Source organism: Coregonus clupeaformis, chromosome 16 (assembly GCF_020615455.1).
Source record: "Coregonus clupeaformis isolate EN_2021a chromosome 16, ASM2061545v1, whole genome shotgun sequence".
Classification (NCBI taxonomy): Eukaryota; Metazoa; Chordata; class Actinopteri; order Salmoniformes; family Salmonidae; genus Coregonus; species Coregonus clupeaformis.
This window is the reverse complement of record NC_059207.1, coordinates 33,106,646-33,249,661: the sequence shown is the minus strand read 5'-3', so window position 1 is coordinate 33,249,661 and position 143,016 is coordinate 33,106,646. Positions and strand designations below refer to the sequence as shown.

General features: G+C 42.1%; 6 protein-coding genes and 2 pseudogenes across 10 annotated transcripts in view; 5 read left to right on the top strand and 3 right to left on the bottom strand.

Moving 5' to 3' along the window:
• Nucleotides 1-14,719: 14,719 nt before the first annotated feature.
• LOC121584860 (group 3 secretory phospholipase A2-like) lies at nt 14,720-33,127 on the bottom strand. The gene is made up of 7 exons (XM_041901035.1): nt 32,523-33,127; nt 31,211-31,343; nt 26,003-26,137; nt 23,416-24,410; nt 22,377-22,506; nt 16,746-16,865; nt 14,720-16,532 (listed from the first exon to the last, which is right to left on the bottom strand). Exons 1-7 carry the CDS (start codon nt 33,040-33,042, stop codon nt 16,337-16,339), a joined length of 2,229 nt encoding a protein of 742 aa, XP_041756969.1. The 5' UTR covers nt 33,043-33,127; the 3' UTR covers nt 14,720-16,336.
• Nucleotides 33,128-50,756: 17,629 nt separating this feature from the next.
• On the bottom strand, nt 50,757-87,014 carry LOC121584861 (rabphilin-3A-like). Of its 2 annotated transcripts, XM_041901037.2 has the most exons (20): nt 86,799-87,014; nt 82,004-82,070; nt 60,564-60,746; nt 59,809-59,902; nt 58,880-58,891; nt 58,327-58,455; nt 57,978-58,107; nt 57,699-57,782; nt 57,015-57,195; nt 55,766-55,936; nt 55,448-55,630; nt 53,110-53,189; nt 52,880-52,954; nt 52,510-52,619; nt 52,202-52,328; nt 52,044-52,100; nt 51,757-51,911; nt 51,441-51,522; nt 51,157-51,253; nt 50,757-51,054 (listed from the first exon to the last, which is right to left on the bottom strand). In XM_041901037.2, exons 4-20 carry the CDS (start codon nt 59,880-59,882, stop codon nt 50,924-50,926), a joined length of 1,878 nt encoding a protein of 625 aa, XP_041756971.1. In that variant the 5' UTR covers nt 59,883-59,902; nt 60,564-60,746; nt 82,004-82,070; nt 86,799-87,014; the 3' UTR covers nt 50,757-50,923. The 2 variants fall into 2 exon arrangements, with proteins under 2 accessions (XP_041756971.1, XP_041756970.1); XM_041901036.2 differs by lacking the exon at nt 82,004-82,070.
• A 600-nt stretch (nt 87,015-87,614) lies between these two features.
• LOC121584863 (vacuolar protein sorting-associated protein 33A) lies at nt 87,615-98,225 on the top strand. Its single transcript, XM_041901038.2, has 13 exons — nt 87,615-87,756; nt 87,979-88,044; nt 88,206-88,333; nt 88,480-88,666; nt 88,777-88,893; nt 89,011-89,185; nt 89,459-89,655; nt 91,805-91,931; nt 92,194-92,261; nt 93,563-93,700; nt 93,819-93,956; nt 94,762-94,930; nt 97,348-98,225. The coding sequence occupies exons 1-13, from the start codon at nt 87,655-87,657 to the stop codon at nt 97,539-97,541; spliced, it is 1,806 nt and encodes a 601-aa protein (XP_041756972.1). The 5' UTR covers nt 87,615-87,654; the 3' UTR covers nt 97,542-98,225.
• Nucleotides 98,226-98,479: 254 nt separating this feature from the next.
• On the top strand, nt 98,480-107,278 carry LOC121584864 (transmembrane emp24 domain-containing protein 2). 3 transcript variants are annotated; one of them, XM_041901042.2, is made up of 5 exons: nt 98,480-98,832; nt 104,709-104,901; nt 105,103-105,123; nt 105,931-106,038; nt 106,239-107,278. In XM_041901042.2, exons 1-5 carry the CDS (start codon nt 98,692-98,694, stop codon nt 106,361-106,363), a joined length of 588 nt encoding a protein of 195 aa, XP_041756976.1. In that variant the 5' UTR covers nt 98,480-98,691; the 3' UTR covers nt 106,364-107,278. The 3 variants fall into 3 exon arrangements, with proteins under 3 accessions (XP_041756976.1, XP_041756973.1, XP_041756974.1); XM_041901039.2 differs by lacking the exon at nt 98,480-98,832 and adding an exon at nt 102,757-103,165; XM_041901040.2 differs by lacking the exons at nt 98,480-98,832; nt 105,103-105,123 and adding an exon at nt 102,766-103,165.
• A 499-nt stretch (nt 107,279-107,777) lies between these two features.
• Nucleotides 107,778-119,015, bottom strand: LOC121584865 (annotated as a pseudogene).
• A 229-nt stretch (nt 119,016-119,244) lies between these two features.
• gtf2h3 (general transcription factor IIH, polypeptide 3) lies at nt 119,245-123,272 on the top strand. Of its 2 annotated transcripts, none has more exons than XM_041900013.1 (13): nt 119,245-119,317; nt 119,667-119,746; nt 119,849-119,955; nt 120,083-120,228; nt 120,344-120,406; nt 121,456-121,485; nt 121,619-121,644; nt 121,735-121,809; nt 121,893-121,946; nt 122,030-122,098; nt 122,189-122,324; nt 122,423-122,459; nt 122,575-123,272. In XM_041900013.1, exons 1-13 carry the CDS (start codon nt 119,308-119,310, stop codon nt 122,642-122,644), a joined length of 903 nt encoding a protein of 300 aa, XP_041755947.1. In that variant the 5' UTR covers nt 119,245-119,307; the 3' UTR covers nt 122,645-123,272. The 2 variants fall into 2 exon arrangements, with proteins under 2 accessions (XP_041755947.1, XP_041755946.1); XM_041900012.1 differs by having other exon boundaries at nt 121,616-121,644.
• Nucleotides 123,273-134,414: 11,142 nt separating this feature from the next.
• On the top strand, nt 134,415-137,075 carry LOC121583973 (annotated as a pseudogene).
• A 1,593-nt stretch (nt 137,076-138,668) lies between these two features.
• Nucleotides 138,669-143,016, top strand: part of psmd9 (proteasome 26S subunit, non-ATPase 9) — a 4,669-nt gene continuing 321 nt past the window's right edge. The window contains exons 1-5 of the mRNA XM_041901043.2: nt 138,669-138,936; nt 139,233-139,332; nt 139,507-139,700; nt 139,848-139,949; nt 140,127-140,215. Coding sequence (XP_041756977.1) covers nt 138,760-138,936; nt 139,233-139,332; nt 139,507-139,700; nt 139,848-139,949; nt 140,127-140,215 — 662 coding nt within the window. The 5' untranslated portion in view covers nt 138,669-138,759. The remainder of the gene's footprint in view (nt 138,937-139,232; nt 139,333-139,506; nt 139,701-139,847; nt 139,950-140,126; nt 140,216-143,016) is intronic.

Genomic DNA, 143,016 nt, shown 5'->3' with positions numbered 1-143,016 from the left:
ATATTTAAGTACGTGTCCAATAGAGGTCAGTGTTTAAAAAGCAGCTTGGAATCGAAGAAAGCACCCGAACCATGGCAAAATCAGTTGGATCTCGCATTTTGCAACAAGCAGTTTGAAAAAGCACGTGATCAAACAAGCTTTGGACGTCATTGATGACGTACTTCTGATAAAGCGATACTCGCATCTGCACACTGCTTCGAATAGCTGCTTTACGGCTCGATCACACCGACAGATTTATTGCATTTTGGTACATTAATTTCCAATGGAACGCTGTGTTTGCCTTGCAGCATTGTGTTGCAGAGGCAGTTGCAGTGCGTTCTGTGTGGTGCATACCTTGGATTTATCGAATGTATGCGTCAAACTGTATGCTTAGACGGGGCTTGACAGAAATGGTAGCAGAAGGTGAATGTTGTACTTTGTTTCACACATATCCAGATGATGCTTCATACCATTTTGCGTAAAGACACTATCGATGTGATCAGGCGTTATGCCTTAATCACACCAACAGCATAATTGCATTTTGGTACACCAGAAGTACATACATTTCCAATGGAACACTGCGTTTGCCTTGCAGCATTGTGTTGTAGAGGCAGTTGCAGTGCGTTCTGTGTGGTGCATATCTTGGATTTATCGAATGCATGCATCAAACTGTATGTGTAGACGGCTTGACAGAAATGGCAGCAGAAGGTGAATGTGTAACTTTTGTTGCACACATATCCAGATGATGCTGTGTACCATTTTGCGCATGAACACTATAGGTGTGATCTGAGTGGTACTGTGCGGTGAAACATCGCTTCCCATTCATTTTCAATGGAAGGAAAGCAGTGAGAAGCGGAGTTGTGCTGCGCAAACGAGGTGTGGGAGGCGGTTTCCCAACTTTATGCAAATCACCAGCGGCGACCGCTGGGCAATGACCAATCATGTAGAGTGATTCCCATGATGAATTTGACGCTATGCAAACCAATCTTCAGCAAAGATGGCTGACAAAAATACTGGACGCAACACACTTTCAAGTGGAGAAAATAGGGGTTTTGGAGATGAAACAGCTTCACGGAAGATGGCGGAAGCGGATGATGAAGTGGAATTTGAATACAATGGCGGTAGAATCAAGGAGAATTGGAGTATTATTTAAAATAATGGAAAACGGAGCAAAGTAGGGTACAGTGATGAGAATGACCCTTCGTATCTAGTAGGAGTACAGTTTGTTAATGAGGAGCAGCTGAGCAGAGTACCAATCTTGAGACGAGTCACAATAGTTGCCAGTCGGTGAGAATAAGTTTTGCCCACCGGTAGGAGGACACAGACATGAAGGTTGCATTTGGAGAAGGTTAGAGGAGTAGGTGGGATAAATAGTTGAAAAACAAACAAACCTTACTCGGTGTGGCGTCGGTTCGGCACGGCTGTGCTGTGAATGGGTCAGAGATGGTAGGAGATAGTGATGGAGAAGAAAGTGAAGCAAGTATGGAACATAGAGGTATAAATAAAGGAGGGAGTAAGAAAGAGAAAAGGAGGCAGAAAAGGAAGTTTGAGGAGAGCAACCTAGCTTCCAATGCTAGAGGAAGTTCGGAGGTGGGGGGGTGCCACCTTCATAAAGCAAGGAATTCCCTACAAGATGATAGGCAAAGGTATTGAACAGGAGTATGTGGTGGTGGAGGTGTGGATGAGAGGAGGGGTGCTAGTGGTAGTGAATTACTATAATCCGTGTCAGATGTTGGACATGGAAGTGCTGGAGAGGGTGGAGGGCCAGGAAAGACGTAAGGTAATGTGGTGTGGGGATTTTAACGGCCACAACACGCTTTGGGGGGAGGGGTGGGGGGGAACGGATGGATGGAAATGGCCAATTGATGGAACATTTGATAGAAAATAAAGATCTGGTGTGCCTGAATGATGGCCGAGGGACCAGGATTGATGTAGCCACAGGGAAAGAGTCTTCCTTGGACCTCACTCTGGTATCTAGTGCGATGGCAGGAATATGTGAGGGGCAGGTATGGGAGGAGTCGACAGTAGGGAGTGATCATTACTCCATTGTATGCACAGTAGGCCGGAGGGAGGAGGAGGTGTTAGTGGATGGAGTAGGCAGGTGGGTGTTTGGAAGGGCAAAGTGGGATCAGTTTCAGGAGCTGAGTGAGCAGGTGATGGCTTGGGTGGATATGAGAGGGGATGTGGATAGTATGAATAACTGGGTGAGAACAGCGTTAGTGGGGGCAGCTACTGAGGCTATACCTAAGAGTTCAGGGAGGAGGAGGAGGAAAGCAGTCCCATGGTGGACGGAGGAATGTGGGGCAATGGTGAGGATTAGGAACAGGGCATTTAGAGTACTGAAAAGGACGCATAACTTCCAACATCTGATTCAGTATAAGCAGGCCCAGGCCATGGTGAGGAGAACTATCCGTCAGGCAAAGAGGTAATGTTGGCATCAGTTCTTTGACACCATTGGAAGGGTGACACCTGTGGGAGAAATGTGGGGGATGATTAAGAGGATGAGTGGGGTCAGAAGAGAGTGGGATTATCCATTGTTGACGAGTGGGGAGGATGTGGCAGTAACAGATGAGGAGAAAGCAGAGATGATGGCCAAAGCATTTGTCCAAGTGTATAGCTCCGCAAATCTGTCAGAGGAGGGGCAGAGGGGGAGAGAGAACACGAGAGTGGAGCATCCTGGAGTGCTGGAAAGGAGGGAGAATGTAAATGATGCATTGAATTCACCATTTACCAAGGCAGAGGTGAAAAGAGCAATAGGTAAGGCTGGGTTAACTTCACCTGGGAAAGATGAGGTGTGCTATGTTATGTTGGCCCATCTTAGTGATGAGGCACTGGATAAGGTATTGGTGTTGTACAACATAGTGGAAACTACCAGGCAGTTGGAAGGAGGCAGTAGTGGTACCAATCCGGAAGCCCGGGAAGGATCCAACGAAGCCAACAAGCTATCGGCCAATAGCTTTAACATCACATAAGATTATGGAACGTATGATTATGGAGAGGCTAACTTACTTCCTGGAGAGCAGAGGGCTAGTATCGCCACATCAGAGTGGGTTCAGGAAGGGTAGGGGAACTATGGATCCAGTGCTCTGCTTAGAAGCAGAGGTCAGGAAGGCTCAGGTGAACAAGGAGACTGTTGTAGCTGTCTTTTTTGATGTGGAGAAGGCGTATGATATGATGTGGAAGGAGGGGTTGTTAATCAAGCTCAATATTATGGGGGTAGGAGGAAGAACATACAACTGGATAAAGGATTTCCTGTTTGAAAGGTCTATCCATGTGAGGGTGGGGAAGTCTTTATCAGGCAGCTACTTGGTGGATAATGGTACACCACAGGGGAGCGTGATTAGTCCTCTGTTGTTCTCAATCAAGATCAATGATGTTTACTCTCAGGTACAGTTGGATATAGGGAGGTTGTTATTTGCAGATGATGGGGCCTTATGGAAGAGGGGAAGAAATGTGCCATACATAGTCAGGAAGGTACAGGAAGCAATTGATGAGGTAGAGCGGTGGGCATTAATGTGGGGATTCAGGTTCTCTGTAGAGAAAACTCAAACAGTGTTCTTTACCAGGAGGGAGGTGGGAGATGAGGTATTCTTGAGGTTATATGGGAGAAACTTGGAGAGGGTGGGGGCCTTCAGGTTCCTTGGGGTATACTTTGACACTAGACTGACCTGGGCAGAACACTTTGAGAGAGTGGTGGGAAAGTGTAAGAAGGTGCTAAATGTGATGCACTGTTCGACGGGGAAGGAGTGGGGTACTGGACGTTCTTCATTGAAGACCATGTATGTAGCATTGATCCGATCTGTAATAGACTATGGCGGTATAGCATATGGTTCGGCAGCCCAGACCTCACTGGAAAGGCTAGATGTCATACAGGGGCAAGGACTCAGAATATGTAGTGGGGTGTTTCGGACGTCCCCAGTGGCTGCATTACAGGTGGAGATGGGGGATATGCCATTGCAGATTAGGAGACAGCAGCTGGCAATGAATTATTGGGTCAACCTACAGGGACATGGGGTGTCTCATCCTGCGAAAGGGATTTTACAGGCATGCTGGGAACGTGAGCGAAGACAGAACACAAGCTTTGGGTGAGTGGGTAATACCCAGGCGAAGGACATGGGACTGTATAGAAGGGAGTTTAGTCCAACGGTAGTTATTCCTGTAAATCCACCATGGCTATTCCCGTCTCCAGTAGTTGATATAGAAGTGTTGGAGAGACTACAGAAAGATAGGGAGAGTGTTGATCCATCTGATTTCTTTAAGAGACGTGTATCAGGATTGTGTGGCCATTTACACAGATGGTTCAAAAGATCCAAGGACAGGACGTACTGGGTCAGCATTTGTAGTGCAGGAATGTGGGGTGGAAGTCAGGAAACGTATTACAGATCATCTAGCTGTATATACGGCAGAGCTGATGGCCATACTGTTGGCCTTGCTGTGGGTGGAGGAAGTCAAACAAGACAGAGTAGTTATTTGCGCTGATTCATGTGCAGTGTTAATGAGTCTCCAGTCCTTTAGCTCACGTAGCAGACAAGACCTGCTTTATGAGGTGCTACAAACCCATGGCAGGATTAAACAGATGGGTATACAGATAAGATTTTCTTGGGTCCCAGCCCATGTGGGGGTATCGACTTCAAAACAATCTGAATGGCATCAATGAAGCCTATGGATTGAGTAGAATATAATACAACTTTATTGTGCCAAGGATGCAAGTCGTATATACATGTAGTTATTACCAAGCATAAGTTCCCCACATTGTAGCTTGTACATTTAATGTATTTACTGATCATGTACTCTACCTTGGCAAATAAAGGTGCGGGTCAGGTACGAATGTCTGAGACATTCTTTTTTCAGTCATATCCAATACCAGGAGTATCAAACTCCAGTCTTTGAATGACGCAGTGTCTGCATGTATGTATTACAATTCAACAGCGTTTACCAAGCCTGGTCCTGGGACATCAATGGTTATACATTGTAACTATGCAATATAATAAAACACATTATTTATCTAGTAAAAGGCTGATTGTAATTCATATATACAGAAACAGAATACAAAATAATAGTACACTACACTTCATATGCATCATGTAAATACTCAACAGGTTCATATCAATATCTAATTTCCTACATCAGCACTGATCTGAGGACACATGTTAAGTGTAGTATTTCATCAAATGAGATACTTAATTTCAACCAGTAGAGAATGTGGACCAATTCCAGTAGATAATGTGAAATGCTTTATTGAAAGAAGTTCATTATCCAAGTGTTATAAATACATAATACATGCATTATAAATAATATTACATTATAAATACAAGTTCAATTTTTAATTCAATGCACATCTGGTATGCATTATAAAATCTGAGGAGGTGGGGAGAGAAGTGTGAGAGAGTGTAAAAGACAAAGGGAAAGAGGTAAGAACAGGGGAGCAGGGAAGAAAGCATATGATTAATGAATTACAGTGCTACTAAACTTCATATTCTCTCATGTCATTACAATGACATAATACTGTCTCTAGCGGTGTCTCCTAACCAGCCTTGGGCCCCCAGTTGGCCCGAAGGTTATCTTAAGAGTGAGGTGGCGGTGACAGGACTAGGGGTTGGCATCCTCTCTCACATCAAAACATACCTGCAGACAAGAGACAGATGGAGAGAGAGAGCATGATTAAGACTTGTTTTTTTTATTCTAACACTCAGTCATCATATAATCATCAGGAGGTGAAATTAAATTAAATGCAAAACTGACCTTGGATCATTAACTCTGGGACTACTACATCGCTATCTGTATTTCAATGTAAAGTATCTCTTTAATAATACTTCCTGTTGACCCAACCAAGTGACCTCTCACCTCTGATCATGCTGTGCCCTCTATGTCTCAGCCAGTTCAGATGCAGGAGGAGTTCACTGACACGGCTAATATAACCTAGAGGATTTAGGGAGAAGGGGGGAGAGGGATGAAGTGAAGGAGAGAGACTGTTATTGAGAAAATAAGGTAGTTAAATGAACAATGTTCAACAGGCATCTGTATGTGTGGCCTCACCTGGTGTCCATACTAAGTGGCTATAGAGTACTTTATACTGAAAAACATGTAGAGACACACGAGAACAAACCACATAGCATAGTTATATACAGTTGAAGTCAGAAGTTTACATACACTTAGGTTGGAGTCATTAAAACTCGTTTTTTTCAACCACTCCACAAATTTCTTGTTAACAAACTATAGTTTTGGCAAGTCGGTTAGGACATCTACTTTGTGGATGACACAAGTAATTTTTCCAACAATTGTTTACAGACAGATTATTTCACTTATAATTCACTGTATCACAATTCCAGTGGGTCAGAAGTTTACATACACTAAGTTGACTGTGCCTTTAAACAGCTTGGAAAATTCCAGAAAATGATGTCATGGCTTTAGAAGCTTCTGATAGGCTAATTGACATAATTTGAGTCAATTGGAGGTGTACCTGTGGATGTATTTCAAGGCCTACCTTCAAACTCAGTACCTCTTTGCTTGACATCATGGGAAAATCAAAAGAAATCAGCCAAGACCTCAGAAAAAAATTGTAGACCTCCACAAGTCTGGTTAATCCTTGGTAGCAATTTCCAAACGCCTGAAGGTACCACGTTCATCTGTACAAACAATAGTACGCAAGTATAAACACCATGCGACCACGCAGCCGTCATCCCGCTCAGGAAGGAGACGTGTTCTGTCTCCTAGAGATTAACGTACTTTGGTGCGAAAAGTGCAAATCAATCCCAGAACAACAGCAAAGGACATTGTGAAGATGCTGGAGGAAACAGGTAAGTATCTATATCCACAGTAAAATTGTCCTATATCGACATAACCTGAAAAGCTGCTCAGCAAGGAAGAAGCCACTGCTCCAAAACCTCCATAAAAAAGCCAGACTACGGTTTGCAACTGCACATGGGGACAAAGATCTTACTTTTTGGAGAAATGTCCTCTGGTCTGATAGAACTGTTTGGCCATAATGACCATCGTTATGTTTGGAGGAAAAAGGGGGATGCTTGCAAGCCGAAGAACACCATCCCAACCGTGAAGAACGGGGGTGGCAGCATCATGCTGTGGGGGTGCTTTGCTGCAGGAGGGACAGGTGCACTTCACAAAATAGATGGCATCATGAGGAAGGAAAATTATGTGGATATATTGAAGCAACATCTCAAGACATCAGTCAGGAAGTTAAAGCTTGGTCGCAAATGGGTCTTCCAAATGGACAATGACCACAAGCATACTTCCAAAGTTGTGGCAAAATGGCTTAAGGACAACAAAGTCAAGGTATTGGAGTGGCCATCACAAAGCCCTGACCTTAATCCTATAGAACATTTGTGGGCAGAACTGAAAAAGCGTGTGCGAGCAAGGAGGCCTACAAACCTGACTCAGTTACACCAGCTCTGTCAGGAGGAATGGGCCAAAATTCACCCAATTTATTGTGGGAAGATTGTGGAAGGCTACCCGAAACGTTTGACCCAAGTTAAACAATTTAACGGCAATGCTACCAAATACTAATTGAGTGTAGTCCTGGTAATCCGTCTGGCCCTGCGGCCTTGTAAATGTTGACCTGTTTAAAGGTCTTACTCACATCGGCTATGGAGAGCATGATCACAAAGTTGTCCGGAACAGCTGATGCTTTCTTGCATGTTTCAATGTTACTTGCCTCGAAGCGAGCATAGAAGTAATTTAGCTAGTCTGGTAGGCTTGTGTCACTGGACAGCTCGCGGCTGTGCTTCCCTTTGTAGTCTGTAATAGTTTGCAAGCACTGCCACATCCGACGAGCGTCAGAGCCGGTGTAGTACGATTCGATCTTAGTCCTGTATTGACGCTTTGCCTGTTTGATGATTCGTCTGAAGTCTTAGCGGGATTTCTTAGCTCAGTGCAGATGTTGCCTATAATCCATGGCTTCTGGTTGGGGTATGTACGTACAGTCACTGTGGGGACGACGTCATCGATGCACATCTTGATGAAACCAGTGACTGATGTGGTGTACTCCTCAATGCTATCGGAAGAATCCCGGAACATATTCCAGTCTGTACTAGCAAAACAGTCCTGTAGTTTAGCATCTGCAACATCTGACCACTTTTTTAGTGACCGAGTCACTGGTGCTTCCTGCTTTAGTTTTTGCTTGCAAGCAGGAATCAGGAGGATAGAATTATGGTCAGATTTGCCAAATGGAGGGCGAGGGAGAGCTTTGTATGCGTCTCTGTGTGTGGAATAAAGGTGGTCTAGAGTTTTTTCTCCTCTGGTTGTGCGTTTAACATGCTGGTAGAAATGAGGTAAATGGATTTAAGTTTCCCTGCATTAAAGTCCCCGGCCACTAGGATGAGCGTTTTCCAGTTTGCTTATGGCCGTATACAGTTCATTGAGTGTGGTCTTAGTGCCAGCATCGGTTTGTGGTGGTAAATAGACAGCTACGAAGAATATAGATGAAAACTCTTTCGGTAGATAGTGTGGTCTGCAGCTTATCATGAGACTTCCTTAGATACCGTGCACCAGCTGTTGTTTACAAATATACATAGACCGCCACCCCTTGTCTTACCAGAGGCTGCTGTTCTATCCTGTCGATACAGTGTATAACCAGCCAGCGATATCTCCTTTTCTTTCAACTGCGAATGACGGGGATGAGGGCCCAGTCGGGTGTCTGGAGCAAATCCCTCTCGTCCGACTCATTAAAGAAAAATTGGTGAGTAATCGCTGTTCTGATGTCCAGAAGCTCTTTTCGGTCATAAGAGACGGTAGCAGCAACATTATGTACAAAATAAGTTACAAACAATGCGAAAAAACACACAAAATAGCACGGTTGGTTAAGAGTCCATAAAACGGCAGCCATCTCCTCCGGCGCCATTGACTAAGAATACACAATACAATCCACAATACAATAAGAATACTCTTATTGTAATGTGGATGGCTCTTAAAATAGCCCTTGGTTGTGCATAGTGTAGTCTATGGTGTTGCCAGGGACAACACCCTCTTCGAAGAAGTAGGAGGTGAAGATCTCCCGCACACGGATTGCCTCCCTTGCTGCATTGTTGGCCACCATCCTGGCAAAATCCTGCAGAGCAGCAGACCTCTCCTCTGGCACACAGCGGAAAAGCTGTAGATCTCATCCTGGTCCTTGTGTCCATCCTCAAGAAGTTATGCAGGACACAGGTAGCATTCACACACACCTTAATTCCCCCAGGAGACATACCTAGATGGCCCTGCTCACCCAATAGTGCAGTGCCCTACACAGTAACTGTAAGCAATCGTTTTGAAGGGATCTCAAGTTCAAATCAAATAAAATTTTATTTGTCACATACACGTGTTTAGCAGATGTTATTGCGGGTGTAGCGAAATGCTTGTGCTTCTAGCGCCGACAGTGCAGTAATATCTAACAAATAATATCTAACAATTTCACAACATATACCCAATACACACAAATCTAGTAAGGAATGGAATTTAAGAATATATATATATATATATATATATATATATATATATACATACACTGCTCAAAAAAATAAAGGGAACACTAAAATAACACATCCTAGATCTGAATGAATGAAATAATCTTATTAAATACTTTTTTCTTTACATAGTTGAATGTGCTGACAACAAAATCACACAAAAATTATCAATGGAAATCAAATTTATCAACCCATGGAGGTCTGGATTTGGAGTCCCCCTCAAAATTAAAGTGGAAAACTACACTACAGGCTGATCCAACTTAGATGTAATGTCCTTAAAACAAGTCAAAATGAGGCTCAGTAGTGTGTGTGGCCTCCACGTGCCTGTATGACCTCCCTACAACGCCTGGGCATGCTCCTGATGAGGTGGCGGATGGTCTCCTGAGGGATCTCCTCCCAGACCTGGACTAAAGCATCCGCCAACTCCTGGACAGTCTGTGGTGCAACGTGGCGTTGGTGGATGGAGCGAGACATGATGTCCCAGATGTGCTCAATTGGATTCAGGTCTGGGGAACGGGCGGGCCAGTCCATAGCATCAATGCCTTCCTCTTGCAGGAACTGCTGACACACTCCAGCCACATGAGGTCTAGCATTGTCTTGCATTAGGAGGAACCCAGGGCCAACCGCACCAGCATATGGTCTCACAAGGGGTCTGAGGATCTCATCTCGGTACCTAATGGCAGTCAGGCTACCTCTGGCGAGCACATGGAGGGCTGTGCGGCCCCCCAAAGAAATGCCACCCCACACCATGACTGACCCACCGCCAAACCGGTCATGCTGGAGGATGTTGCAGGCAGCAGAACGTTCTCCACGGCGTCTCCAGACTCTGTCACGTCTGTCACGTGCTCAGTGTGAACCTGCTTTCATCTGTGAAGAGCACAGGGCGCCAGTGGCGAATTTGCCAATCTTGGTGTTCTCTGGCAAATGCCAAACGTCCTGCACGGTGTTGGGCTGTAAGCACAACCCTCACCTGTGGACGTCGGGCCCTCATACCACCCTCATGAAGTCTGTTTCTGACCGTTTGAGCAGACACATGCACATTTGTGGCCTGCTGGAGGTCATTTTGCAGGGCTCTGGCAGTGCTCCTCCTGCTCCTCCTTGCACAAAGGCGGAGGTAGCAGTCCTGCTGCTGGGTTGTTGCCCTCCTACGGCCTCCTCCACGTCTCCTGATGTACTGGCCTGTCTCCTGGTAGCGCCTCCATGCTCTGGACACTACGCTGACAGACACAGCAAACCTTCTTGCCACAGCTCGCATTGATGTGCCATCCTGGATGAGCTGCACTACCTGAGCCACTTGTGTGGGTTGTAGACTCCGTCTCATGCTACCACTAGAGTGAAAGCACCGCCAGCATTCAAAAGTGACCAAAACATCAGCCAGGAAGCATAGGAACTGAGAAGTGGTCTGTGGTCACCACCTGCAAAACCAGTCCTTTATTGGGGGTGTCTTGCTAATTGCCTATAATTTCCACCTGTTGTCTATTCCATTTGCACAACAGCATGTGAAATTTATTGTCAATCAGTGTTGCTTCCTAAGTGGACAGTTTGATTTCACAGAAGTGTGATTGACTTGGAGTTACATTGTGTTGTTTAAGTGTTCCCTTTATTTTTTTGAGCAGTGTATATATATATATATATATATATATATATATGGACAAGCAATGACAGAGCGGCATGGACTAAAATACAGTAGAATATTACAGAATAGAATACAGTATATACATATGAGATGAGTAGTGCAAGATATGTAAACCTTATTAAAGTGACTAGTGTTCCATTTCTTAAAGTGGCCAGTGATTTCAATAGACAGCAGCAGCCTCTAATGTGCTAGTGATGGCTATTTAACAGTCTGATGGCCTTGAGTTGTAAGGTATCTGTTGGAATATGGAAGATAATGTAATTATTAGACTTACATCACCAGGTCATTGTGGATTACTAAAGTATAATATCTCATAACAAATCATGATAACGTTGGATAGATAGATGCATGTGTAACGAAGACGCTGGGAGTCAGGAAGCAGGTGCAGTTGGTGAATTTAATAATAATGAACAAGAGCGATACAAAACAAGAGAAGCGTCTGGACATGAAAACAGAACCAATACTTCCTGAAGAGTGATACTGTTTACATTGATCATCCTTGAGATGTTTCTACAACTTGATTGGAGTCCACCTGTGGTAAATTCAATCGATTGAACATGATTTGGAAAGGCGGACACACCGGTCTATATAAGGTCCCACAGTTGACAGTGCATGTCAGAGCGAACAACCAAGCCATTACATTTACATTACATTTCAGTCATTTAGCAGACGCTCTTATCCAGAGCGACTTACAGTTAGTGAGTGCATACATTATTTTTTCATACTGGCTCCCCCGTGAGGTCATGAGGTCGAAGGAATTGTCCATAGAGCTCCGAGACAGGATTGTGGGGAAGGGTACCAAAACATTTCTGAACCATTGAAGGTCCCCAAGAAAACAGTGGCCTCCATCATTCTTAAATGGAAGAAGTTTGGAACCACCAAGACTCTTCCTAGAGCTGGCCGCCCGGCCAAACTGAGCAATTGGGGGAGAAGGGCTTTGCTCAGGGAGGTGACCAAGAACCCGATGGTCACTCTGACAGAGCTCCAGAGTCCCTCAGTGGAGATGGGAGAACTTTCCAGAAGGACAACCATCTCTGCAGCACTCCACCAATCAGGCCTTTATGGTAGAGTGGCCAGACGTAAGGCACACCTCAGTAAAAGGCACATGACAGCCCGCTTGGAGTTTGCCAAAAGGCACCTAAAGACTCTCACACCATGAGCAACAAGATTCTCTGGTGTGATGAAACCAAGATTGAACTCTTTGGCCTGAATTTAATCAATTTAAGAATAAGGCTGTAACATAACAAAATGTTGAATAAAGTCAAGGGGTCTGAATACTTTGAGTCCACTGTAAATACCACTTGAAGCTTGATGATGAGTTCATCATTTGAATCAGCTGTGTAGTGCTAAGGCAGAAACAAAACTGTGCACCCCTTTGAGTCCCCAGCCCAGGACCAAGATTAAGAACCACTGCTCTTTATTGGGACCTCTTCATCTGTAGACAGGCTTTCACAGCTCTCTGTATCTGAGGACAGAAAACATCACAAGAAACATACTTCATTATACTCAAATTAGACAGCACTGAATATTATGTTACTATTATCTCTGTCCTCAATTCTAGGGACTGGAACTACACAAAAGTACCTGCCCTATCCAGAATAGCCTACTCTCTCCCTTCTTTGACAGTTGGAGCTGCAATCCTTTCATCCTGCTCCATGGCTGTTAGCTAGCTACCAACAAATGCATTTGGAGTTTGTGTTTAGCTAGCTAATATGAAGTTAGGTAGCTGGTGATATTTAATTCACTTAGCTAGCTAGCTAGCTATACAGTATGTAAAGTTGGCTAGATAGCTAGCTAGCTACTTTAGCAGCTCAATTGAGTTATCCTGCACTGTAGCTAGCTAGCTAGCTAATAATACATTTTTTTTTTACATTTTCAAAATGAATTTACTTAGGTTCTCCCAACCATGTGGACAATTGGAGACTGGGCAACAATGTTTGTTTGTCACCAGAGCGGTTTAGAACGTATTACTATTTGCCTGTGAATAAATGAATGAAAACGAAGAATGGGTTAAACTATTTACCCATTTAATAACCAGACCTTCATGCAAACTTGCTATACTGAATTATTGATGCACAACCGAACATGCTGCCATATGCTGCCAGCATGCCCAAACGCGAGCCAATCGTGTGCTAGTGTACAATAACTATTACACCGAACTGTTACAACTCGATTACACCGATAGTGTCAATGCATTTTGGTACACCAGAAGTACATTAATTTCCAATGGAACGCTGCGTTTGCCTTGCAGCATTGCGTTGCAGAGGCAGCTGCAGTGCGTTCTGTGTGGTGCATATGTTGGATTTATCGAATGTATGCGTCAAAGTGTATGCCTAGAAGGCTTGACAGAAATGGTAGCAGAAGGTGAATGTTGAACTTTTGTTGCACACATATCCAGATGATGCTGCAAACCATTTTGCTCAATAACACGATCAGTGTGATCGATCACACCGAGAGTGTTCGTTATTGCATTTTGGTACACCGGAAGTACATTCGTTTCCAATGGAACGCTGCGTTTGCCTTGCATCATTATGTGGCAGAAGCAGTTGCAGTGCGTTCTGTGTGGTGCATACGTTGGATTTATCGAACGTATGCATCAAATTGTATAAGTAGACTTGACAGAAAGTAGAAAAATGTGAATGTTGAACTTTTGTTGCACACATATCCAGTAAAGAAATTACATAATAAAAAAGGTTTGACTGCAGAATTTCTTCAGGTCTGTGTGGGTCCAGGGATGGTTGAAGTCCCGAAAGCAGGCGCCTGGCGATTTGTCTCCGGTAAGCTAAATTCAAGTGAATTTTTAAAGCCTTTGATACTGTAATTGATTGATATAAATATTTTATGTGCTACCTAGCTAGCTAAAGGGCTCTGTAGTTAATAGCCCTTATGTGACATCAGATGTACTTTTACAGATTGTTCATTAGGCCTATTACTTTTCCCAAAGTTGGTTTAGAATCCTTTTTTAGGGACCTCCCGAGTGCCGCAGTGGTCTATGACACTGCATTGCAGTGCTTGAGGCGTCACTACAGACCCGGGTTCTATCCCAGGCTGTGTCACAACCGTCCGTGACTGGGAGTCCCATAGGTCGGCGCACAATTGGTGAGGGAGAAACTGACAACCTACTTCTCATCGCCAGCAGGTGAAGTCCCATAGCAGCATGCCGTGGAGTAAAACAGCTCTTTTAAGAGCCCACTAACACAAAAGTTATTTTAAGAACCATCTACCGTTGTCATAAAATATATTTGTTCCCCTCCGATTATTTAATGTCTCATTGTCTCTCTTCATTTGGAAGTTATATTAAGTGAAATTTGGGAGTAAAGACCACACCTTAACCCCTTCCCTTTCCCATTAACATCAGTATTATACACACCTGACATGGTACATCAGGTGAGCAGGAGCTCTAATTAAGGTTATATACGACATACAGTTAAGTATGATAACAATGGGAAAGGTTAACCTAGGGTCCATACAAATAGTACAGTTTTCCACCATCTTCACCGGTCTGACAACAAAATGCAGGTGGGAAAAAAACAAATTAGGAAGAGAATGGGTATTTGCTTTCATCTGGTATTAGATCTGCAAAGGTGTAGGGAGGAAATTAGGAGATTAAGTCTAAATGAGATACTAATAAAGAAATGAAACAACTGACTATAAAAGCATTGGAATTTAATAAGTATTCAACTACAGGAAAGAACATGACAGGTGTGTTATAAATTTTTATGTACAATGTTGTCAACAAAATTAGGTTGCTGTTACTTCAGACCCTATTGCAGAATGCAGCCTTTTGACAGCATGTACTAAAGTCGATTTAATCCACATGCATTAGTCCCTTCGTTTCGTTATTGGCATTTACAGTGCCCTCCACTAATATTGGCACCCTTGGTAAATATGAGCAAAACGGGCTGTGAAAAAAAAATTATTTGCCGTTTATCCTCTTGGTCTTTCATTCAAAATATTCACACAAGTAAAACGTTTAAAAAAAAAGTGAAATCAATATTTTTCTCCGAAACATGTGTGCCACAATTATTGGCACCCCTTGCAATTCTTATGAGTAAAATCTAACGAGTATATTCCCATTCAGATGTTATGTTAAATTAGTTCACCTGAGTGATTAGGAACACTTAAGTGGTAAACCATGACTTCCTGTTTCACTGGGGTATAAATATGAGGTGGCACACAGGCCAAGTTCCCATGGTCATCCATCACTATGGAAAAGACCAGATAATACAGTAATGATGTGTGATAAAAGGTTGTTGAGCTGCACAAAATCAGGAAATGGCTATAAGAAAATAGCTCAATGGTTAAAAATGCCCAATTCCACTATCATGGCAATAATTAAGAAGTTTAAAGCAACTGGAGATGTTAACAATCAGCCTGAAAGAGGACGTGTGTCTATATTGACCCCACTCACAGTGAGGAGGATGGTTTGAGTGGCCAAAAAATCTCCAAGGATCACAGCTGGAGAATTGCAGACATTAGTTGGGTCTTGGGGTCAGAAACCCCTGGCCTACAATAAACATTTCAACAAATTGAACTAAACATACTTCCTATTAATGCTGAGATTGTATCATCAGGGTTTGTTTAATACTCATGGTTTCATTTGTTTTCTTAAAACATTATAACTGTACTTCTTCTGATTGTAGTGGCAAGGTAGGTACATGATGATCATCTGACACAATATTAACATTCAAAGGCTTTAGGTAAGAAGTGAAAATCCCACACTGTTTACTTCAACATTATCAATTCATGACATACTAACATTAAGAAAAAAAAACGAATGAATGTGTGTAAATGTCAATTACCTTACTGTTAAAGGTAGAAGGGCACCACCTCTTGAGCAAATTTCAATATACTCTTGGCAACAAAAAAAAAATGCACCTTTAGAACATAAGGGAATCTTGTAATGTGAGATAATGAAGTAACAGAGACTGGTAATGTTCAAGTGTTTAAATCTAGAAGTACAAAGACAATATAAATATATTAAATTAAAATACATGTTGTCAGGGGTCATAGCACCTCAGCAGGAGAATTCTGTACAAATCTAGTTGTGGATCATTATTTACAGTTGAGGTAATATATTTGGGGAAAGGTTGGATGGTATTTGGAATTCCCTCCTACACCGAGCAGCAGCAAATCAAGTCCTTCTGCCACATTTATCATCTTAAGGCTTGTATAACGTCCCCAAAATCACAATAGAGGGTGATGTTGGACAGATGCATTGCATACATGACACAAACAGATTCCCATTCTAACTGGTAACAGGTACCTAAGGGTGCTGATGTTTGGGAATCATCAGTCTAGGTTTCTTGGACTCAATGATCCTCAGACATCGCTTGTAGAGGCGAATAGGAGGCCCTCTTTGTGTGTCTTTACTTGTGCTCTGAGCATTAAGTCTTCCTCTTTCCTCCATGCTTTTAAGGACTTGAATTAGGTCAGTGGCTTGGGAAAATCCAGTAGTACAGCTACAGCAAGAGAGCGAAGAAAAATATATAAATACTTGAACCGACAGGCACATGCACAGTTTCACTAAGTATTATTGTTATTAGATTGACAGTAGGTAAGACACTGACACATTGCATGTAACGTAACAATAAACAATCAGCCTTGTGAAGAGATCCATTGAAAAAGTTGTGGCTCACTGCAAATCTATCATCCTTTGAATTTGAGCCACCAACCTTTTCCCTCCATGACATTCTTTAACACTTGGCACGTTGAAGCAGGATAGAGACACAAAATCCTGCAGGAGGGATTGGAGAATTTTGGTCTTCTCCAAGTATCTGATCTGACCAGCCAGCCTGAAATGTGATGGAGAAAGGTAGAGGGACAGAGGAGACAGGTGGTCCAGGTAGACAGACAGTTGATGAGGAGAAAAAGAAGTTAAGAGAAAGACAGAAACACTATCAGAAAGGAAATATGGGGAGACCGTATATGTGTGAGTGTGTGTGTGCACGTGTGTGTGCATGTAACATGTATGCGTCCATCTTGCGTAGTTATCTAACCCAGCAGGCACGAACCCTCTAACCCATAGTTATTTAACGCAGCTGCAGATACTTTAACACAGTACATTTTAGAGACAGAGTGTTCAGCATACATTGTACCAGTGGAGGCTCCTCAGAGGAGGAAGGGGAGGACCATCCTCCTCAGTGAATTTCATAAAAATAGTGAAACATAAAAAAAAAAAGTTATCCTTTTAGATAAAACTATACTAAATAAACTCTGCAAAAAAAGAAACGTCCTCTCACTGTCAACTGTGTTTATTTTCAGTAAACTTAACATGTGTAAATATTTGTATGAACATAACAAGATTCAACAACAGACAAACTGAACAAGTTCCACAGACATGTGACAAAGGGGGGGGTCAAAATCAAAAGTAACAGTCAGTATCTGGTGTGGCCACCAGCTGCATTAAGTACTGCAGTACATCCCCTCCTCATGGACTGCACCAGATTTGCCAGTTCTTGCTGTGAGATGTTACCCCACCAAGGCACCTGCAAGTTCCCGGACACTTCTGGGGGGAATGGCCCTAGCCGTCACCCTCCGATCCAACAGGTCCCAGACGTGCTCAATGGGATTGAGATCCGGGCTCGTCGCTGACCATGGCAGAACACTGATATTCCTGTCTTGCAGGAAATCACGCACAGAACGAGCAGTATGGCTGGTGGCATTTTCATGCTGGAAGGTCATGTCAGGATGAGCCTGCAGGAAGGGTACCACATGAGGGAGGAGGATGTCTTCCCTGTAATGCACAGCGTTGAGATTGCCTGCAATGACAACAAGCTCAGTCCAATAATGATGCTGTGACACACCGCCCCAGACCATGACGGACCCTCGACCTCCAAATCGATCCCACTCCAGAGAACAGGCCTTGGTTTAACGCTCATTCCTTCGTCGATAAACGCAAATCCGACCATCATCCCTGGTGAGACAAAACCACAACTCGTCAGTGAAGAGCACTTTTTGCCAGTCCTGTCTGGTCCAGCGACGGTGGGTTTGTGCCCATAGGCGACGTTGTTGCCGGTGATGTCTGGTGAGGACCTGCCTTACAACAGGCCTACAAGCCCTCAGTCCAGACTCTCTCAGCCTATTGCGGACAGTCTGAGCACTGATGGAGGGATTGTGCGTTCATGGTGTAACTTGGGCAGTTGTTGTTGCCATCCTGTACCTGTCCCGCAGGTGTGATGTTCAGATGTACCAATCCTGTGCAGGTGTTGTTACACGTGGTCTACCACTGCGAGGACGATCAGCTGTCCGCCCTGTCTCCCTGTCTTAGGCGTCTCACAGTACGGACATTGCAATTTATTGTCCTGGCCACTTCTGCCTTCCTCATGCCTCCTTGCAGCATGCCTAAGGCACTTTCACGCAGATGAGCAGGGACCCTGGGCATCTTTCTTTTGGTGTTTTTCAGTCAGTAGAAAGGCTTCTTTAGTGTCCTAAGTTTTCATAACTGTGACCTTAATTGCCTACCGTCTGTATGCTGTTAGTGTCTAAACGACCGTTCCACAGGTGCATGTTCATTAATTGTTTATGGTTCATTGAACAAACATGGGAAACAGTGTTTAAACCCTTCACAATGAAGATCTGTGAAGTTATTTGGATTTTTACGAATTATCTTTGAAAGACATGGTCCTGAAAAAGCGATGTTTCTTTTTTTGCCTAGTTTATATTCATGTCACCAAATAATTGATTAAAACACACTGTTTTGCAATGAAGGTCTACAGTAGCCTCAACAGCACTCTGTAGGGTAGCACCATGGTGTAGCCGGAGGACAGCTAGTTTCCGTCCTCCTCTGGGTACATTGTAGGGCTGTCACCGGAAAAACAAACATCTTGGTAGACCAAAAGTCGTTTAACGTGTATCTTTCCATATTTAGACACACCCTGTGTTTTAATAAAATCAACTATATGCTTGTCTGATGCTGTTTGATGAAATAAGACCCAAATGACTCAAGAGGGAGCCAGAGATCAAGATAACCAGAAGAGAAAAACCTTAACCTGACCCGACCATCCTCCTCCTGCTGGCTTTCGCAGATTCTGCCATTACTCTCCTGAAGTTACCAGTAATAGGCTACACTAGGAGTCGGCAACCTTTTTCATGTGGAATGCCAATTTGTCTTACAATTTCTACCGATCTGCGTGCCTGTTATGGTTTTCATATGCACATTTTTGTGAAACAGTTTCATTGAATTTATAATAACGTCTTCGTCTCTCAAATTCATTGTCATGTGGTTAATCAAAATTCTATCCAAATCTAAATTAAAATACAAACCTACATAAAGCCAACAAATAACAACATTGCAGCCTGCAGGTAGAAAATATCCTGATAAAAATACTTCTCCTATAAATCACATTGGCTATGCATGGCCTGTCTGCAACGAACTTGAAACATTGTATCAACTTGGGTCCAGTCCGAAGCTCGCACTAGCAGACTTGCAACGTATAAAATATTCTGGGCCCTCAGAGTTTCCCACACAAGTGAGCTCGGGACAGACACAGCTGTAGGCTTTTTTGTGCAAGGGATAAGAGCTCATCAGGTAGACCTATTTTATGACTATTTCCACTGGATCAGAGCATTACATTTTTCCCTTTCACGCGGAGTGGTTATCGAAAGGGAGAGCTGGAAATATTTTTCAAATATATTGAGGAACTATTGTCATTTTCAATGGATGTAAAACCCGACTTTGTTTGCTTTCTGTTTGAGGTGAAGAAAACATTAATTTGAGAAGTTCCACAGCTCATTAGTGGTGGTGCGTTAAGCCCATCAGAAATACTATCAGATCCCCAAGTGGGCACATTTATATGCCTACATTTGCGCGCAGACCAGGTAGCCTATAGGCCTACTTCTATGCATAATCAGTTTGCATTCTTACTCAACATTGACAGTAGCGCTCCAATTAAAAGACAATTTTGACTAAATTGACAAAATTCGTAAATGGAATAAAATAAACCAAAACGTGTTTCTCACAAGTGTAGCATAGGTTGTGCGCCCTGCAAACAATGTGTCCACTCTGACAATGAGAACGGTAAAAGACTGGAATAATAATATATTGAATGCATGAACAGAAATTGCCATAACCAAATTAACGGTAAATGTAGGCTACTACTCGTGATATATGTAATGGGTAATTGATAGACACTAACAATCAAGGCAAACAATTCACACAATTAAGTTATGAAGAGAGAGAGCGCATTCTGGAGGAGATGTGCATCGTGCATTTTAGCCACACTGCCCTTCCTCTTGGACTGTGCCATCCACCCGGCCTCCGCAATGGATTAGTCTCAGCCTATGTTCACTTAGTTCACTGAGATGGGCGCGAATCAGACAGGTGTCTTGTGTGCCATAAAATAATATATACAGTGGGGAGAACAAGTATTTGATACACTGCCGATTTTGCAGGTTTTCCTACTTACAAAGCATGTAGAGGTCTGTAATTTTTTATCATAGGTACACTTCAACTGTGATAGACGGAATCTAAAACAAAAATCCAGAAAATCACATTTCAGCTTCCTTCTTTGGAGGAAGCTGAAAGTCCGTATTGCCCAGCGACAGCCCCGAAACCTGAAGGATCTGGAGAAGGTCTGTATGGAGGAGTGGGCCAAAATCCCTGCTGCAGTGTGTGCAAAACTGGTCAAGACCTACAGGAAACGTATGATCTCTGTAATTGCAAACAAAGGTTTCTGTACCAAATATTAAGTTCTGCTTTTCTGATGTATCAAATACTTATGTCATGCAATAAAATGCAAATGAATTACTTAAAAATCATACAATGTGATTTTCTGGATTTTTGTTTTAGATTCCGTCTCTCACAGTTGAAGTGTACCTATGATAAAAATTACAGACCTCTTACAGACCTCTTTGTAAGTAGGAAAACCTGCAAATTCGGCAGTGTATCAAATACTTGTTCTCCCCACTGTTTATATTTGGTACTGCTCGACATAAAAAAAAATATTGGTCGACCAACAGCCTATCAACCAAACAATCGACCAGTCGACTAATTGGGGTCAGCCCAAGTACATTGACTTCAATACAAAACCTAGGAGGCTCATGGTTCTCACCACCTTCCATAGACTTACACAGTAATTATGACAACTTCCGGAGGACGTCCTCCAACCTATCAGAGCTCTTGCAGCATGAACTGACATGTTGTCCACCCAATCAAAGGATCAGAGAATGAATATAGTACTGAAAACATAAGCTACAGCTAGCTAGCACTGCAGTACATACAATGTTGCGAGTAGTTGACTCAAAGAGAGAGAAAGACAATAGTTGAACAGTTTTGAAGGAGACGCAAGAGAGAGAGAGCGCTAGCTTTATTTCATTGTAATTGTTTCACTTTCACTTAGCTAGGTTATGCAGGAAGCTAGTTTAGCCTAGTCAAACACTGGCTCAAACAGAGTTGGATGCTATGTTAGCTAGCTGGCTATGGCTATCCAACACTGGAACTCTTTCAAGTCAAGGTAAGCTTTTGGATTTAGTAATTTATTGCCACCGTGGCCCATCGGTGTGACTGCTAAACTGCTTGCTGTACACTGTACTGCATGATTGTAGCGGCTTTACTAACACGTTAGTTCTAGTAGCTATGTTGACTAGGTATGACGTTAGCTAATATGGTGACAACGATGTGGGCTGTGTCTAGCGGTTAGCGGTTATGATAGGAAGGTATGGGTTGGAAAGGTTTTTTCGCCTGGTCACAGACAGCTGATGTGTTGTGCACTGAAGTCCACAAGCGAAGGGAAAAGGTGAGATGAGGGGAGCACGTAGATGCGAGAAGGAATTCTACAATGAGCAAAATGATCATGCTGTTTGTATGTGGCTGCTATGAAAGTGAACTGTTAGCGTGTGATCAGGGGTGTATTCATTCTGCCAATTCTGTTGAAAAACGTTTCTTAAAAATGGAAGCAAACGGAACGGGGATAAACATACCTGAATTTGTGCAATAGGAACTCTTGTTTGCAACTGTTGGACTAATGATTACACCCTAGATCAGCTAGATGCAGGTAAGAGTGTGCAAGGTCGTATTGAATGCGTCACTGTCACCTTGAAGACTCACGTTTTTCTCTCGACCTGTGCACCTACATTGTAAACTTTCACTCATAGGCTAGGTTGTAGCAACCTCATGATAGGTATATTGAAAATGTGAGTATCATGTAGTAGCCTAAACCTATCAATGTTACATTGAGCTGGGTGAATGGAATATGAATGACAGTCATCCAATATGCTGTAATAGAAATAAAGCAATGCTCTTAAAACATTTAAAAATCGTCCTCCCTCATCTTAAGTGTCACTGCATTGTACGGATACCGTCTCACCTGTGGGTGCAATCACAATGGTACACAGTCTTTGATTCCATGTTGTGGAGATCATATCTCTTCTCTAAAGGGGAAATTTTGTATTTACATTCATCCAAATGCTTGAGGGTGCCACAAAGAAGCATATTATCTGTAACACAGAGAACAAACAGAACATACTGAAGCTAGCCGAGTCATGACAAACAGTAAGTGTCCTTCGTAATTAATGGGACAGAAGCATTTTTCTTCTTTTGACTACATCAAGCTTGTCACTCTACAAATGTGTTGGATGCATTTTCTGTTTGTTTTGGTTGTGTTTCAGAATTTGTTTTTGCCCAATAGAAATGAATGCGAAATAATGTATTGTGTCATTTTGTAGTCACTTTTATTGTAAATAAGAATAGAATGTTTCGAAACACTTCTACATTAATGTGGATGCTACCATGATTACGGATAATCCTAAATGAATCGTGAATAATGATGATTGAGAAAGTTAGACCCACAAATATCATACCCCACAAAAAAGATACCCTCCTCTGTTATTGTAATGGTGAGAGGTTAGCATGTCCTGGGGGTATGATATTTGTGCGCCGGTAACTCACTCAACATTATTCACGATTCATTCAGGATTATCTTTAATCATGGTAGCATCCACATTAATGTTGAAGTGTTTAGAAACATATTCTATTCTTATTTAAAATAAAAGTGACTCCAAAATGACACATTATTTACCATTCATTTCGTCCCCTAAAATGGGGTGACTATGTACAAAAAGTGCTGTAGTTTCTAAACGGTTCATCCGATATGGATGAAAATACCTTCAAATTAAAGCTGACAGTCTGTACTTTAACCTCATCGCCATTGTATCATTTCAAATCCAAAGTGCTGGAGTACTGAGTAAATAAAATGCTTCACTGTCCCAATAATTACGGAGGGCACTGCATATCTATAATGGCATCATCAAGCTTTTCCTAGAAAGCCGAATTCAAGCTTGGGGCAGTTGCAGGCTGGCCATTTACCAGACTGATAGTGGGCTCATGGACAAACACAAAAATACTACCTGTTGTCATAGATGGTGCACTCTCAGTAGGGGTTTGTATTAGAGGTGTGGTCCTTAGCTTTGAGGAAGGGGTCCTCTTAGTCACAGTTGGAGATGTTGTTGTCTTATTTGAGGGCATTGTTCTCTGAGTTTGAGATATTCTTGTCTGGGATGGTGATGCAGTCTTGTTTGCTGAGGATATGGTCGTTGGTGTTGTAGTTATCTGTTCCAAACAGGCTTTGCCTCGTTCCCCCCTCCAGCGGCGAGGCTGAACGGTATCTCCTCTTGGAGGGCCACTGGGGCCACAACGGTGAATTTTCCTAAGAGCCTTTGGGATTTTGGGACTTTTGGGTATAAGAGTTGTGGTTGTTAAAGTTGTTGTCTGTGGCGAAGGCTTTGGTGTTGATGTAGTCCTCTGCGTTGTTGTGGATGTTGTCCTCTGTCGTGAGCGTGTTTTTTTCTTTGGTGTAGCTTGATTTTGATGTGAGGGCGATGTTGTTTTTTCAGTTCTAGATCCAGTCTTTTGTTTAGCAGTTTTTTTCATTTTTACCTGAGATGTGGTTGTAATAATTTTAAAAGCAGTTCTCTGAGTTGTGGGTGTGGTTTTCAGTTTTGGTGATGCACTCCTCGGTATCAGGGATGCAGTTGTCTGTATTGAGGGTGCGCTAGTCTGTGTTTGAGATGTTGTTTGTGTTTGACGTGTGGTTGTTTGAGTTGTGAATGTTTTCTTGACCCTGCTGCATCCTTTCACTTTCCTGTGTTTTATCTGGAAGGCATCTCCTCTGGGAGGACCTCTTGGAACACAGTCCCGTGGGGGGGCAAATAGCTTGGGGCGGTTCCCTTTGGGGTTTTTCCTGGTTGGGCTAGACAAGGGTCTCACTGTAACCAGGTTTTCCCCGGTGCCTGCTGATGTTTGGGGGTCACTGCTGCCACCATGTTCACTGGTCGTGCGGTTGATGGTGTAATCTATGGGATTTTTGAAGACAGCATATGGGGCCACTTTGGCCACCTTGCACCTGCACAGAGCAAACATTGACTTATTAGACAGCCCAAACATGCCAAGAGAGAATCCTTTCATTAACTCATAGGCAGTGTTGGGGTCGTTACTCAAAATAAGTAATGTAATACCTATTACTCGTTACTTCTTTCAACAGTAACGAATTACTTTACTTATTACTCCCTGGGAAAAGTAATTAGTTACACTACTATATTACTTTTGCGCTACACCCCAAAACATTGGCGCTCAATGTAAACATTACATTACGTAGGCCTATACACTAACACAAGTAGCTTAATAATGACAGACACAAAATCTACTACATACCAAGCTACAAGCTTGTTCAGCTCTTCCTGAGTTAAAGCCTGTCATCCTCAATGATTAAAATCAAGCCTTGGTTGTTTGGAGGAGGTAGGCCTACACAGTCATCTTCAACAGCAGTGATCAGGCCTCGGGGGTTTTCCGCTATGAGTTTTGTCTTGGCGTGTTGCTTTTGCAGGTGCTTCAAGAGATTGGAAGTTGTGTTTCTAGCAGTGAACCGTTTTTTCTTGCCTGGGCACAGTTGACGTTTTAAGGTTATATTATTTTAATTTTGTCCTCCTACCAAATCAAAGTTTAGTTTATTTGCACAAATAGAAAGACAGTTTGTAACAGTAAAGAAAAATAAACATATGTGTGCAGGAGGGGGGAAAAAAGCCCAAAAGTAATGGGAGTACTTCCACACTGAGAAACTCAATGTTTTAGACGCTTCTGCCATTTTTCATCGCCCTCACTAAAGCAGTTTGTAGTAACGCGTGCGTAAACAGGAACTTGGTGAGAGGACGTCGGACTTAGGACGAAAACAATGGTAGAATATGGGGCGGGGGGATTTTTTTTATATTGCGCCAACAGAGAGGGAATAATAATAATCACAAATATTTATTTGGATCCATAACTGTAATGGGAAGGGTAACAAAAGTAACGACGACCTATCTTTGATCAGTAACTAATATTATTACTCAAATTGGAACAGTATTCCATTATATTACTTGTTACCGCAAAAAGTACCGTAATAGTATTATTGTAACGCTTTACTTTGTAACGCATTACCCCCAACACTGGCCATAGTTCTCTCTGTATTTTCACAACATTGTCAATATTAGCTGTTTTCCTTAATTTTGTGTACATTAGCTTACTGGTTGTATTTTTTGTAATTTCAGAGTCACTGTATATTTCATATAGAACAAAATAAATACATACAGTAATTATATTATACAATCTAAACAAGTTTCACTGCGTATTTTAAATATAGGGAATTACTTTTAATTTTCAACGTTTTGCTGGGATGGACCAGGGCAATGTGGTGTTGTTGCCTGGAGGAAGGGTGAGGGGGCTGGATATCAGGCAAGTTATCACAAGCATCTACATTACAACTGGAGAGCTTCTGCTGCTGTTTCAATTGCCTATCATATGATCCCTATTACATTTTTTGGTGAAACAATAGCATGTCCCATATTACTATCCTTATCACAGTTATTACAGTATTATAGAACAAAGTCCATGTACTGTAAACACTTGATCAGGACAATATCACTTACCCACACTCAATTATTTTTGACAGACAGTACTCACATTCCCCACCAGTTAAGCTCAGTGCATTGACTCCTGGGAGTGAACTCGAAGCAGGGCATCTTGAGGAGGTTGAAGAAGCTGAAGCCCACCATATTGGAGATGGTATCATTTACACGCTGGAGGCACTGGCGAAACCTGATGACAACAGAAAGAAGGGTAGGTAATGCTAAGACCGTGGCATTAAAGGGACATTAAAAAAAAATATATATATATATATATTCATCATCTCCAGCCCCACCCGAACATGTGAAAATGGTGCGTTTCTGTGTTGTAGTAAAAAAAAAGAGGAATATAAGTGTTTCCAATGACATCATCAACCAATTAGTAGTCAATGCCTACTCATAATTGGTTAAAATCACATGATGCACACTGATGATGTCATTGGAAACACTTCTCTTCCTCTATCTTTTACTACAGAACATAGAAACGTGCCATTTGCACATATGTTGATGTTGGGGTGCTGCTGGAAAGAATGAATATGCTTAACAATATAGCTTAACATTTTAGAAATGTCCCTTTAAGTAGTCAGTTCTCTCCTAAGCTTACCAGTGCTGTTTTAAGCTCAAACAACAAACATCAGGGATCTCTCACCAAAGGAATAGTTAAAATAGGTTGGCAAACTTGGCATGTTGTCAACAAGAGCAAATCATACTGAATTGTATTACACTTATTCATATTGAATAGTTGATGATTTTCCCATCATTTATTTAAAGCCAATGTGTCCAACAGAGCCACATATCGTAGTTGCTTGGTAGTCACAGGGAAAATTGACAAATCAAAACATGACATTTTACAGGAAGATTTAAATTGCTTTCATGAAAAGTGATGTGCTATTCATCCAATTATGTAACTACTTGGTGCTTACTAGAGCTCTGCTAACCGACCAGAGCCCAACATTATACAGTGGGGAAAAAAAGTATTTAGTCAGCCACCAATTGTGCAAGTTCTCCCACTTCAAAAGATGAGAGAGGCCTGTAATTTTCATCATAGGTACACGTCAACTATGACAGACAAAATGAGAAAACATTTTTTTAAATGAATCTATTTGCAAATTATGGTGGAAAATAAGTATTTGGTCAATAACAAAAGTTTGTCAATACTTTGTTATATACCCTTTGTTGGCAATGACACAGGTCAAACGTTTTCTGTAAGTCTTCACAAGGTTTTCACACACTGTTGCTGGTATTTTGGCCCATTCCTCCATGCAGATCTCCTCTAGAGCAGTGATGTTTTGGGGCTATCGCTGGGCAACACGGACTTTCAACTCCCTCCAAAGATTTTCTATGGGGTAGAGATCTGGAGACTGGCTAGGCCACTCCAGGACCTTGAAATGCTTCTTACGAAGCCACTCCTTCGTTGCCCGGCGGTGTGTTTGGGATCATTGTCATGCTGAAAGACCCAGCCACGTTTCATCTTCAATGCCCTTGCTGATGGAAGGAGGTTTTCACTCAAAATCTCACGATACATGGCCCCATTCATTCTTTCCTTTACACGGATCAGTCGTCCTGGTCCCTTTGCAGAAAAACAGCCCCAAAGCATGATGTTTCCGGGCCTGGACATGTACTGGCTTAAGCAGGGGGACACGTCTGGCACTGTAGGATTTGAGTCCTGGCGGCGTAGTGTGTTACTGATGGTAGGCTTTGTTACTTTGGTCCCAGCTCTCTGCAGGTCATTCACTAGGTCCCCCCGTGTGGTTCTGGGATTTTTGCTCACTGTTCTTGTGATCATTTTGACCCCACGGGGTGAGATCTTGCGTGGAGCCCCAGATCGAGGGAGATTATCAGTGGTCTTGTATGTCTTCCATTTCCTAATAATTGCTCCCACAGTTGATTTCTTCAAACCAAGCTGCTTACCTATTGCAGATTCAGTCTTCCCAGTCTGGTGCAGGTCTACAATTTTGTTTCTGGTGTCCTTTGACAGCTCTTTGGTCTTGGCCATAGTGGAGTTTGGAGTGTGACTGTTTGAGGTTGTGGACAGGTGTCTTTTATACTGATAACAAGTTCAAACAGGTGCCATTAATACAGGTAACGAGTGGAGGACAGAGGAGCGTCTTAAAGAAGAAGTTACAGGTCTGTGAGAGCCAGAAATCTTACTTGTTTGTAGATGACCAAATACTTATTTTCCACCATAATTTGCAAATAAATTCATTAAAAATCCTACAATGTGATTTTCTGGAATTTCTTTTCTCAATTTGTCTGTCATAGTTGACGTGTACCTATGATGAAAATTACAGGCCTCTCTCATCTTTTTAAGTGGGAGAACTTGCACAATTGGTGGCTGACTAAATACTTTTTTCCCCCACTGTACGTCGGGTTAGGGCCGGGTAGGGCCTGTTGATTCATAACTAGGGCACGGGCAAGGCTCGGGTATCACTAAATGGATCACTAACATTTTGAAGCCGAGCCATTTGTGCATGCTCTGCTGTAGAGCCCTGCACAGGCATGAATTTTAAGCCCGAGCCCTACCCATGCCCGCAACGTTCAGGCCATACCCTACCCTACCCAGGCCTGATTGCTTCTGCAAAATGTAAGGCCCGACCCTGCCCAAAGCCCGAAATCATAAATAACTTCCTCCGTTAGTAAATCCATTAGCTTCAGGTAGCAGAGCTCTAGTGACAGACAGAGAGGAGCAGCTAATGGATTTACTAAATTTGGCAGAAGCAATCGGGCCTGGGTAGGGTAGGGCCTGAATGTCGCTGTCATGGGTATGGCTTAAAATTCATGCCTGTGCAGGGCTCTAGTGCTTACTGTGGAATTAATACAGTGTCTGGCCTTGTCAGTTAAACCTTGGAGGAGAATGAGACTGCATTGTCTGTCTGGCACTCATGCTTTAAGGAAATTAATTAGAGTATAAGCGTATTACACAAGCATCTGTCTGTGTTCTGTGGCAACTCAGAGCTGGGAGTTGACACCTCACCTCATCTCCAAAGTGTCTGATTATGAGTCCTGAAAGAGACCGGCAATTATTGCTCACCCTACACTCTTAGAAAAAAAAGTGCTAAGTAGAATTAGGGTTCTTCGGTTTGTTCCCATAGGTGAACGCTTTTTGGTGCTAGGTAGCACCCTTTGCAGAGGGTTTTTACCTAGAACCTTCTATGTAGGGTTCTTCATAGAACCCCCTGTAAATAGTTCTACCTAGAACCTCTATGAAAATGTTATTTCTAGAACCCTCTATGAAAGGTTCTACCAAGAACCCTTTATCTTTGAAGGGTTCTTCCTAGAACCCTATATGAACGGTTCCACCAGCCTTATTAGACTTTAAAATTAAATTTTTCATGACAATACATTATATAAATCATAAGACCTTTCTTTGAGGGCCTAGTTAGACCCTAACACAGTGGTGTTAGGAAACTCCTCGTTTAAAGGCCACATCAGGCCTGTAAGTCACATTATGCTCGCTTTCAAAGTGTAATTCCTATTGGAATCCAGCCAGAGTGAGGATATCCAACAATTGGAACTTTTAAATCACCCGCAACCTGCATTCAGAATGACTGCCAGGGTAAGGAAGATTATTTAGGTAGTCTCATTAATCAATCTAAACTGGAACAACAATCTCAGTAAGGTGTGCAATAGTAACAGATTGGATTAGTTTAGAACAATGTATTTTATCTTTGTGTAGCATAAGATTAATCAACCAATCAATGTACATGCAATACACAGCTATTGAAACAAACAATTCTGAAAATGAACCTGTAATAGAGCATGCTGGGAAATATGATAATGATGGGCGTGGTTTTGAGTGTTTTACTCTACACAGTGTAAAAATTACACAATCACACTCAACTCTGGTTATACCACCAGTTAAGTTAATTTGACTCCTAAATCAAAACTAGAATGTTACCCTGAAAAATCAACACTAGGTAAAACTGGCCAATTTGCTGTGTACCATACAATACACTGCTGGTTTACTCATACTCCCTTCTATTCTCCTACTCTCTGCTCAATAAAAATCACAGAAAATACTCATTTGAAAGACATAAATCATGGCAAAGATATAAACTATGTCAGTACTGTATAAGTAAAATGACTAAGGGAATACCAGATACATGCATACATATTCCCATATTGGTACAGTTTAAAACATTCTCACATCTATCTTTTTAAACTCATTACTCAAACTCCTGATGTTAAAGTTTAAGCACTGAGGTAAACACTAATGCTCAGGCACTATTTAAAAGTATGAAAAATGTTTACAATAAAAAACTTATTCAGAAGGGTATGTAGAACCCTTATTGCCTTCCAAATAATCATTCTTGCCTTCCAAAGAATCGTCAAAGAAAACCAGTTCTTCCAAAAACAGTTTTTAGGATGTTAAAGGTCCTAGGTAGAACCCTTTGCCTTACAAAGAACCCTTGTCTTCCAAAAATGGTTCTTCAGATTAAAACGCTTCTTGGTAGAACCCTATCCCTCCGCAAAGAAGCCTTTTGGAACCCTTTTTTCTAAGAGTGTACAGACATAAAAAGTGTGCATGTTCTCTCTTGACATCAAAAGTATTTATTTTGAGGGTCTATCACAGAGCATGTTATAAAGTCAGGCAAGCTTTATTTTTTTATGGGGGAGTGTGACTTTTTTTCATTCACCTTATTTTATTGGTGCATGCATTGCGGTAATCCAAATTGGGGTGCCATTTAAAGATGCACTATGCAGAAATCACGCCGCCATTTCCTGGTTGCTAAAATTCTAATAGTTCGCTTAATTTCCGTTTATGTGACAAAACAAGCAAGTATAGTGTAGAAAATCATTGTACCATCTAAACCGCTGTGAAATATATTTTCCATAACCATAACTATTGCATTTTCAACTATTTGAAGCTGGTGTACAAAATCGAAAGTAATAGACGCAAAAACTAAACTTATGAACGGGAAGCATAGAAATAGCGTGCATAGAACAGATCTACCGCTTCTTAGACTTGCTTTCAATGAGAATGACAGATCTGTAACTAACATTTCTATTCGAATTTGGTCGGGTCGCCCAAAAACTTACATATTGCAGCTTTAGAAAATAAATGCCTATCAGTTGGCAGATGAGTCATGCACCATGTACCACACCCCTGAAAAATAAGGTCAGCATAATAAAAAGTCACTCTTTATTGAACTTTATTGAGCTATAGCTCAATAAAGCTCTAAGGAGTTCCCCTTCAGGGGACAGGAATATGTGTCATCCCTGGAATGTGATAGATGCTGCCCAGGGGCGACACACTGAGGCTCACCTTTGGTCACAGTCGCAGTGTGAGATGGTGAAGAAGTTGGGGTTGAAAACACCATAGTTCACTGTGAAGGAGGGGATAGTGTTACTGCAGTGGTCATGCTCACGGCAGCACCCGTCCGCTCGCTCAAACATTCCTACAACAAGAAACATACAGTGGAGAGACTAAATAAGTCCCTCAGATCCTTAAAATACACATTTCATGTGTAATGACACATTGCTACAGTGGGTGGTCGGCAGTAGCACCAAGCACAAACGTTATAGATCAATAAGTAAGATGTGACATAGTGCTTGCTGGAATAGAAGTAGGCCTACAGTACACACATGGCAACTCCAAGGAGTTGTCCTGATCAAATAGGTTACAGACAAATAGGGATAAGGAATTACATTTACATTTTTTTACATTTTAGTCATTTAGCAGACGCTCTTATCCAGAGCGACTTTACAGTTAGTGAGTGCATTTTTTTTTTCATACTGGCCCCCATGGGAATCGAACCCACAACCCTGGCGTTGCAAGCGCAATTATCTACCAACTGCGCTACAGGGGGTTGTGCCCTGTGCCCAATTTGAGGCTAGATACAAATGTTTCAGTTATGAATTCTGTCCTCTGTGTGTGACCATGCCATACATTTACATTACATTTACATTTTAGTCATTTAGCAGACGCTCTTATCCAGAGCGACTTACAGTTAGTGAATACATATTTTTTTATACTGGCCCCCCGTGGGAATCAAACCCACAACCCTGGCATTGCAAATGCCATGCTCTATCAACTGAGCTACATCCCTGCCGGCCATTCCCTCCCCTACCCTGGACGACGCTGGGCCAATTGTGCGCCGCCCATGAGTCTCCCGGTCGCGGCCGGCTGCGACAGAGCCTGGATTCGAACCAGGATCTCTAGTGGCACAGTTAGCACTGCGATGCAGTGCCTTAGACCACTGCGCCACTCAGAAGACGTTGTCCAGAAACAGCTATCCTATAACATGGCTCTTGTTTTCACTATACATCCAAATCATTACATTATGAAGCGGCCCAAATATGGTTTTAAGAACAGAAGGCTGTCCCAACTTTGAAACAAATTAGGTATAAGCCCTTTTGATAGAATATGACAGGGTATATACTATTATGTGATATTTCATTCAGAGTATAATATTCAGTCTTTTCACTGATAAAAGTGTTGGATGGTGTGAATTACAAATGTATAGATACATTTATACTGTAGATAGCCTACTGTATTTTGATTCTATAGGACACATCTAATTGAAAGACATCTCTGGTGATCAGCATGTGTGAAGTGTAAATATTATTCTACTCACCTAACTGTTTGTAGTCAATCGCTTTGCTTCCAGTGCCACACCAAAGTGTCCCAGGAAATACCCACGCGCGTTTCCTACGGGATTTTGCACCCGAAATATGTTGTTGCTCTAATGGGTCATGTTTCGTCTGTTTGGTAAATCCATCGACAGGTCTCAGTGGGCACAGGTTGTCTGGACTCAACAACGCCCTGATATTTAAGTGGGAGAATTCCACGGGGCTCTCCGAGCGCGTTTGGCGGCAAAGATACAGGTAACTGCCAGTGGCTACAGGGTCGTCGTTAATTGAGCATTTTACAAGCTGCTTCTCTGACCATTCGCTTACATATAACATCAATGTATGGGTCCCGACCATATTTCGGAGGAAGCTCAGGCGCGTGTGTCCTAGTCCAGTGAAACTCGTCCTGTGGCAGAAATTGGCATTTTGCGCGTCCGTCCCTGCTAACATCTTCACATCATGTGCACTTAGCAAACTGAGCAATGACAAGCACAGAACAAATTGCAATAAACTTTTGTTTATCATCTCAAAAATAGTCTATAGACTAAATGATATTATTACATCAATGAAAAAAGTAACAGCAGTCTCAATAGAGCTCGCCAGTTTATAGTCCAAAAAACCGGAAATTAGTTGCCTCTGGTTCGTTCAGTCCGCCACAGTGGACGTCATAATACCTATAAAAACACGGATATGGTTCCAATGTTTTTTCCGCCATTCATTTTTCACATCGTGAATTTTACAAACACTTCAAATGAAGTGTGTGTTTGGTGTAGGATTACCTTGGCGTGACGTTTTGATAACCGTGCAATTCTCTCTCAGACAAGGTGAGTTTTATCAATACATTCGCCTCAATTTATGGGTATATGAACTCTCAAAAATTCGAAATGCTAATTAGCAACAGAGAAGACCTCATCAAGACTATAAATTCCTGCAGGAAGCTCCTGCACATCATCTTTAGCCTACACTGTCAGCTACCGACCAGCGCAAGCAGAGAGACCTGTGCCCAATCCATGATGAATCCATGTGCTGTATTGAAATTCATTGAATAAAGTGTTGAACTTCTTCCGTCTGCTTTCGATGGCTTAGCTAGCTACTGACTACACTTTAGCTAGCTAGTTTGCAGAGCAGCAGATCAAAAAATAATTTTGTATTATCAGTGGTGGAAAAAGTAACCAATTGTCATACTTGAGTAAAAGTAAAGATACCTTAATTGAAAATGACTGAAGTAAAAGTCACCCAGTAAAATAGTACTTGAGTGAAAGTATTTGGTTTTAAATATACTTAAGTATCAAAAGTAAATGTAATAGCAAAAATATACTTAAGTATCAAAAGTAGAAGTACAAATATTTAAAAATTCCTTATATTAAGAAAACCAGATGGCACAATTTTCATTAAAACATTTTTTTTTTTACAGATAGCCAGGGGCACACTCCAACACTCAGACATAATTTACAAACAAAGCATTTGTGTTTAGTGAGTCTGCCAGATCACAGGCAGTGGGGATGACCAGGGATGTTCTCTTGATAAGTGGGTGAATTGGACCATTTTCTGTCCTGCTAAGCATTCAAATAATAAATGTATGGAGTAAAAAGTACAATATTTTCTTTAGGAATGTAGTGAAGTAAAAGTAAAGTACAGATACCCCCCCAAACTACTTAAGTAGTACTTTAAAGTATTTTTACTTAAGTACTTTACACCACTGTGTATTACTTAGCCTAGATATTGTTTGGACAGTATGTTGATTTTGGTGTCTATTTCAGACCTTATGGCATTTTTCAAGGAATAGCTTTAAAAGGGGTGAAGAAAGTGGGTTGTAATTGTAGCGTTGGTATTAAGAGATTCCTACAGCATACAGTAGGCTAAGGCTTACATATCTCACAAAAATGTTGTAGAAAGTATATGCTCTGTCAGGTGGAGAATATAAAAGGGGAGGAAAGGATTCAATGTGTTACAATAGACCTCAAAGTGTAATAATGTGTGGGATACAAGTTTTAAGCCATAACATTAAAGGTTGTAACAGCCCAATTAAGAGGAAAAAGATACTTGACCAACTTAAGCGAATTAAGTGTGAAATAGCCTTTCTACAGGAGACCCACCTGTCTGATGAGGAACATTCAAAACTGGCTAGGTCATGGGCTACACAGGTCTTCTTTTCATCACATAGCTCAGATTGTATACAGGGTGTTGTAATTCTAATACATAGGTCTGTCCAATTTAGCCTATACTCCAAATTTACGGACGAAGAGGGGAGATATGTACTGGTTAATGGCTTAATGGCTCCATCTGGGGTGTCGGGGTCTCTATGTTTAACATATATGCACCACATGACAATAATCCACAATTTATCAAGAATATGTTTGACTTGGTCTTAGAAAAGGCACGCGGGATTGTTTTAATTGGGGAAGACTTCAACTGTGTTTTGTCAACCTTGTTGGATAAAAGTCCCTCTTCTCATGTACCTCCTTCCACCACCATGAGCAGAACTCTTAAACACAGATGTGAGGATCTGGGTTTCATAGAGGCCTGAAGACATACAGTATGCACCCCAGAGACAGAAACGATACATTTTATTCTCATCCCCATAACTCTTACTCCAGAATAGACTACTTTTTGGTATCTAAAAACGAATCCCATAGGGTTCTGGACTGTAAGATGAGTAGTATAACTCTCAGTAACCATGCCCCAGTCTCTATAATGTGGGACGTTGAAAGGAACACCTCAGCAAATCGCTGGAGGCTCAACACCTCATTGGTAGGGGACACTGGCTTCTAAGACTACATCAGGACAGAGTTTATGCAATTCCTTGAATTCAATGATACAGCAGAGATTTCTCCTACAACTCTGTGGGAGGCAGCTAAGGTGGTATTGAGGGGTAAAATTATTTCTTTTTCTTCAACCTTGAAAAAAGCTAGTGTCCAAAGGTTTAGAACTTGAAGAAAATAGAAGGTCTAGAACAACAACTGAGGGCGACAGCTGAAAATCTAACACAGCTAAATGAGGCGAAGAGAGCACTAGATGGATTGCTGACAGAGAAGGTAGAAAGAAACCTACAATTTTTAAAACAGATACAATGATCATGGGAGTAGAGCCAATTGACTTCTGGCATCTCAACTCAGGTAACAGTCTGGGTTGACAATTGTACAGAAAATTAAAAGCAATAATGCAGACAAACCCTTTCTGTACAAACCCAAATAAATATCTGATGCCTTTGCTAAGTTCTATAAGATATTTTACTCTTACACAGACATGTGGGGATGTCAACAGAAAGGTTCCCTATTTGGATTCCATTCATTTACCCAAAATAGATGAAACTGCCTCAAAAAACATTGATGCTCCAATAACAAGGGAAGAGATTGAGGACACTAAGAGATTGAAGAATGGCTACTCAAATTAGTTTTATAAAACTTGTATTGACCTCATTAGCCCACTGTTGGAGAGGGCCTATTCCCATGATATCCAGAAGGGGGCGCTCCCGCTATGCTGGAAGGAGGCGATTATATCTGTCATCTACAAAGAACATGAAGATCCACAGAATGCACCTCATACAGGCCAATTGCACTTCTAAATACAGACTGTAAAATCTTGACCTCCATATTGGCTAAATGGTTGGAGGCAGTGATTACAACAGTAATACATCCAGACCAAACAGGTTTCATTACTGGTCGTCACCTACCTGACAACATACGTAGATTGCTTAACATTATGTCCCACTCCATTCCCCAACTAGTGCCATGCATTGCATTGGCACTGGATGCTGAAAATGCCTCTTCCGAACATTAGAAAAATTGGGATTTGGTCCGAATTTCATTAAATGGATTCAGTCATTATACTCTGCCCCACAAGGCATAGTCAGAGTAAATGGCAGCTTCTCTCAGTTCTTTCAGCTGGAACGAGGATGTAGGCAAGGTTGCCCTTTCTCGCCACTCCTCTTTCCATAAGCATTGAACCCTTCGTTCAAATAAGGAACAATGCTGATATCAAAGGAATAAAGTTTGGAGATGAAACGCATAAAATATCATTCATTGTACGTTGATGATGTTGTGGTCACATATTTAGGAAATACTATAACTGCGGATCTGGATAACTTATACAAAGCCAACTACACCAAGCTGATAGATAGAATCAAAGGAGATCTGGACCGCTGGTCTGTGTTGCCACTTACCCTATCAGGAAGGGTACAATTAATAACATTGAACGTATTACCTAGATTACGGTTCCCCTTTCAAACGCTTCCAGTTTCACCACCAAAATCTATGTTTGTGCTATTACACAGATTCATATCCAGATATATCTGGCAGGGACGACGTACTACAATTGTAAAAACAACAGGGAGGATGGGGACTACCTAATCTTTAAACATTACTGGTTTGCAACCAAATTTAGGGCCATGACCGTATGGATGCCTGAGGCTGTAGGTAGAAGATTGCTGGAAATAAAGTCAGAATGTACTTCGGTCCCTCTATCTGTATGCCCATTCACTGAGGAAAAAATATCAAGTGAGTCATGTGGAAAATGGGCAGAAACCACATATAAAGCTTGGAAAGAGGTGCAGTGAGCTTTCAACCTTCCTACAGGAATATGTGTTATCACTTATTGTACATATGAAGGGTTTTAAGCCATTGCGATTAGACACAGGTTTTAGAAACCTTGCACAGTTGAAACTTCAATATGTCCATCAAATATTTGAAAAGGGTACTCTAAAATCATTTGAAAAACTGAGCTCTGAGTTTAATATACCAAGGTCAGCCTTCTTCAGGGATCTACAAGTGTGAAGCATTCTATCCAAACACCCAAATTGGATAAGGTTACAAGGCACCCCCTCAGAAATATAACAATATTTAGCCAGAGTTCAGGAGAATCAATGCACTGAGAAACCAACAACTAACCTATGCAGGGCTTTATCAGCCATGAAACAAGATAACACATTTATTATTTGACAGATGTGGGAAGGTGAACATCATCAAAATATACAGTGCATTCGGAAAGTATTCAGACCCCTTCCCGTTTCCACATTTTGTTACGTTACAGCCTTATTCTAAAATGGATTAAATAAATAAAAATCCTCATCAATCTACACACAATACCCCATAATGACAAAGCAAAAATAATTTAAAAAACAAACAGAAATACCTTATTTACATAAGTATTCAGACCCTTTGCTATGAGACTCGAAATTGTGCTCAGGTGCATCCTGTTTCCATTGGTCATCCTTGAGATGTTTTTACAACTTGATTGGAGTCCACCTATGGTAAATTCAATTGATTGGACATGATTTGGAAAGGTGCACACCTGTCTATATAAGGTCCCACAGTTGACAGTGCATGTCAGAGCAAAAACCAAGCCATGAGGTCGAAGGAATTGTCCGTAGAGCTCCGAGACAGGATTGTGTCGAGGCACAGTGTCATGAATGTCTGTGGAATGCGGTAGGCCAGAGTCAAGCACAGGACACAGAATGAAATTAAAATCTACTTTACTAGTAAAGAAACAAGCAAAACCTCCAACACAGGGAGGAGCAAACCCACTCACAAACGACACTCGAAACAAGTAACAAACACGCACAACACACAGTGGGAGTGAACAGGTTAAATAGGGAAGGACATAATACCATAATGGGAAACAGGTGTGCAACACTAGACAACAACCAGATGAACATAGAAACATGAAACATAGATCGGCAGCAGCTAGTATTCCGGTGACGACGAACGCCGAAGCCTGCCCGAACCAGAGGAAGGGCAGTCTCGGCAGAATCCATGACAGTACCCCCGGCCTCGGGGACAGCCAGGAGGACGCGAGTCAGATGATTTCGATGAAATTTTCTCAACAAGGAGGGATCGAGGATATCCCTCCTAGGAACCCAGCACCGCTCCTCCGGACCGTACCCCTCCCATTCCACGAGATACTGCAGGCCCCCCATCCGACGCCTCGAATCCAGGCTGGAACGGACCGAGTACGCCGGTGCCCCCTCGATGTCTAGTGGGGGCGGAGGAACCTCCCGTATCTCAGATTCCTGGAGTGGACCAGCTACTACCGGCCTGAGGAGAGACACATGGAACGAGGGGTTAAATCGATAATTAGTAGGAAGCTGTAACCTATAACATACCTTGGCAGGCGAAGGGGCAGGTTTCGGGTCGAGAGCCAGACCCGGTCCCCCGGTGCATACACCAGGGCTTCACTGCGGTAGCGGTCAGCGCTCGCCTTCTGCCGCCTGATGGCCCGCTGCAGGCGTTCATGGGCAGCGTCCCAGCTCTCCTGCGAGCGTCGAACCCACTCGTCCACCGCAGGTAACTCGATCTGGCTCTGATGCCAAGGTGCCAGGGCCGGCTGATAACCTAACACACACTGGAAAGGAGTGAGGTCAGTTGAGGAGTGGCGGTTGGAGTTTATTGCCATTTCTGCCCAAGGTAGGAAAACCGACCACTCCCCTCGCCGGTCCTGGCAATACGACCTCAGAAACCTACCCACCTCCTGGTTGATTCTCTCCACCTGCCCGTTACTCTCGGGGTGAAAACCTGAGGTAAGGCTAACTGAGATCCCCAACCGTTCCATGAATGCCCTCCAAACCCTTGAGGTGAATTGGGGACCCCAATCAGACACTATATCCTCAGGCACCCCGTAGTGCCGGAAGACGTGTGTAAATAGGGCCTCGGCAGTTTGTAGGGCCGTAGGGAGTCCGGGCAGAGGAAGGAGCGACAGGACTTAGAAAACCGATCCACAATGACCAGGATGGTTGTGTTCCCTTTTGAGGGAGGAAGATCAGTCATAAAATCCACCGATAGGTGGGACCACGTCGTTGTGGAACAGGTAGGGGGTGTAATCTCCCTCTGGGCAGGTGTCTAGGAGCCTTACACTGGGCGCACACCGAGCAGGAGAAAACATAAACCCTCACGTCCTTAGCTAAGGTGGGCTACCAGTACTTCCCACTAAGACAGTTCACTGTCCGACCGATGCCAGGATGACCAGAGGAGGGTGACGTGTGAGCCCAATAGATCAAACGATCGCGGACCAGCGGTACCTACATACGACCCTCTGGACACTGGGGAGGAGTGGGTTCGTTACGCAACGCCCGCTCAATGTCCGCGTCAACCTCCCATACCACCAGTGCCACCAGACACGACGCCGGAAGTATGGGAGTGGGCTCCACGGAACTCTCCTCTGTGTCATACAGTCGGGACAGAGCATCTGCCTTAGCGTTCTGGGAGCCTGGCCTGTAAGAAAGGGTGAAAACAAAATGGGTGAGAAACATGGACCACCTTGCCTGGCGAGGGTTTAACTTCTTCGCCGCTCGGATGTTCTCCAGATTGCGGTGGTCAGTCAAAATGAGAAAAGGGTGTTTAGCCCCCTCAAGCTAATGTCTCCACGCTTTCAGGGCTTTGACCACAGCCAACAGCTCCCGGTCCCCCACATCATAGTTGCGCTCCGCCGGGCTGAGCTTCTTCGAAAAGAACGCACAGGGGCGGAGCTTGGGTGGTGTGCCCGAGCGCTGAGAAAGTACAGCGCCTATCCCAGCCTCGGACGCGTCCACCTCAACCGTGAAGGCCAAGGAGGGATCCGGATGAGCCAGCACTGGAGCCGAGGTAAACAGGTCCTTCAGGTGACTAAAAGCCCTGTCCGCCTCAGCTGACCACCGCAGACGCACCGGTCCCCCCTTAAGCAACGAGGTAATGGGAGCCGCTACCTGACCAAAGCCCCGGATAAACCTCCGGTAGTAGTTGGCAAACCCCAAGAATCACGGCACCTCCTTCACCGTGGTTGGAGTCGGCCAATTACGCACGGCCGAAATGCGGTCACTCTCCATCCTCACCCCAGATGCGGACATGTGGTACCCAAGGAAGGAGATGGACTCCTGGAAGAACAGGCATTTCTCTGGCTTAGCATACAGGTCATGCTCCAACAGTCTTCCAAGCACTTTACGCACCAGGGACACATGCTCGGCCCTTGTAGTGGAGTATATAAGCTCGTCATCAATATACACCACTACCCCTTGTCCGTGCAGGTCCCTGAAAATCTCATCCACACAAATGATTGGAAAACTGATGGAGCATTCATTAACCCGTATGGCATGACAAGATACTCATAATGTCCAGAGGTGGTACTAAATGCAGTCTTCCACTCATCTCCCTCCCAGATACGCACTAGGTTGTACGCGCTCCTGAGATCCAATTTTGTGAAGAAGCGTGCCCCGTGCAATGATTCCGTCATACTAGCTATCAGGGGTAATGGATAGCTGTACTTGATGGTAATCTAATTTAAGCCACGGTAATCAATGGACGGGCGTAACCCACCATCTTTCTTCTTCACAAAAAAGAAACTTGAGGAGACAGGTGAAGTGGATGGCCGAATGTATCCCTGTCTCAGAGATTCGGTGACATATGTCTCCATAGTCGCCCTCTCCTCCTGAGACAAAGGATACACGTGACTCCGGGGAAGTGCAGCTCCTACCTGGAGATTTATCGTGCAATCCCCCGGACGATGGGGTGGTAATTTAGTCTCCCTCTTTTTACTGAAGGCGATAGCCAAGTCGGCATACTCGGCAGGAATGTGCACGGTGGAAACCTGGTTTGGACTTTCCACCGTAGTTGCCCTCAAGGAAACTCCTACACACCTCCCTGAACACTGACCGGACCATCCCTTGAGAGCCCTCTGTTGCCATGAAATTCGTGGGGTGATGAATGGTTAACCAGGGAAGTCCCAACACCACAGGATACGCAGGAGAATCAATCAGATAGAGGTTAATCCTCTCCTCATGACCACCCTGCCTCCTCATCAGAAGTGGAGCGGTGACCTCCCTGATTATGCCTGACCCTAACGGGCGACTATCTAATGCATGCACAGGGAAAGGTTTATCAACAGACACAGTAGCGATCCCTAAACTACGAGCATACTGGCGATCAATAAAATTCCCAGCCGCGCCTGAATCTACTAGCGCCTTATGCTGGGAATGGGGGAGAAAACTCTGGAAAAACAATATCAAAACACAGATTAGCAACAGGGGGCTCTGGGTGAGTCGGGTGCCTACTCACCTGAGATGGTCGACCAGTGCTCTGCCTGCTGCCTCGACCTCCTGAGGACCCTCCCCAGCACCGACCAGCAGTGTGTCCTCTGCGGCCACAGTTGCTGCAGGGGACATTCCCTCTCCCCGTCTTCCGAACCGCAGCACCTCCGAGCTCCATGGGGGTAGGCTCGGAGGTGCTGGGGGATGGAATGGACGGCCCCCGATCAGAACGTCCGAGGGCTGCCAACAGGTTATCCAACCTGATGGACATGTCCTCCAGTTGGTCCAGGTTGAGATCGGTGTCCCTGCAGGCCAGTTCCCGACGGACGTCCTCCCTTAAGCTGCAACGATAATGGTCGATCAGGGCCCGCTCATTCCATTCCGCGCTGGCTGCTAAAGTTCTAAACTCCAGCGCAAACTCCTGCACGCTCCTCATCTCCTGTCGTAGGTGGAACAGACGTTCACCCGCCGCTCTCCCCTCTGGTGGATGATCGAATACCGCCCAGAAGCGGCAGGTGAAATCCTCGTAGCGGACAGTTCTCGAGTCTATTCCTCCCCACTCGGCATTGGCCCATTCCAGCGCCTTCCCCGATAGACAGGAGATGAGGGCGGACACGCTCTCGTATCCCGAGGGCGCCGGGTGAATGGTGGCCAGGTAGAGCTCTACCTGGAGGAGAAATCCCTGGCACCCGGCAGGTGTACCGTCATATGCTCTCGGGAGCCGAATCCCACTGGACCCAGGTGGCGGAGTGGTGACCAGTGTTGTAGGTGGTTGAGTGGTTGGAGATGGTGACGGGATACCACCTCTCTCCCATCGTTCCATCATCTGGAACACTCGTTCCATGGTGACACCGAGAGTCTGAATCATCATCTCTTGTCTTTGGACTCGTTCCTCTATCGTCTCGGTTAATCCGGCTGTTCCTGCTGACTCCATAGTGGTGCGTGTTTCTGTCATGAATGTCTGTGGAATGTGGTAGGCCAGAGTCAAGCGCAGGACACAGAATGAAATTAAAATCTACTTTACTGTATAGTAAAGAAACAAACAAAACCTCCAACACAGGGAGGAGCAAACCCGCTCACAAACGACACTCGAAACAAGTAACAAACACGCACAACACACAGTGGGAGCGAACAGGTTAAATAGGGAAGGACATAATACCATAATGGGAAACAGGTGTGCAACACTAGACAACAACCAGATGAACATAGAAACATGAAACATAGATCAGCAGCAGCTAGTATTCCGGTGACGGCGAACGCCGAAGCATGCCTGAACCAGAAGGAAGGGCAGTCTCGGCAGAATCCGTGACACACAGATCTGGGGAAGGGTACCAAAAACATTCTGCAGCATTGAAGGTCCCCAAGAACACAGTGGCCTCCATCATTCTTAAATGGAAGAAGTTTGGAACAACTAAGACTCTTCCTAGAGCTGGCTGCCCAGCCAAACTGAGCAATCGAGGGAGAAGGGCCTTGGTCAGGGAGGTGACCAAGAACCCGATGGTCACTGACAGAGCTCCAGAGTTCCTCTGTGGAGATGGGAGAACCTTCCAGAAGGACAACCATCTCTGCAACACTCCACCAATCAGGCCTTTACGGTAGAGTGGCCAGACGGAAGCCACTCCTCAGTAAAAGGCACGACAGCCCACTTGGAGTTTGCCAAAATGCACCAAAAGGACTCTCAGACCATGAGAAACAAGATTCTCTGGTGTGATGAAACCAAGATTGAACTCTTTGGCCTGAATGCAAAGTGTCACGTCTGGAGGAAACCTGGCACCATCCCTACAGTGAAGCATGGTGGTGGCAGCATCATGCTGTGGGGATGTTTTTCAGCGGCAGGGACTGGGAGACTAGTCAGGATCGAGGGAAAGATGAACGGAACAAAATACAGAGAGATCCTTGATGAAAACCTGCTCCAGAGCGCTCAGGACCTCAGACTGGGGCAAAGGTTAACCTTCCAACAGGACAACGACGCTAAGCACATAGCCAAGACAACGCTGGAGTGGCTTCGGGACAAGTCTCTGAATGTCCTTGAGTGGCCCAGCCAGAGCCCAGACTTGAACCTGATCGAACATCTCTGGAGAGACCTGAAAATAGCAGTGCAGCGACGCTCCCCATTCAACCTGACAGAGCTTGAGAGGATCTGCAGAGAAGAATAGAAGAAACTCCCCAAATACAGGTGTGCCAAGCTTGTAGCGTCTTACCCAAGAAGACTGGAGGCTGTAATCGCTGCCAAAGGTGCTTCAACAAAGTACTGAGTAAAAGGTCTGAATACTTATGTAAATGTGATATTTCCGTTTTTTATTACATTTCTAAAAACCTGTTTTTGCTTTGCCATTATGGCCGATTGTGTGTAGATTGAGGGGAAAAAACGATGTAATCTATTTTAGAATAAGGCTGTAACGTAACAAAGTGGAAAAAGTCAATACTTTCCAGGAACACTGTATCTACCAAATATTACCCAATTCTCCACGTTGAAATGACGTGGTGTGCCCATAACTCCATAACTGCACAGCTGGGGAGCTCGGTTTGACTATGAAAAGAACATGCCTTTATGCAAAATGAGCACATGGAGGTTATTGATATGATTTTCACATAAAAACGGAATAGACATGTAACAAATCTGATACAGTAGTCTTGTCTATGTAACAGCTGTCCAGCGAAGACAATGAGACTGGTCTCGGCACCAGTGTAACAGATGTGATCGTACTTCGTAAACTCTCTTGCGTTGTGTTTTTAAAGAAAGCGCTGTCCAGCCAGAGATCCCAGTTGATTGGTGTTTATTCTGACGATAGACACAATGAAGCACATTAGATGTGCAGGACCACAGTATGGTGATGGCTGTAGATTTGTCATTCGTCTGTTAACATAGAAATAACTGTGAATTAGCAGGGAGCTAATGTGACCATTACAATTAGAGCATGCTAGCTAACTTGCTCTTACAGCAATAAAATACAAAAGCACATCCCAGGATGCCCCCAATATCTAACAGGTACTGTATATGAACGTGACCTACCGCTTGCATGTCAATATCAGACTGGGAAGCATTTACGTTCACGTCTCTCCCTATCTGCAAGCATGACCAATGGCATAACACCTTATTGATATGTAAAATCAACCAACCAATAGGAATACATATATTTCTGCAGTGTCAAGTGGAAACATAACCCAACCCTTTTACATGTACTTGCTTCACCCGGTAGTTTAGAATAAAATCAGTAAACAATAGTTTGTGGAAGAAGTTGCTGCCGGTTGGAGAAACCAGAGAAGCCTACCCACTGGGCACAGACGTCAATTCAACGTCTATTCCACGTTGTTTTAACGTAATTTCATTGAAATGACATGGAGACAATGTTGATTGAACCAGTGTGTGCCCAGTGGGAGAGATTGGTGGAGAGATGCCAGTCACTCACACCCTCTGAATAAGAGAAGTGTTATGGATGCAGTAGCATTCAGCAGGTAAGTACAGCAGCCTATACAGTGGACTCCAATAGTCATCAAGTCGTTGTAGCCTTGAACTAGTAGCCTACATCATCTTCAAAGAATGGACAATTTCCACTCAACCTGTCGCTACAATACACTTGCATAGACTACCATAAAAAAATTAGACCTACTACTTTTGGAATCAACAGCCTTTCTTGTCATAGGATCTAAAAGTGTCTTTTGAACTTTGAATTGCTCAATTGTGGTCTTATAATAATAATAATAATGCAATTTTAGCAGACGCTTTTATCCAAAGCGACTTACAGTCATGCGTGCATACATTTTTGTGTATGGGTGGTCCCGGGGATCGAACCCACTACCTTGGCGTTACAAGCGCCGTGCTCTACCAGCTGAGCTAAGTCTTGATCAATGCCAGAGGCAAGTGACAGAATCATTGTGATTACAGTGACAACACTGAAAAAAACTTTGCTTCAAATGACCGGTATTAGGCTATACAAACACTCAAGATTTGGTTTAGTATTAACCATTGTTTGGGGTGTGAAAGCATATGCCTACATTTTTCAAATAATGACCTAAATGAGTGAAAAGAAGAACATGCATCTTTTATACAACAAGCAGTGGCGACCCATCATTCAGGGCCTGTTTTGAGCCCCACATTTGGGGGGGTGGCTTGTCTGTTATGCATGTTATTTTGGCATTAATACGTGTCACATATCAGTTTGCAAACAATGTTAAAAAACCCAACTCGGAACAACTGACGTCATCCCACTCGGAATTGTACATCCGGAACTCGGGCCTCTTTCTAGAGCTACGACCTGAGGATCACTGACGTCATCACGATTCAACCTTTTACAGAGTTCCCAGTTGCCTTGAAAGCACCATAAATCCAGAGAATGCCAGACTTTGATGACTAAGTTTTATGTCAAAATTGTCCACGAAGGACTGCCGCACCACCTTCCTGTTCAAGTGAGCACAGCACAACAAGGTGAGTCCAAAAATTTATTGTATGCTACTGCATAAATGATGTAATATGCCAGGGAGATATGTATACTGTAGCTAAGAAAGTAATGCTAAATGTATGTTGTGTAGTAAGCTGTTAGTAGCCCATGTGCCTCACCCTAATAATGATGTCTATTTTCCCCTCTTAATTTCGCCTACTGTTCTGACTTGGTGGTGCACATATAGCCTATAACCTGTTTTAGAGAAATGTAATCATCGAATATTGTAAGAGCTTTCATTGTCTGCTTATATGCCCCCTTTATTTATCCTACGGTTCTGACTTGGTGTACAGGGAGAACACTGTAAGAACGGCCCATGTTCTGAATTCTGTCGCTGTACATTTCAAAAGTGCTGAACAAATAGTTATATTGACTATGTCCGTCCTAGCTCGCTCATTAATGTCTAAATCGAAATTACGGATTTTTAAAGGCAGTAAATGAGGCTGAATGAACTGTTTCGCTGCCAGAGAAGGCTCCGCTGATTGCCAGGTGTAGCAGTGGTAAGGTGTTGGGACTGCTGTTGGGACTCTGCTGTTGGGACAGCTTTATGTAGGCCCTAACAGTTTGTGGGCACCGTTTGTCACCGTTAGTGCATAGTGCAATTAATGTATTGTTTAGTGTTGTGTTGTGGCTTTGCTGGCATACATCCCACATGTTTTTTTTTTTTGCCCCACCAAGATTTACATGCTAAAATCGGCACTGACAACAAGGCACTAAAGTAATACTGCAAATAAACATATGTTTGGGGCAAATCAAAAACAACACATCACCGAGTAACTGCCTCCTTATTTTCAAGCATGGTGGTGGCTGCATCACCATATGGGCATGCTTGACATCGGCAAATACTGGGGAGTTTTTCAGGATAAAAAGAAACGGGATAGGGCTAAGCACAGGCAAAACCTGCTTCAGTCTGCTTTACCACAGACAGGAATTCACCTTTCAGCAGGACAATAACCTACAACACAAGGCCAAATCTACACTGGAGTTGCTTACCAAGAAGACAGTGAATGTTCCTAAATGGCCAAGTTACCGTTTTTACTTAAATCTGCTTGAAATACTATGGCAAGACTTAAACTGCTGACTAGCCATGATCCCCAACATCTAGACAGAGCTTGAAGAATTTTGCAAAGAAAAGGCAAATATTGCACAATTCAGGTGTGCAAAGCTCTTATGCCTTGTTCACATTGGCAGTTTGAAGTGACTCAAAACAAATTATAATTGTATATCCGATTCAAATATGTAATTTTTTCTGCAGTCTGAACAGCCAAAAAGCACATGGAATCAGATCTTTCAAGCCACATTTCAAACCACCTTCGGAGGTAGTTTGAAGTCAAATACAAATCTGATTCGTGGCCGTGCGACTTGTGTCTGAACGGTCAAATCTAATTTATTCGCCCTAAAGTGTTTTTTAGACTTATTTGGCATATCTTGTTGCTTGCTAGCTACTCTGTGGACAGTTTGACAAGAACATGTGGTAGCTAACTAGCTTGTTAATTGTTTATAAACAAATTAGTGAATGTGCTAGAAAGCTAATCAGCTACTTAGCTAGCTAGTTCAGGGTTTCCCAAACTCAGGCCCCCCCATGGTGCACATTTTGGTTTTTGCCCAAGCAGGACCGAGTTTGGAAAACTCTGAGGTAGTTGACTGCTGTGGCTAGCCAAAAATTACTAATTTTGAAAGTTGGATCACCTTATCCTTTGAGGCTTTAAAAGTGTTCTTACACTATAATTTTAAACATTCAAAGCAACTGGGAAACGTCCATGGCAGGCATTGTTGTCACCTTAGCTTGCTACATAACTTCTAAGTGATCGGAACCACGAGCACCAACACCAATCCGCCTACACCACTGTGCACACACCTGTCATTACTATGACAACTAGCATAGCCATGTCAGCAAATGACTGCTGTCTGAACACACACAAATCTGATTTTGTCACTTGTAACTTGCTGTTTGGACAGTCAGAATTCCAAAACTGATTTGAAAAACAAAACTGATTTGAGCATTAAGGCCTGCAGTGTGAACAAGGCTTTAGAGACTTACCCAAGAAGACTCACAGCTGTAATTGCTTGGATTTAACAAGTGACGTCAATAAGGGATCATATCTTTCACCTGGATTCACCTGGTCAGTCTATGTCATGGAAAGAGCAGGTGTTCCTAATGTTTTATACACTCAGTGTATATTTAAGCAATAAGGCCCGAGGAGGTGTGGTATATGCCCAATGGGCTGTCCTTAGGCACAACGCAATATGTAGCATCAAAACCACAAACAAAAAAACACAACCAACTTATCATCTCCCCACAAAACCATAGACAGTACACAATATAATGATCTCACAAGTTTGTCCTAGCTTTTATTGATCTGTGTAAACCTAACTCCTTGTAAAATCTTTACATGCTAATTTATTCGCAAACATACATATATATTTATATTTAGGTTCTCTCAAGTGCATGCAGTACTTATTTACAATTACATAAATAAAACCAACAAATAATTTAATTAAATAGAGTAGGCAGAACAAAATGGAGAACAGTATCCTGTAGTCCCCTGTAGCTCAGTTGGTAGAGCATGGCGCTTGCAACGCCAGGGTTGTGGGTTTGTTTCCGACGGGGGGCCAGTATGAAAATGTATGCACTCACTAACTGTAAGTCGCTCTGGATAAGAGTGTCTGCTAAATGACTAAAATGTAAATGTATCCTCTTTAGGTTTAGCGATACTTACTATCCAGAAAATAAAATAGAAACGAATGAAGATTAAAGACCACTAAACTGGTCCCAAAACAGAACAGGTAGGCTACAATAGTACTGTAGTAGAACCAGTGAAAACCAAGTGCATACACAACAAAATAATGTTGAAATTGTGGCCACTGGTGGACAGCAAGACAACACAGTTCAGACTGAGGCTCTCATGACTGTGGGAACCCCTGGTTTTACCCATCAAAGGAGGAGACAGAGCACTTGGTGAAAATGCATCACTCTATGGAAGAGATTAATCTCCATTAATCTTCTACCTTCAGGAACTGGTCGGTGAGATCCATTTGTTAATGTGCTTGACTGTTTACGCACAATAATCAGCCTTCTAAGCTTCATCTGAGCTCTGTGTACAGGGTCCTAGCTTTTGATCTCATCCCTGTCACGTTACCAAGCTGAGGATGCTCAGAAGAGAGGCTAAAGTAGCCTGGTACATCAATTCATTTATAATCCATTGTTAGCCTAATGATAACAATAATAGTCCTGATATTCATGCAGCATAAATTAATGTATGTTGCTGTGGACTTCAGTGTTTAAAAAAAACATTTGGACCAATGTTAAGGGGTAGAGACGAAAGTCATCAAATTACAATATAATGAGTTTCTTAAAAAGTCAATGTATATATCATGAACCACAAGATCTCTCATGCATAGGTTTTTTTGAGAAACTTGCAAACAGCTGTATAAATTGAGGTCATTCCATTGTATAAGATGTGCTTTCCTTGAATTGCAGTAATTGGTCAACAGCCACCCACCAACGCTTGAGTGATTGGTGCAGCAAAAAAGGATGGCGCAGGAATGGAGGGGGCCAGAGTGGGTAAAGGGAGGTGCATTGTGGGGAGGAGCAGGTTGGGGTGTGTGACTGCTCCAGGCACAGAAAACACAAGGGTCACGAGCACAGTGCATGCAAGTTAAGCAGCGCATTTACTTATGACATAGCTTTACCCATGTTGTCTTATTTAATGTGACTAAGGTGGAGCAGGCTTTAAGTGTCAGTGAAAAATCTGATCATGTGCATTCAATGTAAAACATGTCAGTCAGTAAAAAACCTCAGTAAACATTCATTGTAAACCACACCTGTCATACTATACTTCTCATTACTAGCCAGGGAAATAATGTTTTCCTGTCTCCTCTCTTCCTTCACCGTAAACAAAGAACTGAACCAGATGGTCAACTTTTCAGTGTCAACATTCTCATAAAAAATGTAACATTTTCCCACTACTTCTATAAACATGACTCAAATAAGGACAAAGTGAACACTTGGCAGAAAGTGAGCAAATTTTAACTGATACTGAAATAAAAAAATATGATTTACTTTAATTGCCTATTTAATATGTATGTAATATATAAAAAAAATATATAAATATAGTCTCCAAACTAAATGTCAGTCAAGTGATTTGTGAATCATGCCCTTTCCCATAGTCAAGATCATTTTGATCTTTAACTTCAGAATCCTGCAACATGTAAACCTTCTTCATGAGAATGTCATAATATTCATTACATATCATTAAATAAACATGTCACTTTAGGAACATTTGAAATAGTTCAGAGGGCAGCTGTGGGTCTTCAGTGTGTTTTCGTGTGGTTTTGCATGCTCATACAAGTCGTAATAATACTGCACGATGTCATTTTACAACCTGCCAGTCTAATGAACTTCATAGTTCAATGGCTGCTGCAGCTGTAATCCCACATAGAATTCCATAACATATTGCTTCATCATCTTTTGTGCTAGTGCATTTCAAAATTGATTTTCTTTAGGATGTGTCAAGTTCAATATATAACATCATCAACTGTCATGATCATCTCAATGCAACTGTATAATGCAATGTCAGGTTGTTGTTTTTAGTATCTTCAAAGGTATTTATTTTTTGCCTTAAATTGTTGAATCCCTAAGTTGTTTTTGAAGGATGATTTTAAAGTATACCATGTTTTGCCTCTGGAGGAGTCCCCTTTCCAGATAAGTCTCAGTAAAGGGGGAGAGGCATGAGAAGGGAATATCACATCTGGGACAACAGGGGAGGATGGGAAAGGTGCATGTGGTGGGTTGGGTTGAGGGCAGGAAAGAATGCAGACAGCCAGACAGGAAGACTACTGGTAAGTCCATTAAATTTAAAAAACTCAAATTAAATGTTCTTGGCGAGGTGTGGAAGGAGGTTAGACATGGTAATGTGAGAAAGGAGAGGGGGCTGAGTGTAGAGGGAGAGGACTTTGCTCATTCTAATGGGGGTTAGTTGCTGTTGACAGGATTCTCATTCAACAGGGTGTGCCAGCGCTCTATCTTCTTGTCCTTGTTCTTCAGGCACTCATACCAGTGCTTCAGCCGCTCCCCTTTGGCTGTGATGCCCAGCTGGCACCCACCTACAGTAGACCAACAGGGGGGAGGGTGAGAGGGCTAGTACAACGGATGGAAAACTTCAACAAGGTATAGTAGATCTCAAACAGATCTCCTATGGATCTTACCGATGTAATCGTTGGATTTCCCAATGTCGTAGTCCCACACTGAGATGTCCAGGGTCTTCTTAGCCAGGTCACTGTGCTTGATGTCATAGCTAAATTCCTATAACACAACAACTGAGAAATCATCCCCCTCACAATATCCAATAAATGTAATTTACATCAATACACAAATCAATACATTGATGTTTTGACAGACATTTAAACAATAAAAGCACAAACAAAGTACTGCTGTCAGATGGTTACTTCGGTCTTGTATTATTATTGCAAGGGACCAACAGGAGACTGACCTCGTTGTACTCTGGGTTTAGGGTCTTCTTCTTGATATTTGTTTTGTTCTTGGCCTTCTTCCCCATATCAGGTTTCAGGCATCTAAACACATCATATAATAGATCATCTTAGTTTGATGTTGTCATCCTGCATTTGGGGATAGGAAAGTAAATAGCTAAACTGATTTATTCTGCTAAGCAAATGAATAACTTTGACATAATTCCATTTGTATTGATCTTGAGTGAAAAAATAATACTTCATCATCTAAACACTGGAAAAGTGTAATAGTTTTGTTTGTAATCACGCCTGATAGGAAACACAGTGAAACAGACTGACATTTCGACAAATGGGTCAGAGTATCCATTGGCATCCATGGCGGCCAGGTGAACACAGCGCACTACACCGACAAGGAGACGATTCTGCTGGGTGCTGTACATGAGGGAGATCAGGATACGACCACGCTCCTCCACATCTCCAACCTCCTTCCCACCCTGGAAGAGATAGAGATGGGGGAGAGTGAAGGGAAGAGTGACATTTTTAAAATCATATCATGAAGACATGATTTGCATGAGGGCACGTAGCGGTAATCCACATGCCCACACATGCAGGTCATATACCAATACCTCATCCTCGTAGAGCGAAATGCCTCGAGCCCCTCCAGCTGTTGCGGTCTTCTTCGTCTGTGGAAAGATATTGATAAGGGTGGTCCAATCAAACATACAAACAAATGGGACTTTTACTGTATATTTATCTAATGTGTGTAGCATGATAATGTACTCACAGGGACAACTCTCTCTAGACACACGTTGAAGTTTTTCTTCTGGTTGACCTTCAGTTTCTTTAGCGCAACGCGAGTTTCTCCGATAAACTCATTATGCCCAAACTTGTCCTCATCACAGACAGAGATCCTATATCAACCAAGATAGTACATCAATCAAATTGGATCATAACGTCTATGGAGGAAATAATGTAAATTAAAACAATTAAGCCCTTAGATAAAACCACGGCAACAAATGGAGACAACAAGACAGGTTATCTTGATGTTTAGTGAACAGGCCTATGTTGTGTTTCTCTGCTTCAATTATCCACCTGAGAGTCTTGCGCTGCATGTCCTCGTCTGTGAGTCCGTGGTAGACCAGGGTCTCGTTCCAGGCAGGGTTACGGGTGTTTCTCAGTGTCTTAGTGCGTAGCTTGTTGGACTGCAGCACATGAGAGTAGATACAATAAATCAAGATAAGGAACTCAATCAACTTGTCTTCAGCACTTCTATATCTGAGGCTGGAGAGAGGCAAGGGATCTTTATGTGTAGTACAATGGATACTCCTTATGGTGGCAGGCTTGAGCTAATGGGTGTGTATCCTAGCATAACAGATGTTTCTGAATTATAACACATACCATAACAAATACACAAACATATATTATCTCCCAGGTTGAAAATAAGGAAAGTGAATTTCATCACCTTACTGGCCCCTGGCAGTAGATGCAGCTTGACATAGGGATCAGCCAGTCCGTTGGAGTCCATGGGCTTCAGTCCCTGAGGGAAAGACAAGACTCTTTATGTCACCAGACAGGACAGCAGGGACGAGGAGTCCCTATTCAAGATGTAAACTACTGCAGCAGCAGCTTTTGAACACAGGCCACTTCAGTGTAATTGGCTCAGAGTGAGTGAATGAGTGCAGTAGGTGGTACCTTGGCTTTGAGGATGCTGCAGTGGAGACTGTTGTTCTCCTGCTCATAAAGCAAGCTGAACTCCAAGCCGCCCAGAGTGGCTGAAACATACCCAGGACAGTCATTAGATCAGACAACAGACAGTGGAACACAGACACTAGCAGTACATCTTAGATAGAGGGCACTGGGTTGTAAAGAGAGACTAGGACAGAGAGTCTAGACTAGGACAGATTCTCAGAGTATCAGAAAACATTGAGAATGTCTACAGCAGGGCTCTCCAACCCTGTTCCTGGACAGCTACCGTCCTGTAGGTTTTCACTCCAACCCTAATCTAGGGCACTTGATTGTAATAATTAGCTGGTTGATCAACTGAATTAGGTTAGTTACAACTGGCGTGGGAGCGAAAAAGCTACAGGCGGGTAGCTCTCCAGGAACAGGGTTGGAGAGGCCTGTTCTACAGTAATAGAGACATGAGGGCAGACCAAAGAGCAGAAAATCAAGTGATGAACTGATAAAGGAGAAAGAAAGAAATAATACAACAGTAAATCTCCAGACTAAATGGACTGTAAACAGATTAAATATGTTATGCATCCGTCCAAATATTAGAAACAGGAAATTCCATTAAAAAGCAGCAGAATGTTACTGTAATATCAACTAAAGAAAAAATATGACTCACAAAGGAATACATTTAGAAAAATAAAGGCAAAAATACGAGAATATTCCACTTCAAAGAGAGTATGAAAACAGAGAAGTTAAATGGGATCCTATGCATGGATGTTTAGGGAGGGCAAAACTGGGATGATACTAATAATCAATAGGTTTAAATCTATCAACCCCTCATCTAAAACAGTAAACCCCCAACAGCTCCAAACCACCACATTGCTGAGTAATGGTTGTGAGGCTAGCTTTTAAAGCCTGCAGCTCTAGTGGACCATTGTACTGAAATCCCTCTGACTCAAATCAGCCTCTTTAGCTATTAGACATCACTGAGCTAATACACAAAATTTAAAATGGCAAGAAAACATTAAGCACAGAGACAGACACACCCTAAGGAAAGTTTAATATTAGATTAGGGCAAAAATGCACAAATGTAATTTGTGTGATATAATGCTATCTACAGTAACTAGATGCAAACAAATAATGTACTGCCAACCCTTTATACCATTAAACCTACAGAACCGGGACATCTCTGAGTAGATTTAAAAACACTGATCTAGTTAGCAGCAGTTGAGCTATTGAAACCAGTCTGCACCACAGGACCTGACTGTCCTAGCACTGCCAACTCCATAGAGAACCAGAACCAATGCTATTTCTGCAATTTCTACTATAACATTAGGGAACTATTCAAACACAAGGGAAATCTAGATCCCATCAGCGCTCTCGTATCCCAAATAATGTGTTCTGTGCTAAATTCCCGGACCTCCATGAAGTAAATTAACGCCTCATCCCCCAGGGAGCGAGGAAAGGTCTTTCACCGCTAGAGGCATGGAATATGACGTACGACTGTCATGACACGATTTCCATCACTCAAGGGAGACATACAAAAAAATGGTTCCATTACAGAGTTTATGTTTTACATCCTTTTCTACTTTACTTCCAAGATATTGATTCACATGCTTGGATAACATGCGGTGGGTAACGTATATCATCTCCAATACAGCTCCATGAATTCTACTAGAAGGATACACGCTGGCCGCTAGTATTATTAGATGATTCATATGCTTAGAGCGCTACAAAGGCCACCGACTCAAAGGAGTAGGAGATCAAGCACAGACTGGATAAAAGTGTCTGCTGAATGACTATGTAAACAAATAGAAATACAAAGAGCAGACCCACTGGGCACACACTGGTTGAATCAACGTTGTTTCCACGTCATTTCAATGAAATTACGTTGGACCAACGTGGAATAGACATTAAATTGACGTCTGGGCGGCAGGTAGCTTAGTGGTTAAGAGCGTTGTGCCAGTAACCGAATGGTCGCTGGTTCTAATCCCCGAGCCGACTAGGTGAAAAATCTGTTGATGTGCCCTTGAGCAAGGCACTTAACCCTAATTGCTCCTGTAAGTCGCTCTGGATAAGAGCGTCTGCTAAATGACGTAAATGTAAAATGTCTGTGCCCAGTGGGGAGTCTTTATACACTGAGTGTACAAAACATTAAGAACACCTTCCTAATATTGAGTATATTTAAGCGAGAAGGTGTGGTATATGCCCAATAGTTAGTACACTCAGTGTATGTGGACTTAAAACAGTCTGGAAGACATGGAGAGAGATCACTGAAGTCATGAGTAAGGTGGAAATCAAACAACAGACACAGCCCATATGGTAGAGGTCTAGCTGGAAGGACAGGCTGGTCACTTACTGGCCTCATCCGAGTCATAGCTGTTTGCATCCTCCTCCTCCTCGGGCGGGGGGGCTTGTTGTCGAGCAGGAGGGGGGTTGTAGGTGGCAGGCTGTCTCCTCTCCTCCCGCACTGCAGGAGGCACTCTCTCCTCCAATGGAGCAGTGCTAGTGGAGTAGTCACCTCCCTCCGTCTCCAGTGGAGCTACAACCACATACATGATAATGATTAGAGTGTTCTTATGTGCTGATTAATACCACATATTTCTATCCTCTATAAATGCTAAGTGTGTATCAGTGTCAGGGCTGGCCTGGTGATGTTGGTCCATCTTTACCCTACCCTGCTGGGCCAATGCTGCTGGAGGGGGCCTGGAGCTCTGGACTGGAACAGCCTTCTGCAGCACCACTGGGCTGTTCTGAGCACCAGGACCAGCCCCACCAGTGGCCATGTGAACATCTGACGGCTTAGAGGCAACAGGTGGTTTGCCAGCATGCCCCTGTGCCTCTGGTCCTGCAACACACATACACACATGAACAAACGTGCACACATATAGGCACACACACACACACACACACACACATCAGCGTATCACTGAGACTGCGCTGCAGTGGAATCCATATTGCTCCCTAGTCTCTGTGAATCCTTTTGATGTTGCAGATTTTCCATTGCACAGGCTTTGACCTACATACAGTACAACAAACTGTGGCAGGCAACCTTGATCACTTCCTGAAGCCTGGCTTTTTTTCTCTACCCCCCCCAATGCTAATAGCACAGATGCAAGTGGGAGCAGATTCTATGCCACCTCTCTTTTCAGAGCCTTGCCTTGCCCTAGCATGTACTTCCCACTGCCTAACTCAACCCACCCACCCCTGGATCTGGCTGTCTGAGAGGAGTCGGCAGTGCTCATTCTGGGAAACAGACCTGGGCTTTTATGGTAATGCTGACAAATGAATAATGAAAATAAATGTTAGGAGGGACTGGGAGCCAGAGGAGGGCCCAACATCTGGTGATGTTTGTCTGATGAAACTGGTGAGACGGTGCGTTGAGAGGGTGGCTATAGGGTTAATGACTGAATGACTCACCTGCTCCCTGCTGGCCAGCACTAGGAGCCTGACTCTTCTCTGGACCTGGGAGACAGGCAGCACAGGACACTGATTCTCTCTCACCCCTACACTTTTATTTTTGCCCTGTCAACTGTATAGTTTCGTATAAGACTTTAGTCATATCAAGGTTGGTTGGTTCATGAATTAAGACCTCACCTGTGTGTGCATGGCCCACTGGGATATGTTCCCAACAAAAAAGTAGTACTATATTCATAGTCGACAGCATCAGTAAAGAACAGTACATAAGATAAAACAAATAAAACATTGTAGATACTATTCGGGCTTTCCATCGCTTTTATCTTTTTAGTCGTTTTAGAATAGAATATTGAGTTCTGGGCAACATCACTCCCATTTAGCTATAATTAGTTAGGTGAATCGGTTTTATTCTGCCTAGCCAGCTACTGAAAACAGACCACTCTCACAAGCCAAGAAAGCAATCAACCTGAAACTACCCCCACTCCCACTGCTCCGTCTGGCCTGCTTACCTCTGGCCTGTACCTGTGGCCAGGGCTGACCAGCTGCAGCCCTGGGGTCAGATGATGCTGGCTCCTGGGGCTCTGGGGCTCGCTGGGCACTTGACTCTTTGGACTTCGAGATGGGCATGGGTGAGGGCAGGAACTGCTTAGGAAAGCCTTTAAAGAACCAGGCACCAGATCGCTTCCACACCTAAGAGATGATGAAGAATCTTTCATCTTTATTTGGATCCCCATCAAGCTGATGCCATGACAACAGATAGTCTTCCTGGGGTTCATAAAGAATGGCCTGCGTCATACAAGCTTTATTTATTTTATTAGGCAAGTCAGTTAAGAACAAATTCTTATTTACAATGACGGCCTACACCGGCCAAACCCGGATGACGCTGGGCCAATTGTGCGCCGCCCTATGGGACTCCCAATCACGGCCGGTTGTGATACAGCCTGGAATCTAACCAGGGGGTCTGTAGTGACGCCTCAAGCACTGAGATGCAGTGCCTTAGACCGCTGCGCCACTCGGGAGCACTGACACCTACACTCACTGTTAATCTCCCTGATCCCTCTTTCTCACAGAAGTTAATCATCACTCTGTATCTTTCACCCATCTTGTCTTTTAATTCACTATGACACATAATGTAACATGTGTCATGCTATGACATATCCCTGTCACCCTGTGTGTCTCACAGATATACTCACCTCTCGCTGTTCGCTGCAGATCTTGCAGAGCCACACAGAGCGCGGCCGGCTGCTGCTCTGCACTCCACACTTGGTGCACATGTGCTACAGGAGAAGAGACACAGGTTCACAAAGAGGTATTAATGTTTACAATGTCACAGATATATTACCATTTCATTTCTCAGGGTCAATTGTGGCCTAACATGGTCCGTAATGGCCCATCACAGCAAAAAGCAAAGTGCCTTTGCTATCTAGGAATGAGCCAAAAGCCAATCTTTCCAACCCCCATGCTGCACATACCTTTTTGCAGTCCTCACACACCACTGAGCTGACCCCTGGAACACCCAGCTGCTCCCCACACAGCAGACAGCGGTTCACCCCGTCCCCACACACCGTCTTCTTCATGTCATCTAGACGGTTCACCAGGCGCCTGCAGCAGCCAGGACAACTCTCATTACAGCCAAATATCAGTTGAACATCCAAGCTCAGTTGGGTATATGTGGTAATAATAGTCCAACTGATTGAATAATGTGTTTGTAATTTTATCATCTTGTCCAGCATTTTTGCAGAGCTGAGATTTAACAACACTGAGGTTGGCAGTGCAATGGAGTTCCAATCCATTAGCTAAGAATGTCTCTTTAGTCCTCACCCAATTCTCTCCTGCTCCATGGCCTCCATCTTCTCAGCACGGGCGATCACACCGTTAATGATTTCCTTCTCCTCGTCAGTCAGGTCCGGAGCGCCGGGACCAGGCCTGGCCTGGTTGGTCCAGTTACCCCTGACAACCACACAGGAAAACTGTCTGGGGCAGAGGCACCCATGCTGCATGCATGCATTTTTAGCTAGTCAAGGTCACACACTCAGACATACAGTGAGAAATCAAATGTATATACAAAATAACACTCATACACAAGAGTGGACAAATTGACAGAGGTATATAAGAGACAAAGTAGACAGAACGTAATACAAAAAATGCCATAATGGCCTAATGCACACGTGCACATTGTGCAAACACCCTTCATTACCTGTGTCCAAAACATATGTGAGCATACAATCATTCACGAGTGAATACACATTTACCTATACATACCCTCCATACACTCTAAATACAATCAAAAACTAGAATAGTAGATTGACACAGTGCAGAGGGGTTGGGGGGGATAAGGTAGAAGGAGAGATGGAGTAGGAGCTTTTCTACTTACTTTTCCTTATCACTGAGTCCCAGCCAGGGCAAAGATTAAAAGGAAGCAGACAGGAGAGGATAAAAGAGGTTAGTGCCTGGGAATGCATGGAAGGGTTAACATGCCCACACTCTAAAAAATGCTGGGTTGTTTGGATGACCCAACTGCTGGGTTGCAGGCATTGGGTCTCTTATTATTATTTAATTTTTTTATTTAAGTGCAAGGTTGGGTTTTTGATGCTGGATTATTGAGATATGTCCCAGCGGGTCAGATCATAAGAATGGAGGCGCGGTTTAGTAAGGGTGTAGCTTTCAGATTTAAAGTTATTTTTAGCCACCCGTGAGAGTAAATGTCATTCCAGTTCATTTGTTCTGTTGTATTGTTATCACATGTTGAGGTTGGACACTGACAGCTTTAATGAGGCTTACACAAGTGTAGGGGTCCCTTAAGAGCCTATGCAAATCCCAATGTTGGGATAGTTACCTCTGGTACATTATGTAAATAATCTTGTTATATTAGAATATGTCATGTTAAAAAATTCGACAATTTTGAATTTGCAGTGTACAAACTTAACATGATAAACAGGAATGACATTTACTCTCATGGGTGGCCAAAAATAACTATATGAAAGCCATGCCCCTAATAAGCCACGCCTCCTGAAAATTACATTACAAAAGAACCAGCTGCTGGGTCAACCCAGGATGAAAGTAAATAAAAACCAAACTGATGGTTAAATTAACCCATGTTTCGGTAATCCCAACAACTCAACATGTTGGGTTATTCACACAACACAACTGGCTGGGTCAAAATAACCCAACGTGTGCTCAGTCCAATATTTACCCAGCGCGCAAATAACCCAAATTTGGTTGTTTTTAACCCATCATTTTTTAGAGTGCAGCGATAACAGCATGGTGCTTAGTGTACACTGTTGTTCTGCCACCCGTGCTTACTTGGCATGCATGCTCATCTGCCTGTCGTTGGGCACCCAGGGGTCCGAGCTACCGCCCATCACTGTGTCCGTCATGGCTGCTGCACTATCTCACTCTGCAGGTGGACACACAGACAAAGACGAGACACACACACACACAGTTAAATGATAAATGCTACATATAAGGAACAATTTTCATCTTGTTCCTCACCGTGTAATCAACAGGGTCACACATTAAATTATTATAAGTTGGATAATTATGATGAATTGTTTATTCAAAGTGATGTTATCTCATCTTTATCACAACTCAAATCAATACATCAAATCCATGCAGGAAAGCATAACTAACTGTCAATTCATCAAATTGAAGGTCACATTTAATCTTCCCTGCTTATGCAGCACTGACTACTAATAAAATCAAATCAAATTTTACTGACTTCAGCACTAATATTGATGCCCTCTGTATGCTAAGTATGTGGGCCAAGAGATGCACTGGCCTCAAATTGGCTTGTCATCAGACACACTTACTCTATTTTATGTACATTACAATAACAACAAGGGCTATGAATAAGGATAATATCAACCGTGCCTTTACGTGATCTGTGTAAACCTTTACAGTAACCATCGATAAACCATGTCTCCCAATGTCTAGACAATTCTTACAGTACAACCCATGTTTATGATCCACAGTGATGCAACCACTGAGCAATTTAATCGAATCGAGCAATGTGACAGGAAATGACAGAAATCAATAGGAGTGTAGAGAACTGAACGTACCTGTATGCGCTTAAAGCTTCCGAGGGCCACCACCAGGCAGAGCGGGAAGCGACACCCAACCAGCAACAGGGTGGGTCCTCAGGGAATGAGCAGGGTGGGTGGGAAGGGTCAACAATCCTCTTTCGACAGCAGCCTGGCTCAGATATAGAGGCTCCTCTGTCTAAGGCTGATGATAGCAGGGAACTGAGACGTGTTGTGGCATGATTGGAGAGAGCAGAAAAAGAGGAAGAGTAAAGAAAGTGTGAGGTAAAAAAAATCTATAAATCTAATTTGTCTTCAGTTTGCTGTAAGCGATCACTCCACAGTAGCACTGCAGAACATAGCTAGAAGCGAGAGAGAGAGAGAGAGTGAGCGAGAGAGAGAGAGAGTGAGCGAAAGAGAGAGAGAGAGAGGGTGAAAGAGAGAAAAATAGAGAGGGGGAGGGGTAATGCTCATCTACAGTATTAACTCCTGTAACACTTACATTTATTCTGATACTGCTTGGTCATTCAAATCACCCGCAGAATGCACAACAAACAATGAGTACTATTATTTATGAACTGATACTGATTTTCATGTGGGAGGATGCCTTTATTGTATTAGCCTGAAACCTGTCACACTACCCTGCTGAAAAAAACAGCATAGACCAGCATAGGCTGTGTTTTGGACACTGGTGACCAGCAAAACCAGCATCAAAGTGCTTATTTATTAAATACAGTACATTACCTATGTCATAAGCCCTTACATTAAGAGTTTTTCCCTAATACAGTGGACCCCTCAGGCCTTCAAGTCACATTATGCTGGCTTGCAAAGGTATATTTAATTCCTATTGGAACCCAGCCAGAGTAGGGATATCCAACAATTGGAACTTCTATTCACCTCAAATCAATTCAGAATGACTGCCAGGGTTAGAATTATGAATAAACTGAAACAACCATTTCAGCAACGGGTGCAATAAAGCCAACTAAAAGATTGGATTCGTTTGGAGAAATGTATGTTATTCATCTTTGTGTAGCATAAGATTAATTAATCAATCAATGTACATGCAAAAACACAACAAACAAAAAAGATATTGACACAAACAATTGTAAAAGTCGAACTGCAATAGAGCATGTTGGGAAATATGATAATGATGTGCGGGTTTTGCCAGACCACCTTGACCAGCTTGTTCACCAGCATACCAGCATCACCAGCATACCAGCACAAACTGGTCCCCAGCATACCAGCATAAACTGGTCACCAGCCTAACCAGCTTGACCAGCTGGTCAGCCAGCCTAACCAGCTAGACCATGCTGGTCAGACCAGCTTGACCAGCATAGACCAGCAAAGACCAGCATGGAGCAGCTTGAAATTTAGCCTGGTCTATGTTGGTTGATAAAGCAGGGCATACAGAGGTACATCCCCACTGGGCACAGATGTCAGTTCAACGTCTATTTTTGATTTACATTTGGTTAAGTTGTCAACTAAAAATCAACGAAAGATGTCACCATGACATTGGATTTGTGTTAAAAGTTGGATGAAAAAAAAACTAAATTCCCTTACGTTGATGACTTTTTGTAAATCCAATCACATTTCCGTGTTGATACAACATCATCACATTGAATTGTTTTATGAAATGATGTGGTAACAACGTTGATTCAACCAGTTTTTGCCCGGTGGTCTGGCTTCCGTTCAATATTTCCTCCTGTCCAGCTCCCTAAGGGAACAACATAAATGCATAACACTGTATACATCCCATATGCTGAGTCTCACAACCATGATACACTAAAATTAATCATCCCCCTTTTGTTTAGGATGATTATCCTGTGAAGGCAGATAGAGAGGAGAGGAGGGGGGATCAGAGGTGGAGAGATACTCAGACGTACACCACACGGACCCTGGAGGAGGAGCTCTCACCCAGACAAAGTTTTTAACGCTGCAGATAGACACTGTTGCGTCACTGCGTTGAGTGTGCGAGAGAAAACGCAAAAGTTTTCCTGTCAGTGCTGGCTGCACAGAGCTCATTAGCAGAGACTTTCAGAAGATTCATTCAGAGAAAGGACACTACATGCTGGTTATGGACCCTTCAACAGCCTTCAACAGTCTTCTCATAGCACTAGGAGGTGAGGGTCTGAATGAGTCTGTCTCAATGAGTATGATGCAGGGTTGGCACTCAGTCTGCGTCATCTCTTCTATGACTCTCATTCAGTGTTGGAGAGTACACCAGCTCGTCTTTCATTCATCTTATTCAAGTGATGAGTCATTCAGGTTGTGCATTGTGCCTTGAGTAGCTGGCATTTCTCCTGCATTTTTCTAAATGTGACAGAGACGAAGGTTTGAGAGCCAGCGATCTGCACGGCACGGCACAGCACAGCACAGCGGTGCCTGGGGACAGGAGAATGGAGAAACAACCATGCAGAACCATGTGAAGCTGTGCCAGGAAAGCATAATGGAAGAAGGAGGGTGAGATGGGGCAGGATTAAAAGAGGGGATGACATGGAGGAAACTAGAGCACCAACATCGATTCACATCGTCATCTCCTTCATCATTACGATCACTCACCCCCTCAGCAGCATCCGTACTGTACCATTTCATACAGGGGTGGAGAGGACCAATTTAGAAACCTGCGACTCACTCAAGGGCCTAACAGGATACTCAATACTACTAGTCATTCAGAATACCAGGCACAAGTCCCCTCCAACCCAACCTGTAAGCCACAGTGTTCTTTATTAGCTATAGCATCCTATTGTTCCATTCTTGCTCAATACTTTTTGCCAGACTTATTCAAATTTGACTGTGTTCACTTACATTTAAAGATTTGTCTGGAGACAGTATTATAGCCAAACCCTGTTTCTGCCAATGGTATCTCAGTGATTCATTTGATTAAACCTTTATTTTGACAGGGAGTCAATGCTGAGACCAAGGTCTCTTTTCCAGATGAGCCCTGTATAGCACCACAATACACATTCAAATACAATAAACACATGAAACTACACATTCATATACACAATTAAATACACATTATTATACACAACAATACACGCAAAGCAAAACACAATCATAAAAAACAGACAAATTCTTCAGTTAAAAGGTCCCCTAACAACCATCTGAAATGCCCTAGAGGCACCAATTCCTCTAATTTTAAAGTGTATTGTAGATCATTCTACACGTAAGGTACAAGGGAATTAAAAGCTGATTTATCTAACTCTCTAGACACCGAAGGAGTCTCCAGAGTTAACCAACCCTGTGAACAGGTTTGATAACTTGTCATTTAAAATCTTAACAGTGATGATGTTGGGTAATTCTGAAGTTTTGTAAACAAAAAGAGCATAATGATGTGATCTACATGACTTCAAAGAGGTCCAGCCAACCTTTTGGTAAAAAATCCTGTGATAAAACGAAGGGTGCTATGAAAAACGGCATCCAATGGTTTAGGAGTAGAGGCAGCTGCACTTTGATAAATAGTATCACCATAATCAAGAACAGGTAGAAAGGTTGACTGCACAATATGCTTCCTGCTGACTAGAGAGAGACAATATCTGTTTCTGTAAAAAAATAATCCCACTTTAAATCTTACTTCTGTCTAGATGTTAAACTACCTAAGGTCACCTACAGGTGTACCTGTTCTTAATGATAATACAGAAAAAAAACATAGAAAACCAGAATATAAAAGTATGGTGACAGAGAGCGGGATCATTTCTGGTTCCCTTGATGTTCCTACACTGAATTACTTGAACACATGGACTTTTTTTTAATGTTTATGTTTTTTTATTAGTAAAAAAAAAAGATTTTCAAACACTAACTCAGCAAAAAGCAAGAAACGTCCCTTTTTCAGGACCCTGTCTTTCAAAGATAATTCGTAAAAATCAAAATAACTAACTGTTTCCCATGCTTGTTCAATGAACCATAAACAATTAATGAACATGCACCTGTGGAACGGTCGTTAAGACACTAACAGCTTACAGACGGTAGGCAATTAAGGTCACAGTTATGAAAACTTAGGACACTAAAGAGGCCTTTCTACTGACTCTGAAAAACACCAAAAGAAAGATGCCCAGGGTCCCTGCTCATCTGCGTGAACGTGCCTTAGGCATGCTACAAGGAGGCATGAGGACTGCAGATGTGGCCAGGGTAAATAAATTGCAATGTCCGTACTGTGAGACGCCTAAGACAGCGCTACAGGGAGACAGGACGGACAGCTGATCGTCCTCGCGGTGGCAGACCACGTGTAACAACACCTGTACAGGATCGGTACATTCGAACATCACACCTGCGGGACAGGTACAGGATGGCAACAACAACTGCCCGAGTTACACCAGGAACGCACAATCCCTCCATCAGTGCTTGGACTGTCCGCAATAGGCTGGGAGAGGCTGGACTGAGGGCTTGTAGGCCTGTTGTAAGGCATGTCCTCACCAGACATCACCGGCAGCAACGTCGCCTATGGGCACAAACCTACCGTCGCTGGACCAGACAGGACTGGCAAAAAGTGCTCTTCACTGACGAGTCGCGGTTTTGTCTCACCAGGGGTGATGGTCGGATTCACATTCATCATCGAAGGAATGAGCGTTACACAGAGGCCTGTACTCTGGAGCGGGATCGATTTGGAGGTCAAGGGTCCGTCATGGTCTGAGGCGGTGTGTCACAGCATCATCGGACTGAGCTTGTTGTCATTGCAGGCAATCTCAACACTGTGCGTTACAGGGAAGACATCCTCCTCCCTCATGTGGTACCCTTCCTGCAGGCTCATCCTGACATGACCCTCCAGCATGACAATGCCACCAGCCATACTGCTCGTTCTGTGCGTGATTTCGTGCAAGACAGGAATGTCAGTGTTCTGCCATGGCCAGCAAAGAGTCCGGATCTCAATCCCATTGAGGGACCTGTTGGATCGGAGGGTGAGGGCTAGGGCCATTCCCCCCAGAAATGTCCGGGAATTTGCAGGTGCCTTGGTGGAAGAGTGGGGTAACATCTCACAGCAAGAACTGGCAAATCTGGTGCTTAATGCAGCTGGTGCCCACACCAGATACTGACTGTTACTTTTGATTTTGACCCCCCCTTTGATCAGGGACACATTATTCAATTTCTGTTAGTCACATGTCTGTGGAACTTGTTCAGTTTATGCCTCAGTTGTTGAATTTTGTTATGTTCATACAAATATTTACACGTTAAGTTTGCTGAAAATAAACGCAGTTGACAGTGAGTTGACAGTTTCTTTTTTTGCTGAATTTAGGTACATAATTACTAACTTGCTCCCATTGTAGTATGACTTGGACACTGACTATAAAACCTGTTTGATCTTTAAAAACTGGGGAGGGTGAGAGGCTTTTGGAGACACCTCATACAGTACCCTTCCTGAAGCTCTGACTGCAATGGACACACCACTCTACCAAGACTCTCTCTCTCTCTCTCTCACTCTCTTGCTCTCTCTCTCCCCTCTCCTCCGAGATGTGAAATACATTTCCTAAGTGGGTTAATGAGATTCTGAGATCAGTGCAAACTCCCACAATTGGTTTCACTTTAATTAATCATTCATCAGGGCAGCATTCCCATTGTGACTCCCAGAATTTAAACTTAGGGGTGGAGCTCGACTCAAAGCCTCGGTCCGGCTTCAGGAAACTGCTGCTGCAGCCACCACCCACCACCCACCTACATCGCTCGCCATTGGCTGAGGGCTGATGTGACAAATGAGGGCTGTACTGTTGAGCTTCAACACCCAATTCCAGATTTTGATGGCAAATTGATGCTATAATCACTATTCTATTCAAGGAGCTTTTTCTCCACCAAGACTAAAACTACACAGAGTTGTCAAAACATTAGGAACACCTTCCGAATATTGAGTCACAACCTCTTTTGCCCTGAGAACAGCCTCAATTCGTCAGGGCATGGACTCTTCAAGGTGTCAAAAGCATTCCACAGGGATGCTGGCCCATGTTGACTCCAATGCTTCCCACAGTTGTGTCAAGTTGGCTGGATGTCCTTTGGGTGGTGGACCATTCTTGATACACACGGGAAACTGTTGTGTGTGAAAAACCCAGCAACGTTGCAGTTCATGACACACTCAAGCTGGTGCACCAAGCACCTACTACCATACCCCATTCAAAAGGCACATAAAACTGTTGTCTTGCCCATTCACCCTCTGAATCCTCCCATTCATCTACACTGATGGAAGTGGATTTAACATGGATTTAACTTCATTTTGGAATAAATTAAGTGACATCAATAAGGGAGCATAGCTTTCACCTGGATTCACCTGGTCAGTCTATGTCATGGAAAGAGAAGATGTTCCTAATGTTTTGGACACTCAGTGTATAACCAACCATAACTGAACATGACAAAAATATCAGTGTGAGAGGCTCAAAAGCACATTTTTCCACATTAAATATTTCATTTTTGCCATTAAGTTACTTTATGCTAAGAAAGGACCATGCCCTCAGAGTTTTCAGTAAGTCTACCTCAGAACCAGCTGCTGAAGGGGCTTGTGCCTCTGCTCTGCCTCTGGCTGGATCGATGCACTGTCTGTCAACCACACCCTCCTGATGCTGAGCTGAGCTGTAAAACCTGGAAATACTGTTAGCAGAGGACCAGCAACACCACAATCGCCCTGGCATTTATATTACCATCAACGACTCCCCCAACTTCACATCTAACAAAATCCACTATAATCATCCTGATTGGTTGGCACAGGATGCTATCCTGTAAAGACCACTTATGTGTAGCAGTGCTGAGTGGTCAGTGCTGTGGTCCTCTGTAGCTCAGCTGGTAGAGCACGGCGCTTGTAACGCCAGGGTAGTGGGTTCGATCCCCGGGACCACCCATACACAAAAATGTATGCACGCATGACTGTAAGTCGCTTTGGATAAAAGCGTCTGCTAAATGGCATATTATATTATATTAAGTCCCCCAAGCCTACCCCTTATTAAACCCTTTTCCCACTATCGAACCGAGCCATAACATACTGCATGTAACAGTGGCCAGGGTAGGAAGGTTTTATTGGGGTGGTTACAGAAATACGCTTTCAGCACAGTCGGAATGATCGATGACACAGCCAGCACTTTCAGTATTAAAAAAAGCACAAGCTTTTGGGTCTGTTGGCAGTAGTGAGAGGCTACCCACTGGGCACAGACGTCAGTTCAACGTCTAGTTTTGATTTACATTCAGTTGAGTTGTCAACTAACATGAATTCAATGTGAAATCAACAAAAAATGACATTGGATTTAGGTTAAAAGTTGGGTGAAGAAAATACGAAATGCCCTTACGTTGATTAATTTTTGCAAATCCAATCAGTTTTCCACGTTGATTCAACATCATCACATAGATGTTTTTGGTGGACATGACGTGGAAATGACGTTGATTCAACCAGTTCTTGCCCAGTGGATAGGTAGTGGGTTCATGGACCAGACCCTTCATCCTGACTGATCTGTGTGGGGAGGTGGGAGGTGGGGTGTGCACCGGTGGAGAGTGGAAGATGGTGTCAGGTCAAGAAGCGCAGAGAGACCTGGCTAGAATACAGCCCTTCCAATCCTTGTCTTGTTTGCCCTCACACACTTTGTACATAAAGACACATAGATACTCTCTGTGCACCAGTGGCAGTCGGTGCCGTTTAAAATGAGGGAAGATCATTGTTTTTTCATGAGCATGGCCTTATTTCTATTACAGCATATTGGATGACTGTCATTCATATTCCATTCACCCAGTTCAATGTAACAGCAATAGGTTTAGGCTACTACATGATACTCAAATTTTCCCTGTACCCATCATGAGGTTGCTACAACCTAGCCTATGAATGAAAGTTTACAACGTAGGTGCACATAGGTCGAGAGAAGAATTTGAAGCGACATACAGTGACACATGGACAGACAGTGACACATTCAATACCGCCTTGCACACTCTTGCCTGCATCTATCTGATCTAGGGTGTAATCAGTAGTCCAACAGTTGCAAACAAGAGTTTCTATTGGACAAATTCAGGTATGTTTATCCCTGTTTCGTTCCGTTTGCTTCCATTTAAGAAATGTTTTTCAACAGAATCGGCGGAATGAATACACCCCTGATCGTGCGTAAACACAGTTCACTTTCATAGCAGTCACGTTGTATTCCTTCTCGCATCTATGCACTCTCCTCCTCTCACCTTTTCCCTTCGCTTGTGGACTTCAATACACAACACATCAGCTGTATGTGGCCAGGTGAAAAAACCTATCCAAGCCAAACCATATCATAACCGCTACAGACAGCCTACATCATTGTCACCATATTAGCTAAAGTAATGTCATTGTCAACAGCTAATAAAACTAAGGCGTTAGTAAACCCGCTATATTTCATGCAGTGACGTTACAGTGTACAGTAAGCAGTTTAGCACTTACACCGGCAGGCCCAGGTGGCATTACATTTGTAAAATCAAAAGCTTACTTTGACTTGGAAGAGTTCCAGTGTTGTGTTGGATAGTCATAGCCAGCTATCTAACATAGCATCCCTCTGTTTGAGCAGGGTATTTGAGTAGGTTAAACTAGCTAGCTGCATTTGCTAGCTAAGTAATGAAACTGAAAGTGAAAAAAAATGACAATCTCTCATCACAAAACCAACTGATATTGCCAACTACTTTAATTATTTTTTCATTGGCAAGATTAGCAAACTTAGGCATGACATGCCAGAAACAAACGCTGACACTACACATCCAAGTACAGTGGGGGAAAAAAGTATTTAGTCAGCCACCAATTGTGCAAGTTCTCCCACTTAAAAAGATGAGAGAGGCCTGTAATTTTCATCATAGGTACACGTCAACTATGACAGACAAAATGAGAAAAACTTTTCCAGAAAATCACATTGTAGGATTTTTAATGAATTTATTTGCAAATTATGGTGGAAAATAAGTATTTGGTCAATAACAAAAGTTTCTCAATACTTTGTTATATACCCTTTGTTGGCAATGACACAGGTCAAACGTTTTCTGTAAGTCTTCACAAGGTTTTCACACACTGTTGCTGGTATTTTGCCCCATTCCTCCATGCAGATCTCCTCTAGAGCAGTGATGTTTTGGGGCTGTCGCTGGGCAACACGGACTTTCAACTCCCTCCAAAGATTTTCTATAGGGTTGAGATCTGGAGACTGGCTAGGCCACTCCAGGACCTTGAAATGCTTCTTACGAAGCCACTCCTTCAATGCCCGGGCAGTGTGTTTGGGATCATTGTCATGCTGAAAGACCCAGCCACGTTTCATCTTCAATGCCCTTGCTGATGGAAGGAGGTTTTCACTCAAAATCTCATGATATATGGCCCCATTCATTCTTTCCTTTACACGGATCAGTTGTCCTGGTCCCTTTGCAAAAAACAACCCCAAAGCATGATGTTTCCACCCCCATGCTTCACAGTAGGTATGGTGTTCTTTGGATGCAACTCAGCATTCTTTGTCCTCCAAACACGACAAGTTGAGTTTTTACCAACATTTTCTATTTTTGTTTCATATGACCATATGACATTCTCCCAATCCTCTTCTGGATCATCCAAATGCACTCTAGCAAACTTCAGACGGGCCTGGACATGTACTGGCTTAAGCAGGGGGACACATCTTGCACTGCAGGATTTGAGTCCCTGGCGGCGTAGTGTGTTACTGATGGTAGGCTTTGTTACTTTGGTCCCAGCTCTCTGCAGGTCATTCACTAGGTCCCCCCGTGTGGTTCTGGGATTTTTGCTCACCGTTCTTGTGATCATTTTGACCCCACGGGGTGAGATCTTTGCGTGGAGCCCCAGATCGAGGGGAGATTATCAGTGGTCTTGTATGTCTTCCATTTCCTAATAATTGCTCCCACAGTTGATTTCTTCAAACCAAGCTGCTTACCTATTGCAGATTTAGTCTTCCCAGCCTTGTGCAGGTCTACAATTTTGTTTCTGGTGTCCTTTGACAGCTCTTTGGTCTTGGCCATAGTGGAGTTTGGAGTGTGACTGTTTGAGGTTGTGGACAGGTGTCTTTTATACTGATAACAAGTTCAAACAGGTGCCATTAATACAGGTAACGAGTGGAGGACAGAGGAGCCTCTTAAAGAAGACGTTACAGGTCTGTGAGAGCCAGAAATCTTGCTTGTTTGTAGGTGACCAAATACTTATTTTCCACCATCATTTGCAAATAAATTCATAAAAAATCCTACAATGTGATTTTCTGGATTTTTTTTCCTCAATTTGTCTGTCATAGTTGACGTGTACCTATGATGAAAATTACAGGCCTCTCTCATCTTTTTAAGTGGGAGAACTTGCACAATTGGTGGCTGACTAAATACTTTTTTTCCCCACTGTATATCTGACCAAATTATGAATGACAAGCATTGTAATTTTGAATTCCGTAAAGTGAGTGTGGAAGAGGTGAAAAAATGATTGTTGTCTATCAACAATGACAAACCACCGGGGTCTGACAACTTGGATGGAAAACTACTGAGGATAATAGCAGACGATATTGCCACTCTTATTTGCCATATTTTCAATCTAAGCCTACTAGAATGTGTGAGCCCCCAGGCTTGGAGGGAAGCAAAAGTCATTCCACTACCTAAGAATAGTAAAGCCCCCTTTACTGGCTCAAATAGCCAACCAATTAGCCTGTTACCAACCCTTAGTAAACTATTGGAAAAAATTGTGTTTGACCAGATACAATGCTATTTTACAGTAAACAAATTGACAACAAACTTTCAGCATGCTTATAGGGAAGGACATTCAACAGCACATCACTTACACAAATGACTGATGATTGGCTTAGAGAAATTGAGGAAAAAAAGATTGTGGGGACTGTTTTGTTAGACTTCAGTGAGGCTTTTGACATAATTGATCATAGTCTGCTGCTGGAAAAACTTTATACAACTAAAAGCATTGTATTTGGGACAAATCATTCACTAAACCCTAAACCTCAACTAAATCTTGTAATAAATAATGTGGAAATTGTTGAGATGACTAAACTGCTTGGAGTAACCCTGGATTGTAAACTGTCATGGTCAAAACATATTGATACAATAGTAGCTAAAATGGGGAGAAGTATGTCCATAATAAAGTGTTGCTCTACCTTCTTAACAGCACTATCAACAAGGCAGGTTCTACAGGCACTAGTTTTGTCACACCTGGACTACTGTTCAGTCGTGTGGTCAGGTGCCACAAAAAAGGACTTAGGAAAATAGCAATTGGCTCAGAACAGGGCAGCACGGCTGGCCCTTGGATGTACACTCAAAGTGGAGGAGAGATTGACTTCATCACTACTTGTATTTGTGAGAGGTATTGACATGTTGAATGCACCAATCTATCTGTTTGAACTCCTGGCGCACAGCTCGGATACCCACGCATGCCACAAGAGGTCTCTTCACAGCCCAAGTCCAGAACAGACTATGGGAGGCGCACAGCACTACATAGAGCCATGACTACATGGAACTCTATTCCACATCAAGTAACTGATGCAAGCAGTAAAATTAGATTTAAAAAACAGATACAAATACACTTTATAGAACATCGGGGACTGTGAAGCAACACAAACATAGGCACAGACACATGCATACACACACACAATAGCATACGCACCATACACACACGTACACATGGATTTTGTACTGTAGATATGTGGTAGTGGTGGAGTAGGGGCCTGAGGGCACACAGTGTGTTGTGAAATCTGTGAATGTATTGTAATGTTTTTAAAATTGTATGAACTGCCTTAATTTTGCTGGACCCCAGGAAGAGTAGCTGCTGCCTTGGCAGTAGCTAATGGGGATCCATAATAAATACAAATACAAATGCAAATGCAAATACAAATCTCTCTCTTGCTTCTCCTTCATTTTGGAATAAATTAATTTGTTAAAAACTGTTCAACTATTGTCTTTCTTTCTCTTTGAGTCAACTACTCACCACATTTTATGCACTGCAGTGCTAGATAGCTGTAGCTTATGCTTTCAGTACTAGATTCATTCTCTGATCCTTTGATTGGGTGGACAACATGTCAGTTCATGCTGCAAGAGCTCTGATAGGTTGGAGGATGTCCTCCGGAAGTTGTCATAATTACTGTGTAAGTCTATGGAAAGGGGTGAGAACCATTTTAAAATGTTAATAATATTTTCTCCAAACGATTTGAGGGAGTGCACACATGCGGCTATTCTGTGTTGAGCGGTTAACAAAGAAATAGGAACTCCTATATGCTTAATTTAGAGTTATTCATGTAACTTTAGTTATTCTACAAACGTTGGGCTATATATTTTGATTTGTAATACATTCTAAGGCTGCATGATGAGATGATGGTTTGAAAAAAGTTGCATGAAAAGCATGAGCTCTGCTTTGTTTTTTGCGCAGGCTGTACACACTTCATCAGTCTCTCATTCACAATAATGCCTCAAATTTTCCGGCAGCATCCCCCTTGTGTGGCCGTAATGCCCCCTAAAAAAATCAAAGCCTTTACCAGCCAAGGCCGTTGTGCCCTTGGGCTAAATATAATAATTATATTTCCCTTCTCCCTGAGAGCTGCATGCTCCGAAGCACCTGTCACTCACATGGCTCTCCATCACGTGATTGGGTCTTTCTCACAGGCTACAAGTGAAGACAGACACATCCCGGACCCAACTGCGCACGTCCTTATCCAATTCCGAGGTGTATATTGAAGATATTGGAAGAATTGTCAACATTTACTTTTCGTCAGCCAACAAGATGCGTAGGCCTAACGAACAGCAAAAGCACTAGCCTATGTCAATCTACTATCCCCCATAGTACAAAAGTTGACCTATTCTATTCTGTGCGAGAAATAAATATTCCAAACATAGTCTGAGACAGTTGTGGGATGTGATAGATCCCAAATTAATACAACCACTTGCATCCCCAAAAGTGTTTTATGCAATGAGGCTGATGACACAGATCAGAACGTTTAGCTTAAAATGTTGATAAACTATTAGGCTATTTCTTCACATTATAAGCGCAGCAATGCACACACGGCAGTAGGCTATAAGTACAAATGTTCCATTAGCGGGAAAACACCGTTATCAAAAGTGACCGCAAATGTGATTATGCATGTAATGCTTTTATTCTAAAGGTGCATTTTATGGTTAAAATGATCTTCCCCAAACTTGAAATTCACGCGCTGCTTATGTATGCCAGTTAGGCTCTACACCCCTTGTATAGCGGATTAATGTGCTTAATTTTAAGAAGTTATTTGGCCACTTTAGATGTGATACAAACCTTATCAAAATATATAGGCCTATGGGATAGGCTACATGAGGTGTGCGACTATGATTCGAAAAAGTAGCACAAAAAAAGGCTTTGTTTCTTGCGTTACGCTGGGCATCATTCACAAGTGATAATATATAATTCACAAGTGATAGGCTAATATTGTCACCCATCAGACTATTCTTGATTTCATCTTCTCTTTACATATACTAAATAATATATGTGTGAAATTTGTTTTGATTTAGAATGGACCATTATCATGCACCTGTCTCGAAACAGGGGCAAGGGAAAAAATACATGTCATCTATGCACTTAAATAGCGAATGGAGGATGCTTTTCCTGTGGTTCATTTTCATGCCAGCCAGGTAGGCTATACTCCTGTTGTAAAGAGAAGAAATGTGCTTAATATTAGGAAAGTTGAGAAATAAATATAGTAGGCTTAGCCTACAGAAAGCTGATGGGATCCTCCTCTTTTTAATAGAGGTCATCACTCCGTTTTCGCACGCAATGGCATAGCCTATAGTAATGTTGCGCAACATGAGCTCAAGTGTTTGATTAGATTTTCGATTACATTTCCATTGAGGTCAGAGTGATTAGAGGGACAATAGAGTGCTGAGTACCAGGCAGTTAGCAAGTTTGGTAGGCTACTAATAACCATCAGCAGCATCAGAGCTTGGAGAAGCCTAATTACCATGACTAAACTGCCTTCATACATTTACATTTACGTCATTTAGCAGACGCTCTTATCCCTAGCGACTTACAGTTAGTGCATACATTATTTGATTTATTCATACTGGCCCCCCGTGGGAATCGAACCCACAACCCTGGCGTTGCAAACACCATGCTCTACCAACTGAGCTACCTCCCTGCCGGCCATTCCCTCTCCTACCCTGGACGACGCTGGGCCAATTGTGCGCCGCCCCATTGGTCTCCCGGTTGCGGCCAGCTACGACAGAGCCTGGATTCGAACCAGGATCTCTAGTGGCACAGCTAGCACTGCGATGCAGTGCCTTAGACCACTGCGCCACTCAGGAGATATATGACCGTGACCTTCATGACTCGTGACCGTCGGTGTGTCGGTAATACGGTCACCGTAGCAGCCCTATCTGTGACCAACAGATACATATCTGTATTCCCAATCATGTGAAATCCATAGATTAGGGCCTATGGAATTTATTTCAATTGACTGATTTCCTTATATGACTGTAACTCAGTAAAATCTTTGAAATTGTTGCATGTTGCGTTTATATTTTTGTTCAGCGTTTACAGTTGAAGTCGGAAGTTTACATACACTTAGGTTGGAGTCATTAAAACTCGTTTTTCAACCACTCCACAGTTGCTCTACCAACTGTAGCTCAGTTGGTAGAGCATGGTGCTTGCAACGCCAGGGTTGTGGGTTCGTTTCCCACGGAGGGGGCCAGTATGAAAATGTATGCACTCACTAACTGTAAGTCGCTCTGGATAAGAGCGTCTGCTAAATGACTAAAAATGTAAAATGTAAAAAATGAAATAGAAGCAGATTTTTAGTCTCTCGGTCCCAGCTTTGATGTAACTGTACTGACCTGGCCTTCTGGATTATAGCAGGGTGAACAGGCCGTGGCTCGGGTGGCTGAGGTCCTTCATGATCTACTTGGCCTTCCTGTGACACCAGGTGCTATAGATGTCCTGGAGGGCAGGCAGTGTGCCCCCGACAGCATGCTCTCAAGGGTGCATCTGTAAAGGTTTGTGATGGTCTTAGGGGCCAAGCCACATTTCTTCAGCCTCCAGCAATGTTGAAGAGGCGTTGTTGCATCTTCTTCACCACACTGTCTGTGTGGGTGGACCATTCAGATTGTTTACGCCGAGGTACCTGAAGCTTTTGACCTTCTCCACTGCGGCCCGTCGATATGGATGGGGTTGTGAACCCTCTGCTGTCTCCTGAAGTCCACGATCAGCTCCTTCGTTTTGTTGACGTTGAGGGAGAGGTTATTTTCCTGGCACCACTCTGCCAGGGCCTTCACCTTCTCCCTGTAGGCTGTCTCATCGTTGTTGGTAATCAGGCCTACCACTGTTGTGTCTGCAAACTTGATGAGCTTAATGGTGTTGAAGGCTGAGCTGTGGTCAATGAACAGCATTCTTACATAGGTATTCCTCTTGTACAGATGGGATAGGGCAGTGTGCAGTGCGATGGTGATTGCATCATCCGTGGATCTGGTTACAGGGGTAATTCTGTGTGGTTACAGGCAATGTTCCCTCTAATTTATTTCGGTACTGAACAAATTTCAGGTCTGCTGAGCGCAAACCTGAACGTTGTAAAAATTATTTGCAACCTCCAGCACGCATTTACTGTGAACACTGAGGCTGTACCCGCTTGAAGTTACAGTTTTAACAGTGGCCATGTAGGCTACTGTGGCTATTTGATCATAATGAAAAAAAAATACAAAAAATAAAAAATATATATAATGTACAGTGCCTTGCAAAAGTATTCATCCCCCTTGGCGTTTTTCCTATTTTGTTGCATTACAACCTGTAATTTAAATGGATTTTTATTAGGATTTCATGTAATGGACATACACAAAATAGTCAAAATTGGTGAAGTGAAATGAAAGAAAACTACTTGTTTATAAAAATTCTAAAAAATAAATAACGGAAAAGTGGTGCGTGCATATGTATTTACCCCCTTTGCTATGAAGCCCCTAAATAAGATCTGGTGCAACCAATTACCTTCAGAAGTCACATAATTAGTTAAATAAAGGCAAACAGTTTGGGGAAGGCCCTTTCCTGTTTCAGCATGACAATGCCCCTGTGTACAAAGCGAGGCCCATACAGAAATGTTTTGTCGAGATCGGTGTGGAATAACTTGACTGGCCTGCACAGAGCCCTGACCTCAACCCCATCGAACACATTTGGGATGAATTGGAAAGCTGACTGCGAGCCAGGCCTAATCGCCCAACATCAGTGCCCAACCTACCTAATGCTCTTGTGGCTGAATGGAAGCAAGTCCCCGCAGCAATGTTCCATGATCTAGTGGAAAGTCTTCCCAGAAGAGTGGAGGCTGTTATAGCAGCAAATGGGGGACCAACTCCATATTAATGCCCATGATTTTAGAATGAGATGTTTGACGAGCAGGTGTCCTTATACTTTTGGTCATGTAGTGTATAATGACAAATTATACATAGCCTAACTATAAAATGTGGACGAGCATCCACACTGGAGGAAAGTGTATCTTCTACAGTAGGCCTACATCTGTCTATCAACTGATGGCCCAACTCAGCCAGGGAAACACAGTAGCCTATTATTGTTTTTCACACCTTTCATTATGTGACAATGGATGGGCTATTGGGTAGCCTACAGAATGTAGCCTATTGGAATATAATCAAAGAGCAAGGGGCCTATTGCAACCATCGATGGCACTAGATTATCGGCAGTTGATGTCTCGTTAAACCATCAATACGCGCTAAATTCACCCTCACAGCTGATCTTAATTGTAACCATTATTGGTCACCTCTACCGCTCCCTAAAATATGACGTCGGCGTTACCCTTAAAGCCACGGTGTGTCCTTTATTTAAAGGAGGATATCAAGCTGATCCTAACTGTTATAGGCCAATTTTTATTTTGCCCTGTTTATCAAAAGTGTTGGAAAAACTTGTCAAGAATCAACTAACTGGCTTTCTTGATGTCTATAGTATTCTCTCTGGTATGCAATCTGGTTTCCGCTCAGTTTATGGATGTGTCACTGTAACCTTAAAGGTCCTAAATGATGTCATCATTGTCCTTGATTCTAAGCAATGTTGTGCTGCTATTTTTATTGACTTGACCAAAGCTTTTGATATGGTAGAGCATTCCATTCTTGTGGGACGGCTAAGGAGTATTGGTGTCTCTGAGGGGTCTTTGGCCTGGTTTGCTAACTACCTCTCTCAAAGAGTGCAGTGTATAAAGTCAGAACATCTGCTGTCTCAGCCACTGCCTGTCACCAAGGGAGTACCCCAAGGCTCGATCCTAGGCCCCACGCTCTTCTCAATTTACATCAACAACATACAGTGGCCTGCAAAAGTATTCACCCCCCTTGGCATTTTTCCTATTTGTTGCCTAACAACCTGGAATTAAAATTGATTTTTGCGGGGTTTGTATAATTTTATTTACACAACATGCCTACCACTTTGAAGATGCAAAATATTTTTCTTGTGAAACAAACAAGAAATAAGACAAAAAAACAGAACTTGAGCATGCATAACTATTCACCCCCCCAAAGTCAATACTTTGTAGAGCCACCTTTTGCAGCAATTACAGCTATAAGTCTCTTGGGGTATGTCTCTATAAGCTTGGCACATCTAGCCACTGGGATTTTTGCCCATTCTTCAAGGCAAAACTGCTCCAGCTCCTTCAAGTTGGATGGGTTCCGCTGGTGTACAGCAATCTTTAAGTCATACCACAGATTCTCAATTGGATTGACTAGGCCATTCCAAGACATAAAAATTATGTGACTTCTGAAGGTAATTGGTTGCACCAGATCTTATTTAGGGGCTTCATAGCAAAGGGGGTAAATACATATGCACGCACCACTTTTCCGTGATTAATTTTGTATAATTTTTTTAAACAAGTAATTTTTTTCAAAACACTTCACCAATTTGGACTATTTTGTGTATGTCCATTACATGAAATTCAAAAATAAAAATCCATTTAAATTACAGGTTGTACTGCAACAAAATAGGAAAAACGCCAAGGGGGATGAATACTTTTGGAAGCTCTCTCCTCCATTTATATGCAGATGATACAGTCTTATACTCAGCTGGCCCCTCCCCGGATTTTGTGTTAAACGCTCTACAACAAAGCTTTCTTAGTGTCCAACAAGCTTTTTCTGCCACTAACCTTGTTCTGAACACCTCCAAAACAATGGTAATGTGGTTTGGTAAGAAGAATGCCCCTCTCCCCACCGGTGTGATTACTACCTCTGAGGGTTTATAGCTTGAGGTAGTCCCCTCATACAAGTACTTGGGAGTATGGCTAGACGGTACACTGTCCTTCTCTCAGCCCATATCAAAGCTGCAGGCTAAGGTTAAATCTAGACTTGGTTTCCTCTATTGTAATCGCTCCTCTTTCACCCCAGCTGCCAAACTAACCCTGATTCAGATGACCATCCTACACATGCTAGATTACGGAGACATAATTTATAGATCGGCAGGTAAGGGTGCTTTCGAGCGGCTTGATGTTCTTTACCATTCGGCCATCAGATTTGCCACCAATGCTCCTTATAGGACACATCACTGCACTCTATACTCCTCTGTAAACTGGTCATCTCTGTATACCCGTGGCAAGACCCACTGGTTGATGCTTATTCATAAAAACCCTCTTAGGTCTCACTCCCCCCTATCTGAGATACCTACTGCAGCCCTCATCCTCCACATACAACACCCGTTCTGCCAGTCACATTCTGTTAAAGGTCCCCAAAGCACACACATCCCTGGGTCGCGCCTCTTTTTAGTTCGCTACATCTAGCGACTGGAACGAGCTGCAAAAAACATTCAAATTGGACAGTTTTATCTCCATCTCTTCATTCAAAGACTCAATCATGGACACTCTAACTGACAGTTGTGGCTGCTTCGGGTGATGTATTGTTGTCTCTACCTTCTTGCCCTTTGTGCTGTTGTCTGTGGCCAATAATGTTTGTACCATGTTTAGTGCTGCTACCATGTTGTGCTGCTGCCATGTTGTGTTGCTACCAGGCTGTGTTGTCATGTGTTGCTGCCATGCTATGTTGTTGTCTTAGGTCTCTCTTTATGTAGTGTTGTGGTGTCTCTCTTGTCGTGATGTGTATTTTGTCCTATATTGTTATTTTATTTATTATTTTTAATTCCAGCCCCCGTCCCCGCATGCGGCCTTTTGCCTTTCGTATTCCGTCATTGTAAATAAGAATTTGTTCTTAACTGACCTGCCTAGTTAAATAAAGGTTAAAAAATAATATTTACAAAAATTACTCTATCTGCAAGCTCTCAGAAATTGTGTGTCTGAACACGTAGAGCGGGTTCTGGGGGGAAAGGACAGGAGTAAAACAAATATGTGATAAAGGAGACCCAGCTAGCTCATTTGGTTCCTTGAAAGTTGTGGGAAAGTATGTTTTTGGTTTCACATTGGTTGTGGGATCAAAGCCATACATTTCCTGACCAGTAAAACTGAACAGAAGTGAACATTCTGCCTGTTCTGGGACCATTTATTTTTAGGTTGTTGGGAGGTTCCTTGAAAGTTTTCCTGGGAGGTTTTATTAACGCTCTGAGAATAGAAAAAAATTGTTATTTTGCGGTTTTTATAATATAATAATATAATATGCCATTTAGCAGACGCTTTTATCCAAAGCGACGTACAGTCATGCGTGCATACATTTTTTTTGTGTATGGGTGGTCCCGGGGATCGAACCCACTACCTTGGCGTTACAAGCGCCGTGCTCTACCAGCTGAGCTACAGAGGACCACCTTAAAACGCTAACTGAATGTTTAAGTAAGACTTTTAATAACACTGCTAGGTTATTTTGGGTAAACTTTGTTTTAACTCTAAGCACAGATAGGACACATGGAAATTAATTTCCTTAGGCATTAATCATACAAACATTTATTTTTTATTGTGACACGGTATCAGTGAGATTCAAAACTATAATCTTCTGTTTTCTATCCATGGAATTAGTCCACCAGGATGGAGCTAGCATGCCATGTTTTTTGTATGCACACAAAGCTGTTCATTTTAGTCTATTCATTTTAGACCCCATTTCAAAGGAAACAAGCACTCATTAAGATCAGGTGTGGCCAATTAGTGGCCGCGGCCAACACACCTGAACACACTTAGATCTGTCATTCTCATTGAAAGGAAGTCTAAGAAGCAGTAGATCTGGTTCTATGTGCGCTATTTCTATGCTTCCCGTTTTTTTATTTTATTTATGTGTCTATTACTTTTGGTTTTATACACCAGCTTCAAACAGTTGAAAATACAACATTTTTGGTTATGGAAAATATATTTCATAGCAGTTTAGATGGTACAATGATTCTCTACACTATACACCTGTTTTGTTACATAAACTGAAATTAGGCGAACTATTCGAATTTTAGCAACCAGGAAATGGTGGAATGATTTCTGCATAGTGCGTCTTTAAAAAGAAAGAGGATAGATGAGTTTTGTTGAATGTTCTCTGAATGTTACTTATGTTTTCTTGTGGTTTTTATGGAAAGTTTTCTTAACGTTGTCGGAACAATTTCAGAACATGGCTTTAAATAGAACCATGAGGAAACCTGTAGGAAACGTTACGCTGAAGTACTGAAATTCCCACATAAGAACGTTGTTTCTTAAAGTTCTCTGAACTATTTTAGAACATTCTCAATATCAAACCAGTTGGCGAACGTTCCTAGAACACTACCAAAATTAAAATGAAATGTAACCATGTTTGAACTTTTAGGAAACGTTCTGTTAAAGTAATGAAATACCAAGAAAATAATGTTTTTTTTGTCAAGCAACTATACTGCAGCATTCCTAGAAGGTTGTGGGAAGGTCATATGCAAAATAACCATAGGACAACCATGCTCTCACCAAGCTCTAAGAAACATATGGTTTCCAGAACGTTATGTGCGAGCTGGGAGCTTGGCAGGAAGGAAGGAGGGATGGTAGAGGAGAGGAAATGGGCTTCTTTTGGGAGCCTGTTGGTGAGAGCTGTGGCTGTGGTTTAGCGTGGTGGGGGGGGGGGGTCTTCCAGGTCTATGACATCCAGTACATGTCACATACAGTATTTGCCCTGTTTTCAGTCATATGAACAGGGAAGCAGGGACCATCTGTGTGGCCATCTGTGAGGAACAGAGAGGCGACTTCACCTCTCCTCGGATGAGAGAGGATGGCCCTCCCTAGCTCTCACAGCCACCACCACTTCCTCTAGGGAGGCATAGATCCAGATCCAGCCTTGTTAGGTAACAAACAGGAACGACCCTCCAGTGACCAACAAGCCCTTGCGCTGTCGTTACCCTGCAGACACAGCAATCTCATCCAAATAGAGCCAATGGGAGGTGGGACTGGAGAGGGCTGGCACACAAACACATACAAATGGTATGTACACACTCCCACACATAGAAATAAAACATCATACATAAATAGGATGCAATTGTATCGGTGGTCTCTTACCATGATGGAAACTAAAGTTAATGTACAGGCATCTTCAGCATAAAGGTATTTTTGATTCCAACATTATCTGTTGCATGTGTAGGCCTACTTACATTGAGTCATATAACAATTACACTCCTGACTTTGGCAACCTGAAAATGCAAGCATTATGCAGACACCATTCATCATAAAGGCAGCACCCACCTGATTATATTTCAGGATGGGCTCCTCGTCCCTGATTTGCTCCCAGCTCACAGTCTGGTGACTCATCCTTGCCGTACCCCAGAGGTGAAAAGAGGGAAATGGAAATTAAACTCGAATTGTGGTTCAGTCATTTCCCCCTAATTTTCTCTCTACCTCTCCATCTCAGGGAGACAAGCAAAATCAGACGTATATGGGGCATTAAATCAAACCACTAATTTTCCATTGTCAAAATCTCACAGATTATATTGTTACACACAAACCTTGAAATATGGCTATTGATCTAGACATGTTTGTATGTGGCCTTGGCGATGGAGGGAAATAGAATCGTATTCCTTTCAGTCTCTATTTTCTCTCTGAGGATAATGGCGATGCCTCTGCCAGGCCCCGGGCTGTTCTGCTGGAAGTCAGCTGTGAGGAGCTGGCACTCTTCAGCTGCTGGCTATCTGACACTCCCTCTGGCCCCGCCAGAAAACTAGCAGGTACCATCTACCTGAGTGTCTTCAACAGGTCCTTGTTTGCTAACAAAGAGCCCACCAACAGGTCTTTCTTGAAAAATAGATTTTTTATCTCAACGAGATCAACCTGGTTAAATAAATGTCAATAACACACACCGAAAGACAATCTAGAATTCAGGGGTCTAGGGACAGTTTAAGCATCTCAATTCTGACTCTGAAGCATCCCTCTTGAGGTGAAATGTTGCGTTGTGGTCCCGTGTGGCTCAGTTGGTTTAATTCCCATGGGGGACCAGTATGGAAAAATTTAAAATGTATGCACTCACTACTATAAGTTGCTGTAAGTCGCTCTGGATAAGAGCATCTGCTAAATGATTGAAATGTAAAAAATAAAATATGAAATTTGTTCTGACTCCTGACATTCATGTTTAACTACAGCTTTCATTGCAGTGATGTGACAAGACAGGGAGATGTGTTACCATCTTACAATCTTGAATGTTCTCCCTCCTCTGCCTCCTCCCACTAAACAGCCTCAACCCTACAGCAGGATGAGGAGATCACTGAAGCAGAGTGTATTTACAAACTGGTATGGATTCGGATCTGCTGATTGACTGTGGGGAATCTGCCTAATTTGAATGTCAAATATAAATTCCAAAAACTGATTCCACATGCAAAGGTTGAGTATTATTCATATGGTGGTGACAATTTTGGGTGAGGCTGTCAGTCAGCTTTTCTTGAACATTTAAAGCTGCAATATGTAACTTTTGGGGCGACTCGACCAAATTCATATAGAAATGTGTGTTATAGATCTATCATTCTCACTGAAAGCAAGTCTAAGAAGCCGTAGATAAGTTCTATGTGTGCTATTTCTATGCTTCCTGTTCTTAAGTTTCGTTTTTTGCTTCATTTACTTTCGGGTTTTGTACACCAGCTTCAAACAGCTGAAAATACAATATCTTTGGTTATGGAAAATATATTTCACAGCAGTTTAGATGGTACAATGATTCTCTACACTATACATACCTGTTTTGTCACATAAACTGAAATTAGGCAAACTATTAGAATTTTAGCAACCATGAAATGCGGTGCGATTTCTGCATTCTGCATCTTTAATGACCCAGGATAGGACACCCTTTGATATAAAAGGTAGGTTCAGTAGTACTATTACATGGGAAACCACTTGGTCACTGACTTGATAATAGGCTTAGGCAGAACTACTCAACACTCACCCCCTCTCTATAATTACTCCTTTATGAAAGGCTTTTGATGAGCCAATTTTCTTAATGACCTGCCATTTGGTGATGTATTGGGGTCAGTAGTGGTCCTCTCCTCTATGCTGCTAAAGGGTAGAGAGATGGAGCCAATGGCAACACAAGAGGGCCTGTTATCCTCTGTTAATTTTGGGACTATTGTATTTATTGGACTGATTCCGTGGGTGATGCTCTCTATTGGGGTGTGAGCCACTTGTCAAATATTCAACCCCCATCCAATCCAGGCTAAAGATATGGCCAGTTCTGATTCTAAACCTCTCTCTTGGGTGGACTGTGGAGTTATTGTCTCATTAATGGCCCTTCTCTTCATCACCATGGCTGCTTTTGGAGAGCTCTGATAACAAGTGTCCAGGGGAACCACCTCTGCCAATCGATCCTGATCCCACGCCTTAATGATCCTCGGAGGAGTACACAGCAAAACACGGCTTTTTCAAAACATGGATTCCGAAGAACATGAAGAAGAGGAACAGAACTACCTTTACCAACTGTGACCATGGTAACAGGGAGATCAGAAGAAAAAAATTTGATTGATCAAACACTGTGTGTGTGTGTGGTGTGTGTGTGTGTGTGTGTGTGTGTGTGTGTGTGTGTGTGTGTGTGTGTGTGTGTGTGTGTGTGTGTGTGTGTGTGTGTGTGTGTGTGTGTGGACATGTTTAGCTATACTTGTGGGGACCAGTAGTACCTGGGGACATTTTGTTAGTCCCCACAAGGTCAAATGCTATTTCTAGGGGGTTTAGGGTTAAGGTTAAAATGAGTGTTAGGGTTAGAATTAGGTTTAGGGTTATGAGCTAGGTTTAGGGTTAAGGTTAGGGTTTGGGGTTAAGGTTAGGATTAGGGTTAAGGTTAGGATAAGGGTTAGGGGTTAGGGAAAATAGTATTTTGAATGAGACTGAATTGTGTGTCCTCACAAGGGGTCTAAAAAGACATGACTAATGACTAAGGATATACCGGCTCTATGTTCCTTAGCCCATGTGTGATGGGGAAAACCCTGAGCCTGCATTTCAACACAAACAATGCCTCCAGCCTGATGGTCTTCCTGCAGTGCTAGAAATATAATTGAATAAGAACCAGTCCCCTAAGAGTATATGGTCTAAGAGGGAAACCATGAAAACAAACCCAAAGATACCACACACTGGGCAATATCTGGTTGCTTCAACGTTTTTTTCATGTCATTTCAACCAAAATATTTAATGTGATGATGTTGAATCAACATGGAAAACTGATTGGATTTGAAAAAAGTCATCAACGTAAGGGAATTGTCTTTTTTTCACCTACCTTTTTACCTAAATCCAATGATATGGTGAATTGTTTTGTTGATTTCACGTGGAAGTCACTTTAGTTGACAACTTAACCAAATGTAAATCAAAACTAGATGTTGAACTGTGCCTAGTGGGTGGATTATGGTACATCTGCCTTGTATCCGTCAGCTTTAAATTATGCAGTTCGCTTGCAGAGCACTTATCTGGCTCTTTCCTATATCTGTTTTTCTACCTCTTCCATGACCACCCCTCTTCTCTCTCTCTCTCTCTCTCTCTCTCTCTCTGTCTCTCTCTCTCTCTCTCTATATATATATATATATATATATGGTGTGAAGCTAATCACCCCCCCCCCCCCCCTCAATCCCCCTCTTTCTTCACAGACATGGTCACATTTTTCCTCCTCTCTAGACATTCCATACACTTTCTCTGCAGCAGCTTATGCACATAGAGAGCATGTTAGAGAGAGAGAGGGGGGCGCGCAAGGGTGTCGACCAATCGCTACGGGTGGTTGCTCATGTATGAGGAGCCAGCTGCAGATATCGCAAGCAGTCCATTCAGTCTTATCTCCCCTCCCCCATTTAATCCCCATGCTTCAAGACTTTGGCAAGAGTTGGAGATGGTGGTATTGGGAGTACTATCATAATTTCAGGGTTTCTCAGTATAGTCAGTGTTTCCCCTAGATTTTTCCCTAGTCCATGGTTGGTTTTGGTTTTAATCTCAATATTATTGTGGTTCAGATAACCCTCACCCCCATTGTCAATATGCCCTGGGGAGGAGGTTGAAACATCACACATCAAACACCACCTGACTAACAATGGCACAACCATCAGGAAAGAATAAGCCTTAAAATCAATCTCCCTGATTTTAGTCAGGTCTGGAGTGGTGGCACATCAAGCACTGATGTGTTTCTCTCAAATCCTGCAGCAACGCCCAGGGATGAGATGAGAGGAAGCTTACTGCAACCACAGTATCTCCCAAATGACATACCAGGGCTCTTCTCCCACAACACAACTGCAACAAGAAGCATCCAGACCTGAGAGAATGAACTGTAGTCTGCCACCAGTCTCATTGATAAGAGGAACTTACTGCACAGGGGTGTGTAGAGACATTGATGGAGGAATGGAGGCTGCATGAAGCTTTACCACCATCAGTGGTTATTAATGGACCACATTATTCATGAATGAAACTGATAAGAAATTGAAATAGGTCAAGTAATCATTAGCCTATACCAATTAATCAGCATATGTGATGCTGTATTTTACAACAGACAGCCTGTAATATCAGTTTTATTGAAGTGATATATGCTAAACATAAAATGACGTCAGTAAAGCTTACTGTTTAGTAGGATGTATGGCATAGCATACTATTGGTATTCAAGTAATTTCACTCAGTAAAGCATTTGTTACAGCTACAAAATAAAACGCTATCTGTTCACTTGACCTCGTATTCAAAACATTTTCAAAAATGTAGATAAAACTCTGATCCATTGGGTATTTTTATACAGATAGCATCATATTGCATGCCATAGGTCTATGTAATAAAATTCGATACTTTTCTAATTCAAATACATTTTCAATTAGATTATTTGAAAACTGAAGATAAACTGAAGCCCAGCGCTCCATAAATGTTTCAACATAAGTGATGGAGATGCTGTGACTTAGAACCAGCCAGTCCTCATATGTAATGTTATTTTATTAATGCAACTGCATTTTGCAAAAAAATCTTTCATTGAAGCAACCTGAACTGCAATACGTGAAATGTAGCCTATTGCTCACAATAGATGCAGACCTTTAGAAAACCGTAGCAAGCCTACCTGAGATTTCAGCCCTCTATCGAAGGAAGATGTCAGGGAATGATGCGGACTAATTTTATACTGTACTGGAATCAACCGCAAACCGTTCATTGCGCATGCAACGACTGTCACAAGGCAATTTTTTGGTCAAGGGGTGCTTCTCAATTCCTTTAGACACCGTCGCCAGGAGCCGATCTCCACACTATGCGCCCTGAGTGAGCTCCTCTCCTCCGTGGTAAACCCTCGGTACCCTGGGAAGGAGACCCCTGCATCCAAGTAGGCTACCATTGATGCTCAAGTAGTGGTTCTTAACTGGTTATACTTTACATTTGTCTTGGTTTCTTGTTTCTAAATTGCAACTAACTATTTAATTGATTGGCTACACTAGCCCAATGAAAGTAAACACTTTCAGTTAAAACTGTCTAATAGCCTAGACTTCAACCTTATTTTCATGGATGCTCAATCAGCCTGCAGGTCGGGGTAACATATGAAGTTTTTGTTTTCCCTCCATCAAAAGGCCACATTAGTTGCATGTCTGTGTTTTATAGGCTACATCAACTGGCCCTGGTCATCTACAACATTTGTCGCTAGAGGCACATCGTTATACTATTGCCACACTTTATCCTCGATTTTTGGTCTTAAATTGATTTGTTCATGTTAAATGGACCGCCCGTCTCTAAATGCCTTTCTCCGCATCTGATTTTAAATTTTACAGTTGCGGTATAACTAGAGGATTCATTGTGTGTATATATAACGCCATCTATTGGACAGAATATTTATTACAGCTCAAAGATCAACGCTTTTGGGTCACATGGTGCATTCACACACACGCTTAACCACTAGCAGTCACCTGACTCTCCCTACTGTCAGAGCAAAAATGTCTGCGCACTTATCCTATGGAAGAGTAAATTTAAACATTTTGAGGGAAGCAGCGCGGAAGGAGCTCCGTGAGTTTTTGGACAAATGTGGAGGAAGCAAGGTAAAACGCATGGATTAAAGCGTTTAGAAATTACAAACTAATTTACCTTGTTTTAATCTGAAATTTCTGTTCAACACTAGCTAGCATGCTAAGCTATCATCCACATAAACAATGATGGGGTTGTTGTGGTACATAGTCATCCACATAGTTAGTCATGTTAGCTAGCTAGCTAAATAGATGCAGTGTATTTATGTGGCAAAAATTGTTGTTGACTGTCCATAGGCTATTGTGTGGGATGAATACCTGACTGGACCCTTTGGATTGATAGCACAATATTCATTGTTGAAGGTAAGACTGACTAAAATGTGTACTTCTGTGTGTACTGTAGACCTACAGAATAGCAACAATGAATGCTTGTGTTTGCTTAGGCTTTAGAAGGCTCACATTACAGCAAGAGCAAAATGCCAAACTGGTTGTTGACAGATCTAAGTTTTCTTTATTTTTTCTAGGAACATGAGGTGGAGAAGATGTTCACCCTCAAAGGGGGGCGTCTCCCTGCTGCTGACGTGAAAAATATCATCTTCTTTGTCCGTCCCAGGCTTGAACTGATGGATATTATAGCTGAAAATGTAATCAGGTCAGTATCCCACTGTCTCACTGGCACTAAACACTTTTATTGATTTTGGAGTAATGCTGCAGCCAGTATTGCATATGGGTGGATGTGGATGTTGTTTTTTTACCCTCATATAGCGTATCTCTTGTGTTCAATGTGTGTTCCTGTAGTGAGGATAAGATGCATTCCCCACGTGATTTCCACATCTTGTTTGTGCCACGGCGGAGCATGCTCTGTGAGCAGCGGCTGAAAGAGCAGGGGGTCCTGGGCTCGTTCATCAACATAGATGAGTACATCCTAGACCTCATCCCCTATGATGGAGATCTGCTCTCCATGGAGTCTGAGGGGGCCTTCAGGGTAGGTTAGGACAGAGACATGCACATTAACACTACACACGTCCCAGTGTATGCATAGGCTCAGGTACAAAGCTATCTTTTGTATTAATGTGCCCTGCCCGGCTCCTTTAGGAGTGCAATCTGGAAAGTGACCAGACAAGTCTGTACCACACCGCCAAGGGCCTTATGACTCTCCAGGCTCTGTATGGGACCATCCCGCAGATATTTGGGAAAGGGGAGTGTGCACGGGTGAGTATTGGAAAATACTTAATTTGCAGTTTAAATGTCCACATTTTGTTTTAAAACAGACTCTTTGATAAATGCATTGTGTTGGAAATGAAACTCTCATGTCTTTTCCCTGTGAAGCATGTAGCTAACATGATGCTTAGGATGAAAAGGGAGTTTGCTGGCAGCCAGAATCAGATCCTACCTGTGTTTGACTCACTGCTGCTGCTGGACCGCAACGTAGACCTGCTCACCCCTTTGGCCACACAGCTCACCTATGAGGGCCTCATTGACGAAGTCTATGGAATCACCAACGGTGAGGATGGGCCTCTGTTAATGCATGAAAAAACAATGCAAGCTAAATACAGACATAATCAATTCAAATTGCCATTTTAGTCATTTAGCAGACGCTCTTATCCAGAGCGACTTACAATTAGTGAGTGCATACATTTTTATACGGGCCAGTATGACATATAGATTCAAATACAGACATCTTGAGGGGTTTCTGTCGATTTGTGTATGTGGTTTGTGACCTTTGTGTGCTTTGTCTGCATGTGTATCTATTCTGTGTGCATGTGTCTGCAAACAGGTTATGTGAAGTTGCCTCCTGAGAAGTTTTCTGCCCAAAAGAAGCAGGGTGAGGCGGGTAAAGACCTGCCCACAGAGCCCAAGAAGATGCAGCTCAACTCAGCAGAGGAGCTGTATGCTGAGATACGGGACAAAAACTTCAATGGTGTAGGGGCTGCACTGAGCAAGAAGGCCAAGATCATCTCCGCTGCCTTTGAGGTTGGTCTCATCCCAACACACACACACACAGGCAGACAGACTGGTAAAAACTATCTCAGATAAGTCCTAATGTCAGACCACATAAGCTAGAGTTGTCATCGACCTGAAAATGTTAGCCAAGCCCTGTGAGCTGAAGCCCGAGCCCCGGCCCAACATCACAGACATTTTATGAATCAGAAAAAAAGCCAGAGTAAAAAAAAAAAAAAAGATATTGATTTAAACTGATGTTGAGAACAATGCGGCGGAGGCAGGCGGCAGCGGAGTGAGGAGACAAGGAAACAGTCCTTGTCTTAGAAAGGCGAGGGGTTTCTTTCTTGGAACATATGGGAATTGGCTCCAATTTCATTCATATGATTAAAATACTATATGCCAATCCCTCAGCCATAGTTATAACAGGCAATATCTGCTCTGCGCTGTTCAGAATCACTAGAAGCAGCAGACAAGGCGATCCAATTTCACCTCTGCCTTTCTTATTATCCATGGAACCTCTGGCCCAGGCAATTCGTCAATCGAAGGAAATAACACGCATTTCTCTCAAATCTACTGATCACTTCATCTCATTATACGCAGACGATATTTTACTATAGACAATGTATCTCAATCGCGTCGAAACGCATTGAAGATCATAGATAAATTCAGCTTAATCTCAAGTTATAAAATGTATGTAACCAAATCAGCCCTACTGCCTCTGAAGACCCCGATGGAGGAATCCATCTCTACTTATGGAATCCAATCGTTTCCCATTATACATATTTGGGAGTAGATATATTTCCTTCTTTAAATGAAACCATTGCCAGAAACTTTAACAGAGCGCTCAAATCAATTCAATCCGACCTCCGTAGATGGAATAATATCTCTGTTGCTTTAACCAGCAGAATATCTATTGTCAAAATGAATATATTGCCACGGCTGAATTTCTGTAGTTCAATGCTTCCCATGGCTCCCCCTTTTGGCTATTGGGATAAAATTCATAGTGCGGTTTCAAAATGTATATGACAAGGTAAACGATCCCGGATAAAATGTACAAATCTACAAAGAGGGAAAGATGTAGGGAGGGGGAGAGATTTAGAGAGCGCAGTAGTAGAATCCAAGGTGCGCTAGTAGTCGAACAGGCACGCAAGGTCTTTTTTTTCCTTCTTTATTTACAGCGTGGCAAGTCCAAACCCCGTCCAGCCCAAATAAATTCTGAGAAATTCTGGCCCAGCCCAAGCCCATCGGGTACTGTTGGGCTCATCGGGTTCGGGCTGAAAATGACAACTATATCTTAAGCTCATTTAAGTCGCTCTGGACAAGAGCGTCTGCTAAATTACTCTTAATGTAAATGTAATTACATTAGCTACCGATTTCTCTAATCATATTAATTTGTGTTCTTATTCATCACCTTCGATGTGCCAGGTAGACCTTTCAGAAGGTGGATTTCCAATGGTAAAAAGTAAAGCCAGCTGACAATTAGTATTATCGACATTAGTATTATCGACGAAGACCGTAAACAAAATGTTTATGATACAAGTGTCAGATAAGAGCAACAAAAAAAGCAGTTTTCTACTGTGTTTAGGTTATGTGTAATCTCCCTACAGGCTTGCACTTTTGTCAGCAAGATACTTTTTGGCATCATAACTGTCACTGGATGCTTTGCATGTGATAATTAGGCTGACGTCTCACACCGGTGGCTATTTCAGTTGATGTACTCTTACATTTCTGTCCTGCCCAAACCTGTTCCTAATCAAAGTTTATTTTCTCTAGTTTGATGAATGATGACTGTATCAGTGAGAGCATCAGCTGTTCTCCAGCCAACAAACCATTTCTTACTACTGTTATGCCTACATGGCAGCAGCCATACTGTATGTTTAATCTGAAATCATCCCCACATATTTGCTTTGAGCTTAATGTCTGTTTATTGTGTATTTGAGAAGTAGATTTTTTGTAATTTCCTAGGGGATTTTAGTCATCTCTCAAACAGTTCTCACATTTCACAACATCCGTATGTAACACTACACAGTCCTTGTTAAAGTTTATCATACATTTTCCTTACCTCAAACCCACAGCATCCAATATCTGACTTATGGTAATGTGTGATCTAAACTGCCTACGACTGACCTGTGTAATTTCTTCCAGTGTTTAATGTTATTTAATTGAATTTGTCTTGCAGGAGCGCCATAGTGCCAAAACAGTGGGCGAGATAAAGCAGTTTGTGTCCCAGCTGCCCCACATGCAGGCAGCACGGAGCTCGCTGGCCAATCACACCTCCATAGCTGAGCTTATCAAGGACATCACCAGTGAGAAAAACAACTTTCACTTCTTCTCCTTTCATGTCCAACTACCACCTCTACATTCCTCTTCCCTCCGCTCTATCTGTCTTAATCTGTCTTTCTTCCTGATACAAGATATACCTACAGAATAATCTGATCTTGATAAAATGTAATGTGGTAGAGTATATCAGTATGTCATGTGAGTATGTGTGGCGTACAGTTTAGTTTAAGACGGCTGTTGATACTCTGTAACAGAGGTAAATGGATATTCTCTCTCTCTCTGATACAGCCTCTGAGGCCTTCTTTGAAAACCTGACAGTGGAGCAGGAGTTTATGACTGGAGTCGATACAGACAAGGTAGGTACACAATGTTTTCAGTGCTTTGTCGACATGTGGTTAGCTCCAATGGTGGAAAAAGGATCCAATTGTCATTCTTGAGTAAAAGTAAAGATACCTTAATAGAAAATGACTCAAGTAAAAGTGAAAGTCACCCAGGAAAATACTACTTGAGTAAAAGTCTAAAAGTATTTGGTTTTAAATATACTTAAGTATCAAAAGTAAATGTAATTGCTCAAATATACTTATTTATCAAAAGTAAAAGTATACATATTTTCAAATCCCTTATATTAGGCAAACCAGACAGCACAATTTTCTTGTTTTTTTAAATTTACAGATAGCCAGGGGCACACTCCAACACTCAGACATAATTTACAAACGAAACATTTGTGTTTAGTGAATCCGCCAGATCAGATGCAGTAGGGATGACCAGAGATGTTATTTTGTTAAGTGTGTGAATTGGACCATTTTCCTGTCCTGCTAAGCATTCAAAATGTAACGAGTACTTTTGGGTTTCAGGGAAAATGTATGGAGTAAAAATTTATTTAGGAATGTAGTGAAGTAAAAGTTGCCCAAAATATAAATAGTAAAGTACAGCTACCCCAAAAAACGATTTAAGTAGTGCTTTAAAGTCTTTTTTACTTAAGTACTTTACACTACTGGTTAGCTCTGATATTGGAAGCTGCTGGGGGAGCCCCACCTCCAGCTGGGGGGGCCCCACCCCCAAACTCAGTCAGGGTCTCAACTTACTGTTGAGAGTTAGAATAGTAGAATACGCAAGGTGCAATTTAGAAATGTGGTACTGCATCACCAGTTTTTCTCTTCTAATGTCAGTCACTGACAGTCACTCAATTAGACCATGTCAACAAAAAATATATACATTGTTAAGTTAGTCTAACTGGCTATTTACACCTTGTAGTAATCATGGCCGAATTACTGATCAGGCATGTGCCCAGTGGCCCTGATTTTGTTAGTCAGTCACTCTCACTAAGATATCATATGAACATGGCATAAGTCAGTTATGTTATGCTATGTTCAGTTATGCCATGTTTTAAAAACGGCAACAATTTCTCTCCGCCCCATGGCAAAATGTGTAGAATTTCAGAAAATTATATATCTCCGCCGTCAAGAGGGGGATCACTAAAATGTTTTACCAGCGAGGTGGGGGGCCCCCAAACCAATTCTCGCATAGGGTCCCCAAAAAGTTACGGCCGGCCCTGAAAGCTGCCTTAATAAACATATTTTTTTGCTTTGTCCCTGTGTGTGTGTGTGTGCGCATTTCTGGTCTTGCTAATCAACATCCCCTATTTACCATTCTCCAGGTTAACACATACATAGAGGACTGCATCGCCCAGAAGGATCCCCTAATCAAAATCCTGCGGCTGGTCTGTATGCAGTCGGTCTGCAACAATGGCCTCAAGCAGAAGATGTTGGACTACTACAAGAGGGAGATCCTGCAGGTGCATTTTTTTCTGATTACATTACAATACATCAGTGGTTTAAAACGAGTGATGGTCGTTTGAAGATGAGATGAATGCTACTGTGGCAACATGATTGACCTGTGCTGTTTTTCTCCAGACTTATGGATATGAACACATGCTTACCCTCAACAACCTGGAGAAGACAGGTCTGCTGAAGCCCCAGACAAGCACCAGGAATAACTACCCCACCATCAGGAAGACACTCAAACTCTGGATGGAGGATGCCAATGAACAGGTGAATGAATCCCATAACGCAGTCTGGATGAGGGGAGGGGTAGTAACACGAACACCTGTGTAACAACACTGTAATTATTCTAGTGACATGTTAGTAATATAGTCATTGCTTTGTAATTGCACAATAATGGAGTTGAGTTGTTTTTGTCATTAAGTTCCGTAATTTTCGGACTATAAGCCGCGCCTTTTTTCAAATTTTTCGACCCTGCGGCTTATATAATGGTGCGGCTAATCTATGGAAGACCTCCTAAATCTATGGATTTTACAGGTTACAGTCCACCAACTTTAACTCTATGGGCTCTATGACCGGTCCGTGCCCCCCACCTTTAAGCGGCGGGCTCCAGCAGGAAAAGCTGGAGGCCGGAAGAGAAAGAGTGAGACAGGTAGCACGCAAAAGTAAAAGTGGAACCGAGAGTGGAACGAGAGACAGAACGAGAGCAAGACAGACAGACATTACGAGAGCGAGACAGTTTGTCTCTTTCCCGACAATCCCCTCTGTGCACGAACCCTTACATATGGTAATTAAACATTAAAACACCTGCGGCTTATAGTCCAGTGCGGCTTATATATGTACACATCATTCAATATCATTCAATTTAGCTGCTGCGGCTTATACTCCGGTGCGCCTTATAGTGCGGAAAATACGGTAAGTTGAAAAAAATTAAAAATTAATTTGTAAAACAACGTTCCCAAAACGTACATGCATAGTTTTTCTCCGACTGTGAGAGTGGGATTTGTATGTAGTATTGACTGTAGTATTGTCTGTACTGATACCTAGCTTGTGTGTGTGTGTCATCTTCTTCCAGAACCCCAATGACATTTCCTATGTGTACAGTGGCTATGCTCCTCTTAGCATCCGTCTGACCCAGGTGTTGGCCAGGCCCGGCTGGCGCAGCATCGAGGAGGTTCTGAAGATGCTCCCTGGTCCACACTTTGAGGAGAGACAACAGCTGCCTGCTGGCCTCCATAAGAAACGTAAGGACCGCAGGAGACCAAGGCAGCCAGTTGCTCTCTTGCTCAACAAGCTGAGCTATTGAAAGGCTGAGTGAATGATCACCTGTGTGGTGATCTGCTGGCTGTAGAGAAGAGCTGGCTTTGTCCCTGCCATGTCAAATCAAATCACATTTTATTGGTCACATACACATATTTAGCAGATGTTACTGCGGGTGTAGCGGAATGCTTGTGTTCCTAGCTCCAACAGTGCAGTAGTATTCAAAAAATTCACAACAATACACAAATCTAAAAGTAAAAGAATGGAATTAAGAAATATATAAATATTAGGACGAGCAATGTCGGAGTGGCATTGACTAAATACAGTAGAATAGAATACAGTATATACATATGAGATGAGTAAAACAGTATGTAAACATTATTAACCTCTACGGGATCGGTGTCCCGTATACGGGACGGTTGAGCTAACGTGCGCTAATGTGATTAGCATGACTGTTGTAAGTAACAGCAAACTTTCCAGGATATAGACATGTCTTATATGGGCATTAAGCTTAAATTCTTGTTAATCTAACTGCACTGTCCAATTTACAGTAGCTATTACAGTGAAAAAATACCATGCTATGGTTTGAGGAGAGTGCACAACAACAAAAAACGTATCACGGCAACTGGTTTGATACATTCACCTCTGAAGGTAAATAATGTACTTACATTCAGTAATCTTGCTCTGATTTGTCATCCTAAGGGTCCCAGAGATAAAATGTAGCATAGTTTTGTTTGATAAATATTCAAATGTAGGAACTGAGTTCTACAGATTCAACCCCTGCTGTCTCTGGCTCCACATCCACCCCGCCTGGCCATCTAGATGTGTGAAAGTTAGTGTATAAGCTAATGATCCATCATGTATGACATTCCTGGGAGTGTGTAAACTTACATTTTGTATTACCATATCATTTTTGTATGTTCTCTATAGTTATGTACTTGAAAATGTATCAGTTGACCAATTCGGCACATTTGGGCAGACTTGATACAAAATAGTCCAGTATTGCAATGGTTCACTGGATCAATCTGAAAGTTTGCACACACACTGCCAAAATGTGGCCAAAATCTAAATTGTGCCTAAACTGCAATATTATATTGTGGCCTTTCTCTTGTATTTCAAAGATGATAGAACAACAACAACAAAAAACGCATGTTTTTTTGTTTGTATTTTCTTTTACCAGATCTAATGTGTTATATTATCCTACATTAATTTCACATTTCCACAAACTTCAAAGTGTTTCCTTTCAAATGGTATCAAGAATATGCATATCCTTGCTTCAGGTCCTGAGCTACAGGCAGTTAGATTTGGGTATGTCATTTTAGGCGAAAATGGAAAAAAAGGGTCCGATCCTTAAGAGATTTTTTAAAGTGACTAGTGTTCCATTATTAAAGTGACCAGTGATTCCATGTCTATGTACATAGGGCAGCAGCCTCTTAAGGTGCAGGGTTGAGTAACTGGGTGGTAGCCGGCTAGTGATGGCTATTTAACAGTCTGATGGCCTTGAGTTAGAAGCTGTTTTTCAGTCTCTCTGTCCCAGCTTTGATGCACCTGTACTGACCTCGCCTTCTGGATGATAGCGGGGGAACAGGCCGTGGCTTGGGTGGTTGATGTCCTTGATGATCTTTTTGGCCTTCCTGTGACATCGGGTGCTGTAGGTGTCCTGGATGTCAGATATCTTAGAGCAGCAGTTTATTTATTGTACACAGTGAACAAAACTGGACCTTACCATTAAGTGTGTGTCTGTTTGGGTAATTGTTTGTGTACATGTATTTGTTTATGAAAGAGGAGGGGCAAAGGCACTGTTGACCGTTCAAAGATAAGGGAGTGGAATATCCCTCTCATTTCAAGCATTATAACTGTGGGTTACTGACTCCAGGGTCAGTTTGGACATCTCACTGACATGAGGATCATTAATTTGGTGAGATGCCTTTCACACCATGCAATGTTATTAGAACTAAGTTTGGTATTAGACAGTTTACTTGTTCTTACATGTCTGCCATATCTTTGTTCTAGAAAGGTGATAATGGAAGACAATAAACAAGCCTGTTGTAGCAGGAGAATGGCAGAGTTTGTTTGAGATTTGAGAGAATAGTATGTGGGTGGGGACATGGGAGGATGGGGGTTGAATAGTAGTGTCTCTTACTTTCTTTGTGTGTTTACATGTACAATATCGGGTTTTGAGGTTATCAAAGTAACCTCACTTCAAAACAAACATTCTGCTAAATAATAATTTGGTGTGTGCTTATATTTGTCCTGTCACATGTACAAGTGTGTATTATACGCATGTGTGAAATGGAAATGTTTTTTTTTTGCATATCCCAACTCCCCCTGAGACACCCTCTGAGTGTGGTGCACCCTGTGATCTCCACCCTGTTTGACTGTTTGCTTTCCCCACCCACAGGCCAGCAGGGGGAGAACAGGACCACACTGGTGTTCTTTCTGGGAGGGGTGACATACGCGGAAATCGCTGCCCTGCGCTTCCTGTCTCAGATGGAGGATGGTGGCACAGAATACATCATTGCCACCACCAAGCTCATCAATGGTACCAGCTGGATCAAATCCCTGATGGACCGCCCTGAGGCCCAGGCCCCCTGAGCCCGCTGTCTGCCCCCCTCGGGGGAACAGATACACTGCTGGACCCAACAGTCAGTCAGAACAAAAGACCTTGCCGCTTGTTTTTAATGTCCATATTCCAGTGCCCTGCAGCTGTGTCTGATTGAGCTCTGCAACTGTCAGTGTGAGCAGAAGTCAGCTCCTCAATTTTCTATGTCTTTCTTCTGCAACTCTCACAGCTTGCTAAATGTACTTCTCCATTGTCACCTGTTGTGGTCATTGTATGGAGCCAAGAAGGTGTCATCTTACTTGGGGCATGATCATATGAAAGGTTCTAAGATCATTGTAAAAAATAATACTGTATTTACACAGAGGCTGAAATGTAGTTGTTTGTATTATTGTTTATTAGGGATTTCAACCTATATTTTCTGTGTTGTACAGTATAGGGCTTTTCTCTCTCCTTTCCATTATTTGTGTAAAAAGTATTGTAAATAAAATGTGTAATTGACAGCTTATAACTGCTTTTATAACCAGAGTTAACCTCAGGTCTCTAAAACACTGACCATTTTAACATTTATCCTTCCACTCTACAATGTGACCAAATGTCTGATGTACAGTTGGACAGTCTGACTTTGGCTGCACCTCCATTACACTATCCCTACTCCACCTTCAACATGTAGGATCAAAAATCGTTAATAAAGATGAATTAGGGTACATGCATTGTTACTTTAGAGTTGTTTATGCTGTAGAAGAAAATAAAGATGGGACAGAATGATGCAGGCAGGGAGGAGAGGAGTGGAGTGGAAAGGTTGAGAGCCCAGTCAGCCGTCAGGAGTTCAGCTCTCTCAAGGAACAATTAGCCCAATAACAGGCCTCCTGATCAGCGGATAATGGCCCTCTGCTGTGCAGGCCCATGATTTGACTGCGCAGGACGCTGATTGAATTAGGAAGCCATTTGCTCCATGTTCCGGTAGAGGATAAGTGCGGTGGGTTTGATCTCCTGGCTAGATCAATGGTTTCTCCGTGCCCTGCGCTATGGACAGCGGGATATTGTAGTCAGTGGGGGACGGGTATTGACAGGCTGACAGCAGTCTGAGATTTTTGTGAACTCACAGTCCAGGTCGAAAATAATATATATTATCTTCAAGCTAGCTAAGAGTCAGGAACTGACTGAAATATCACATGAAGATATATGTGGTATTGCATTTTCTTTTCGGTTTGGCAAATGTATGATAACACAATTGAACACATCGAAACCCGTGCACTGAGAGCATCTGCAACAAATGCAATTTCAAATAAGTTAAAAATAGGCTATACAAAGGCTTCCGATTGGGTAAGTAGCCTAACCATTTTTAGGCAGTTTATAGATATTGACAACGTTATAACGATATGTTCATTGGTTGTATCCATGTTTAGTTAGAAGCTTTCGGATTCTTGAAAAAAGCATGAACTGTATAGTTTAGTAAACAATTTTAAAATAATACAGATTATATAGGTTATCAAAGCAACAACAAAAAATACTTGAGTTGAGAAAGAAATGGGACTTTGCTGTTTTTGGTGCACCATCCGTTAAATATTTCCTTCTGAAGAAATGTGTTTAGGCTGTTGCTATATTTCGTTTTAGGGCTCTATTAATCCGTATTGCGGAAGTACAGCGTTACAGCGTGATCGAAACGTGTTCACGCGTTAGCAGAGACTGCATTCAAGGTAAACGCTGCATATGTCGGAAATTACCTTAAAATGTATATTGCGCAATGTAACGCTTCAGTGATACAGATTGAATAGAGCCCTTCGATTACTATTACATTGTTTTGACTTTTGTAGGCCTACAACTTTTCCTAGGCCTATATGGTCGAGGTTGTATCGTCTACAAGTGCAGGGAATTTGTGTTATTTGTGCACTGTCAAATTTGCACAGGTATGTGGATGATAGATGGGATATCTATAAAGGAATTACATTCCTTGAGATAATTTCAATCGACAAAGTTGCTTAATTACTTTCTGAGTGGGTGAACCAGCCACTCTTCTCCTTCTTGGTTCTCTAAAATATTTTGTATCATTACAAATAATTATTGGGGGTTTTGACAAGCTATAAGCCATTACTTTATTCTTCAAATATCATGGGGTACATTTCAGTAGTTCAAATTACCAATAAGATATACAGACTACTTCTTGTAGCCTACTTGTATGTGTCTGAAGTAAATGTATGATCATTTGCGATGAGTGAGAGTATTTGGAGCAATTTACAAATCAATTATGCATAAGGTAATGGTTTTACTAATGCAGTCTTTAGCCATAAAAATTAGTTGCTGATATACATTGAGGGGAAAAAGTATTTGATCCCCTGCTGATTTTGTACTTTTGCCCACTGACAAAGACATGATCAGTCTATAATTTTAATGGTAGGTTTATTTGGACAGAATAACAACAAAACAATCCAGAAAAACGCATGTCAAAAATGTTATAAATTGATTTGCATTTTAATGAGGGAAATAAGTATTTGACCCCGTTGCAAAACATGACTTAGTACATGGTGGCAGAACCCTTGTTGGCAATCACAGAGGTCAGACGTTTCTTGTAGTTGGCCACCAGGTTTGCACACATCTCAGGAGGGATTTTGTCCCACTCCTCTTTGCAGATCTTCTCCAAGTCATTAAGGTTTCGAGCCTGACGTTTGGCAACTCGAACCTTCAGCTCCCTCCACATATATTCTATGGGATTAAGGTCTGGAGACTGGCTAGGCCACTCCAGGACCTTAATGTGCTTCTTCTTGAGCCACTCCTTTGTTGCCTTGGCTGTGTGTTTTGGGTCATTGTCATGCTGGAATACCCATCCACGACTCATTTTCAATGCCCTGGCTGAGGGAAGGAGGTTCTAACCCAAGATTTGACAGTACATGGCCCGTCCATCGTCCCTTTGATGCGGTGAAGTTGTCCTGTCCCCTTAGCAGAAAAACACCTCCAAAGCATAATGTTTCCACCTCCATGTTTGACGGTGGGGATGGTGTTCTTGGGGTTATAGGCAGCATTCCTCCTCCTCCAAACACGGCGAGTTGAGTTGATGCCAAAGAGCTCCATTTTGGTCTCATCTGACCACAACACTTTCACCCAGTTCTCCTCTGAATCATTCAGATGTTCATTGGCAAACTTCAGATGGGCCTGTATTTGTGCTTTCTTGAGCAGGGGAACCTTGCGGGCGCTGCAGGATTTCAGTCCTTCACGGCGTAGTGCGTTACCAATTGTTTTCTTGGTGACTATGGTCCCAGCTGCCTTGAGATCATTGACAAGATCCTCCCGTGTAGTTCTGGGCTGATTCCTCACCGTTCTCATGATCATTGCAACTCCACGAGGTAAGATCTTGCATGGAGCCCCAGGCAGAGGGATATTGACAGTTCTTTTGTGTTTCTTCCATTTGCGAATAATCGCACCAACTGTTGTCACCTTCTCACCAAGCTGCTTGGCGATTGTCTTGTAGCCCATTCCAGCCTTGTGTAGGTCTACAATCTTGTCCCTGACATCCTTGGAGAGCTCTTTGGTCTTGGCCATGGTGGAGAGTTTGGAATCTGATTGATTGATTGCTTCTGTGGACAGGTGTCTTTTATACAGGTAACAAACTGCGATTAGGAGCACTCCCTTTAAAAGTGTGCTCCTAATCTCAGCTCGTTACCTGTATAAAAGACACCTGGGAGCCAGAACTTTCTGATTGAGAGGGGGTCAAATACTTATTTCCCTCATTAAAATGCAAATCAATGTATAACATTTTTGACATGTGTTTTTCTGGATTTTTTTGTTGTTATTCTGTCTCTCACTGTTCAAATAAACCTACCATTAAAATTATAGACTGATCATTTCTTTGTCAGTGGGCAAACATACAAAATCAGCAGGGGATCAAATACTTTTTCCCCTCTAATTAATTAAAATTAATTAGTAGGCTCTAATGTATACTCAATGGGGGAACAAATTAAAATCCTTGAAATCTTTTCAGGACCTTGGATTGCAGAGCAGACAGATCCTGCAAAGCACATCACTCATTTGGAGATTGAATACCTGTACGAGATGGAGCCAATGTCTATCTGCTTCTTTCGGACCTTTAAAGAACTTCTGAAATGTGTACTCTTCAGTTACACAGTGCTGTTAGGTTCTTCGCTCTTAGCAGGCTGGACAACATACTTCATGGTTGCAAATAAAAAGGGGGACTTGATGAGTTGTTCTATTAAAGTATGACTATTATAAAATCACTTGTGTAGGCCTATTGTTGTTCAAAAATAGCCAGACTGTAGGCCTACAGTGAATATGTCCAAAATGACCTATGGCTCCATCTCGTACAGGTATTCAATCTCCCAATGAGTGATGTGCTTTGCAGGATCTGTTGCCTAATAATAATAATAAAGGATATAACTGGCTTAAGCAGGTTTCAGATAGTAGCAGAAGTAGGCTATGTTGTATGATATTGTATAGAACATTTGTTCATCTGTTATTATGGTGATGGGTTTTTGTCCGCCAAGGGAAGAAAGTTCCCATCATAATGCTTTGGTCATAAGGAAGAAAGTTCAAAGTGCTTTGGTCATGTGTTCATAATAATATGCCATTTAGCAGACGCTTTTATCCAAAGCGACTTACAGTCATGTGTGCATACATTTTTACATATGGGTGATCCCAGGGATCGAACCCACCACCCTGGCGTTACAAGCGCCATTCTCTACCAATTGAGCTACAGAGGACCGGTGTAAGCGTGTTTCTTAGCCAGGTTTCTAAGAAGATGGCTTTCCCTGTGTGCAAACTCAAATTATTATGTACTCAATAAACATTTCAAATAAGAAGCACAGTGTTGGAAGTCACTTGCAAGGTGCTCTTTGAAATGAATCAGACAACAGGCCACAAATGACCTCCGCAGGCTGTCCTGATTCAAAATACTCCAATCTTATGCAAGCCTGATCTGCACCACACATTCACTAGGCTACAATTCAAAATAGATCGTTTGCCTTCTAGAAACAACCCTACAGTATATTCTGGAACATGCTGCTCCCCATTAGCTGGAATTGAGTCTATAAATTCACAATTCTAAAGTTCAGGGGAAAAGGGGAATGGAAACAATAACAAAAGCATCCCTTCATGCATCCACAGGCGTAGACTCATAACAACCCTGCCACTGTCACAACGGGTGCTTGAATCTTCTCGTTATATTTAAATGAGCTACCCGGGCACGCTATGCTGTAGTTGTGGCGGTGGTGCTGAACTTGCAATCAGACTTTTGTTTTAGTTTGCGCTGATCGTGGCGCTGTCCGTGGTGCTTTTTGAACCTCGACGCGGCTCGTTTTTCAGTCTTTATGTGGCACCATCCGCAAGTAAGACGCGTTCACTGAGGTATAAAGAACGGGGCGGCGTTCCCTAGTAGTGTTAGCTCCTCAAGTCAGTGGCTTGCGAGAGCTCGCTCTACTAGTACGCTTTTGCGTCTTTTTCACATAAATAGTTGCGAAAAACAACAGTTATGTTTACTCTCTCGGAGTTTATGGTCATTTTAGCTATGTTATCCGTCACAGTGTCAGGTTACTTTGTAAGCATAGACGCTCATGCAGAAGAATGTTTATTTGAACGAGTCAACTCTGGTACCAAGATGGGCCTCATGTTTGAGGTGGCCGAAGGAGGTTTCCTTGACATCGATGTGGAGGTAAGCCTATTGAGTTGTGAAAGTTGGCCAACATCTTTCTAAATCTGATTGCGGGAAATCAGTCCCTGCGCACTTTGCCCTGCAGCAGCTAAGTTAGCTAGGTTTGAAAAATGTGGGCCTTGCTAAATATGAGCATTTGAGTTAGCTAGCTAGTTAGCAAAGCTAACTATCAAGCCAGCCATTAAACTCGTCCAACTAGTTTGCTATCTAGCAATATGAGTTAGTGAGTGTGGCTAAAAATAATGCTAGCAGTTAGTCTTGTCTTGGCATATAATGAACTTTGCGAAGTCTACATCTTGCGGGACAGAAGACTGACAATTTATTGTTAGCTGACTGGCTAACTTGCTACATAAGCTAACTTGGGTGGGTAAATAGATAGCTATTTAACGTAGCTAGCTATGTCAGAGATATTAGAAAAGTATCTCTGGATATTATAGTGGCTAAGTATCTTTGGTAGCTAACTTTTTGCGAGTTGGCCAACTAACGTAAACCTGCCTAGCTAGCAGCATCACCTCGCAAACGTCACTGAAATTGTGCCATATATTACTAGCTAGTAGTAGGCAAGCTACGTAGCTACTATCCTGTTTCATAGTTATTATCATTTAAATAAATAACATCATGAGCAAAAGCATGACTTCATGTTAGGGCTATTGATAATTCATATATTTGTGTTGATGGTGGTTTTGTGCAGCGTGCTGTCTAAGAGCCAATTTATGCTTGATCCGAAAATGTGGTCGAATGCTCAGTATGGAGGGTGTGACGGGGCATGCAGAGGCCTAATTGAGCTCCGTGCCATGCGCGTCCCAAATTGTGTAACAATGCGGAGGGCTCCATTTGGCTGTGCATTGACATGATTGGTGGGGGGGTCCTATATAAACACAAACTCACTTCTTTGACAACTTCCTTCACAACAGCTCTGCGCTGCTCCACGAAGCGCAAGAAGTATGAATGCCCCGACTTCTGCAGAGGCCATATCGCCATAAACGCTGCATGGCCAATGCAGATGTTGGATTGACAATGTAGCACCTTTAACTCTGGTGGTGTCCAGTCAAAACATAACTAAGTTACCTGTATTCCTAACGGTAATGGGATAGTTCATCCAAATTATATATTGGTTTCCTTGCCCTGTAAGCAGTCAAGGTATGACGGCAATCCATACTTTGGTTTAGTTTCCCTGGCACTGTTTACAAATGCTATTCAAATGCTATCACCCCATTGAAGTATATGGTGCCAGTATTAGCATTTTGGGTGCATGATGTTCATGTTCAAATCATCTATAAGTGGTTTTGTTGAGCTTCACAATCAATTTGAGATACTTTCGGATGTTTGGACACGATGCACGAAAAATGCTAATATCGGTACCATGACATGAATGGGATTTGTGCTAAAATGTTAGCATTTGGAAATAAAACCAAGGCATGGATTGTTCTCATACCTTGTCCATAGACTGCTTACAAGGTTAAGGAACCCAATGTGGAATTTGGGTGAACTATCCCTTTAACAGGAGATTATCAATTACTAAGCAGGCACTTTTCATTTGCAGATCACGGGTCCAGATGGGAAGCAGATTTATAAAGGAGACAGAGAATCCAGTGGAAAGTACTCTGTGGCTGCCCATATGGATGGCACATACAAGTTCTGCTTCAGCAATAAGATGTCCACCATGACGCCCAAGATCGTCATGTTTACCATTGACATCGGAGAGGCCCCCAAGGGAGACGGCATGGAGACGGAAGGTAGGCTGGGGTTAAGGTTGACGAGGCAGCAATGGGTACACTGACTGATGTTCGGAATATAATATCACCATCAGATGTTTTTACGTTCTGGGGAACACTGTGTGCTGCTTTCATTTTCTCCTGCTGTTTTCCCTCATTTTCCTTCTGTTCCATCATTCCTCCTTTTCTCATTCTGCCTGCCCCTCTCCTCCCCTCCATCAGGTGGTGGAGACACTTGGGACGGTAGGTTAACACTATTGCGTGAGGTCAGAGAGGGTTGTTCTTCAATGCTCTTGGAGCGAATGGCCTCATTTTCTGTAGTGTTGCTTAACCTAGATACTGAATTGCTTAATAAACACAGTGAATGTAAATAGTGCAGTTTCCATAGTTTGATTAATTGCCTGGGTTGTGCTGTTTTGTGTGTTTTGCTTTATGGACACTCAATGTTGCCTAGCAATGACTTGAGACTGGTGAATGGATTTAGGAAATGTATGCCCCCCTCAGCCTCTGCCTTATGGGCAGTAAGTGAACAAATTGGGTCAACACAATTTTTTTTTTTCTTCTCAATCTTTCAAAATGATTGGTTGGTCAGTTTCAATAACAAATCTGGTATCCAATCCATGTACACGTGTGTCCAGTCAATGCAGCAGTTTGCACAGCACTATTAACTCAAACTGTGCTCTTTTCTGTTACTGTAGTTATTTTATGTAAAAGACACTAGTAAAAAGACAGACTTAAATTATTTAAATGTACCTGAAAGTATTTGTAAGGTTCATGTTAAGATTAGTTAAAAGGACAATTTTGCACAATAGGTATACCCAAGATATTGGCAGAGACATGTCACAGTTTACTGACAGTTACTGATGGTGTTTATTGTGTGATGTATAAACATTTCCTGCACAACTTTGTATTGCTTGAAAGTCCTTACATCCCTTTATACAGCATCTACAATAAACCTTGGATTTGAGTTTTACCTGATTTACTTGTATGTGCCTGTGCTTCTTGGTTTCTTTGAATGTGCAATATTTGGTGTACTGTTATTGTTCACAGCCCACCAGAACAAGCTGGAGGAGATGATTAATGAGCTAGCAGTTGCCATGACAGCAGTAAAACACGAACAGGAATACATGGAGGTCCGAGAGAGAATACACAGAGCAAGTAAGACCACTTCTGTGCTACTTCTTCAACAACATAGCAAAAATGTGCTATTTCCATAGAAAATGAATAACGTATGAACAAAACCAAACAGCATTTGTGAAGAACACCCAATTTTGACAGCTTAGTGAATGCGTTGTTCAGTGGCAGTAGTGGTTTGATGTATTGTCCTGTGTTCCCCCCCCCTCCTCCCCTCTTTCTAGTTAATGACAACACAAACAGCCGAGTGGTGCTTTGGTCCTTCTTTGAAGCTCTTGTGTTGGTAGCCATGACCCTGGGACAGATCTACTACCTGAAGAGATTTTTCGAAGTGCGGAGAGTTGTGTAAAACAAGGCTCTTTTTTTTTTTTTTTTTTTTTTTCCAACTCAAGTGATTCATCATTCACTTGAACCATTAGCCGCACCATACTTCAAAATAGGAAATCAAACAACCTCTAAAGCTTTTTCCTTGTCCAATCTCATGTCTCTGTTTTCCTCTTCACGTACTTCAGGCCATGGTACAATGTATGTTTTTCCTCTCGAGGAGAACTGTCTTTGCATTGACTCCTCAGACTTTGATATCAATAGCACTGAAGAGGGTATTATACAATTTTGATCAAGAAGAGTTTGAGTATTTATGCATTCAAACCCACTGCCCTAAAACTCCAGATGCCAGGAGGAGCTTTTGTCCTCATCTTAGAGAAGGAGTAAGTTGTGGACACATTAAATACAACACTGGGCATGGAATGATGTTAATTGTTAGACAACTGTTCAGCTTGCTCTAGATGTTTTTGAGGGAGTTTATTTTGTTGTACGACTACGTTTTTTAACACCTACCATGCCAATCAGTCACAGTATGCATATTTAATGGGAGAAAGTACAAAGTAATGGCATATAATCGTACTGTATGTATTTTAAGATTGATGTTACATTTTGGGGTAAGATGCAGTACAAGAAAAGCCTTGGTGTGAGATCTGAGCTATTGTTGCCAGTTTGAAGTAGTTGCTTGAGCATTTTTATATTGTACTAGTATTGTACTTTTATCAAATGAGGACAATTTTGTACAGATTTTATTCTAGTTTGTATTGGTAGTTATGTTCAAGGTTTGTGTAATTCTGGGTAAATCGGTGACAATGGTCATAACGGGGTGAATAACTTCTGCGATACAGAGCTCAGACAGACTTTGAGGAGTCAAGTTAACATGGTGATGAACAACTTATGACCCAAATCCTGTTCATAATAAAATGTCTCCTTCTCCTCTTGAGATTGATTGCTTTTAATTTGTAATTGACTAGTACAGTACTTTTTATATACTCTTATTTGTATTTATTATGGATCCCCATTACCTGCTGCCAAGGCATCAGCTACTCTTCCTGGGGTCCAGCAAAATTTAAGGCAGTTATACATTCATAACAGATTGCACAACATTAAGTGTGTGCCCTCAGGCCTCTACTCTACTACCACATATCTATAACACAAAATACATGTGTACATAGATGTTGTGTTTGTATGCATGTCTATGTTTGTGTTACTTCACAGTCCCCGCTGTTCCATAAGGTGTATTTTTATGTTTTTGAAATCTAATTTTACTGCTGGCATGAGTTATTTGATGTGGAATAGAGTTCCATGTAGTCATGGCTCTATATAGTACTGTGCGCCTCCCATAGTCAGTTCTTGATTTGGCCTGTAAAGAGACCTCTGGTGGCATGTCTTGTAGGGTATGCACGGGTGTCCGAGCTGTGTGCCAGTAGTTCAAACAGACAGCTTGGTGCATTCAACATGTCAATACCTCTCACAAATACAAGTAGTGACGAAGTCAATCTCCTCCACTTTGAGCCTAATTAATATTAGCTCTTTGTGTATATCAAAGGGCCAGCCGTGCTGTCCTGAGCCAATTGCAATTTTCTTATGGGTAAATGTTCACACACAAAATAAAACACCTGCTTTTTGTGAGTTTCTCCTTAAATCCAAGACTGTAATAATAAAATCCTTGTATCATGTCTTGACTCACTATGGGTTTAATATAAGTGATATGCGTATTGAAAGGTGACTTGTTCATATTTGAATTAAATTAATCCATTTGGTGTTTGTCTTCTAGTGGTGGTTTACAAGTACAGCTTAATAAGTTCGTCACTAACTGCGGAAGGAGTGAGAACCCCCAGGTCTGTGAAGAGAAGTGTAATCAGCGATGGCGGTGTGTGGTCAATCATGGGGTGTTCTTCTTCAGAGTGCCTGCTTTATACTGAGAGAGAGCAAAGTGAGACCACAAGTTAACACACAAAATAACTACAGCCCAATGACCTTTTTAATTTTTTTAGGGGTGTATTAGCTTTAATATTGCAGATTGTGGGTTCTATCAATGTAATTGTCTGCATTATTTCCAATCCCCTATATAAACTCAGCAAAAAAAGAAATGTCCCTTTTCAGGACCCTGTCTTAAAAAGAATTTGTAAAATTCCAAATAACTTCACAGATCTTCATTGTATAGGGTTTAAACACTGTTTCCCATGCTTGTTCAATGAACCATAAACAATTAATGAACATGCACCTGTGGAACGGTTGTTAAGACACTAACAGCTTACAGACTGTAGGCAATTAAGGTCACAGTTATGAAAACTTAGGACACTAAAGAGGCCTTTCTACTGACTTTGAAAAACATCAAAATAAAGATGCCCAGGGTCCCTGCTCATCTGCGTGAACGTGCCTTAGGCATGCAGCAAGGAAGCATGAGGACTGCAGCTGTGGCCAGGACAATAAATTGCAATGTCCGTACTGTGAGACGCCTAAGACAGCGCTACAGGGAGACGGGACTGACAGCTGATCGTCCTCGCAGTGGCAGACCACGTGTAACAACACCTGCACAGGATCGGTACAACCGAACATCACCTGCGGGACAGGTACAGGATGGCAACAACAACTTCCTGAGTTACACCAGGAACGCACAATCCCTCCATCAGTGCTCGGACTGTCCGCAATAGGCTGAGAGAGGCTGGACTGAGGACTTGTAGGCCTGTTGTAAGGCAGGTCCTCACCAGACATCACCGGCAACAACGTCGCCTATGGGCATAAAACCACCGTTTCTGGAACAGACAGGACTGGCAAAAAGTGTTCTTCACTGACGAGTCACGTTTTTGTCTCACCAGGAGTGATGGTCAGATTCGCGTTTATCGTCGAAGGAATGAGCGTTACACCAAGGCCTGTACTCTGAAGCGGGATCGATTTGGAGGTTGAGGGTCCGTCATGGTCTGGGGCGGTGTGTCACAGCATCATCGGACTGAGCTTGTCATCATTGCAGGCAATCTCAACGCTGTGCGTTACAGGGAAGACATCCTTCTCCCTCATGTGGTACCCTTCCTGCAGGTTCATCCTGACATGACCCTCTAGCATGACAATGCCACCAGCCATACTTGGTGGAAGAGTGGGGTAACATCTCACAGCAAGAACTGGCAAATCTGGTGCAGTCCATGAGGAGGAGATGCACTGCAGTACTTAATGCAGCTGGTGGCCACACCAGATACTGACTGTTACTTTTGATTTTGACGCCCCCTTTGCTCAGGGACACATTATTCAATTTCTGTTAGTCACATGTCTGTGGAACTTCTTCAGTTTGTCTCAGTTGTTGAATCTTATGTTCATACAAATATTTACACATTAAGTTTGCTGAAAATAAACGCAGTTGAAAGTGCGGACGTTTCTTTTTTTGCTGAGTTTCATATATAGTGTACCAGTCGAAAGTTTGGACACCTACTCATTCAAGGGGTTTTTATTTTTACTATTTTCTACATTGTACACTTATGGAATCATTTAGTAACCAAAAAAGTTTTAAACAAATCAAAATATATTTGAGATTTGAGATTCTTCAAAATAGCCACCCTTTGCCTTGATGAGTTATGCACACTCTTGGTATTCTCTCAACCAGCTTCACCTGGAATGCTTTTCCAACAGTCTTGAAGGAGTTCCCACATATGCTGAGCACTTGTCGGCTGCTTTTCCTTCACTCTGCCATCCGACTCATCCCAAACCATCCCAATTGGGTTGAGGTCGGGGGATTGTGGAGGCCAGGTCATATGATGCAGCACTCCATCACTCTCCTTCTTGGTAAAATAGCCCTTACACAGCCTGGAGGTGTGTTGGGTGATTTGTCCTGTTGAAAACAAATGATAGCCCCACTAAGACCAAACCAGATGGGATGGCGTATCGCTGCAGAAAGCTGTGGTAGCCATGCTGGTTAAGTGTGGGAACTACACATGAGGAGATCATCCGTTCACCCACACCGCGTCTCACAAAGACACGGCAGTTGGAACAAAAAATCTCACATTTGGACTCCAGACCAAAGGACACATTTCCACCTAATGTCCATTGCTCGTGTTTCTTGGCCCAAGCAGGTCTCCTCTTCTTATTGGTGTCCTTTAGTAGTGGTTTATTTGCAGCAATTCGACCATTAAGGCCTGTTTCACACAGTCCCTTCTGAACAGCTGATGTTGAGATGTGTCTATGACTTGAACTCTGAAGCATTTATTTGGGCTGCAATTTCTGAGGCTGGTAACTCTAATGAACTTATCCTCTGCAGCAGAGGTAACTCTGGGTCTTCCATTCCTGTGGTGGTACTCATGAGAGCCAGTTTCATCATAGCGCTTGATGGTTTTTGCGACTGCACTTGAAGAAACTTGAAAAGTTCTTGAAATGTTCCTTATTGACTGACCTTCATGTCTTAAAGTAAAGTAATGATGGACTGTCATTTCTCTTTGCTTATTAGAGCTGTTCTTGCCATAATATGGACTTGGTCTTTTACCAAATAGGGCTATCTTCTGTATACCCCCACTCCCTTGTCACAACCCAACTGATTGGCTCAAACGCATTAAGGAAAGAAATTCCACAAATTATACTTTTAAGAAGGCACACCAGTTAATTTAAATGCATTCCAGGTGGCTACCTCATGAAGCTGGTTGAGAGAATGCCAAGAGTGTGCATCAAGGCAAAGGGTGGCTATTTGAAGAATCTCAAATATGAAATATATTTTGATTTGTTTAACACTTGTTTGGTTACTACATGATTCCATGTTATTTCATAGTTTTGATGTCTTCACTATTATTCTACAATGTAAAAATAAAGAAAAACCCTTGAATGAGTAGGTGTATAAACTTTTGACAGATAATATATATATGTATGTATACATACATACATACAGTGAGGGAAAAAAGTATTTGATCCCCTGCTGATTTTGTACGTTTGCCCACTGACAAAGAAATGATCAGTCTATCATTTTAATGGTAGGTTTATTTGAACAGTGAGAGACAGACTAACAACAAAATCCAGAAAAACGCATGTTAAAAATGTTATAAATTGATTTGCATTTTAATGAGGGAAATAAGTATTTGACCCCCTCTCAATCTGAATCTCAGCTTGTTACCTGTATAAAAGACACCTGTCCACAGAAGCAATCAATCAATCAGATTCCAAACTCTCCACCATGGCCAAGACCAAAGAGCTCTCCAAGGATGTCAGGGACAAGATTGTAGACCTACACAAGGCTGGAATGGGCTACAAAACCATCGCCAAGCAGCTTGGTGAGAAGGTGACAACAGTTGGTGCGATTATTCACAAATGGAAGAAACACAAAAGAGCTGTCAATCTCCCTCGGCCTGGGGCTCCATGCAAGATCTCACCTCGTGGAGTTGCAATGATCATGAGAACGGTGAGGAATCAGCCCAGAACTACACGGGAGGATCTTGTCAATGATCTCAAGGCAGATGGGACCATAGTCACCAAGAAAACAATTGGTAACACACTACGCCGTGAAGGACACAGCGTTGTACGAGTCTAGAGTTTCTTGGCAATTTCTCGCCTGGAATAGCCTTCATTCCTCAGAACAAGAATAGACTGACGAGTTTCAGAAGAAAGTTTTGTTTCTGGCCATTTTGAGCCTGTAATCTAACCCAAAATTGCTGATGCTCCAGATACTCAACTAGTCTCAAGAAGGCCAGTTTTATTGCTTCTTTAATTAGCACAACAGTTTTCAGCTGTGCTAACATAATTCCAAAAGGGTTTTCTAATGAACAATTAGCCTTTTAAAATTATAAACTTGGATTAGCAAACGCAACGTGCTATTGGAACACAGGACTGATGGTTGCTGATAATGGGCCTCTGTACGCCTATGTAGATATTCCATTAAAAATCAACAGTTTCCAGCTACAATAGCAATTTACAACATTAACAATGTCTACACTGTATTTCTGATCAATTTGATGTTATTTTAATGGACTAAAAAAAAAGTTTCTTTCAAAAACAACGACATTTCTAAGTGACCCCAAACTTTTGAACGGTAGTGTATACAATTGAAGTCGGAAGTTTACATACTCTTAGGTTGGAGTCATTAAAACTCGTTTTTTTCAACCACTCCACAAATTTCTTGTTAACAAACTATTGTTTTGGCAAGTTGGTTAGGACATCTACTTTGTGCATGACACAAGTAATTTTTCCAACAATTGTTTACAGACAGATTATTTCACTTATTCACTGTATCACAATTCCAGTGGGTCAGAAGTTTACATACACTAAGTTGACTGTGCCTTTAAACAGCTTGGAAAATTACAGAAAATGATGTCATGGCTTTAGAAGCTTCTGATAGGCTAATTGACATAATTTGAGTCAATTGGAGGTATTTCAAGGCCTACCTTCAAACTCAGTGCCTATTTGCTTGACATCATGGGAAAATCAAAAGAAATCAGCCAAGACCTCAGAAAAGATCAATGGTAGACCTCCACAAGTCTTGTTCATCCTTGGCAGCAATTTCCAAACGCCTGAAGGTACCACGTTCATCTGTACAAACAATAGTACGCAAGTATAAACACCATGGGACCACGCAGCCGTCATACCGCTCAGGAAGGAGACGCGTTCTGTCTCCTAGAGATGAATGTACTTTGGTGCGAAAAGTGCAAATCAATCCCAGAACAACAGCAAAGGACCTTGTGAAGATGCTGGAGGAAACAGGTACAAAAGTATCTATATCCACAGTAAAACGAGTCCTATATCGACATAACCTGAAAGGCCGCTCAGCAAGGAAGAACCCACTGCTCCAAAACCGCCATAAAAAAAGCCAGACTATGGTTTGCAACTGCACATGGGGACAAAGATCGTACTTTTTGGAGAAATGTCCTCTGGTCTGATTAAACAAAAATGGAACTGTTTGGCCATAATGAACATCGTTATGTTTGGTTGAAAAAGGGAGATGTTTGCAAGCCAAAGAACACCATCCCAACCATGAAGAATGGGTGTGGCAGCATCATGCTGTGGGGGTGCTTTGCTGCAGGAGGGACTGGTGCACTTCACAAAATAGATGGCATCATGAGGAAGGAAAATTATCTGGATATATTTAAGTAACTTCTCAAGACATCAGTCAGGAAGTTAAAGCTTGGTCACAAATGGGTCTTCCAAAAAGACAATGACCCCAAGCATACTTCCAAAGTTGTGGCAAAATGGCTTAAGGATAACAAAGTCAAGGTATTGGAGTGGCCATCAAAGCCCAGACCTCAATCCTATAGAAAATGTGTGGGCAGAACTGAAAAGGCGTGTGCGAGCAAGGAGGCCTACAAACCTGACTCAGTTACACCAGCTCTGTCAGGAGGAATGGCCTAAAATTCACCCAACTTATTGTGGGAAGCTTGTGGAAGGCTACCCGAAACGTTTGACCCAAGTTAAACCATTTTTAAAAAGCAATGCTACTAAATACTAATTGAGTGTATGTAAACTTCTGACCCACTGGGAATGTGATGAAATAAATAAAAGCTGAAATAAATCACTCTACTATTATTCTGACATTTCACATTCTTAAAATAAAAGTGGTGATCCTAACTGACCTAAGACAGGGAATTTTTACTATGATTAAATGTCAGGAATTGTGAAAAACTGAGTTTAAATATACACTGCTCAAAAAAATAAAGGGAACACTTAAACAACACAATGTAACTCCAAGTCAATCACACTTCTGTGAAATCAAACTGTCCACTTAGGAAGCAACACTGATTGACAATATTGGCAATTAGCAAGACACCCCCAACAAAGGACTGGTTTTGCTGGTGGTGACCACAGACCACTTCTCAGTTCCTATGCTTCCTGGCTGATGTTTTTGTCACTTTTGAATGCTGGCGGTGCTTTCACTCTAGTGGTAGCATGAGACGGAGTCTACAACCCACACAAGTGGCTCAGGTAGTGCAGCTCATCCAGGATGGCACATCAATGCAAGCTGTGGCAAGAAGGTTTGCTGTGTCTGTCAGCGTAGTGTCCAGAGCATGGAGGCGCTACCAGGAGACAGGCCAGTACATCAGGAGACGTGGAGGAGGCCGTAGGAGGGCAACAGCCCAGCAGCAGGACTGCTACCTCCGCCTTTGTGCAAGGAGGAGCAGGAGGAGCACTGCCAGAGCCCTGCAAAATGACCTCCAGCAGGCCACAAATGTGCATGTGTCTGCTCAAACGGTCAGAAACAGACTCCATGAGGGTGGTATGAGGGCCCGACGTCCACAGGTGGGGGTTGTGCTTACAGCCCAACACCGTGCAGGACGTTTGGCATTTGCCAGAGAACACCAAGATTGGCAAATTCGCCACTGGCGCCCTGTGCTCTTCACAGATGAAAGCAGGTTCACACTGAGCACATGTGACAGACGTGACAGAGTCTGGAGACGCCATGTAGAACGTTCTGCTGCCTGCAACATCCTCCAGCATGACCGGTTTGGCGGTGGGTCAGTCATGGTGTGGGGTGGCATTTCTTTGGGGGGCCGCACAGCCCTCCATGTGCTCGCCAGAGGTAGCCTGACTGCCATTAAGTACCGAGATGAGATCCTCAGACCCCTTGTGAGACCATATGCTGGTGCGGTTGGCCCTGGGTTCCTCCTAATGCAAGACAATGCTAGACCTCATGTGGCTGGAGTGTGTCAGCAGTTCCTGCAAGAGGAAGGCATTGATGCTATGGACCGCCCGTTCCCCAGACCTGAATCCAATTGAGCACATCATGTCTTGCTCCATCCACCAACGCCACGTTGCACCACAGACTGTCCAGGAGTTGGCGGATGCTTTAGTCCAGGTCTGGGAGGAGATCCCTCAGGAGACCATCCGCCACCTCATCAGGAGCATGCCCAGGCATGGTAGGGAGGTCATACAGGCACGTGGAGGCCACACACACTACTGAGCCTCATTTTGACTTGTTTTAAGGACATTACATCAAAGTTGGATCAGCCTGTCGTGTGGTTTTCCACTTTAATTTTGAGGGTGACTCCAAATCCAGACCTCCATGGGTTGATAAATTTGATTTCCATTGATAATTTGTGTGATTTTGTTGTCAGCACATTCAAATATGTAAAGAAAAAAGTATTTAATAAGATTATTTCATTCATTCAGATCTAGGATGTGTTATTTTTGTGTTCCCTTTATTTTTTTGAGCAGTGTATTTGGCTAAGGTGTATGTAAACTTCAGACTTCAACTGTATATAAAATGTGTTTCATTTATTTTACCCTAATCCTCCCACTCCTCCCCTAATTGGAGTAAAATAATGGACAACAATACTTAGCTTCTACTTACAGCTTATATACTGAACAAAAATAAACGCAACATGTTAAGTGTTGGTCCCATGTTTCTTGAGCTGAAATAAAAGATCCCAGAAATGTTCCATATGCACAAAAAGCTTATTTCTCAAATGTGTGCACATTTGTTTACATCCCTGTTGGTGAGCCTTTATAATACATTCACCTGACAGATATGGCATATCAAAAAGCTGATTAAACAGCATGATTATTACACAAGTGCCTTCTTGTGCTGGGGACAATAAAAGGCCACTAAAATGTGCAGTTCTCACACAACACAATGCCACTAGTCTCAAGTTTTGAGGGAGCGTGCAATTTGCATGCAGACTGCAGGAATGTCCACCAGAGCTGTTGGCAGCAAATGTAATGTTAATTTCTCTACTATAAGCCGCCTCTGTCGTTTTAGAGATTTTGGCAGTATGTCCAACCGGCCTCACAACCGCAGACCACGCGTAACCACACCAGCCCAGGACCTCCACATCCGGCTTCTTCACCTGCGGGATCGTCCGAGACCAGCCACCCGGACAGCTGATGAAACTGAGGAGTAGTTCTGTCTGTAATAAAGCCCTTTTGTGGGGAAAAAGTCATTCTGACTGGGTGGGCCTGGCTCCCCAGTGGGTGGGCCTATGCCCTCCCAGGCCCACCCATGGCTGCACCCCTGCCCATTCATGTGAAATCCATAGATTAGGGCCTAATGAATTTATTTCAATTGACTGATTTCCTTATATGAACTGTAACTCACTAAAATCGTTAATTGTTGCGTTTATATTTTTGTTCAGTATACATACTATACATTTTACAGAAACTGTATATTCTACATTTAGTTATCTTTTTTAATTTGTGTTTATTTGTTTAGTCCCACACTTCAGTTACCCTCAAACCCTCCCATCTATCTCTGAAAATCATCCAGTTTTGATTTTCTAATTGCCATATACTTTAACTGTGCTGTAATGTTTCACAAAAGTTCTGAACCTTTCTATTCTCAGTTTCTACAAATTGTAAATTAAAGATGAATATTAATAACCATATTTTAGTGCAATTACCTTAAATCGGTCTGGGACATCTTGCTGGTATAGAGGGTAGAGTCTGACAAATTTGAAGCTTTCTGCCACAACGTAGAAAGGCTTGTTGTGAGCCTTGGAGCACACAGCCAGTTGATAGGTGCCAATCTGTCAAGTGGGTTGCAAAACATAGGGTAACCCATGATGTGTTGTAAATGGTAACGTCATCCAAGGACATAAACATAAGACTGTCCAGAATGTGTCTGATTGGTGTGTTATCCAATTCAGAATATATACAGTACATTGTTGATAATGCCACCACTTTCCACCACTCCCTCTGCACCAACAATCACCAGATCCACCTTTTCCATGATATACCTTTAATAAAACACATTCTATTTTCAGTACTGTAATAAGAGACATGGATTTCACTGACTGCTTCCTTCATATAGGCTACCTGTATAAATCAAAGGTGGGCGTTGTTAAAACAGTACTTTTACGGTCCTTCAAAAAAGAATAGTATGATTGAGCTGAGATCTCAATCGGTTTTATTTATATAATTTCATGACTCAACTTAAATGATTTTGATATTTACCCCACTGCAGCATCAAGAACCACTGTGACCGGAATGTTTAGTTTCTGTAATTTGTCTGCCATTTTTTGTCTGGAAAGAGACAAAAGTATACTTGTGAATATTTTTTCAAGTTCCTCTCTAGGGTTTGCTTAGTTTAGCATAATACATATGCATGTGTTTGTGTTGAGCACACACCCTGCAGTGTCTGGTTGTGACTCAGTGACTTAGACAATTAAGCGTTTCTTGTCGGCTGCTACCCTAAGAACCACCCGGGAGGAGGAGTGTGTCAGTATTTTCTGTGAATGACAATAGAGAACACAGTGTTTGTCAGAGGCAGAATCACCATGAGTGGAGCGGGTTTGAGACGTCATTCAAAAACCAAAATTCTATAGAAATACTTACAGCTCCATCCTTGATAAAGGTATGGCATAGTTTCGCTACTTTACTCCTGAAAAGGGATATTTTCTTTAGAAAGAGCTCTCCTCTCTCTACCATCACTTTCTTGCATTGAGAGAGATCCTGTTCGGGGGACAAATAAAACACATTTCTGATAATGACATCTCAAATCACGATGGTACGTTGGACAACTCGAGGTACTCTCACTATTGAATACATGTAAAATCACAGTAAAGTGGGCTCAGAGTGTATAAGAGTAGCCTAGATGTTGCAGCGAGAGGGATAGGTGAAGGCCCTCTACTCACAGGGTGCTCCAGTGATGTGAGGCTGATGAAGCGGAGGAACAGTTCGCCACCAGACGAGACAGCCACAGAGGAGTCAGCCTCCTCCAGACACCCGATGGTCTGGGTCAGGTTCTCTCTCAGGCCCAGGATGGTCTCACCTGCTCAGGGACATAAAGCATCCAGCCAATCAATACCACAACTTGTCTATTTGCTAATAACCATCAGACAAAATATGTTCCTCTTGATTCACTACACATCAGTATAATAAGTGAAGGAGAGTAGAAAAGTAAGGTTTTGTCTGAAGGTAAATCTGACTTTGGTCTCGTTTGAGGAATTCCAGGAGAGTGCGGATTGCTGCCACAGCAGAGGGTACCTCAGGGCCCTGTCTCATTTGTGTCCTGAAGTACTCCACCAGCTCTGAAAGGAGATGGCCATGGGCAAGTCAGTCATATGGAAAGATGATCCATATAGAAGTGCAAATGTACTTGATTACACTCTCACTAAGCTTATCTTCTATTTAGAGTTGTATGGATAGTGTTTTGTGCATGCACGGAAACAACCCCCATGAAATCAACTGCAGGCAAGTCCATGTATATATGGCTATGGGGGACCATATGGGAAGCATGTCTACTCATCAACTTCTTCAATGACACTTCAACTCACCATCTTCGTCCACACCTCAACAAAAGCAGGAAGCGGGACAGATGATACCTAAATATTAGCAGTATAAACTTTCTAGCCAGCTAACCTAGTATGTGCCAGATGTTCTTCGTTCTCTAGCTATCTAACGTTAGCGAGCTACTAGTCATGTACTTGCTCGAGCTGATGAAACAGCCACGTTTTTCCTCTGACGTGAATTACGCTCTTTCAAGAGTTGCTTATTACGTTTTGGACTGAGAAAAGATCATCCTTGATTTGCGTCAAATGAAATACATTTATTAGCCAATTCTGTCACACTTACTGATTTTAAGGTAAACGTTTGCTAATTTTTGGGATGGATTCCACGTTCAAATCAACTGTGAAATCATAAATCTCCGACAACTGGGAATTCGGAAATAAACACTACACACCTGATTCAAATGATCAAGGCTTGATGATTAGTTTATTATTTGAATCAGCTGTGTAGTGCTAGGACAAACCCCAAAACGGGCACCCGAGTCCCGAGTTTAGGAAACCCTGCCCTAACCATTTTAAATATAAACTGCAAAGGGGTAGAGACGTCCCAAGGACCCCGTATAGCACGGGCCTTTCTCCCAGTCGGAGCTCGTTTTTTCCCGAGTTCCCAATAGCCTTGAACGCTCGGAAGTCGGAGATTTCCGAGTTCCCAGGTATTTTAAACGCGGCATAAATATCAGATGTCGCAATTTGATGACGTTTAACTCAATTCTCATTGTTGTTTTAGGGAGAAATGGGCGGGGCTTTAGTTTGGGCACGCTGGAGGAGTTAGCAATGTTAACTTTTGGTGATGGCGTCGGGTAAGTGAATTCACCATAATAGAGATTTAACCGTAATACATTATAATTTCAAACAATAATTTATATTTTTAAATATTGGAAGTGTAGCTTTTATCTAGTGAAAACATTGGCTTACAAGCTTGCTGGCATTGAATGAGTTTTATGAAGGAATGAAATAGCTGGCTAGCTAGCTAATGTTGGCTAGTTTGTGCTAATTGCTAGCTAGCTAGCTAGCAATTAGTAATGTTGGCCTACTACTAATCACTGATATAAAATGAATGCATGAGAAAAGGCATAACAGTTAGTTATTGTCATAACAACAATAGCCACCTGTCCTAGCTGTTAAGCGAACTTATGTGTTTGTCTGCAGAGGATGAAGTCAGTCTTCTGGTCATTGTTGTGGATGTCAATCCCATATGGTGGGGCCAGCAAGCTAATCGAGAACCTCAGGTATTTAACAATTATTCTTTGTGCAATTGTCTACAGAGCTAGCCTCTAACTTCTTCTTTGAAGTAGACTGAGATATGCATGATTATGTTTCTCCTCCCTTAGTTCACCCTGTCCAAGTGTCTGGATGCAGTCATGGTGATGGGTAACTCCCACCTGGTCATGACTAGGACCAACAAGCTGGCCATAATTGCCAGCCATTGTCAGGAAAGGTAATCAAACGTGTCACTTGTTAGTAGATACACAGAATACTTCTAATTGCTGGTTTCTGTCTGGTGATTTTATGTTCTAATCTAATTACAAATCTCTCTCTTCCTCCCTTGTCGTCATATGCTGCAGTCATTTTCTGTATCCTTGTAAGCTCTGGAAATCTGGAGATGGTCATGGGGACGACAATGCATCAACAAGTGGGGATGGCAAGTATGAGCTATTGTCAGTTGCCAATGAGCTCATTGCAGAAGAGATCAAGAATCTCATGTCAAGAAGTAAGTGCAGAATAATCTCCCTGTGCATTTCTAAAAAAGAACATAGTTAGCCATGTTTGTTGTCAACTCCCTTTGTGCACTCTTATAATATCCTCACTTTTGTTATGTTTTTCAGCTGAAGTGAAGGGAAACCAGACAGACACACTATTGGCGGGATCACTTGCTAAAGCTCTCTGCTGTATCCTTTCCATGAAAATGCTTAGTCATTACAATGCATTTACATTAGAACAACCGGATCATCACCATCTTATAGAAGATATTAATCAATTTCCCTGAAATTATTTTGGCCAAGGCTGCTCATCAGAGTTCTCTGGAACCCTCTTCCTGACAGCTAAAGGTCCAAAGCTTCTGCGCATGTGCGGGATTCTCTTCTTTACACACAGTCTCTGCTCTACTCGTTCGGCTGCCCAGAGTACAGGCTACTCTTGCGAATGGTGCTCATTTAATAAAGTTAGATTAAAGCAGAATCAATGTCTGGAAGATCACATAATGATAGTATTCAACATAACAGAACCAAATATAATAGCATAGTATAACATTACGGTAAAAAAAAAGGATGATTGTGCGACTGGTTGCATTTTTCTCTCATGCGGCCAAAACCCAACAGCGTGCCACTAGGCCAAATATGTGCTTTGATTGAAACTAAACACAGGAATTCTACAGTTTGTTAACACCATCTGTTCTACATTTAGTCTTCATACATAATTCAAAACAGCACTGTTAATAACTCAAGAACATCTAAATATATATCCCCATGAAACTGATTGACGTTTCACACATAAAACATTTATTCAATACGACCATTCGCACAATCATCCTAAAATAAATGTGGTGTTTTTTTGTCTTACAGTAAAGTTATGCTATGCTATTATATTCGGTTCTGTTGTGTAGAATACTATCATTATGTGATCTTGCAGACATTGAATCAGCTTTATTCCAACTTTATTAAACAAGAACCATTTGCAAGAGTAGCCTGTTCTCTGGGATGCCGAATGAGTAGAGCAGAAACTGCGTGAAGTAGAGAATCACGCACATGCATAGAAGCTTCGGACCTTTAGTTGTCGGGAAGAAGGTTCCAGAGAACTTTGATGCGCAGCCACTCTGAATTATTTTTAAATGGCTGGTTTTCATTGGTGTTTTGTCGATTTGTAAATTATAAATAAAATCCACCACATCAAATTTGAACTGGATGCTTGCTTGTATGTTTCTTTTACTTTCAATATTCAGATATCCATAGAGTCGCAAAGGAGCTGGAAGGTATTCCGAGCATTTCAGTTACTAGACTAATAAAGTATTTATAAATTCCATCAGATTTAATCTGACAATTTTGTAATGGTCATTATACCAGTCATGGTTTTCAGTCATATGTTTCCCTGCTTTTTTTCAGCAGGACAAGAAATGAAGTCGAGGATATTAGTAAGACCTCACTTGAGTCAGTTTCACAAGGGTAGCCTACTCTTTTGATGAATGTGGTTTGAATGTTTGTTTTGTGTCTTTGCGGAATAGGTCATTAAAGCAGCAGAAGACTGTGCCTTGCAATACATGAACTTCATGAATGTGATCTTCGCCGCACAGAAGCAGGTAAAATTACTTTCTTCTCAGCTTTCGCTTCCTTTAGCATATGTTTAATAAAGAAACTGTGCCTCTCTTTTGTCTTGTTACAGAACATCCTAATAGACGCCTGTGTGTTGGACTCGGACTCAGGTCTCCTCCAACAGGCAAGTTTTGATTGCTTTATCATATAGATGTGCACAAACATTTTCAGAAGGTTCACCATTTTCTATTGTATTTGTCTTAACAGGCCTGTGACATAACTGGAGGATTGTACTTGAAGATACCACAGAAGAGTGCCTTGGCACAATATCTTCTGGTGAGGATTAAAATGATATGAGATAAAGATTGATTAGCTTTTATCTCTTATGTGTTGTGTGATATTGGTTACATTCTCTTTTACCTGTAGTGGGTATTCCTGCCAGACTCTGACCAACGCTCCCAACTGGTGCTGCCACCTCCTGTCCATGTGGATTACAGAGCAGCATGCTTTTGCCACAGAAACCTCATTGAGATTGGTTATGTCTGCTCAGTGTGTTTGTCAAGTGAGTTATATTTTGTTTTCTCATTGTATAAAAGTCATGAACATTTGCAGTTGTATTATTGATTGAAGTCCTAATGAACAAACCCTATTCTCTTGAAGTATTCTGCAACTTCAGTCCGATCTGCACAACGTGCGAGTGAGTACTACAGACCTTTACTCTTGTTGTAATATATTTTAGGGGAAGTAGAAACAGGTGGTAATTGTTTTTGTGCAAATGTGTTTAGTCGTCTTTAAATGCCTTTTCCTTGTAGGACTGCCTTCAAAATTCCATTGCCCCAGGTGGTGAAGTCAAAGAAGAAGAAACTCAAGGCCTCAACGTGACATGCAAATTAATACTGTACATGGAAATGTGTAATTGGAAAGTTTTATTTAAAGATTACCAAGGGTTTCTTTTGGTCAGGTATTAATGTATGATCACCCTCCTTGGTAAACCGCAGGTTATGTCAAGCGGAAATATTGGTTTAGGCCGGGGATGGTCACTCTAATACACAGAGGGCTTGAGTGGGTGCAGGTTTTTGTTTCAGGCAAGCAGTAACACACCTGATTGAAGTAATTAAAGTAAAAAAGGAACAAAAGCCTGCACCGCACCACACCACTACAACAGATTTGGCCACCCATGGTTTAGGAAGAGCTAATGCTGCATTCATGACATGTCGGAACTAGGAAACTCAGAAATGTTTGACTTGGAAACGATGATACCCGAGTTTCCCACTCGGGACCGTATCAGAATCAACCAATGGGAAGCTCTACACAAATAACTTAGGTACATTTTTACTCTGAGGTTCAGAGTTTCCGTCATGAATCCAGCATATGGCTCTGGGTTTATGATCACAAAAGATAATGTGACATTTTTTAAAACAAATTGTAGCCATCTCACCATTTGTACATGCATGTTTTTGATACTTTTAAATACAGAATTTGTTAATAAACCTGGCCTAATATTCCTTAATATGAATTCCTATACATTTTTGCATCCGCTCATACCAACATTCTTAATTGTTATTTTTTTTTTTTACAATATTGTGAAGTAAAAACTAATTTCAAAGTTTGATTAAATAAAACGTTCTTCCCGGTGTCATCGGTCGTCACTAGTTGCCGCGGTGGTCATCAGGCAGGCAGCTGATTATTACCCCTTACGGTCACTATCCTAGGCAGGAAAATACCATGTTTTTTGTTTGTTTTTGTACTACCATATTTGCACCAGTACCATGGTACACTATATATACAAAAGTATGTGGACACCGCTTCAAATTAGTAGATTCGGCTATTTCAGCCACACCTGTTGCTGACAGGTGGATAAAAACGAGCACACCGCCATGCAATCTCCATAGACAAACATTGGCAGTAGAATGGCCTTACTGAAGAGCTCAGTGACTTTCAACGTGGCACCATCATAGGATGTCACCTTTCCAACCAGTCAGTATGTGACATTTCTGCCGTGCTAGAGCTGCCCCGGTCAACTGTAAGTGATGTTATTGTGAAGTGGAAACATCTAGGGGCAACAACGGCTCAGCCACGAAGTGGTAGGCCACACAAGCTCACAGAACAGGAACGCAGAGTGCTGAAGCGTGTAGCGCGTAAAAATCTGTCCTCAGTTGCAACACGCTCTACCGAGTTCCAATCTGGTAGTCCGACGGATAAATCTGGGTTTGGTGGATGCCAGGGGAACGCTACCTGCCCCAATGCGTAGTGCCAACTGTAAAGTTTAGAAGGAATAATAGTCTGAAGCTGTTTTTCATGGTTCAGGCTAGACCCCTTAGTTCCAGTGAAGGGAAATCAACACTACTGCATACAATGATATGACGATTCTGTGCTTCCAATTTTTTGGCAAGTTCGGGGAAGGCCCTTTCCTGTTTCAGTATGACAATGGCCCCGTGTACAAAGCGAGGTCCATACAGAAATGGTTTGTTCGAGATCGGTGTGGAAGAACTTCACTGGCCTGCAGAGTCCTGACCTCAACCCCATCGAACACCTTTGGGATGAATTGGAACGCCGACTGTGAGCCAGGCCTAATCACCCAACCTCACTAATGCTTGTGGCTGAATGGAAGCAAGTCCCCGCAGCAATGTTCTAACATCTAGTGGAAAGCCTTCCCAGAAGAGCGGAGGCTGTTATAGCAGCAAAGGGGGACCAACTCCATATTAATGTTCGACGAGCAGGTGTCCACATACTTTTGACCACGTGTGTGGCAGACCAGGGGGTTTGATCAACACATTTACACAGATCAGACACGTGTGATACCTCAGTTGCAAGGGTGTTTTATTTAAAACAATAAAGAAAAAGAAAATAAACCGATCTCCTCCAGGAGACCTCTTCCGGGTTGCCGCCTTCTGGTCTCCAGGGAATGGTGTCTCCTCTGGGGTAGAACACAGAGCCCCTCGGTTCTATCAGACTGTGAGGACGTCTGTCCAGTAGCAACCTCTCACTACCTCCAACCCTCCCGTGTGCTGCCCTCCTGGCAGCTTTATGGGCCCCATACGGCTGGTGAGCAATCAGCCCCTTGATTACGCACCAGCCTCAATCAGCCCCAATTAGTCCTGGCCGGAGGACCCGTCGAGACCTGGCACGTCCAGCAGAGGGATCCACCGCCGCGTGATGTAGACTCCTTCTGTCACCAGGCCTCAACGAGTCTCCCCCTGGTGGCTTGTCCGCGGTACGCCACACATGGTACAAAATTAACTATGGTAATACAATGAAAAAATGCCATGGTTTTGTACTAGCAGCTTGTAGTGAAACATGAAAGCATAGAAGTTGTTTACAATGTATTATGATGGTCTGTGTCCCACCGGTTTTCGGGTAAAGTGACCAAAAACGTAGTATTTATGGTACTCACATTATGCAACACAAACCCCCTTAGCTCATAGTGAAAAACCACAACACACATAGTATAGTTGTGTAGTGTACCCTCTTAAACCTTGGAGCCTGGATAGGGTATGGTAGGAAGAATGAAGAGAGTCTGAAACCTTGAAGATTTAAAATAGTTAGTTTATCTGGCGCTTCTCTAATACAGTTTTCAGTTGGCTCTCACTCATTCAACTGACTTGGCTACTCTTATACAATTCTAAATAGCCAACATAATAAAAAAAACAATTTGTAAAAAAATATTATCTTATCGCATTGATACATTTTTATCATGTCATTCTCAACATATCCCTAAAAACAGTAAGTTACAACGTTTCCCTTTGTTTACACTCCGTGTGAACGTTCGTTGACAACGTCGACGTTGGTCCTGTCGCCAGGCAGGTTCGCTTGACTGGAGCTAACGTTAGCCGAAGTTAGCTTCTATGCTAACGAACATTTATAAATGAATTAAACTATCATAACATCATTTAAAAAATAACAATTATATCATTACACTTCGCTTAACCTGGTGTTTCATATCCTATGCTTTATTACTCGCTCACAGTGATGATAACGTTTAACATATGTCGTTTATCTGGCGCTTATCCAATTTCAGTTGGCTTTGCTCGCTCATTCAACTGACTAGGCCGGCTAGCCCGAGCAGGGTTGCCAGGAAAGCTCACATTTCTAGCACAACGACCACTCAAAACCCACCCAAAAGGCCTCAAAACTAGCCCAATTGTTTTTTTCACAGCAAGAGTGGAGTTTCCATATCTGTACAACAAACCCCTTTCCCATTACATTATCAAGCCAATTAAGAAGGAATATAATAGTAACGTGTAACGACGTTAGAAGTAAAATTCGGGTTCCCTCAAAATAATAATTATTGCAAGCTATGACATGACATAATAAAGGAATTTGAATATGTGGCAAGAGAAAATATAATTTGCCCTTATTAAACTTGCCAGATAAAGTTCCATCAATGGATGTCGATTTAACTCGTTTGACTGCTATGATTAAGCAATAAGGCACACGGGGGTATGGTATATGGCCAATATACCATGGATATGGGCTGTTCTTAAGCACGTTAGCCGTGGTATATTGGCCATATACCACAAACCCCCAGGGTGCCTTATTGCTATTATAAACCGGTTACCAACGTAATTAGAACAGTAAAAAGTAACGTTTTGTCATACACCTGGTATATGGTCTGATATACCACAGCTTTCAGCCAATCAGCATTCAGGGCTCGAAACAGGTTTATCATTGTAAATAAATCCCCTTTGTGCATGTGCATAACTATAGATAAATCCGACAGGAGAGTTTGAATTATGAAATTTGAACAGAGAATCTCAAAATCTCTGAGCAAGAAACATTTGGATGAACATAAAAACACGAATGTTACGCTATTTTATGCCAATTGTGCTGTTATTATGTGCCAGATGTTAAGACTACAAACCGTTATAAATGGCCCATTTGCGAGATTGACTTGTCATTTCAATAGACATAGGCTACAGACTAAAATGTGGGTTTATGATTCTAATTAAATGTTGCCATAGTTTGCTTGGATAGAGGAACGTAGCATATAGCCCCTGATAGGCCTACATCTCATTTAATATAGTTTACAGTAGCCTAGACAAGATTTAGGCAAGATGTAAACTGAACGATTTAGCAGTTTGCTTAGTTCAAATTAACAGACACATTTCTTAATGAATAGCGAGGCGATTTCGCAATAAGAAGTGATTGTGTTTCCCAGTAGTCTGCTGGAATAGGCTACTGAGGATGTGGTCATAATTTCAACCACTGAATTCAATATTAATAATATGTATATGAACTGAATATGCTTGTCAACAACAGCCAGTGTTTATTTTTTAGAATTTGTTTTACCTGTAGCCTAATCTGACTACTGTTACAGTCAATCTAATGCGTTCATTACACAAGGCTACAACAACAATAGACTGAAGTTATAGGCTATTTATTAAATTGGTTTGCCAGCTCCAGGTAGGCTACACAAGTGGCACAAATTGATTTGCAATGACTCCAGTGATATCGTCATTTCAACATATTTATTGTATCAAATGGTAGCCTACAATGGCATATACATTAATAGGTTACTTGATGGCCAACAGTGGCAAATGTATAATTCCCCACATTTAGCCTAATGTCAGTTTCACTGAGGACTTTTCCCCATAAAAAGAACCACGTGATTGAGTTTAATAATTTCCCTTTCAAATTTCCACTCGGGCAGTCCCCGAGACCAAAGAACTGAGCATGCATAAAGCACTTCGCTTGATACCGTTTTCTTTAAGCAGTCAACATTAGAATGCAGTTTAAACCACCTCGGAGCAGATTTATGTAATGTGCTCTAGTGCGCCCAAAGTCGTTTTCCAGTGATTTGTCTGCATTATTTCTTGATGTGCATCAGTTCTAACGTAGTAATATGTTTTATGGAAAAAGGTTTGGAAATAGGTGTCTCCATAACGACAATCTAAATCGCCTACCTACAACTGGTAAAAAGTTGTCACAACGTGCGCGCGTGCTGCTCTCTCTCCTCTCGCTCAACTCACATACACACACTCCTCCGGTTCTCCCCACCACTCACTCAGCAACAGCCTGCCTCACTGCCTGACAGTCAGCAGCAGGTCACAGTGATATATATATATATGCCGCAACCCGCGACCAATACATTTTCAGCCGCGACATCGTTTTCAAAGCCCAATTTGGTGAGAAAATCGCGAACATGGCAACACTGAGAGTGCGTGAAGCAACCACTAGAGCGAACGGCTCCCTCTGCAGGCAGACAAGCACAACACCTCATGACTATAAATAATGTAAATTATCACAAGAAGCCAAAGATTAGGCTACCATATATCTCACATTGTCCCACATTTCAGTTTGGCAACACAGGGAACCCAAACATGAGCAAAAGACGGTACTATTAATACAGAAAGTATTACCTATTTTTCACAGCAACTATTTCCCTTTTTCTTTGATGTTAGACAAACTAGGACCAACAATAGTAGCCTGCCTCTGACTTTATCGGAAACTTGCCCATACTGGTAGATAAATGCATCAATATAATACCAACCAACCTCTTTTGACCTTGGGGGGTTTATTTATTTAATACATTATACTGCCATTGTACTATGTTAACGCACAATTAATGCTATTTATCATAATTGTGCGTTATCATGGTAGAATGTATAATGCAGGTTATAACCATGGTATTTCCATGATCAACATCTATACCATGGTAAAAATGAAGCTATACCATGGTATTATTTAGGTGCATGGCAGTACCATGGTAGTACCATCATACTTCAAGGCAAAAACCATGTTACATTTTTTAAAGGGATATGTCACGTCCGTTCTTTATAGCTCAATCCGAGGTCGTGTTCGAAATCATCAAAACCGTGTTATATGACGGGTAAATTGTGACTGACTGATCTACAAATCATATTGAGTAGTTTATGATGCAATGTCGAACACACCTCAACCCTAACTGTAACCACACTGATAACATTATGCCTAACCCATACCTTAAATGAAGACATTAATTAATTACGATTTTGCCCATTTTTACTTTGTCGCTGTGGTAACTAGTGGAAACCAACCCAGAGGCGCAACATCGCAAGACTTCAGGGAACGCTTACGAAACATGCCGCGTTTAAAAGACTCGGAATTTTCCGATTTCAGTGCGTTCAAGACAACTGGGAAATCTGAAAAAACGATCTTCGACTCGGAAACATTGTTTTGAAAGGTCATTCAACTCGGATTTCCAAATCAGAAACTCATCTTTCTAGAGCTCCGCCTTTCCGACCTTTAGATCCCTGACGTCATGACTTGACCTCGTTTTTTTTCCCGAGTTCCGGTTGGATTGAAAACACAAATAAACCAAGTAAATCAGGCCGTGAAACAAGTACTTCCGGGTCATGGATTTTTGGAATCCTTCAGAATAAGAGTTCCGTCCTGTATATTTCGTAGTTATCATACGTGTAGCTCAGTTGGTAGAGCATGGCGCTTGCAACGCCAGGGTTGTGGGTTCGATTCCCACGGGGGGCCAGTATGAAAAAACATATTGCACTCACTAACTGTAAGTCGCTCTGGATAAGAGTGTCTGTTAAATCACTAAAAATGCAAAAAAAAAGTTAAGAATAATCAAAAGTATTTCTATGAGATACTATGTACTTTATTTATTGTTTTTTCAAGCCTATTGTAGTATATGAGAAACACGTCAGATATTTCTTATGTAATAATACATGTACATAGTACTTCAATCTATCACCTGACCAAACCTACATGTACATATCACCCCAATACCTCGTACCCCAGTATAGTCACTCTGTACCGGTACTCCTTGTATATACCCTCGTTATTGTTATTTTTTTAGTGATACTATTTTATTTGTATCTATTTGTACATTTTCTTACTTTTTAACTGTGTTGTTGGGAAAGGGCTCATAAAGTAAGCATTTCATGGTAAAGTCTACACTTGTTTCATTCAGCGCATGTGACAAATACAATTTGAAATATTATAGTTTAATGTAAACTTCAACTAGTATACCTTTTTTATGATTTATGGACAAACTACAGCAACATTTTGTGTTTTATTCTAATAAATTACTATAATTTAATCTGGACGAGAATGTATTTTGGATGCATTTCGGTAATGAAAATTCTTGCCAAAATGTAGAATAAGACACACTGCCATAAACTAGGCATCTTAGTCTTCAGAATGATAATTGACTGTTGCATCATGGTTTTCTAACTCAATTTGCTGCCATGGTTAAAACTGGTTTCATTACAATCACCCAGGTGTCAATACGATATACACTACCGGTCAAAAGTTTTAGAACACCTACTCATTCAAGGGTTTTTCTTTATTTTTACTATTTTCTACATTGTAGAATAATAGTGAAGACATCAAAACTATGAAATAACACATAAGGAATCATGTAGTAACCAAAAAAGTGTTTATTTATTTCAGATTCTTCAAATAGCCAACCTTTGCCTTGATAACCGCTTTGCACACTCTTGGCATTCTCTCAACCAGCTTCACCTGGAATGCTATTCCAACAGTCTTGAAGGAGTTCCCACATACACTACCGTTAAAAAGTTTGGGGTCACTTAGAAATGTCCTTGTTTTCCATGAAAACATACATGAAATGAGTTTGAATATGAAATATAGCTAAATGAATAGGAAATGTAGTCATTGACAAGGTTAAAAATAATGATTTTTAATTGAAAGAATAATTGTGTCCTTCAAACTTTGCTTTCGTCAAAGAATCCTCCTTTTGCAGCAATTACAGCCTTGCAGACCTTTGGCATTCTAGTTGTGAATTTGTTGAGGTAATCTGAAGAGATTTCACCCCATGTTTCCTGAAGCACCTCCCACAAGTTGGATTGGCTTGATGGGCACTTCTTACGTACCATACGGTCAAGCTGCTCCCACAACAGCTCAATAGGGTTGAGATCCGGTGACTGTGCTGGCCACTCCATTATAGACAGAATACCAGCTGACTGCTTCTTCCCTAAATAGTTATTGCATAGTTTGGAGCTGTATTTTGGGTCATTGTCCTGTTGTAGGAGGAAATTGGCTCCAATCAAGCGCCATCCAAAGGGTATGGCATGGCGTTGCAAAATGGAGTGATAGCCTTCCTTCTTCAAGATCCCTTTTACCCTGTACAAATCTCCCACTTTACCACCACCAAAGCACCCCCAGACCATCACATTGCCTCCACCATGCTTGACAGATGGCATCAAGCACTCCTCCAGCATCTTTTCATTTGGTCTGTGTCTCACAAATGTTGTTCTTTGTGATCCGAACATCTCAAACTTCAATTCGTCTGTCCATAACACTTTTTTCCAATCTTCCTCTGTCCAGTGTCTGTGTTCTTTTGCCCATCTTAATCTTTTATTTTTATTGGCCAGTCTGAGATATGGCTTTTTCTTTGCAACTCTGCCTAGAAGGTCAGCATCCTGGAGTCGCCTCTTCACTGTTGACGTTGAGACTGGTGTTATGCGGGTACTATTTAATGAAGTTGCCAGTTGAGGACCTGTGAGGCGTCTGTTTCTCAAACTAGACACTCTAATGTATTTGTCCTCTTGCTCAGTTATGCACCGGGGCCTCCCACTCCTCTTTCTATTCTGGTTAGAGCCAGTTTGCGCTGTTCTGTGAAGGGGAGTAGTACACAGCGTTGTACGAGATCTTCAGTTTCTTGGCAATTTATCGCATGGAATAGCCTTAATTTCTCAGAACAAGAATAGACTGACGAGTTTCAGAAGAAAGTTATTTGTTTCTGGCTATTTTGAGCCTGTAATCGAACCCAAAATTGCTGATGCTGCAGAAACTCAACTAGTCTCAAGAAGGCCAGTTTTATTGCTTCTTTAATCAGCACAACAGTTTTCAGCTGTGCTAACAAAATTGCAAAAGGGTTTTCTAATGATCAATTAGCCTTTTAAAATGATAAACTTGGATTAGCAAACACAACGTGCCATTGGAACACAGGACTGATGGTTGCTGATAATGGGCCTCTGTACGCCTATGTAGATATTCAATTAAAGATCAGCCGTTTCCAGCTACAATAGCCATTTACAACATTAACAATGTCTACACTGTATTTCTGATCAATTTGGTGTTATTTTAATGGACAAAAAATGTGCTTTTCTTTCGAAAACAACAACATTTCTAACTTTTGAACGGTAGTGTATGCTGAGCACTTGTTGGCTGCTTTTCCTTCACTCTGCGGTCTGACTCATCCCAAACCATCTCAATTTGGTTGAGGTCGGGGGATTGTGGAGGCCAGGTCTTCTGATGCAGCAGCCCATCACTCTCCTTCTTGGTAAAATAGCCCTTACACAGCCTGGAGGTGTGTTGAGTCATGAAAAATAAATGATAGTCCCACTAAGCCCAAACCAGATGGGATGGCATATCGCTGCAGAATGCTGTGGTAGCCATGCTTGTTAAGTGTGCCTTGAATTCTAAATAAATCATTGACAGTGTCACCAGCAACGCACCCCCACACCATAACACCTCCTCCTCCATGCTTTATGGTGGGAAATACACATGCGGAGATCATCCGTTCACCCACACCGCGTCTCACAAAGACACAGCGGTTGGAACCAAAAATCTCCAATTTGGACTCCAGACCAAAGGACACATTTCCACCGGTCTAATGTCCATTGCTCGTGTTTCTTGGCCCAAGCAAGTCTCTTCTTATTATTGGTGTCCTTTAGTAGTGGTTTCTTTGCAGCAATTCGACCATGAAGGCCTGATTCACACAGTCTCCTCTGAACAGTTGATGTTGAGATGTGTCTGTTACTTGAACTCTGAAGCATTTATTTGGGCTGCAATTTCTGAGGCTGGTCTCTAATGAACTTATCCTCTGCAGCAGAGGTAACTCTGGGTCTTCCATTCCTGTGGCAGTCCTCATGAGAGCCAGTTTCATCATAGCACTTGATGGTTTTTGCAACTGCACATGAAGAAACTTTCAAAGTTCTTGAAATGTTCCGTATTGACTGACCTTCATGTCTTAAAATAATGATGAAGTAATGATGAACTGTCATTTCTCTTTGCTTATTTTAGCTGTTCTTGCCATAATATGGACTTGGTCTTTTACCAAATAGGGGTATCTTCTGTATATCCCCACTACCTTGTCACAACACAACAGATTGGCTCAAACGCATTAAGAAGGAAATAAATTCCACGAATTAACTTTTAAGAAGGCACACCTGTTAATTGAAATGCATTCCAGGTGACTACCTCATGAAGCTGGTTGAGAGAATGCCAAGAGTGTGCAAAGCTGTTATCAAGGCAAAGTGTGGGTTTATGAAGAATCTGAAATATAAAATATTTTTTGATTTGTTTAACACTTTTTTGGTTACTACATGATTCCATATGTGTTATTTCATAGTTTTGATGTCTTCACTATTATTCTACAATGTAGAAAATAGTAAAAAATAAAGTAAAACCCTTGAATGAGTAGGTGTTCTAAAACTTTTGACCGGTACTGTACATTGTGATTCTCCAAATTCTATATGTATTGCGATTCGATATTGTGATTTTATTGCGATTCGTGTTTCATACATATTGCTCACCACATGTAGAAGGACGAGAGAGACGTAAAAAATAGTTTTGATCGATCATGGAAATAAAGGGTCTGAAAACAAATTGGCTCCCTATTAAAAAGAAGATTGAGAACAAGCTATGAAGGAAAAATAGTGGCGTTTTGGTACAGGTATAGCAAGCTAGCGCAAAAAAAAGATTGCAATATTGACAAAACAATATATCGTCAACAATAATAGTTCTGTGAGCTTGTGTGGCCTACCACTTCGCGGCGGAGCCATTGTTGCTCCTAGACGTTTCCACTTCACAATAACAGCACTTACAGTTGACCGGGGCAGCTCTAGCAGGACAGAAATTTGACGAACTGACTTGTTGGAAAGGTGGCATCCTATGATGGTGCCATGTTGACAGTCACTGAGCTCTTCAGCAAATCCATTTTACTGGCAATGTTTGTCTATGGAGATTGCTTGGCTGTGTGCTCGATTTTATACACCTGTCAGCAACGGGTGTGGCTGAAATAGCCGAATCAACTAATTTGAAGGGGTGTCCATATACCTTTGTACATGAAGTGTATTTCTTGGTTAACTAGTTAGCTAAAGGTAAACTAATTTGAACAGGTAGCTAGTTAGCTTTCTCTCTCTGAGTCTGGTCTGTATTTGTAATGTACTCAATGACTAGGTTTTGAATTTGGATAGCCTCTTCGCTCTGGGACATTACACAGGTCTCCAGTAGTGAAGAGGCTAGAATTTGGTAGCTGAAGTGGTAACGGTAGAGGGAAAACTGATGAAGTGCGACACGTTATTTTATATTACCAGGAATTAAGACTGCTTTGCTGAACAAGAATGCATTTAGCTAAGGAATATGTTTTATTGAACTGTCAGACAATACCTCTGAATCAGTCTGAGAATAATCAGTGGTTATGCTCGATCAACTGGCATCATGTTAGTTATTTTATTAATAATTTACTGGTCATCTTTATTATGAACATTTTGATCTAGCTACATGCTGATCGTTATATTAACTGCAACTATGCTATGTAAAAAATATATTTATATCTGTGTTTGTATTTACATCCTGCCTTGTACGTATGTTTGTCTATGAGTTGTTCAAAACATTTAAACAATTATGCAATGACTTTGACCTGTGTTTGCTATGTCACCAGGTGGGAGTAAAAGAGAGCTGAAGTATGGCAACAGAGCAGTGAAGCGGGATCCGAGTCACTCATGCAGAGCTTCTATGCAAGGATGTGTGTGGTTATTATGGCAACCCTGCATGGCAGGGCTTTTGCACCAAGTGCTGGTGAGAACGAACCCGCAAAGCAGAGGCTGATAGGCAGGAGACTGGGTAAATGTTTTATTCTCTTTCATAAACATTGGCAACACAAGTCCACCAGAGACAGATCAGTCTTTCTAACTGGGACATATTCAAATGTTAACTTTTTGTTGTTCTCTGCTGTCAGTCCCCACAATGATGCAGGTTCACCCTTCATCTTTTCCAAATTTGAGGAGAAGAGGAATATGGAGAAGGGTCGCAGAGTTAACACGATGCGGAGACTCTTCTGGGGTGGTTTGTCCCCACTTAAACGCCCAGGTGATTCCCCTGCACTTCATCTCAGTTCAGTCATTGAAAATGGTTATAATGTCATTTCCACAACTCTATGAGTATTATAATCTAAAGTGATACGAAGCAACAACACGTTTAGCCAACGCTGTAATAGCTAATCTTATCTGAGACGCCTTATGCCGTTTCAGAGACTTCAGAGGGCCAGGTGGCAGACTTAAAAGACTATCATATCCTTGAGCAGGGGAACATCACCAGCTTCCTGAAGCTGCTGAGGAACCCATCCTCCCAGCGTCTGCAGTCCCGTTGCACCGCTTTCCTCAACACCATGGAGGCTTTCCATGTAAAGTGCTTCCTTCCTCTCTGTTATCACCACTCTGTTACCTCTGCAATTACTTTTCTCTTTCAACTTCTGTTTTTATGTACCTCATAGCTGCCTTTTCTGAAGTTCGAATAAAGCCTCTCACTTATTTCATGTTATTGTTATATTCTCTTTCTCTTTGCTGCAGGACCTGCCAGTGCAGAAGCAGTCTGAACTTGTTCAAGACTTTTACCAGAACATCGCTGTGTATTTCAGTAGTGAGTAATCAGGCCATTTTGCTATTCTGAGCTGCTGTGTGGGTCCACATTTTATGTGAATTATTGTGGGCCTATAATGTTTGTTCACTAAGCTAACACGAAGACAATAATTTAGTTAGTTCTTCAATATCAGTCCCATTGCACTCTGTATTGAACTGAACACTTGGCATACTGACTGATTGTACATAGTCTTGAACATGATGCTGATCATGACCCTATTCCTCAACTTCACATACTTGTTAACTGTGTCTGTTATTGGTAGGTCTATTTGAAGCTCAGGTCTCTCAGATGATAGAGCACATGGAGAATCTGATCATGACACGTCTGCACAAGTGGGTCTTCTGCTGTGACGATGAAGTGAAAGACTTGGCACTCTAGAGGAGGATACGGTCAAACAGCCATGCGTAGCCTTGTCTGAAGTCTAGCATTATTACCAAACCCCCTCCCCTGATCATTATCTATCTAGCATCACCAAGATCTTCCTTAGCAATGTTAAGGACTCATCTACTATTGTGATTCAACTTAGTTCACCATTGTTTTTCATTTAGAATTTAACATTGACAGGTCCTTAAACTGGGTCACCCCCCACACACTGAGAGTGCCTTTTCCTGATGAGAAGCCTGTTGTCAATGATCCCTTTCTGCCTGCTGTAACAGGTGACTGAGATATGTGGTTGTCTCACCTAGCTATCTTAAGATGAATGCACTGTAAGTTGCTCTGGATAAGAGCGTCTGCTAAATGACTAAAATGTAATGTAACAGAAGACAATGTTCCTTTATTTTGATAAAACATGGCACCAGTAACACAGAAATGTCAGTATGAAGAAAGCCAAATAATTAAATTAGTTTGACTAAAACATTTCCAGACCTTTTCAAATTTCTCCTGTGTACTAACTGTGTGACACTCACAATCGCCAGCCATAATTTAGATGGATGCCAAGCGAGCGCCACAGGACAAGCTTACATGCGTGTGTAAGTGCAGGCAGAATGTCTTCTAGGCTCTCTCCACCTCCAATAGTGACCCAGCAAATGCTGACGACTTCCTGTCTGGCCTGATTTACGTGGACTTCCTGTCTGGCCTGATTTACCCACCCCGGCTTCACTCCAACATGCAGTATGTGATCCACTTCGGCCTCCCTCACAGCCTGATGGCAGGAGAGAATGGCTACTACTTCACCAATTTGGTGAGATAATAATATGTACATGCATATACTCGTTGATTGTACATAGACTTCGTGCTGAGATTACGAGTCCTTTTTGGTAATTTTCTCGTTTTGTTCTCAATTTAACGTTGCGCAGTGGCCTTCGTTGAGAAGCTGGATGGGCCAGCACTCAATCTTAGCCGAGAGGAGTTTGAGGGGTACATGCTGGGTCGCCATGCTTCCTCCAAGAGGGGCAGTGAGAGATAAAAGATAGCCATGGAGACACAAGACCAACTAGAGGACCTTAAGGGCAGACAGAAGAAGGAGGACCAAGGAATGAACGCCCTCAAAGGGCAGCTACAGCAGTAGGTACAGTCGGTCCAGGCACAGGTAGATGAGGTAACGACCCAGTCTGCTCTGGCACAAGAAAAAATTAAAGTCAGAGTTTTTGCAAAGCCATTCTGTCTCTACTCTAACACAGGCAGATGATGTAAAGACCAGTCAGTGCTATTGCTAGAGGGTCAAGAGTCCAACAACAACACTTGTCTAACAGAGACAGAGTGTTAGCCATATTAAGACTGGGGTACAGTGGGCAACCCCTTGACCCTGGTTCTTAATGCTTGTGTGAGCTTTGTGGGGTAAATATAGGTGAGTTGCAGGTGATCGACAACAATACGTTTTTCTGTAGGACTATAGGAAGCAGCTTAATTGATAACAATTGAGGCACCAAATAATGGCACACATTTTTGGTTCGGTGGGATCCTCACAGACAAACAGACCTCAACATTCCTTGATGCCAACTTTTCACATAAAAATTATTTCTCCTATTTGGTTTCACAGGTCACAAAGTGCTGTCATCGATGTTTACATTCTTGACCTTGTTCAACGTTTAAGGTTCTCTTATTTGTTTGTACATGAGTCACTTTCATAATTACGAGATATGTGCTCTTACATGCTGTCAGAGAAAAGCTATGTCTTGGATGCTGAAGTTTGTCGAATATCAGGACAGTAGGATAGTATTTTTGTAATAATTGAGCACTCACTGGGGTAGTGAGCAGACTTACTGTTGATTGCTGCTATCATATTTGTTAGGTTTATCTTCATTTAGTAATCTAAGTGCCTATGCAAACAACGTGATAAAATAGTAATGAAGATTGATAAACCCTGTAAATAAGAGGTGGCTCAGTCAAAGTAGAATAATTTATTCAATGGTTTGTGATTATGGATTACATGTTACTTTCCAATATTAGACTTAGACTATGTTAAAGGTACAGTTAAAATCCCTTGCATATACCTGTTCTTGTTTAAATGTTAAGGATAAAGCTGATTGTATTCCATGTAATCACTGTTGTGGAGTACCATGTTTACATGTTTTAAATAACGTTTCCAAAGATCATGAAGAAATTGTTAGTGAATGTACAGCAGAACATCTAATAAAATAAAAAATGTATAAGGTAAGTGGACATTATTTTATTCTGTATCTGAGTTCCTCCGGTTGTCTTGAGTATCAGGCCGAGCTGTAAAGCCAATCTGCATTGCTTAACCTAACCAAAAAGCTTATTTTATTCTAAATACATTTTATATGATAGCCATTTTAGCTCTGCCTTCTGTCTTGCAACGAAAACGTAGTCATTTAACAACGTTTGCGACACATAGAAACCGGAAATAGTGACTGCGCCTAAGAATGTTAACTTTTTTGTTATTCACGGACTGGTAGTTGTAGTTCTTGAATTTCCGGACGAGAGAGAATCATGAAGAAATTGTTTCGCTCTCAAGAAAAGGGCGCCATTGAAAGGAGTGATGATTATGTGCTAATTGTAGGGGTGCGCATGGGGCTGGGGATCAGAAATGTCCCGTGCGAGAGAGGCAGGTTGAGGTTTCCAGGGTAAGAGTAGTGAAGAAGTTGTCATATGCTGAGGCAGTGAAGAATTTACATTTTTAGTCATTTAGCAGACGCTCTTATCCAGAGCGACTTACAGTTAGTGAGTGCATACATTTTTCAAACTGGAAACGAACCCACAACCCTGGCGTTGCAAGCGCCATGCTCTACCAACTGAGCTACAGGGGACTGTAATGGAAGATGGGTCGGAATGAATATATTTAAATAGTGGAGTAGGGTGGTGTTAATTATTAATAATATTTTTGAATTTGTGAGTGTAGTGTTAGATGGTAGGGTATTTCTTTATTTTATTTTTGAAGCGAAATTTAAGGGAGTTGGTGGCTAGTAGGTGGCGGTAATGCAACAAATTGGATGCCAACCGCCGTTAAACCTCATCGAAGAAGAAGAAGAAGAAGAAGAATCATGAAGATGACGGAGGAAAACAACGATGGAAATTCGACAATAACAATGGAAGATATCCAAAGTCTTATAAAAAAGAAAGATAATATTGAAGAACAAATTAAAGCTTACTACGACGTTTTGGAAGATGTAAGTTGGTAACGTTACATATGGATACGTTGTTTGTTTACATTTCAGAACAGCTACCGTTAGCGAGCTAACGTTAGCTAGCGAGCTCAAATGTGGTTATTTTTCCCAATATGTTGTAGCTACGTCAATCAATGCTGGTTTTATTCAGTCTGTCTTATATAACGTTAGAAACAACGTGTGTGTGTGTGTGTGTGTGTGTGTGTGTGCGCGCGCGCGCGTGTGCGTGTGTTGTGAGGCTATGATATGACGCAATAAATATGATTTCCCTTCAATCATTTGTGTGTGTTCTCTTTTAGCAAGAGGTTGGAATGGAAGGTCCTCTGGTTGATGCAGAGGGATTCCCTCGCGCAGATGTTAATGTGTACCAGATCAGAACAGCAAGGCACAGTATTTCTTGTAAGAGAGCTTGTAGCACTGCTGTGCAATATAACATGTTTTAACTGACACATTACTTGACAACAGTCAGACAAACTATTTACAGTGTAGTGTGTAAGCGGTTCCCTTGTTCATGTGTGCTACTGCCTACTGGATTTTTTTCTGCTAACTATGGCCACCTTGTCAATGTGGCAGGTCTACAGAATGATCACAAAGCCATTATGGTGGAAATCGAAGAGGCCCTGCACAGGCTTCATGCTCTAGAGAAGGCGAAGCGTGAGCAGGACCAGGCAGAATCCCAGACTGAGTCCATGGAGCAGGAGGTCACCCTGCCCTCTCCCTTCGCCCGTGTGGATGCTGTCTCACAAGGCTCCCCTGCCTGTCAGGCTGTGAGTGTTTAAGGTTTCTAGATTTACCTAACACATATATAGAATGTGTTTACCCAAAGACATTGTTATTTACTTAGTGTGTTTGTTTGGGGTTATTTAAGAGTGGTTTTGTTTTCAGTTGTGATAAGTTGATGTTTTTCCTCATAGGGCTTGAGAGTTAGTGATGAAATCATAGCATTTGGATCCATCAACACAGGGAACTTCCAGAACCTGCAGAATATTGCCTCGGTGGTTCAGCATAGTGAAGGGGTATGTTACTCTGTGATCAGAATAATCATGTTATAACCACTTGTATTTAATTGTTCATATGCCAAATGACCTCATCATTGGGGGGGGGTAACATGTGCCATTATGACAGCAATATGAAATGCAGTCACTACAGTGATAACTTACCAGGCATGAAATGTTGTATTTTCTGTTCCTTAGAAACCATTAAGCGTTACAGTGATTCGAAATGGCCAGAAGACCCAAATGGGCCTTACCCCACAGCGGTGGTCAGGCAGAGGTTTACTGGGGTGAGTGTCCTACCTATTGAGCTGGAGATTAGACTGATTACTATTTGATCTAACTTTACTGTGGTTCACATTTAAAATACATGCCATGCCAAGATGCATATCATATACAGTGTCTTTTTTTAAAGTATTCATACAACTTGACTTTTTCCACATGTTGCTGTGTTACAGCCTGAATTTAAAATTGATTATTGTGATTTTGTGTCACTGGCTTACACACAATACCCCATAATGTCAAAGTGGAATTGTGTTTTTAGATTATTTTTTTGAAATTCATTAAATGAAAAGCTAAAATGTCTTGAGTTAATAAGTATTCAACCCCTTTGTTAAGGCAAGCCTAAATAAGTTCAGGAGTAAAAATGGGCTTAACATGTCACATAATAAGTTGCATGGACTCCCTCTGTATGCAATAATAGTGTTTAACATGATTTCGGAATGACTACCTTTCTCTGTACCCCACACATACAATTATCTGAATTTCAAACACAGATTAAGCAACAGAGACCATGGAAGTTTCCCAGTGCCTTGCAAAGAAGGGCACCTTTTGGCAGTGGTGGAAAAAGTACCCAACTGTCATACTTGAGTAAAGGTAAAGATACCTTAATAGAAAATGACTCAAGTAAAATTAAAATTCACCCAGTAAAATTCTAATTGAGTAAAAGTTTAAAAGAATTTGGTTTAAAATATACTTGAGTATCAAAAGTAAAAGTATAAATCATTTCAAATTCCTTATATTAAGCAAACCAGATGGGACCATGTTCTTGTTTTTTAAATAACGGAAAGCCAGGGGCACACTCCAACATTCAGACATAATTTACAAACGAAGCATGTGTGTGTAGTGAGTCCACCAGATCAGAGGCAGTAGGGATGACCAGGGATGTTCGGTTGATAAGTGTGTGAATTTGACTATTTTCCTGTCCTGCTAAGCATTCAAAATGTAATGAGTACTTTTGGGTGTCAAGGAAAATGTATGGAGTAAAAAGTACCATATTTACTTAAGGAATGTAGTAAAGTAAAAGGAGTCATAGTAAAGTACAGATACCAACAACAAAAAAACGTAAGTAATACTTTGAAGTATTTTTACTTAAGTACTTTAAACCACTGCCTAAAAAAAAAAACATACATTGAATATCCCTTTGAGCATGGTGATGTTATTAATTACACTTTGGATGGTGTATCAATACACGCAGTCCCTACAAAGATACAGGAATCCTTTCTAACTCAAGTTGCCAGAGAGGAAGGAAACCGCTTAGGGATTTCATCATTAGGCCATTGGTGACTTTAAAACAGTTGCAGAGTTTAATGGCTCTAATAGGAGAACCGAGGATGGATCAACAACATTGTAGTTACTGCACAATACTAACCTAAATGACAGAGTGAAAAGAAGCAATAATGTACAGAATAAAAATATTCCAAAACATGTATCCTGTTTGCAATAAGGTACTCAAATGAAACTGCAAGAAATTTGGCAAAGATATGAACTTTATGTCCTGAATACAAAGTGTGGAGTTTTGTTTTGAAAATGGCTCTTTTTTTATTTTTAAAAGAATAATGTGCAAATATTGTACAATATATTGTCATTATGGGGTATTGTGTGTAGATGGGCGAGGAAAAATTATTTCATCAATTTTGAATTCAGACACATGCAAAAGCAAAACAAACATCAATTAAATTAAAAATATGAATGACTACATTTACATTTTTTGTCATTTAGCAGACGCTCTTATCCAAAGCGACTTACAGTTAGTGAGTGCATACATTTTCATACTGGCCCCCCGTGGGAAACGAACCCACAACCCTGGCGTTGCAAGCGCCATGCTCTACCAACTGAGCTACAGGGGACTACAAAGTTCTGAGTACTTTAAGCCTCCAACAACACATGGAGCGACAGTCTATAGCACAAGGCTTGAGCAGAGGGATGTGCAGGTGGCCAACAGGAGGACCTGAGCAGACAGATCAGGTCGTCTGGGGGTAGGCAGGTAGCTCAAGGTGTCTCGCCGTCTGTGTCTTCTCCGTAGCGGTAGGACACTTGTAGAACGAGATGTAGTTTGTATTTTAGCTCCCCAGGCACTCACTCAGGATACAGTCCACTCATAACTTTGGAGGAATACTCTTGAGCAATTAATTCCTCACTGCCACTTCATTGTAGTCCCCCTCTTCGATCAAGGAGACCATAGAAACCGCCCAATGTAGGCCGATGTATTAAAATCAAAACCGCTAGCTAGCATTGTTAGCTAAATTATAATTAATAATTTATTACATTTCTATAGTGCATTTCATAGAATCTCAAACCGATTCAAGAACAAAAAAACTACAAGCAATATTATATGACCGGTCAACTAATAGAGGCAAAGTCTTTGAAAGCTGCATCCTCCGAAGATGGAGAGGGTCAGTTTATGGCTTGAGCGGAGGGAGCTGGTCAGAGAATGGTAGATGATGGTGATTGAGTCTGCTGAAGATCTTGTAGAGGGCAAGTCTGAGAACCAGCCTGACTCTTATATCCACTGGACTTCTCCTCTTCCACTCTGTGTAGCACCCACTTGGGTGATGCCCCAGAAGCTCTGGGTACCAGAAAGCTCACCACACAGTTCAGATTAGTAGCCAGTCGTCCTCATTACGAGCCCTCTGCCTCAGCACTGCTGTATTCCTCTATCTCCCATTCCTCTCACGCTTCAGGCGACTCCTCGAATGAGCTAGCTATCTTGAAAAGCTGGTTTGCCATTCATTCTTGGGCAGGATTTGATTTGATTTTATCCAAACTAAATCTATACTAATTTGGCTATTCAAAAATAAAGTAAAATAAT

Bases quoted from the DNA above. Each gene is read 5' to 3' on its own strand.
- LOC121584860 (XM_041901035.1), bottom strand. From the start codon at position 33,042: ATGATAAACAAAAGTTTATTGCAATTTGTTCTGTGCTTGTCATTGCTC. The intron at 26,138-31,210 runs GTGAGCCTCAGT...TGTTGTCATCAG, and splicing joins CACTGCGACTGTGACCAAAG to GTTTCGCCAGTGCCTCCAGC. The intron at 22,507-23,415 runs GTAGTATTTTTG...TCTGTGTTACAG, and splicing joins TGCACCATCTATGACAACAG to ATAATATGCTTCTTTGTGGC.
- LOC121584861 (XM_041901037.2), bottom strand. From the start codon at position 59,882: ATGACGGACACAGTGATGGGCGGTAGCTCGGACCCCTGGGTGCCCAAC. The intron at 57,196-57,698 runs GTGAGTATATCT...ATCATCTCTTAG, and splicing joins TCTGCAGCGAACAGCGAGAG to GTGTGGAAGCGATCTGGTGC. The intron at 51,254-51,440 runs GTCAGTCTCCTG...GTTGTGTTATAG, and splicing joins TAAACCCAGAGTACAACGAG to GAATTTAGCTATGACATCAA.
- LOC121584863 (XM_041901038.2), top strand. From the start codon at position 87,655: ATGTCTGCGCACTTATCCTATGGAAGAGTAAATTTAAACATTTTGAGG. The intron at 87,757-87,978 runs GTAAAACGCATG...GACTGTCCATAG, and splicing joins ACAAATGTGGAGGAAGCAAG to GCTATTGTGTGGGATGAATA. The intron at 93,957-94,761 runs GTGAATGAATCC...ATCTTCTTCCAG, and splicing joins TGGAGGATGCCAATGAACAG to AACCCCAATGACATTTCCTA.
- LOC121584864 (XM_041901039.2), top strand. From the start codon at position 102,986: ATGTTTACTCTCTCGGAGTTTATGGTCATTTTAGCTATGTTATCCGTC. The intron at 104,902-105,102 runs GTAGGCTGGGGT...CCCCTCCATCAG, and splicing joins AGACGGCATGGAGACGGAAG to GTGGTGGAGACACTTGGGAC. The intron at 105,124-105,930 runs GTAGGTTAACAC...TATTGTTCACAG, and splicing joins TGGTGGAGACACTTGGGACG to CCCACCAGAACAAGCTGGAG.
- gtf2h3 (XM_041900012.1), top strand. The intron at 119,956-120,082 runs GTAATCAAACGT...CATATGCTGCAG, and splicing joins GCCAGCCATTGTCAGGAAAG to TCATTTTCTGTATCCTTGTA. The intron at 120,407-121,455 runs GTATCCTTTCCA...TTCAATATTCAG, and splicing joins ACTTGCTAAAGCTCTCTGCT to ATATCCATAGAGTCGCAAAG.